Here is a 144,179-nt window from a genome sequence, read left to right as displayed (position 1 = left end):
CAGCTTCTTTACCAAAGTCGGAACTTCCAGTTCCACTACTCAAGACAAGAGTTTCAGCTGCATTAATAAAGTTGAGAGTTCCAGCTTTTTCACTAAAGTCATTAGTTGTAGATCCATTACTAAAGTTGAGAGTGTCAGGTGCATTACTAAAGAGTTCCAGCTCCATCACTAAAGTCAAGAGTGTCAGGTGCCTTACAAAGGTCAAGATTTCCAGCTCCACTCCTAAAGCTAAGAGTTCCAGCTTCTTTACTAAAGTCATGAGTTGTAGTTCCAATACTAAAGTTTAGAGTGTCAGGTGCATTACTAAAGAGTTCCAGCGCGATGACAAAAGTCAGAGTTTCAGCTCCACCATTAAAGTCAAGAGTGTCAAGCTTCATTACTAAAGCCAAGCGTTCCACCTTCATTACTAAAATCAAGAGTTCCAATTCCATTACTATGTTCAAAGGCCTCCTTCATTACTAAAGTCAAGAGTTCTTGCTCCATTACTAAAGTTATGAGTTCCAGCTTCATTACAAAAGTCAGGAGTTCAATTTCCATTCCTGAAGTTAGGAGTTGCAGTTTCATGACTAAAGTCAAAAGTTCCAGCTCCAATACTAAAGTCAAGAGTTTCAGCTTCATGAGTAAAGTCAAGCGTTTCAGTTTCATGACTAAAGTCAATGCTAAAGTCAAGAGTTCCAGCTCCAATACTAAAGCCAAGAGTTTCAGCTTCATCACTAAAATCAAGAGTTCCAATTCCATTGCTGAAGTCGAGAGACAGTTATATTGCTAAAGAGTTTCAGCTGCAATAGGAAAGTCGTGATCCAGCTCCATTACTATGTTCAAAGGCCTCCACATTACTAAAGTCAAGAGTTCTTGCTCATTACTAAAGTTATGAGTTCCAACTTCCATTTCTAAAGTTAGCGTTGCAGTTTCATGACTAAAGTCAAGAAATCCAGCTAAATACTAAACCCATTAGTTTCAGTTTCATGACTAAAGTCTAGAGTTCCATTACTGAATTCATTTTCCATTTCTGAAGTTAGGAGTTACAGTTTCCACAGCTAAAGCCAAGAGTTTCAGCTTTATGGCTAAAGTTAAGAGTTCCTGTTTCATTACTGAAGTCAAGTGATCCAGCTCCATTACTATGTTCAAAGACCTCCTTCATTACTAACGTCAAGAGTTCTTGCTCCATTACTAAAGTTATGAGTTCCAGTTTATTTACAAAAGTGTTGTGTGTTGGGGGGTTTGGCTGGATATTTTTGTGTTCTTTGCTCTCCAGGTGGTATGCAAACTGGTTTTTGTCTGTGGAGAAGGTGCTGGCAGAACAGTTCTTCACCCTCATCAGCAATATTAGCTGCACATGTGGAGGATGTTCAAGTGCAGGCCTAATGACTCGCAGCACCTGTGGATGATGCTCACGTGCAAACTTAAAGACTTTCAGCTGAAGCAGATAATGAGATGGCGTTCTGCATTTAAGCCATGAGTGATTCAAGCAGACCTGCCGGGAACTCGACCTTGTGACGTTCGTTTGTGAGACACTGAGGACCGCGCCAGGGTTTGACACATCATGCCTGTGAAGGAGGACGGGTGAGAGACAAATGCTGTCAGCACACATCAGAGGTGATTATTGTCTGAATAATCGTTAATAGTAATATGGCATTCTGTTATGTAGTATATTTAAACATTGAGAATTGTGCAGTTTGCCGTGGCGTACGGACTGATGATCCTCCACCTGTTGTGAGAAGCTGCTCATTTACATAAAGCTTAAATTCAGACCTGAATGTGTTGCTGATAGTGCGTGCCTCTGAAGGATATTTGCTGTAGCTCTGTTGACTTACCTCACCTTTTCCATCCTTCACAGAGTCAGTTTGTCGTGTCCACCTGGGGGGTGTTTGGCGGTGAATCTGAGTCCAGAAGTGCCGAGGCTTCGATCCTTTTGGGCGCTGGAGAGCACGCCGTCCTTCAGTCCGCCAGACAAACTAAATATTTATGTTGTACACTAATTATTGCACTGAGGGGAAATAAAATCGTTTTGTTTCTGGAACCGCTTTCTGGTTATTTAGCGCTGGGTTCGGGCAGACGTTGGTCCGCTCCTCAACCTGCATCTGCACATAAAAAAAGTTAGGAGTTTGATTTCCATTTCTAAAGTTAGGAATTGCAATTTCATCATTAAGGTCAAGAGTTCCAGCTATAATACTACAGTAAAGAGTTACAGCTTCGTGATTAAAGTCAAGAGTTCCAATTCCATTACTGAAGTCAAGAGAGACAGTTCTCTGGCTAAAGTAAAGAGTTTTCACTGCAATAGGAAAGTCAAGTGATCCAGCTCCATTACTATGTTCAAAGGCGTCCTGCATTACAAAAGTCAGGAGTTTGATTTCCATTTCTAAAGTTAGGAGTTCCAGTTCCAATACTAAAGCCAAACGTTTCAGCTTCATGACTAGAGTTAAGAGTTTCAATTCCATTACTGAAATCAAGTGAGACAGTTGTATTGTAGAAGTAAAGAGTTTCAGGTGCATTAGGAAAGTCAAGTGATCCAGTACCTTGGTCACAGTTTTCAGAATTCACTCATTTGGTTTACACATCACGCCGTTTCCTTTTGCACTACTTCGGACACAGTTTTCAGAAGTCACTCATTTGGTTTGCACTTCTCGTCGTTTCGTTTTGCAGTACTTTGGACACAGTTTACAGAAGTCACTGAGTTGCTTTGCTCTTCTCGTCGTTTCGTTTTGCAGTACTTTGGACACAGTTTACAGAAGTCACTGAGTTGCTTTGCTCTTCTCATCGTTTCGTTTTGCAGTACTTTGGTCATAGTTTACAGAAGTTACTCTGTTGCTTTGCACTTCACACTATTTCCTTTTGATGTACCTTGGTCACAGTTTTTAGAAGTCAGTCATTTCGTTTGCACTTCTCATTTCCTTTTGCAGTACTTTGGTCACAGTTGTCAGATGTCAGTCTGTTGCTTTGCACTTCATACCATTTCCTTTTGATGTATCTTGTTCAGTTTTCAGAAGTCACTCAGTTGCATTGCACTTCCCATCGTTTCCTTTTGCAGTACTTTGGACACAGCTTACAGAAGTCACTGAGTTGCTTTGCTCTTCTCATCGTTTCGTTTTGCAGTACTTTGGTCATAGTTCACAGAAGTCACTCTGCTGCTTTGCACTTTACAGTGTTTCCTTTTGCTGTACTTGGGTCTCAGTTTTCAGTAGTTACTCAGTTGCTTTGGACTTGAGAAGGTTTCCTTTTGCTTTACTTGGATCATAGTTTTCAGAAGTCAGTTGCTTTGTACTTCACAATGTTTGCTTTTGCAGTACTTTGGTACCAGTTTTCAGAAGTCATTCAGTTGCTTTGGACTTCACACCGTTTACTTTTTGCAATACTTTGCTCCCACTTTTCAGAAGTCACTCTGTTGCTTTGCACTTCACATTTCCTTTTGATGTATCTTGTTCACAGTTTTCAGAAGTCACTCAGTTGCTTTGCACTTCACAATGTTTCTTTTGCTGTACTTGGGTCACAGTTTTCAGAAGTCAGTTGCTTTGTACTTCACAATGTTTCCTATTGCAGCACTTTGGTACCAGTTTTCAGAAGTCACTCAGTTGCTTTGCACTTCCCATCGTTTCCTTTTGCAGTAACTTGGTCACAGTTTTTAGAAAACACTGATTTCGTTTGCACTTATCATTGTTTCCTTTTGCAGTACTTTGGTCGTAGTTTACAGAAGTCATTCTGTTGCTTTGCAAAAGTATGAAAAAGAGCGCAAAAGTGACAGAAAAGTACAGAGACAGACAGCAAACATAAATGTAGTATTTTTTGAGGAAAAGGCAGGGTGTTAGTGTCATTTGTGAAGGTGTGTGTGCGTGTTTGTGTGGGTGTGCAGTTTAAGTGTTGCGCACAGCATTGTTCGCAACCCCTACCCCCCCCCCCCCCCCGCCCTTCCTGTTTTTCTGCACCGGAGCAGTGTTGCCAGATATGAAATATGAAACTATCGTTCCAAAACCTCAAAATTATCGTATTTTGGGAGAAATTATCGTACACAAACAAAACGCATACAACGTAGCTATTTTAGCGGTTTTTTTTTTTTATTTACAAAGAATTTATGTCACATTTTTAAACAGTAATTATAGTAATGGGGAAACTATGGCACAAAAAGAAGGCAAATGCACTACCAGATTGTGAAGTAACACAAACATGGTAATTACCAGACTAGAAAGAGTCGAATTCAACCTCGAGGTCGCTGTCGTCATCCGATGCCATGGCCACTTGTGCAGATTTTGTTGAATACAGAAAAAATGTTGACACCTCCATAAGGAACTTGAACTTTTTTTTTATTTTTCTTGTATATCTCTTTGCTCTTGTATTTTGTTCGTTTGTTATTGCATTTGTTGAAATACAGTTTTGAAAAAAAAAAAAAAAGATGTTGTTGGTTGGGGAATCTTCCTGTCCTGTCCTGCAGAGATTGGATGGGAACTCATTCAAATGACTGTCCCGGCAGCCCAAAGCCAGCAGAAGCCCTGTGTGTGGAGTGTCTTTGATGCCGCCTGAGTGCAACGCCTTCTTGGGTGTCAGAGAGAGATGCGTGTTTGGGCAACCAACAGAAATTATCGTACATATTTGGGTTTTTTCCCATTATTGATCGTACATCGTACAGAGGGCAAAACTATCGTACAAATACGATAATTATCGTACATCTGGCAACACTGCACCGGAGCCACCCATCCTCTGCGCTCCGGGACCTCCCACTTTACAAATGAAGCACTGCCTGCCACGAGATGCGCTTTGTTTACGTCCATGTGAGAAGAACGTGAGCCAATGAAATTGCAACATGGTAACTGTCATTCTGGCACGTCGAAAACACAAAACGTGACGACTAAAATTATAGTATCGAGTTCGAAAAAAAATACTGATTTTGTTATATAAACAAAAATGCTAAATATTGGTAGGGACTATTTTGCCATCCCAAAATATTGGTTGTGACTTGTCCCTATGGTTCATATGCAAACCTACGCCCCTGGTCACAGTTTTCAGAAGTCGCTGAGCTGCTTTGGACTTCACAGTGTGTCCTTCTGCAATACTTTGGTCACAGTTTTTAAAAGTCACTCATTTCGTTTGCACTTCTCATCATTTCCTTTTGCAGTACTTTGGTCACAGTTGTCAGATAGTCTGTTGCTTTGCACTTCACACCATTTCCTTTTGATGTATCTTGTTCACAGTTTTCAGAAGTCACTCAGTTGCTTTGCACTACACACTCTTTCCTTCTGCAGTACTTTGGTACCAGTTTTCAGAAGTCACTCAATTGCTTTGCTCTTTACAATGTGTCCTTTTGCAGTACTTTGGTACCAGTTTTCAGAAGTCACTCAATTGCTTTGCTCTTTACAATGTGTCCTTTTGCAGTACTTTGGTACCAGTTTTCAGAAGTCACACAGTTGCTTTGGACTTCACAATGTTTCCTTTTGCATTACTATGGTACCAGTTTTCAGAAGTCACTCAGTTGCTTTGTACTTCACAATGTTTCCTTCTGCAGTTCTTTAGTCTCAGTTTTCAGAAGTCACTCAGCTGCATTGGACTTCACACCGTTTCCTTTTGCTTTACTTGGGACATAGTTTTCAGAATTCACTCAGTTGATTTGTACTTCACAAGGTTTCCTTTTGCTTTACTTGGGTCACAGTTTTCAGAAGTCGCTGAGCTGCTTTGGACTTCACAGTGTGTCCTTTTGCAGTACTTTGGTCTTAGTTTTCAGAGGTCACTCAGTTGCTTTGGAATTTACAATGTTTCCTTTTGCAGTAGTTTTGTCCCAGTTTTCAGAAGTGACTCAGTTGCTTGCACTTAATGTTTCCTTTTGCTTTACTTGGGTCTCAGTTTTCAGAAGTCACTTAGTTGCTTTGGACTTCACACCGTTTACTTTTGCAATACTTTGCTCCCACTTTTCAGAAGTCACTCTGTTGCTTTGCACTTCACAATGTTTCCTTTTGCTTTACTTGGGACACATTTTCAGAAGTCACTCAGTTGCATTGTACTTCACAGTGTGTCCTTTTGCAGTACTTTGGTACCAGTTTTCAGAGGTCACTCAGTTGCTTTGCACTTCACAAGCTTTCCTTTTGCTTTACTTGTGTCACAGTTTTCAGAAGTCACTCAGTTGCTTTGTACTTCACAGTGAGTTACAGCTTGGTACCAAAGTACAGCAAAAGGAAACATTGTCAAGTACAAAGCAACAGAGTCACTTCTGAAAACTGTGACACAAGTAAAGCAAAAGGAAACCTTGTGAAGTGCAAAGCAACTGAGTGACTTCTGAAAACTGTCACCCAAGTACAGTGACTGTTGAAAACTGTGACCAAAGTACAACAAAAGGAAACACTGTGTAGTGGAATGCAACAGAGTGACTGTTGAAAACTGTGACCAAAGTACATCAAAACGAAACTTTGTGAAGTGCAACGCAACGGAGTTGTGAAAACTGTGACCAAAGTACAGCAAAACGAAACATTGTGAAGTGCAAAGCAACGGAGTTACTTCTGAAAACTGTGACCAAAGTACAGCAAAACGAAACATTGTGAAGTGCAACGCAACGGAGTTGTGAAAACTGTGACCAAAGTACAGCAAAACGAAACATTGTGAAGTGCAACGCAACGGAGTTACTTCTGAAAACTGTGACCAAAGTACAGCAAATGAAACACTGTGTAGTGGAATGCAACAGAGTGACTGTTGAAAACTGTGACCAAAGTACAGCAAAAGAAACACTGTGTAGTGGAATGCAACACAGAGACTGTTGAAAACTGTGACCAAAGTACAGCAAAAGGAAACACTGTGTAGTTGGAATGCAACACAGTGACTGTTGAAAACTGTGACCAAAGTACAGCAAAACGAAACACTGTGTAGTGGAATGCAACAGAGTGACTGTTGAAAACTGCGACCAAAGTACAGCAAAACGAAACATTGTGAAGTGCAAAGCAACTGAGTTACTTCTGAAAACTGTGACCAAAGTACAGCAAAACGAAACATTGTGAAGTGCAAAGCAACTGAGTTACTTCTGAAAACTGTGACCAAAGTACAGCAAATGAAACACTGTGTAGTGGAATGCAACAGCGTGACTGTTGAAAACTGTGACCAAAGTACAGCAAAAAGAAACACTGTGTAGTTGGAATGCCACAGAGTGACTGTTGAAAACTGTGACCAAAGTACAGCAAAACGAAACATTGTGAAGTGCAAAGCAACTGAGTTACTTCTGAAAACAGTGACCAAAGTACAGCAAAACGAAACATTGTGAAGTGCAAACCAACTGAGTTACTTCTGAAAACTGTGACCAAAGTACAGCAAAACGAAACATTGTGAAGTGCAACGCAACGGAGTTGTGAAAACTGTGACCAAAGTACAGCAAATGAAACACTGTGTAGTGGAATGCAACAGAGTGACTGTTGAAAACTGTGACCAAAGTACAGCAAAACGAAACACTGTGTAGTGCAAAGCAACAGAGTGACTGTTGAAAACTGTGACCAAAGTACAGCAAAACGAAACATTGTGAAGTGCAAAGCAACTGAGTTACTTCTGAAAACTGTGACCAAAGTACAGCAAAACGAAACATTGTGAAGTGCAAAGCAACTGAGTTACTTCTGAAAACTGTGACCAAAGTACAGCAAATGAAACAGTGTGTATTGGAATGCAACAGAGTGACTGTTGAAAACTGTGACCAAAGTACAGCAAAACGAAACACTGTGTAGTGGAAAGCAACAGAGTGACTGTTGAAAACTGTGTCCAAAGTACAGCAAAACGAAACATTGTGAAGTGCAAAGCAACTGAGTTACTTCTGAAAACTGTGACCAAAGTACAGCAAATGAAACACTATGTAGTGCAAAGCAACAGAGTGACTGTTGAAAACTGTAACCAAAGTACAGCAAAAGGAAACACTGTGTAGTGGAGAGGAACAGCGTGAATGTTGAAAACTGTGACCAAAGTACAGCAAAACGAAACATTGTGAAGTGCAACGCAACGCAGTTGTGAAAACTGTGACCAAAGTACAGCAAAAGGAAACACTGTGTAGTGTAAAACAACAGCGTGACTGTTGAAAACTGTGACCAAAGTACAGCAAAACGAAACATTGTGAAGTGCAACGCAACGGAGTGACTGTTGAAAACTGTGACCAAAGTACAGCAAAAGGAAACACTGTGTAGTGGAATGCAACAGAGTGACTGTTGAAAACTGTGACCAAAGTACAGCAAAAGGAAACACTGTGTAGTGGAATGCAACAGAGTGACTGTTGAAAACTGTGACCAAAGTACAGCAAAACGAAACATTGTGAAGTGCAAAGCAACTGAGTTACTTCTGAAAACTGTGACCAAAGTACAGCAAAACGAAACATTGTGAAGTGCAAAGCAACTGAGTTACTTCTGAAAACTGTGTCCAAAGTACAGCAAAGGAAACATTGTGTAGTGTAAAACAACAGCGTGACTGTTGAAAACTGTGACCAAAGTACAGCAAAAGGAAACACTGTGTAGTGGAATGCAACAGAGTGACTGTTGAAAACTGTGACCAAAGTACAGCAAAAGGAAACACTGTGTAGTGGAATGCAACAGAGTGACTGTTGAAAACTGTGACCAAAGTACAGCAAAACGAAACATTGTGAAGTGCAACGCAACGGAGTTGTGAAAACTGTGACCAAAGTACAGCAAAAGGAAACACTGTGTAGTTGGAATGCAACAGAGTGACTGTTGAAAACTGTGACCAAAATACAGCAAAACGAAACATTGTGAAGTGCAAAGCAACTGAGTTACTTCTGAAAACTGTGACCAAAGTACAGCAAAAGGAAACACTGTGTAGTGCAAAGCAATAGAGTGACTGTTGAAAACTGTGACCAAAGTACAGCAAAAGGAAACACTGTGTAGTTGGAATGCCACAGAGTGACTGTTGAAAACTGTGACCAAAGTACAGCAAAACGAAACATTGTGAAGTGCAAAGCAACGGAGTGACTGTTGAAAACTGGGACCAAAGTACAGCAAAACGAAACATTGTGAAGTGCAACGGAGTTGTGAAAACTGTGACCAAAGTACAGCAAAAGGAAACGCTGTGAAGTGCAAAGCAACAGAGTGACTGTTGAAAACTGTGACCAAAGTACAGCAAAACGAAACATTGTGAAGTGCAAAGCAACTGAGTTACTGTTGAAAACTGTGACCAAAGTACAGCAAAACGAAACACTGTGAAGTGCAAAGCAATAGAGTGACTGTTGAAAACTGTGACCAAAGTACAGCAAACGAAACATTGTGAAGTGCAAAGCAACTGAGTGACTGTTGAAAACTGTGACCAAAGTACAGCAAAACGAAACATTGTGAAGTGCAAAGCAACTGAGTGACTGTTGAAAACTGTGACCAAAGTACAGCAAAACGAAACATTGTGAAGTGCAAAGCAACTGAGTGACTGTTGAAAACTGTGACCAAAGTACAGCAAAACGAAACATTGTGAAGTGCAAAGCAACATAGTGACTGTTGAAAACTGTGACCAAAGTACAGCAAAACGAAACATTGTGAAGTGCAAAGCAACGGAGTTGTGAAAACTGTGACCAAAGTACAGCAAAAGGAAACACTGTAAGTGGAAAGCAACTGAGTGACTGTTGAAAACTGTGACCAAAGTACAGCAAAACGAAACATTGTGAAGTGCAAAGCAACAGAGTGACTGTTGAAAACTGTGACCAAAGTACAGCAAAACGAAACACTGTGTAGTGGAATGCAACAGAGTGACTGTTGAAACTGTGACCAAAGTACAGCAAAACGAAACATTGTGAAGTGCAAAGCAACTGAGTGACTGTTGAAAACTGTGACCAAAGTACAGCAAAACGAAACATTGTGAAGTGCAAAGCAACAGAGTGACTGTTGAAAACTGTGACCAAAGTACAGCAAAACGAAACATTGTGAAGTGCAAAGCAACAGAGTGACTGTTGAAAACTGTGACCAAAGTACAGCAAAACGAAACACTGTGTAAGTGGAAAGCAACTGAGTGACTGTTAACTGTGACCAAAGCACAGCAAAACGAAACATTGGGAAGTGCAAAGCAACATAGTGACTGTTGAAAACTGTGACCAAAGTACAGCAAAACGAAACATTGTGAAGTGCAAAGCAACTGAGTGACTGTGAAAACTGTGACCAAAGTACAGCAAAAGGAAACACTGTGAAGTGCAAAGCAACAGAGTGACTGTTGAAAACTGTGACCAAAGTACAGCAAAACGAAACACTGTGTAGTGTAAAGCAACTGAGTGACTGTTGAAAACTGTGACCAAAGTACAGCAAAACGAAACATTGTGAAGTGCAAAGCAACTGAGTGACTGTTGAAAACTGTGACCAAAGTACAGCAAAAGAAACATTGTGAAGTGCAAAGCAACGAGTGACTGTTGAAAACTGTGACCAACGTACAGCAAAACGAAACACTTGTGAGTGCAAAGCAACAGAGTGACTGTTGAAAACTGTGACCAAAGTACAGCAAAACGAAACATTGTGAAGTGCAAAGCAACTGAGTGACTGTGAAAACTGTGACCAAAGTACAGCAAACGAACATTGTGAAGTGCAAAGCAACAGGAGTGACTGTTGAAAACTGTGACCAAAGTACAGCAAAACGAAACATTGTGAAGTGCAAAGCAACATGAGTGACTGTTGAAAACTGTGACCAAAGTACAGCAAAACGAAACACTGTGAAGTGCAAAGCAACAGAGTGACTGTTGAAAACTGTGACCAAAGTACAGCAAAACGAAACACTGTGTAAGTGGAAAGCAACAGAGTGACTGTTGAAAACTGTGACCAAAGTACAGCAAAACGAAACACTGTGAAGTGCAAAGCAACTGAGTGACTGTTGAAAACTGTGACCAAAGTACAGCAAACGAAACATGTGAAGTGCAAAGCAACATGAGTGACTGTTGAAAACTGTGACCAAAGTACAGCAAAAGAACACTTGTGAAGTGCAAAGCAACAGAGTGACTGTTGAAAACTGTGACCAAAGTACAGCAAAACGAAACATTGTGAAGTGCAAAGCAACATGAGTGACTGTTGAAAACTGTGACCAAAGTACAGCCAAACGAAACATTGTGAAGTGCAAAGCAACTGAGTGACTTCTGAAAACTGTGACCAAAGTACAGCCAAACGAAACATTGTGAAGTGCAAAGCAACAGAGTGACTGTTGAAAACTGTGACCAAAGTACAGCAAAACGAAACATTGTGTAAGTGCAAAGCAACAGAGTGACTGTTGAAAACTGTGACCAAAGTACAGCAAAACGAAACATTGTGAAGTGCAAAGCAACTGAGTTACTTCTGAAAACTGTGACCAAAGTACAGCAAAACGAAACATTGTGAAGTGCAAAGCAACGGAGTTGTGAAAACTGTGACCAAAGTACAGCAAAACGAAACATTGTAGTGCAAAGCAACAGAGTGACTGTTGAAAACTGTGACCAAAGTACAGCAAAACGAAACATTGTGAAGTGCAAAGCAACTGAGTGACTGTTGAAAACTGTGACCAAAGTACAGCAAATGAAACACTGTGTAGTGCAAAGCAACAGAGTGACTGTTGAAAACTGTGACCAAAGTACAGCAAAACGAAACATTGTGAAGTGCAAAGCAACGGAGTTGTGAAAACTGTGACCAAAGTACAGCAAAACGAAACACTGTGAAGTGCAACGCAACAGGAGGTTGTGAAAACTGTGACCAAAGTACAGCAAAACGAAACATTGTGAAGTGCAAAGCAACTGAGTGACTGTTGAAAACTGTGACCAAAGTACAGCAAAACGAAACATTGTGAAGTGCAAAGCAACTTGAGTACTGTTGAAAACTGTGACCAAAGTACAGCAAACGAAACATTGTGAAGTGCAAAGCAAATGAGTGATGTTGAAAACTGTGACCAAAGTACAGCAAAACGAAACATTGTGAAGTGCAAAGCAACGGTGACTGTTGAAAACTGTGACCAAAGTACAGCAAACGAAACATTGTGAAGTGCAAAGCAACTGGTGACTGTTGAAAACTGTGACCAAAGTACAGCAAAACGAAACATTGTGAAGTGCAAAGCAACAGAGTGACTGTTGAAAACTGTGACCAAAGTACAGCAAAAGGAAACACTGTGAAGTGCAAAGCAACAGAGTGACTGTTGAAAACTGTGACCAAAGTACAGCAAACGAAACATTGTGTAGTGCAAAGCAACAGAGTGACTGTTGAAAACTGTGACCAAAGTACAGCAAACGAAACATTGTGAAGTGCAAAGCAACAGAGTGACTGTTGAAAACTGTGACCAAAGTACAGCAAAACGAAACATTGTGAAGTGCAAAGCAACAGAGTGACTGCTGAAAACTGTGACCAAAGTACAGCCAAACGAAACATTGTTAAGCGCAAAGCAACTGAGTTACTTCTGAAAACTGTGACCAAAGTACAGCCAAACGAAACATTGTGAAGTGCAACGCAACGGAGTTGTGAAAACTGTGACCAAAGTACAGCAAAACGAAACATTGTGAAGTGCAACGCAACGGAGTGACTGTTGAAAACTGTGACCAAAGTACAGCAAAACGAAACATTGTGTAGTGCAAAGCAACAGAGTGACTGTTGAAAACTGTGACCAAAGTACAGCAAACGAAACATTGTGAAGTGCAAAGCAACATGAGTGACTGTTGAAAACTGTGACCAAAGTACAGCAAACGAAACATTGTGAAGTGCAAAGCAACTGAGTGACTGTTGAAAACTGTGACCAAAGTACAGCAAAACGAAACATTGTGAAGTGCAAAGCAACTGAGTGACTGTTGAAAACTGTGACCAAAGTACAGCAAAACGAAACATTGTGAAGTGCAAAGCAACTAGATTGACTGTTGAAAACTGTGACCAAAGTACAGCAAACGAAACATTGTGAAGTGCAAAGCAACGGAGTTGTTGAAAACTGTGACCAAAGTACAGCAAAACGAAACATTGTGAAGTGCAAAGCAACTGAGTGACTGTTGAAAACTGTGACCAAAGTACAGCAAAACGAAACATTGTGAAGTGCAAAGCAACTGAGTGACTGTTGAAAACTGTGACCAAAGTACAGCAAAACGAAACACTGTGTAGTGGAAAGCAACAGAGTGACTGTTGAAAACTGTGACCAAAGTACAGCAAAACGAAACATTGTGAAGTGCAAAGCAACAGAGTGACTGTTGAAAACTGTGACCAAAGTACAGCAAAACGAAACATTGTGAAGTGCAAAGCAACAGAGTGACTGTTGAAAACTGTGACCAAAGTACAGCAAAAGGAAACACTGTGAAGTGCAAAGCAACAGAGTGACTGTTGAAAACTGTGACCAAAGTACAGCAAAAGGAAACACTGTGAAGTGCAAAGCAACTGAGTGACTGTTGAAAACTGTGACCAAAGTACAGCAAAAGGAAACATTGTGAAGTGCAAAGCAACAGAGTGACTGTTGAAAACTGTGACCAAAGTACAGCAAAACGAAACATTGTGAAGTGCAACGCAACGGAGTTGTGAAAACTGTGACCAAAGTACAGCAAAACGAAACATTGTGTAGTGGAATGCAACAGAGTGACTGTTGAAAACTGTGACCAAAGTACAGCAAAAGGAAACATTGTGAAGCGCAAAGCAACAGAGTGACTGTTGAAAACTGTGACCAAAGTACAGCAAAAGGAAACACTGTGAAGCGCAAAGCAACAGAGTGACTGCTGAAAACTGTGACCAAAGTACAGCAAACGAAACATTGTGAAGCGCAAAGCAACAGAGTGACTGCTGAAAACTGTGACCAAAGTACAGCCAAACGAAACATTGTTAAGCGCAAAGCAACTGAGTGACTGCTGAAAACTGTGACCAAAGTACAGCCAAACGAAACATTGTGAAGTGCAACGCAACGGAGTTGTGAAAACTGTGACCAAAGTACAGCCAAACGAAACATTGTGAAGTGCAACGCAACGGAGTTGTGAAAACTGTGACCAAAGTACAGCAAAACGAAACACTGTGTAGTGCAACGCAACAGAGTGACTGTTGAAAACTGTGACCAAAGTACAGCAAAAGGAAACACTGTGAAGTGCAAAGCAACAGAGTGACTGTTGAAAACTGTGACCAAAGTACAGCAAAAAGAAACATTGTGAAGTGCAAAGCAACTGAGTGACTTTGAAAACTGTGACCAAAGTACAGCAAAACGAAACACTGTGAAGTGCAAAGCAACAGAGTGACTGTTGAAAACTGTGACCAAAGTACAGCAAAACGAAACATTGTGAAGTGCAAAGCAACAGAGTGACTGTTGAAAACTGTGACCAAAGTACAGCAAACGAAACATTGTGAAGTGCAAAGCAACAGAGTGACTGTTGAAAACTGTGACCAAAGTACAGCAAAACGAAACACTGTAAGTGGAAAGCAACTGAGGGACTGTTGAAAACTGTGACCAAAGTACAGCAAAACGAAACACTGTGTAGTGCAAAGCAACTGAGTGACTATTGAAAACTGTGACCAAAGTACAGCAAAACGAACACTGTGAAGTGCAAAGCAACTGAGTGACTGTTGAAAACTGTGACCAAAGTACAGCAAAACGAAACATTGTGAAGTGCAAAGCAACTGAGTGACTGTTGAAAACTGTGACCAAAGTACAGCAAAAGGAAACACTGTGTAGTGGAAAGCAACAGCGTGAATGTTGAAAACTGTGACCAAAGTACAGCAAAACGAAACATTGTGAAGTGCAACGCAACGGAGTTGTGAAAACTGTGACCAAAGTACAGCAAAAGGAAACACTGTGTAGTGGAAAACAACAGCGTGACTGTTGAAAACTGTGACCAAAGTACAGCAAAAGGAAACACTGTGTAGTGCAAAGCAACCGAGTGACTGTTGAAAACTGTGACCAAAGTACAGCAAAAGGAAACACTGTGTAGTGGAAAGCAACAGCATGAATGTTGAAAACTGTGACCAAAGTACAGCAAAAGGAAACACTGTGTAGTTGGAATGCAACAGAGTGACTGTTGAAAACTGTGACCAAAGTACAGCAAAACGAAACATTGTGAAGTGCAACGCAACGGAGTTGTGAAAACTGTGACCAAAGTACAGCAAAACGAAACATTGTGAAGTGCAACGGAGTTGTGAAAACTGTGACCAAAGTACAGCAAACGAAACATTGTGAAGTGCAACGCAACGGAGTTGTGAAAACTGTGACCAAAGTACAGCAAAGGAAACATTGTGAAGTGCAAAGCAACAGAGTGACTGTTGAAAACTGTGACCAAAGTACAGCAAAAGGAAACACTGTGAAGCGCAAAGCAACAGAGTGACTGTTGAAAACTGTGACCAAAGTACAGCAAAACGAAACATTGTGAAGTGCAAAGCAACGGAGTGACTGTTGAAAACTGTGACCAAAGTACAGCAAAACGAAACATTGTGAAGTGCAAAGCAACTGAGTTGACTGTTGAAAACTGTGACCAAAGTACAGCAAAACCGAAACATTGTGAAGTGCAAAGCAACAGAGTACGTTGCGAAAACTGTGACCAAAGTACAGCAAACGAAACATTGTGAAGTGCAAAGCAACAGAGTTACTTCTGAAAACTGTGACCAAAGTACAGCAAACGAAACATTGTGAAGTGCAAAGCAACAGAGTGACTGTTGAAAACTGTGACCAAAGTACAGCAAAAGGAAACACTGTGTAGTGGAATGCAACAGAGTGACTGTTGAAAACTGTGACCAAAGTACAGCAAAACGAAACATTGTGAAGTGCAAAGCAACAGAGTGACTGTTGAAAACTGTGACCAAAGTACAGCAAAACGAAACATTGTGAAGTGCAAAGCAACAGAGTGACTGTTGAAAACTGTGACCAAAGTACAGCAAAAGGAAACACTGTGTAGTGCAAAGCAACAGAGTGACTGTTGAAAACTGTGACCAAAGTACAGCAAAACGAAACATTGTGAAGTGCAACGCAACGGAGTTGTGAAAACTGTGACCAAAGTACAGCAAAACGGAAACACTGTGTAGTGCAAAGCAACAGAGTGACTGTTGAAAACTGTGACCAAAGTACAGCAAAAGGAAACACTGTGTAGTGCAAAGCAACCGAGTGACTGTTGAAAACTGTGACCAAAGTACAGCAAAAGGAAACACTGTGTAGTGCAAAGCAACAGAGTGACTGTTGAAAACTGTGACCAAAGTACAGCAAACGAAACACTGTGAAGTGCAAAGCAACAGAGTGACTGTTGAAAACTGTGACCAAAGTACAGCAAACGAAACATTGTGTAGTGCAAGCAACGAGTGACTGTTGAAAACTGTGACCAAAGTACAGCAAACGAAACCATTGTGAAGTGCAACGCAACGGAGTTGTGAAAACTGTGACCAAAGTACAGCAAAACGAAACACTGTGTAGTGCAAAGCAACAGAGTGACTGTTGAAAACTGTGACCAAAGTACAGCAAAAGGAAACATTGTAAGTGCAAAGCAACAGAGTGACTGTGAAAACTGTGACCAAAGTACAGCAAAAGGAAACACTGTGAAGTGCAAAGCAACAGAGTGACTGTTGAAAACTGTGACCAAAGTACAGCAAAAGGAAACACTGTGTAGTGGAAAGCAACAGAGTGACTGTTGAAAACTGTGACCAAAGTACAGCAAAACGAAACATTGTAAGTGCAAAGCAACTGAGTGACTGTTGAAAACTGTGACCAAAGTACAGCAAAACGAAACATTGTGAAGTGAAACGCAACGGAGTTGTGAAACTGTGACCAAAGTACAGCAAAACGAAACATTGTGAAGTGCAAGCAACAGAGTGACTGTTGAAAACTGTGACCAAAGTACAGCAAAACGAACACTTGTGAAGTGCAAAGCAACATGAGTGACTGTTGAAAACTGTGACCAAAGTACAGCAAAAAGAAACATGTTGAAAACTGTGACCAAAGTACAGCAAAACGAAACATTGTGAAGTGCAACGCAACTGACTGTTGAAAACTGTGACCAAAGTACAGCAAAACGAAACATTGTGAAGTGCAAAGCACCTGAGTGACTGTTGAAAACTGTGACCAAAGTACAGCAAACGAAACATTGTGAAGTGCAAAGCAACTGAGTGACTGTTGAAAACTGTGACCAAAGTACAGCAAACGAAACACTGTGAAGCGCAAAGCAACAGAGTGACTGTGAAAACTGTGACCAAAGTACAGCAAAAGGAAACACTGTGAAGTGCAAAGCAACAGAGTGACTGTTGAAAACTGTGACCAAAGTACAGCAAAAGGAAACATTGTGAAGTGCAAAGCAACAGAGTGACTGTTGAAAACTGTGACCAAAGTAAAGCAAAACGAAACATTGTGAAGTGCAACGCAATGGAGTTGTGAAAACTGTGACCAAAGTACAGCAAAACGAAACACTGTGTAGTGGAAAGCAACAGAGTGACTGTTGAAAACTGTGACCAAAGTACAGCAAAAGGAAACATTGTGAAGTGCAAAGCAACAGAGTGACTGTTGAAAACTGTGACCAAAGTACAGCAAAAGGAAACACTGTGAAGTGCAAAGCAACAGAGTGACTGTTGAAAACTGTGACCAAAGTACAGCCAAACGAAACATTGTGAAGCGCAAAGCAACAGAGTGACTGCTGAAAACTGTGACCAAAGTACAGCCAAACGAAACATTGTGAAGTGCAAAGCAACTGAGTGACTGTTGAAAACTGTGACCAAAGTACAGCAAAAGGAAACATTGTGAAGTGCAAAGCAACAGAGTGACTGTTGAAAACTGTGACCAAAGTACAGCAAACGAAACACTGTGTAAGTGCAAAGCAACAGAGTGACTGTTGAAAACTGTGACCAAAGTACAGCAAAACGAAACACTGTGTAGTGGAAAGCAACAGAGTGAATGTTGAAAACTGTGACCAAAGTACAGCAAAGGAAACATTATGAAGGGCAAAGCAACAGAGTGACTGTTGAAAACTGTGACCAAAGTACAGCAAACGGAAACATTGTGAAGTGCAAAGCAACTGAGTGACTTGTTGAAAACTGTGACCAAAGTACAGCAAAACGAAACATTGTGAGTGCAAAGCAACTGAGTGACTGTTGAAAACTGTGACCAAAGTACAGCAAAAGAACATTGTGAAGTAGCAACGCACAGGAGTTGTGAAAACTGTGACAAAGTACAGCAAAACGAAACATTGTGAAGTGCAAAGCAACTGAGTTACTGTCTGAAAACTGTGACCAAAGTACAGCAAACGAAACACTGTGTAGTGGAAAGCAACAGGAGTGACTGTTGAAAACTGTGACCAAAGTACAGCAAAACGAAACACTGTGAAGTGCAAAGCAACAGAGTGACTGTTGAAAACTGTGACCAAAGTACAGCAAAACGAAACATTGTGAAGTGCAAAGCAACAGAGTGACTGTTGAAAACTGTGACCAAAGTACAGCAAAACGAAACATTGTGAAGTGCAAAGCAACTGAGTTACTTCTGAAAACTGTGACCAAAGTACAGCAAAACGAAACACTGTGTAGTGCAAAGCAACAGAGTGACTGTTGAAAACTGTGACCAAAGTACAGCAAAACGAAACATTGTGAAGTGCAAAGCACCTGAGTGACTGTTGAAAACTGTGACCAAAGTACAGCAAAAGGAAACACTGTGAAGTGCAAAGCAACAGAGTGACTGTTGAAAACTGTGACCAAAGTACAGCAAAAGGAAACACTGTGTAGTGCAAAGCAACAGAGTGACTGTTGAAAACTGTGACCAAAGTACAGCAAAAGGAAACACTGTGTAGTGGAAAGCAACAGAGTGACTGTTGAAAACTGTGACCAAAGTACAGCAAAAGGAAACATTGTGAAGTGCAAAGCAACAGAGTGACTGTTGAAAACTGTGACCAAAGTACAGCAAAACGAAACATTGTGAAGTGCAAAGCAACAGAGTGACTGTTGAAAACTGTGACCAAAGTACAGCAAAACGAAACATTGTGAAGTGCAACGCAACGGAGTTGTGAAAACTGTGACCAAAGTACAGCAAAACGAAACATTGTGAAGTGCAAAGCAACGGAGTGACTGTTGAAAACTGTGACCAAAGTACAGCAAAAGGAAACACTGTGAAGTGCAAAGCAACAGAGTGACTGTTGAAAACTGTGACCAAAGTACAGCAAAAGGAAACACTGTGAAGTGCAAAGCAACAGAGTGACTGTTGAAAACTGTGACCAAAGTACAGCAAAACGAAACACTGTGTAAGTGGAAAGCAACTGAGTGACTGTTGAAAACTGTGACCAAAGTACAGCAAACGAAACATTGTGAAGTGCAAAGCAACGGAGTGACTGTGAAAACTGTGACCAAAGTACAGCAAAACGAAACATTGTGAAGTGCAAAGCAACTGAGTGACTGTTGAAAACTGTGACCAAAGTACAGCAAAACGAAACATTGTGAAGTGCAAAGCAACTGAGTGACTGTTGAAAACTGTGACCAAAGTACAGCAAAACGAAACATTGTGAAGTGCAAAGCAACTGAGTGACTGTTGAAAACTGTGACCAAAGTACAGCAAAACGAAACACTGTGTAAGTGGAAAGCAACTGAGTGACTGTTGAAAACTGTGACCAAAGTACAGCAAAACGAAACACTGTGAAGTGCAAAGCAACTGAGTGACTGTTGAAAACTGTGACCAAAGTACAGCAAAACGAAACACTTGTGAAGTGCAAAGCAACAGAGTGACTGTTGAAAACTGTGACCAAAGTACAGCAAAAGGAAACACTGTGTAGTGCAAAGCAACAGCGTGACTGTTGAAAACTGTGACCAAAGTACAGCAAAAGGAAACACTGTGTAGTGGAAAGCAACAGCGTGACTGTTGAAAACTGTGACCAAAGTACAGCAAAAGGAAACACTGTGTAGTGGAATGCAACAGAGTGACTGTTGAAAACTGTGACCAAAGTACAGCAAATCGAAACATTGTGAAGTGCAACGCAACGGAGTTGTGAAAACTGTGACCAAAGTACAGCAAAACGAAACATTATGAAGTGCAACGCAACGAAGTTGTGAAAACTGTGACCAAAGTACAGCAAAAGGAAACACTGTGTAGCGCAACGCAACAGAGTGACTGTTGAAAACTGTGACCAAAGTACAGCAAAAGGAAACACTGTGAAGCGCAAAGCAACAGAGTGACTGTTGAAAACTGTGACCAAAGTACAGCAAAACGAAACACTGAAGCGCAAAGCAACATAGTGACTGTTGAAAACTGTGACCAAAGTACAGCAAAACGAAACATTGTGAAGTGCAAAGCAACTGAGTGACTGTTGAAAACTGTGACCAAAGTACAGCAAAACGAAACACTGTGAAGTGCAAAGCAACTGAGTGACTGTTGAAAACTGTGACCAAAGTACAGCAAAAGGAAACACTGTGAAGTGCAAAGCAACAGAGTGACTGTTGAAAACTGTGACCAAAGTACAGCAAAACGAAACATTGTGAAGTGCAAAGCAACTGAGTGACTGTTGAAAACTGTGACCAAAGTACAGCAAACGAAACATTGTGAAGTGCAAAGCAACTGAGTTACTTCTGAAAACTGTGACCAAAGTACAGCAAAACGAAACATTGTGAAGTGCAAAGCAACAGAGTGACTGTTGAAAACTGTGACCAAAGTACAGCAAAACGAAACATTGTGAAGTGCAAAGCAACAGAGTGACTGTTGAAAACTGTGACCAAAGTACAGCAAAACGAAACATTGTGAAGTGCAAAGCAACAGAGTGACTGTTGAAAACTGTGACCAAAGTACAGCAAAACGAAACATTGTGAAGTGCAAAGCAACTGAGTGACTTCTGAAAACTGTGACCAAAGTACAGCAAATGAAACACTGTGTAGTGGAAAGCAACAGCGTGACTGTTGAAAACTGTGACCAAAGTACAGCAAAAGGAAACACTGTGTAGTGGAAAGCAACAGCGTGAATGTTGAAAACTGTGACCAAAGTACAGCAAAAGGAAACACTGTGTAGTGGAATGCAACAGAGTGACTGTTGAAAACTGTGACCAAAGTACAGCAAAACGAAACATTGTGAAGTGCAAAGCAACTGAGTTACTTCTGAAAACTGTGTCCAAAGTACAGCAAAGGAAACACTGTGTAGTGGAATGCAACAGAGTGACTGTTGAAAACTGTGACCAAAGTACAGCAAAACGAAACACTGTGTAGTGCAAAGCAACAGAGTGACTGTTGAAAACTGTGACCAAAGTACAGCAAAACGAAACATTGTGAAGTGCAAAGCAACTGAGTGACTGTTGAAAACTGTGACCAAAGTACAGCAAACGAAACATTGTGAAGTGCAAAGCAACTGAGTGACTGTTGAAAACTGTGACCAAAGTACAGCAAAACGAAACATTGTGAAGTGGAATGCAACGGAGTTGTGAAAACTGTGACCAAAGTACAGCAAAACGAAACATTGTGAAGTGCAACGCAACGGAGTTGTGAAAACTGTGACCAAAGTACAGCAAAACGAAACATTGTGAAGTGCAAAGCAACTGAGTGACTGTTGAAAACTGTGACCAAAGTACAGCAAAACGAAACATTGTGAAGTGCAAAGCAACTGAGTGACTGTTGAAAACTGTGACCAAAGTACAGCAAAACGAAACACTGTGAAGTGCAAAGCAACAGAGTGACTGTTGAAAACTGTGACCAAAGTACAGCAAAACGAAACATTGTGAAGTGCAAAGCAACAGAGTGACTGTTGAAAACTGTGACCAAAGTACAGCAAAACGAAACATTGTGAAGTGCAACGCAACGGAGTTGTGAAAACTGTGACCAAAGTACAGCAAAACGAAACATTGTGAAGTGCAAAGCAACTGAGTTACTTCTGAAAACTGAAGAAAGTACAGCAAAACGAAACATTGTGAAATGCAAAGCAACCAGCACCACCTGGAGAGGTGGTGAGGCAGAAGAGGAGCCGATTAAAACCCAGTACTGTTGAAATTATTCTTTTTTTTTTGAATAAAAATTGTTGATAGTTGCACAATCACCGTCTCTATTCTAATTTACAAATTACAGTATCATAAGCACAAGTTGCAGAAGCACACGCCTTTCTCACTTTTCCCGTCACATTCCATCCAAATATTATTTGAGGACTGAATCTACATATAGTCTACAATAAAGGCTTTCATCACCAGTATGTGTGCATCTGTAGGGACTATTTATTACATTAAGAAAGACACAATAATGAAGATGACATTTTTTATTAGTATTTTTCAAGGACAAACCACATCAGTCATGAATTACTGCAAGCATTTGTCACAGCACTCGCTCAGGGTAATTCTCAAAACAATCCAGCAGATGTCACCCTTCAAACTGTATCAAACGCCTCGAAGCAGTGTGTCAATTTTCAGCCAGTTGTGTTGAAGTGGCTCATTGGTTCATGAGGCCTCAAAATTGCCATCACTAGTTATAACCTTTGCAAACACAAGAGAACTGCTTGTATAAAAAGCATCTCAAGCCACTGCAAACAAAGAACAGCCCCCCCCCCCAAAAAAAACAAAAAAAATTTCCTTTAACACCATACCGATATGCTGGCAATATGACCTAAGTCATCCAGAGGCATACATTTTTAACCAAACTAATTTTGAACAAGTTATTTAAAATTACTGTCATGTCTGAAGTTTCATAAAGTAAAAATATCAGATGTATGTTTTAGTTTTAAAGTAATGTGCTAATTTGTAAGGTTTTGTGAGCACATGCTGTGCCCCACAGTGCATTTTGGGTAGGATGATGTAATCTCAGTACGTCAAGACAGGACAAATGCATTTCAGACACTCTGTTCAGGCTCCACGGACAACAGCATTAAACTCTAGTGCCTAAAACTCTCTTGAATATATTCTCTGCGTTTATAGACCTTGATTTTTTTTAATTGCGTTTGTTAAATTCCACGCATTTTAAATGTGAGCAGACAGGGATTATCTAGAATTTGTTTTGAAAGCCTCTACTGCCATCTAGCATCTACTGGCCAGTAATGTTCATGGCAGTGTCTGGGAACCAGTAGATGGCAGTGTTCTATTTATTTTGACCCCGGTTATGTCAGATGATTGTCAAATCAACTTTTTTGCTTTGTAAATGGCTTTTTTTTTTTTTTTTTTTTTTTTTTTACAAATGAAGTTTAAAAACAAAACATTATTACAAGACAGCTCTGCAGTGTTTGCACAGGCACAGTGTGAACGGTTGGATGCTGCTTGTAGCTTTCAGCAGCAGGATAACCTCAGGATGGCCGACCACAATAATATATCAAACAGGTTTGATTCTCATTCGACCATACGATCGGCGATCGGGAGGTGGTCGTCAGATGTTGACCGCAGCTTGATACTCCATGAACACTACACGATGCAGGACACACGATTAACCTGAAACTTGGTCCAAAAAATTCCTGCATGAAAAATCATCTCGCACACTGTAAAGCACGTTTTCAAATGAATGTTGCAAAAAATTTTCTCTTTGTTACAAAACGTCAGAATTAGTGCATTATTCAACATTAAAAGATATGTTATATTTTAACTTTGTACAAATGACAGAATTGACATTAATGGAGTTATTCTATCGGTATTAATGTTATTTATAAATCAACACCATAACTCAATATGACTATTTTTCAAGACCTCCGCATGACTGGAGCTTTGTCATTGATAGTTGTCTTTACAGCTGTTCTCAGCGTGTCTCTGTGTTGGGAAGGCTGTAATAAACAAGAGCTTCCAGCAGGGGCTGAATGTTGAAAGAAAAAAGTGTTGTCTTATTGTTTGGGTCTGTTGTTTTTAATATTATTAGAAGCTATTAAATTTGTTTTGCTAGTAGTTGTAAATGTGCCAGAGATAATATTGGAATTTATCGGTTATCTGTAATTTCTGATACATTTTTGGGTGGTTTATTGTTTTATCTTTATCTAAGATAACTTTTCAGTTATCTGATTATCTGTTATCAAAGTTAATTTTTTGGTTATCTGTGCCCACCACTGGTTGGAACACACCCTCCTGTCCCCCTTCTTAAACAGAGGGACAACCACCCCGGTCTGCCAATCCACAGGGACTGTCCCCGATCGCCACGCGATGTTGCAGAGGCGTGTCAGCCAAGACAGTCCCATAGCATCCAGAGACTTAAGGTACTCAGGATGGATTTCATCCACCCCAGGAGCTTTCTAACCACCTCGGTGACTTCAGCCTGGGTAATGGATGAGTCCTAAGAGTCTCAGCTTCTTGATTCAAGTCGAGTTCCAATTCCATTACTGAAGAGAGACAGTTCCATTGCTAAAGTAAAGAGTTTCAGCTGCAATAGGAAAGTCAAGTGATCCAGCTCCATTACTATGTTCAAAGGAATCCTTCATTATTAAAGTTATGAGTTCCAACTTCATTACAAAAGTCATGAGTTTGATTTCCATTTCTAAAGTTAGGAGCTGCAGTTTCAGGACTAAGGTCAAGAGTTCCAATTCCATTACTGAAGTCAAGAGAGACAGTTCTCTTGATAAAGTCAAGAGTTCCAGCATCATTACTAAAGTCAATAGTTCAAGCTCGATCACTAAAGTTGAGTTCCAGCCACATTAAAATATGGAGTTTCAGCTGCATTACTAAAGTTAAGAAATAGCGACGCTAGTGCAAAAAAAGCGGTCAGTTTATTATTGATCTGCACATCTCCATCCTTCCTAATGGCGCCTTCTGTCCTGAGCGACACTAATTGATTGAGGCGCGCGCGTCCATTCCACTCTATATTTCTATGTTCTCTGCTCTTGGCTTCCCATAGGTGGCCAATGATCATTCACGTTTCTGTTGGTATGTTAATCGTATGCTAATGAGAATTACGTAGTGTGTACTGACTTTCTGATTGGCTCAGAATTTACATACTACCAGAAGTATCGTACGAATAATATTCTCTTCACTTTTTGGTACATCCCCGGAATATCTGTATCCCGCCCACTGGGGGCTGGAGCTCCGTCGGAAGCCTATCTTTGTTACACACCGATCATCGTGTGAGAAAACATGGGGAGGACGTGGAAAGAAGCATAATTGATCGAGGCTTTTCGTCTTTTGCCTGACATTTGTGGCGATGGCTAAGCAGTACGATGTGCTCTTCAGACTGCTGCTTCTCGGAGATTCTGGGGTTGGGAAAACGTGTTTGTTGTGCAGGTTCACGGACAACGAGTTTCACCCGTCTCACATCTCCACCATCGGTAAGAAAACCGTCTTCGACATGCGTCCTTAATCACCGCAGTGAAATTAGTTTGACGTTGGATATTCGACAGACATTCGCTCTCGTTTACCCGCGTCTTTGTTCCGGCTACAGTGCGACTCTGAGCAAGCCGCTCCAAACATTTAAATGCTCCCGTATTTCAGACTTTACAGTAAAAACGCGGAGACAGTAGGTACCGACTTCCTGTTTTTAGGGACTTCCTGTTGTGGGATATTCAAATCAGAGATAGTGTTTAAAGCTACTGAGAAGCTGTTGAGCTGAAATGCTAATATATACATTGAAAAATAAATTAAAAATATTAAGAGATTTAACATGCAAAAACAAGAGGTGTATCTCATTTCACTGATTGAGATCACATCACCTGAAAACCCTCTATTGCAGACTTTACAGTAAACACGCGGAGACACTACACGCTACGGCGTGTACCACTTCCTGTTTTCAAAATAAAAAGGTGGGCTATTGCTTTTAAATGTAAATATTAGCCTTTTAGCTCAGTAGCTTCCACGCCATGTGATGAATTGACTCTAAATTAGTGTGGAATCATAGTACTCCACTGGTTGGATGACATACACCTCTTGTTTTTGCATTTTAAATCTGTGCATATTTTTAATTATTTTAAATGTAAATATTAGCCTTTTAGCTCAATAGCTTCCAGGTCATGTGATTAATTGACTCAAAATCAGTGTGGAATCGTGTTACTCACTTTTAGCTGAATAGAGGGTTTTCATGCGACGTATCGGTCACGTCATTTTGTATCCCGTGGCCGTTCTGGATTACGACGCGGTGGCCGCTGTGATTTGTCCAATCCAATGAAAGGCTCGTTAGCAGACTTTTAATGAGCCTTTCATTGGATTCAGGTGTGTTGGAGCAGGGAGACAATTAAGAGTGTCAGGAATGTGGCTCTCGAGGACCGAACTTGGCCACCCCTGGTGTATTCAATGTGACTGAAAGTGGCATCTTTGTCGCACTGTTGGTTTGTCCTGCAGTTTACAGGACACACGTGCCTGTGCGCGTGTCTGGCCTGACACACGTGTCCTGTCAGACACACGTGACATTCAGATCGCCTGCTGCGTGTCCACATGAACTGACAGTCCGTGTCTGCTGGGACAGCCTGTCACTGTGCGCGCTGTGTGCGCTCTCCAGCCCGTTGCAAAAGTGATATATATTTTTATGTATTTTCACTAGGACTGCAGCTATTGATTATTTTAGTAATCGAGTATCCTATCGATTATTCTGGCGATTAATCGAGTAATCTGATAAAAAGTACTTGCATTTTTAACAACATCAACAGTCCAGGGCTCTCTCTGCGTCATCACAGAGATTGTCAAATTTAGTGTATCCTGTTTTCCTGGGTAATCATTTATTTTTTCACATCAAGTTTTGGATCTTTCCTGGTGTGAGGAGCTCAGCCAGAGTTGGGCCAAAGTATTGACATTTTGCAGAAATGGCAATGGCATGTGGATTTCTGTTTTTTGTTTTTGTAAAATTTAACAATTTTAAGTTTTTTTTTGTTTGTTTGTTTTAAAGGTTGGTGAACTGGGTCCCTGAGTGATTTTTTTTTTTTTATATATTTTTTTTAATCCTTCTTTCTCTGCAATTCAGCCAGTGCATTTCAGCTGGAGGTTGAACATGCAAGCCTTGCAGTCAGTTTTTTTTTTATTATTATTGTTATTGAGTTATTATTATTATACTTATTATTATACTTATTATTTGAGTTACTGTGTTTGTGAAGCATCGTGTGTTGCCAAAAAAAGCAAAAATGAAAACACTCAGTGCGAGTCTGAGCAAAACACAGAAGGAAGAGTGGACTTCTTCCAGAGACTGTTTGTCAGTGTGGCTGGGGACGGAGCTGTGAGGGCATTGCTGAGCCGCTCACACCGGGCAGAGAGAAGCAGCCACCCCAAGGAGAGCAGGCAAAATGGTGTTTTTTAAAAAACAGACAAACGCACTGCTTTGCTTTAAATGCGCAGTAAACTATTTCAGATGATCAGCAAGGACCGTTTTTCTCCTAAAAGGCTTTATTTCACTCTGTGTGTCGCGTTAGAAAACTGTAGCCATTGTGCTAATTGATTAGCGTTTGCACATCTTATGCATACTCTAGTCTTGTTTAGTCTTCTTCTGTTTGTTTTTCTGGGGATGTTACAGCACCACACACAGGCCAGGCATATGTACTATAACGTTAAACGAGGCTTCAAGGCACAGAATTTGCCTCAAACATTTGTTGTAATCAAATTATTTGAGTTACTCAACTAATCGTTTCAGCCCTAATTTCCATGTGAGGACGGCAAACAGAAACATGCACGTCACAGTGGACATTTGTAAGTTCATGTCCATCCAAACATGGTACGTTCTCTCCAGCTGGGACGTCCAGAACCAGAGATCTGAAGAGCTGCGGGTGTCGGCGGTCAGTTCAGTGCACACACATTTTCTAAATGCCAAGCAAGCGGTGTTACAACCCCAATTCCAATGAAGTTAGAACATTGTGTAAAATGTAAATAAAAACAGAATACGATTTGAAAATCCTCTTCAACCTATATTCAATTGAATACACCACAAAGACAAGATATTTAATGTTCAAACTGATCAACTTTATTGTTTTTTGTGCAAATATTCATACATGTCAACCCCTTTTAGGGTCCACCTGTATAACCAAGTGATAAAATCCATAAAATCAACACAAAATCCTTATAACCTCCATATCGTACCAAAATCAGTTTTATTTCAGTACACACAACTAGGGCTGCACGATATTGGAAATTAGTGCGATATGGATGTCTAGTATTGCAATAACGATATTGTCACGATATTTTTTCTTTTTACCTAAAAATGCAATATACATGACCAATAAGAAAATATATCTATAAAATTTATACCAACAAATATGCATTTCAAATATTGCATTTATTTACATGTTTGCATGTTTCTTCATGCAAAACAATCACTTTCAAGCAAAAGTTGAACCAAACAGTAAAAGTAATCTACTTCAAGTTTTTGGCCAAGAAAACCAGCATGTTGACATTGACAGGTTTTAAACAAGTGCTTTCACATGTGACAACATTACCCGATGTACTAAAAAGTCTCTCTGAAGGTGAGCTACTTGCTGGTATACAGAGGTATTTTCTGGCCAATTTACTCAACTGGGGGAAGTTGACATGATGAACTTGAAACCAAGACAGAGGGTTAGCTTCACTGTCAATCGTGGGAGACATGAGGTAGCTGTTGAGTTCCACATCCACTGCATGTGATGATGATGTACTTGATTTTGGAGCTGGGACACTTGAAAAAACTACTCAGGGATATTTTGGACTGCTTTTGGATGTCTTCAGGTGGATCCACATTGTCATGCTGGCTGTGCTCCTTAAAGATACAGTTTGAAATTACTAAATTGGAATGTTATTAAATAATGTTTGAACAGATTACTGTGACACACTTTACCTTTGTTTCTTTAGCTTCTGAAATCACTCGGACCTTGATTTCATGCAGCTTGTTATTGCTGATGTAGTCTGCTTTAAACTGAGGATCCATAAGGCAGGCCATATCTAGCAGTTCTTGGGTGGATGGATGGTCATATTTAGAGTTCAAATAGTCCAGTATCTTTTTCTTTATGGACTTTGTCAAATCACGGTCTTGTTCTTTTGCAGTGAGAATTGAGGTGTTGAAAATGTGAAGCACAGGTTTCACACATGAAATGCTCACATAGCTTTCACTTGAAAGGGCATCAGTGAAATCCTGTAGAGGCTGCAATGCCTGGTTTATGGATTCCAGAACATCTATGTCCTGCCAAGTTGGAACCAAATGTCTGGACTTCCTATCAGCCGACAGGACATCACTTAGGGCTCTTTGCTGCTCAAGAACTCTCTGAATCATCTGTTGTCTAGACCCCCATCTTGTGGGGCATTCGGTTATCGGTGCATGCTCTGGGAGGTTGTGTTCTCTTTGTGCTTTTGTCAGGGCAGTCTTCTCCCTCCAACTGTGGGAGAAGTGGCCCACCAACTTCTTGCAAAGTCCAACAGCTCTTGTAATGTGATCCTCTCCTTTGACTGCATTTTCTGAAACAAAAGACAGACAAAACAAGAAAAGCTTAATGCATTTTGTATTGACATCAATGCAACATTAATTCCAATTACAACTTGCAGTATATAAAAGATACATATTCATTTAACCCTATAATGCCAAGTGTATCATATTTGATATAGGATTTTCTGAGATGTCTGCCTCATCAGTGTGATATTTTCTCCCCAAAAAACCCATCCTATACAATGAGATACTTGTAGTGCACAGACAAACCACCAGATGTCAGTATCTTATGCATCAGAGGGCCTTCAGATGAGACATTCATAATGGCTGCCTGAAACAAGTGATCCACAGTAATTTCCCTAAGAAAATGCAGCATTTTATAGGTTTGAAATGTTATGTTTGCTCTGGATTTAAAATGGATGTTTTTATGGTAGAACGCACAATGTAGCAAATATGATACATTTAAAAACTCATATGCAAAAGTTTTTTGTTTGTTTGTTTGTTTTGGTGGGTTTGTTAAAAGGTCCAATAAAGACTCTTGTTTCAAAAAATTAGAATTTTCTGACAATTGTTTCACAGGGTGGGCTTTATAGGGTTAAGTGTTATAGTAAATTAGGGCTATTTGTCTTGAGAGAAAAGTTTTTGTTTTTTTTATCTTTAACACTTACCAATTGCCAGATGCAGGCGATGGCCAAAGCACTGCACTCTGAACCAGCTGTTGACCTCAGCAGCCTTCACCACGTTCGCTCCGTTATCTGTTATGATGGCCACTTGTTTGTGTTCGGGCAAGTTCCAGTTGTTCAAAACATCCCGCAGGGCAGCAGCAATGTTTTAACCAGTGTGTGAGTCGGGGAAGTATGCTACTTCTACGCAGTGTGTAATGAGCTCAAATTTGCATGTCAAAAAGTGCACAGTAAGGCTCAGTGGTTCGAATGGACCACAAGTCAGTGGTGCTAGCATAAAAATCCACTTCATTGAGCTCTGCCTTGACGGACTTCACACACGCGTCATACTTCCCCGGAATAGCTACTTGGGAAAAATATGTTCGAAATGGCACTTGGTATCTCCAGTCGAACTCTTTTACCATCTCCAAAAATCCCTCTTTAGACACTGCATTAACAGAGAGCGTGCATTTTGCAATGTATCTTGTTGTGGCTGCAGTTAAAGCTTTGTGTCGCTTCGAAGTTTTCTCATAAGGAGCGACAGAAGTGAAACTATCATTTATGTTCGTTTGTGAACTTGCCTTTCGTTTGCTTGACTTTACCGGAGTAGGCTGTGGATTTTTAGATGTTGAATACATTGTAAAGTTCCTTGTGGTTGTATTGAAGGTGGCTGTGGAGGTTTGTCGTGTTTCCTTTCGACGTAGCCACTATTTTTCGGCATGACTTGCAAAGAACTTGTGTCTGTGATTCCTCCTGTGTGGAAAAACCGAAGTAGTCCCAAATTCTGGAGGTGTAGTGTCTTTTAGGAACAAGTTGCTCTCTGTTTTCGTCTCCATTCGTCTCTTCCTTCCTTGCCATGCTTGTCTTCCTTCTGTGTGTGTACGTGCTCACTGCTCCGCGCTGAGAGCATGTGCTCGCTCTGGCCAATAGCGACACGGCACCTTCACATTTAAGGTTGCGCCGGATTGGTCAAAGTGCGGACATAAAGACCTGATTTATACATTAAATAATTAGAAATTATCGTGCATCTTTTAGATATGCCTATCGCACGTGCCAATATCGCAATGACGATATTTTTTCGATATATCGTGCAACCCTACACACAACCGCATAGCAGTATCACATAACTGGGGTTTTGTCCATATATTAATAACTAACACCAGGGATTTTATGATGGAAGTCCTCCACAGTTAAATGCTCTTGCTCCACAGTAAAATTGCTTGCTGTCAAAAAAATCAATGTCTAAAAGTACATTGTAGGTATTTTGTACAAACTCAATATATTTCCCGTGAATATAGTGTCACACAGTTGTTCTATTTTTACAGAAACAAGAACTCAGAGTAACAGATCACTGCTCCTAACAATCTTTGGCCCTACCATCTGAGACTGCTCTGCCCTACGATTGGATATTGGAAAACCATGTGACAGTGAACCAATTCCAAATGGACACTCACATTGCGTACATCATCACACAGCTTCTATGAGGAGTACAAAGATGGTGGATGGCTGGCGGAAAGTCCGCGGAGTTAAGAAAAACAACAGCAAAAAAATTAATTTACAACAGATCACCCTGAATATCCATAAGACTTTATTTGTACGTCTGTATGACTCTGAAATTTGGAAAAATACGTATAATTTACGGACAATCTGTATAGGTTGACATGTATGAATATTTTCTCATTTTGAAATGGATGCCTGCAAAACGTTTCAAAAAAAGTTGGGACAGTGGTATGTTTACCACTGTGTTACATCACCCTTCCTTCTAACAACACTCAATAAGTGTTTGGGAACTGAGGACACTAATTGTTGAAGCTTTGTAGGTGGAATTCTTTACCATTTGTGATGTACGACTTCAGTTGTTCAACAGTCCAGGGTCTCCGTTATTGTATTTTGCGCTTCTCATAATGTGCCACACATTTTCAATGGGCGACAGGTCTGGACTGCAGGCCAGTCTAGTATCCGCACTCTTTTACTACAAAGCCACGCTCTTGTAACTGGTTGTGGCTTGGCTTTGTCTTGCTTAGGGTTGGGTATCGAGAACCAGTTCTTTTCGGGTATCGTTAAGAAATTATTCATTCCACCGACATCAATAGCCTTTTTGCTTAACGATTCCCTTATCGGTCCTTCAGAGCGGCCGTTGTTTTTGGGGGCGTTAGTCAGGAAAATGATCATGTTTCTTTGTTGACTACAGAACCCCTGCAGGGTCTGTAATCAACCATTTCTGCAACGCGGCTCTTCTTTGGCGCTTGAAGCAATGAAGCATTGATCCAACTTGCTGCTTCATTGGTTCTTTGTTTTATTTCGCTTTATCTTAATTTTTCCCTGCTAAAACCCCAAAGAGCATATGTCTGTGAGTAATATTTACCTTTTTTTATGTTAAACTGACCTGTTATGGTCTTCTGAAATAGTTGATGTATTTTATAACTTAAAAACAGAACCGACGCTAACGCGTTAGCATGTCTATGGCATTTTCAATGTTAAAATTAGCATTAAGTTGTTCGCATCTCAGCACGTTTGTGTGCATTTGTTTTCTGTATAATAATTAATGGCTCAGTTTGTTGTCGTAAAAGAGTCAAATGTATTACAAATTGTAATTTTTTTTTTTACCCCCTGAGGTCCGAGGGCATTTTTTTTGACAGTTCACTCGCCTTGCATAAATGTTTTATTATTACTGTTAACAGCTCTCCCTGCATCCCACAATCACGTTTTGTCTCTTTTTTTCAGGACAACCTGTGCTTTCAGAATATATATGTTTTTGTTGTGTTTTATAAGTGTAATAAAGGTTTATAATCAAAAATAGGCGAGGAAAAAATAAAGCAAAATAATTTTCCACACACATTTATTCAAAACACGCAGGAATCTATAATAATCAACTGTTTTGACACTTTATAAAGATAATTTGAGGTCTTGTGTGAAAGACTGTACAACAAAAAGGGTCAAACAATAAACACAAATGCACATTTTAAACAATATATACAAAATGGTCTATGCGTTTTGTTGTCCATTGATATGGTAAACAGTGCTTTACGCAGAGAAAGCAACAAGAGTTATCCAGTAACATTCACATGCAAACGAGTGGAACAATCCTGATAGTTGCACACTCTGTTTGAGCACGTGAGATTGTCATCAGAGGCTCTCCGTCTGCTCCTGTTTTCACTTTCGCTGTGTGTAATGGCGCAGGGAGCATTGGAATAGGATGTACTCATTGGAGCACCCAGGGGGCTATTCAAACGGGCCAACTAGTAACACATCATACCTGAAAATTAACTTTGGCTTTTTACATGAGGTAAATCTGCCCTACGATTGGATTTTGGAAAACCATGTGACTGTGAACCAATTCTGATTGGACACTCACATTGCGCACGTCATCACACAGCTTCTATGAGGAGTACAAAGATGGCCGATGGCTGGCTCGAAAGTCTGCGGAGTTAACTTTTCAGTAAAAAAAGAATAAGTTTCTATCTCGTATCATTCAAAAGTTATAATTTATTAAAGCTTGGTTTTAGCCGTCGTATACGACGGCATCAGCCCCAGAGGATTCATTTATTTTGTTTATATTTTAATAATTATAATAATAATAATAATAATAATAATAGCAACAACAACAATAGTAATAACTAATAATTCTACAACACAATTTCAGAGAAAGAGATAAAAAGAACCTGAATAAAAACACAACAGAAAATATAAAACCAACTAACAATGAACATAAATAAATATAGAAATAAATGTTTCATGTGAACACCAAGTGACTCTTACACCTCCACTTCATCTCTGTTTTATTTAAGTTTAATGACAGCTTGTTTTGGTCAAACCATAATTTTAATTTGTTAATTTCTTCAGTGATTTCCTCCAGAACTATCTGCTAATCTAGAAAACTGCTGCATCCTAGTAAGAGCAGAATACTACTGGAATGAATTTGAAAAAGGAAAGTTGTTTTTTTTCTCACCAAAATGGATGCTGCACTCACTGCAGTTTATGGTGCTTTTACACATAAGCAAGACGTGTTCTGAATGTAATTTTTCTGTCATTTGTGACACATTCCTGACATTCTTAACGTGACTTAACACATCTGAATAGGTTTCTTAATAGTGCATGATATTCTTGATATTCCTGGAGCATGTTTTTGCCTGTCAAAAAAGTCTTCCATGAATGTCACACACCACCCTCATTTTGTCTCACGTCGTGGAGGTCGCAACTGAGCGTGTTGATCTGTCTTGATGAGTGGTGATCCTTAATAGAACGTGAAAACGTTTGTAGTGGTTCCTGTGATGGTTCTTGGAGCCCAAACTGTCACGCGTTATTACGAAGTGACACGGAAACGGTCAAGTTTTGACACAACTTGTAACGTGGCGTCACATTTCACTGCGCGCCACGACGAATCAGTTTTCTGTCACGTGTGCACAAGTAAACTCGGCTCCACAGCGTTCAGTTTGATGCAGTATACCGAAAAGGAACAGTGACGTGAAGTCAGCCAAGTGTCGTTCCACAGTTCCTGCTGAAGCTCCTCAGGACGCTCCTGCAGGTGTTCCACCTGCTGTTGTAACTGATGAGCGGGAGAACGAGTCTGAGCCAGAGGAACCAGAAGAGCGAGAGGAGCCTCGTGTGCAGCCAGACATCTCTGCAATTTTGGCTTACAGGTTTTTTGTTTGTTTGTTTTTCACCACTTTTATCCCTGAATATGTGAATCGTGAGTCAGTCTTGTGCAAATTAAAGTTACTAACTGGGACTCCTGTCTTGTTGCGAGAAAGAAACGTTTTGTTTTGTTCACGCAGCTCCAAACGCTGTGCGGCTCTCTGCCGAGTCAAGTTAGAATGATAGAGTACAGTCGGAATTAATAAATTCAAAGCGAAATGCCATTTAAATCAAATAACACCTCTTTCCAAACGTCGTAATGCAAACAAACTGCAATCGATCAAAACATTTTTTCCCTCCCAAAACGTGCAGCAGGCGGCTGAGCTCAGCTCAGAGGTACGGAGAGACATTCATGCCAAAATGTCTGAAAGGAAATGCTTTTGACAAAAACTACAGATTTTGTTTATTTTTATTTATGTCCAGAGATCAAGGATACAGTGACCAATTTCATATTTATTTACTTTAAGACTCAATAAAATGTTGTTGACATAGAAAACCTGTAAAGCCTACTTTTAGTACACAGAAAATTCACAAGGGATAAGTTCACCTTATCAATAAGGGAATCGATAAGGAATTGGATCGATAAGCAGAATCGATAATGGCATCGATATCAATAAAATCTTAGCAATATCCATCCCTAGTCTTGCTGAATTAAGCAGGGACGTCATTGAAAAAGACGTTGCTTAGATGGCAGCATGTGTTGCTCCAAAACCTGGATGTACCTTTCAGCATTGATGGTGCCATCACAGATGTGTAAGTTGCCCATGCCATTGGCACTAACACCCCCCATACATCACAGATGTGTAAGTTGCCCATGCCATTGGCACTAACACCCCCCCATACATCACAGATGTGTAAGTTGCCCATGCCATTGGCACTAACACCCCCCCATACATCACAGATGTGTAAGTTGCCCATGCCATGGGCACTAACACCCCCCCATACATCACAGATGTGTAAGTTGCCCATGCCATGGGCACTAACACCCCCCATACATCACAGATGCTGGCTTTTGAACTTTGCGCTGGTAACAATTTGGATGGTCTTTTGTCCGGAGGACACGACATCCACACACACACACACTCATCTTCAACCGCTTAGTCCAATTAAGGGTCGTGGGGGGCTGGAGCCTATCCCAGCAGTCATAGAGCGTGAGGCGGGGTACACCCAGGACAGGACGCCAGTCTGTCACAGGGCCACAACTTCTTAAACTGTTGCACTATTTTTTCATGCAGTTGTTCACAAAGTGGTCATCCTCGGCCATTTTTGCTTGTGAGTGGCTGAGTCTTTTGGGGATGTTCCTTTTATACCCAATCATGACACTCACCTGTTTCCAATTAATCTGTTCACCTGTGGAATGTTCCAGACAGGTGTTCTTTGAGCATTCATCAACTTTCCCAGTCTCTTGTTGCCACTGTCCCAGCTTTTTTGAAATGTGTTGCAGGCATCCATTTCAAAATGAGCAAATATTTGCACAAAAACGATAAGTTCATCAGTTTGAACATTAAATATCTTGTCTTTGTGGTGTATTCAATTGAATATAGTTTGAACAGGATTTGCAAATCATTGTATTCTGTTTTTATTTACATTTCACACAACGTCCCAACTTTATTGGAATTGGGGTTATAGATGATCATGTATGTCACCTGGAATTTGGCTGACACCTGCCGTGAGAGGGATCGAAAGGGTTCTCACATGGCACACTCTTTCTTTCAGCCGCAGGTGTGCGTGAATAGTTGTAGTAACAGGTGTACGAGGCGTTAGAGGCAGCTCCGATTTTACACGTATTGCATACGATTCCTGGTTCATGCGCAGTTCAGCCACATTCATACTATGAGGCAATTTCAGTGTCTCACTTAACTGATTTAAACCCTGAGTGCACTGTGGCCTTTGCTGAGTTTCGTCCTCTGGCCTTAACTGAATTGCATAAAATTGTTCAGCAGTTAAGACCTTCTAATTGTCCTTTGGATGTTGTTCCTGCACAATTTTTAAAAAGTGCTATATCTGTCCTTGGGCTGTACATTCTAAATGTTTTGAATGTTTCACTTTTATCTGGCTGTGTTCCAGGAATTTTAAAGGATGTTGTGGTTCAGCCACTCCTTAAAAAGCCAACCTTGGATCCCAATATTCTTGCCAACTATCACCCCATTTCAAAGTTGCCATTTTTGGCTAAAATCCTTGAGAAAATTGTTTACGATCAGTTGCAGTCTCATTTGAACTCTAATGGCATCTATGAAAAATTTCAGTCTGGCTTCAAATCTCTTCATAGTACTGAAACAGCACTTTTAAAAGTTTTAAATGATCTCCTTCTAATTGTTTATTCTGGTTGCTCTGGGATTTTAGTCTTGTTAGATCTGACAGCAGCTTTTGATATGGTTGATCTAGGCCCAGGCGATTTGGCCTAAAAATAAAATCTGTGATTTTTTTTTTTTTTCCAGAAAAAATTAGACTTTCATTTTTCCGAAACACACACACACGTTTTTTTTTTTTTAAAGAAATACAAATGACAGAGATAACTCAAAACAAGTTGTGCTTTTATTTAATCAAAAACGGGCCATACTAAAATATGAAATGGGTGAAACGGGGACTGATAATCACGAAATGGAGTTAAAATGTAACGAAGTGGAGCAGATAATTACTTTTATTTAATTATTTAGTTTTTGTTTTTGTGAGATGTGCTCAGTCCGTGTAGTAGGGGCAGGTGCACCATCTGGCATTCGAGAGATGAAACTTCAATTAATGGATCAGTCTGCTCTTTTTCGTTAAGTTTTACCCCCATTTTGTTATCAGTCCCCATTTCACCCCATTTAGCTAAAAAACTTAATAGTACTTAATTGAATCATATTTGCAGTCAGTCTGCTCCATTTCGCTATGTTTAACCCCCGTTTTGTTATTATGTCTCCATTTCACTTAAAAATAAAGTAATTAATTGAATCATATTTAATCATATTTGGAGGGGAGGTGATGGTCTAGTGGTTAAGGTGTTGGGCATTTACCATTTATTTGGAGTCAGTCTGCTCCATTTCATTACGTTTTACCCCCCCTTCTTTATTATCAGTCCCCATTTCGCTCCATTTTGTTTAAAAATAATTAAATAAATGTAATTAATTGAATCATATTTGGAGTCAGTCTGCGTCAATCTGCCCCATTTCGTTGCTTTTTACCTCCATTTCGTGATTATTAGGCTTCATTTCGCTCCATTTCGTATAGTATAGCCGCACTTGGGCAAATGATTCCACCGGAGTAAGCTGCTTTTTAGCTGGAGTTTGCGCTCTTGTTCCCCTCGTAAAGTGTTGCATTTCTCCCACGCAGCTGGATGCCTCTGTTTTATATGCTGGAATAAGTTTATTGTGCAGCTGCGTTTTGTTGTAGTGGGGCTTTAGATAAACTTTGCAGCATGCAGTCACTTGTTCCACGTCTGTCGCAGCAATCCCAAATGGACTGCACTTATATAGCGCTTTTCCATCTGTATCAGATGCTCAGAGCGCTTTACAATTATGCCTCACATTCACCCCGATGTCAGGGTGCTGCCATACAAGGCGCTCACTACACACCGGGAGCAATAGGGGATTAAAGCCCTTGCCCAAGGGCCCTTAGTGATTTTCCAGTCAGGTGGGGATTTGAACCCATGATCTTCTGGACTCAAGCCCAACACCTTAACCACTAGACCATCACCTCCCCTAATCACTGACGAAACTCACTCTCCATTAGCCATGTTTGTTATTGTGTGAAGGAAACGGGAGGGGAGGGGGGAGCTACAGAAGGTCCTGGGGACAAAAAGGTGCGCCGCAGCAAGAGGAGAAAAAACTAGAATTTTTTTTTTTTAAATCGTCCGCAACAAAAAACTCGAATTAATCGATAAAATCGATATATCGCCCAGGCCTAGGTTGATCACTGTATCTTACTGTCCCGTTTGGAGCATTATGCTGGTTTTAAAAGTGTAGCACTGGACTGGTTCAAGTCTTATCGTAGAGGCCGAAGTTTCTCTGTATATCTTGGGCCTCACCAGTCCTCTTCAGCACCCATAAACTATGGTGTTCCACAGGGCTCTGTTTTAGGCTGCACACTTTTCACTTTATATGTTGCCACTTGGCACCTTACTTTCAAAGTACAACATGGCCTTTCATTTTTATGCAGATGACCTTCAGATTTATGTGCCACTCAAATTCCCCTTGAATTCTCTTGCTATTTTGGCAAACTGTCTGCAGGAAGTAAAAACTTGGTTGGCCCAAAACCTTTTAATTTTTAATGAGAAAAAAACGTTTCACTCTTTGTGAAATGTTTGAAACCCAGCCTTAACCGGGGAGGGGGGTCTGAGACACACTTTATCCCCTGTTTACAATGGGGTACTCAGGTCAATGGTTTCAGTCTTTTGTTCATCAAGGGAGCCATCAGAAAGGCATCCATCCCATCATTAGAGGGACAGCTGTCCTGTCATTAGGTGTACTAACTAGAGCACAATAGTTGCTAATTAGAGCTATTGTTTAGTCACTAGCCTATAGCAGTCTGCCTCTCAGTAGGAGGGGTCTGGTTAGGTTTAAAACTCCAGCTTTTCTTGGCTTCTGTTTTATTCTTCTCTACAAGAGTCAGACAGAAGTCAGACTTCCAGAGCAAGAATTTTAGCTGAGGAAGCTTCTGCGATTTGAAGCGAAACGTCCTCGCGTCAAGCAACCCAGTCCAGTCGAAGATTCAAGCTTCTCTACTAGAGAAAAAACTGAAATTGTTGTTTTTGGTCCTATATTGTCTGCTGGCTTGACTGATGTATTTGGTCCTTTGTCTCCCTACATACATGACTCTGTTAAAAACTTGGGGGTACTTTTTGACAGTTCCTTTAAAATGGACAGGCAAATTAATTCTGTGGTTAAGGCCAGTTTTTACCAACTCTTACCAAATCTTAAGTGAAGTAAAGATCTACCTTCCAGCTTGTTTTTGAACGAGTTATTCATTTGTTCATAACATCTCGCTTAGATTACTGTAACTCGCTCTACTGTGGGCTGGACCAGTCCTCTCTAAAGCGTCTACAGCAGGTCCACAATGCTGCTGCACGACTGCTCACAGGGACGAGGAAGCGGGAGCATACAACCCCTGGCAAAAATTATGGAATCACCGGCCTCGGAGGATGTTCTTTCAGTTGTTTAATTTTGTAGAAAAAAAGCAGATCACAGACATGACACAAAACTAAAGTCATTTCAAATGGCAACTTTCTGGCTTTAAGAAACACTATAAGAAATCAGGAAAAAAAATTGTGGCAGTCAGTAACGGTTACTTTTTTAGACCAAGCAGAGGGAAAAAAAATATGGACTCACTCAATTCTGAGGAAAGAATTATGGAATCACCCTGTAAATTTTCATCCCCAAAACTAACACCTGCATCAAATCAGATCTGCTCGTTAGTCTGCATCTAAAAAGGAGTGATCACAACTTGGAGAGCTGTTGCACCAAGTGGACTGACATGAATCATAGCTCCAACACGAGAGATGTCAATTGAAACAAAAGAGAGGATTATCAAACTCTTAAAAGAGGGTAAATCATCACGCAATGTTGCAAAAGATGTTGGTTGTTCACAGTCAGCTGTGTCTAAACTCTGGACCAAATACAAACAACATGGGAAGGTTGTTAAAGGCAAACATACTGGTAGACCAAGGAAGACGTCAAAGCGTCAAGACAGAAAACTTAAAGCAATATGTCTCAAAAATCGAAAATGCACAACAAAACAAATGAGGAACGAATGGGAGGAAACTGGAGTCAACGTCTGTGACCGAACTGTAAGAAACCACCTAAAGGAAATGGGATTTACATACAGAAAAGCTAAACAAAAGCCATCATTAACACCTAAACAGAAAAAACAAGGTTACAATGGGCTAAGGAAAAGCAATCGTGGACTGTGGATGACTGGATGAAAGTCATATTCAGTGATGAATCTCGAATCTGCATTGGGCAAGGTGATGATGCTGGAACTTTTGTTTGGTGCCGTTCCAATGAGATTTATAAAGATGACTGCCTGAAGAGAACGTAAATTTCCACAGTCATTGATGATATGGGGCTGCATGTCAGGTAAAGGCACTGGGGAGATGGCTGTCATTACATCATCAATAAATGCACAAGTTTACATTGATATTTTGGACACTTTTCTTATCCCATCAATTGAAAGGATGTTTGGGGATGATGAAATCATTTTTCAAGATGATAATGCATCTTGCCATAGAGCAAAAACTATGACAACATTCCTTGCAAAAAGACACATAGGGTCAATGTCATGGCCTGCAAATAGTCCAGATCTTAATCCAATTGAAAATCTTTGGAAGTTGAAGAAAATGGTCCATGACAAGGCTCCAACTTGCAAAGCTGATCTGGCAACAGCAATCAGAGAAAGTTGGAGCCAGATTGATGAAGACTACTGTTTGTCACTCAAGTCCATGCCTCAGAGACTGCAAGCTGTTATAAAAGCCAGAGGTGGTGCAACAAAATACCAGTGATGTGTTGGAGCGTTCTTTTGTTTTTCATGATTCCATAATTTTTTCCTCAGAATTGAGTGATTCCATATTTTTTTCCCTCTGCTTGGTCTAAAAAAGTAACCGTGACTGACTGCCACAATTTTTTTTCCTGATTTCTTATCGTGTTTCTTAAATCCAGAAAGTTGCCATTTGAAATGACTTTAGTTTTGTGTCATGTCTGTGATCTGCTTTTTTTCTACAAAATTAAACAACTGAATGAACATCCTCCGAGGCCGGTGATTCCATAATTTTTGCCAGGGGTTGTATTACCCCTGTGCTTGCCTCGTTCCAATGGCTCCCGGTCACATTTAGGATGATTTCAAGATTCTGTTGTTTTTCGTTTAAGTGTCTAAATGGGTTGGCTCCTGAATACCCGTCTGAGCTTCTGACTCAGTATGTACCAGTCAGACCAGTGAGGTCTGAAAACCTGCTTTTATTAAATATGCCCAGATCTCAGTTAAAGACTCGAGGTGATCGGTGCTTTTCAGTAGCTGCGCCCAAACAGTGGAACAGTTTGCCTTTCAACATCAGAGCTGCTCCAACTTTAGAGTCTTTTAAATCTGCTCTCAAGACATATCTTTTTGCTTTGGCTTTTAATACAGTGTAAGCTGTTTGTGTCTGGTTTTTTATTTGTCTTTTGTTTAGTTGGATTTTAATTGCCCTGCTTTTGTAACGCTTTTGATGTTTTTTAACATGTGAAGCACTTTGGGCAGCTGGTGCTGTTGAAAATGTGCTATATAAATAAATTGACTTGGACATTGAGTGAAGGGGCCCTTAGGCACAATGTCTCTGCCCCATCCTGCAGATTGTCAAATTTAGTCTATCCCTTTCTGTTTTACTGGGTAATTATTTATTTTTTCATGCTTAGTCAGTCAGGCTGCACGTGAACGTTAGCACTGGAGTGCAGCTTTTCTACAAAAGCCACACTGATGAATCCGCTCTGCACCCGGTCGATGAAAACTTGAGCAAAGAGCGGAGCAAAGCCAGCGGACCAAATCGTGTTTTTTTTTTTTTTTTTTTTTAATAGACAAACACACTGCTTCACTTTAAATGCACAGTAAGTCTATTTCAGATCACAGTGGATCCTCTTTCTCTTAAAAGGCTTTATTTTACTCTGTGATACAGTATGACAAATGAGGAAAAAAATCATAGCATACATAAAGGTCTTTTCAGCATCCATTGAGAGATCTAATATGTCTAAAATGCATCAAATTATATCTGATGGTTTTGGTCATTTTTTTTTAACATCCATCCATCCATCCATTTTCTTCCACTTTATCCGGAGACGGGTCGCGGGGGCAGCAGCTCAAGCAAAGCCGCCCAGACCTCCCGATCTACACACACACACACCCCAGCTCCTCTGGGGGAACCCCAAGGCGTTCCCAAGCCAGCCGAGAGATGTAGTCCCTCCAGCGTGTCCTGGGTCTTCCCCGGGGCCTCCTCCCAATGGGACGTGCCCGGAACACCTCTCCAGCGAGGCGTCCAGACGGCATCAGGAAAAAAGGCCCGAGCCACCTCAACTGACTCTTTTCGACGTGGAGGAGCAGCGGCTCGACTCCGAGCTCCTCCCGAGTGACCGAGCTCCTCACCCTATCTCTAAGGGAGTGCCCAGCCACCCTGCGGAGGAAACTCATCTCGGCCGCTTGTACTCGCGATCTCATTCTTTCGGTCATGAGCCAAATCTCATGACCATAGGTGAGGATCGGAACGTAGATCGATCGGTAAATCGAGAGCTTTGCCCACCTACTCGGCTCTCTCTTCACCACGAAGGTCCGATACAGCGACCGCATCACTGCAGATGCTGCACCGATCTGTCTATCGATCTCACGCTCCAGCCGTCCCTCACTCGTGAACAAGACTCCGAGATACTTAAACTCCTCCACTTGAGGCAAAGACACTCCACCGACCTGAAGAGGGCAAAGCACCTTTTTCCGGTCGAGAACCATGGCCTCGGATTTGGAGGTGCTGATTTTCATCCCGGACGCTTCACACTCGGCTGCAACCCGCCCCAGTGCACGCTGAAGGTCCTGATTTGACGAAGCCAACAGAACCACATCATCCGCAAACAGCAGAGACGAGATTCTGTGGTTCCCAAACCAGACCCCCTCTACACCCTGGCTGCACCTAGAAATCACCAATTGTCACCGTTTTTTTTAACATGTGACTTAAAATTAAGATTTGAATCAATTACTACTCCAAGACATTTAAACTCCCTCACAATGTCAATCCTCTCAGCTTTTGTAATGATTTCATCTCTCACACACTGGTTGGTTTTAACTTTAACACATTGCATCCTATCAGATAAATAAGAAGCCATCCATTGCAGCGTTTCTGATGAAATATTAAAATTTGAAAGTTTTGAGATAACATTATGATTTACCTTATCTAATGCTTTTCTCAAATCTAAAAATACGGCACCAACTACCCCCCTTTGTCTAGTTTAAATTTTATCTGCTTGATCAGATGTAAAACAGCTGTTTCCGTGGAGTGATTGGGCCTAAAACCAAACTGTAATGGATGTTAACAAAACTTACTGTCTGCGTGATGTCGTCAGTTGTTTAATTACAACCTTCTCAGCAACTTTCAAAAGCACCGGAAGTATACTTATTGGTCTGAAATGACTCATTTCATGACAGTCACCAGACTGAAAGATAGGCGTGACAATGGCTTGCTTCCAAGCACTTGGAAAAACATTTGTTTTATTGATAAATTGATCAAGTGAGTAATTGGTGGCACTAACGTGGTTTGGTGTTTTTTAATAAACATGGTATCGAGCTGAAAAACATCCCTACGTTTGGAGTTCTTTAAAGAGCTGATAATTTTATTCACTTCTGTGACATCTGTTTGAGCCAAAACAAAAGCTTCATCAGGAGAAGTAATGGGTGCAAAATCCAATTCCCTTTCAGTGAAGTTTCTCCCAAGATCATTAACCGTCTGGGGTCCAAGGGCATTTTTTTTTTGGACAGTTCACTCGCCTGGCATAAATGTTTTATTATTGCTGTTAACAGCTCTCCCTGCATCCCACAATCAAGTTTTATGTTTCTCTTTTTTTCAGGACAACCTGTGCTTTCAGAATATATGTTTTTGTTGTGTTTCATAAATGTAATAAAGGTTTACAATCAAAAATACGCAAGGAAAAATAAAGTGAAAAATAATTTTCCACACACATTTATTCAAAACACATAGCAAACTATAATAAACAACTGTTTTGACACTTTATAAATGTAGTTTAAGGTCTTGTGTGAAAGACTGTGTGCAACAAAAAGGTTCAAACAATAAACACAAATGCACATTTTGCACAATATATACAAAATGGTTTATGCATTTTGTTGTCCATTGATATGGTAAACAGTGCTTTACGCAGAGAAAGCAACAGATTTATCCAGTAACATTCACATGCAAACTAGTGGAGCAATCCTGATAGTTACACACTCTGTTTGAGCACGTGAGATTGTCATCAGAGGTTCTCCGTCTGCTCCTGTTTTCACTTTCGCTGTGCGTAATGGTGCAGGGAGCATTGGAATAGGATGTACTCATTGGAGCACCCAGGGGGCTATTCAAACGGGCCAATTAGTAAAACATCACTCCTAGAAACAGTCTTGGTGTGTCGCCTGAGGTGAATCTGCCCTACGATTGGATTTTGGAAAACCATGTGACGGTGAACCAATTCCAATTGGACGCTCACATTGCGCATGTCATCACACAGCTTCTATAAGGAGTACAAAGGTGGCCAGTGGCTGGCTCGAAAGTCAAATCAAAATCAAATCAATTTTATTTATATAGCGCCAAATCACAACAGTTGCCCCAAGGTGCTTTATATTGCAAGGCAAAAGCCATACAATAATCACAGAAAAACCCCAACAGTCAAAACGGCCCCCTATGAGCAAGCACTTGGTGACAGTGGGAAGGAAAAACTCCCTTTTAACAGGAAGAAACCTCCAGCAGAACCAGGCTCAGGGAGAGGCAGTCTTCTGCTGGGACTGGTTGGGGCTGAGGGAGAGAACCAAGAAAGACATGCTGTGGAAGAGAGCAGAGATCAATCACTAATGATTAAATGCAGAGTGGTGCATACAGAGCAAAAAGAGAAAGAAACACTCAGTGCATCATGGGAACCCCCCAGCAGTCTAAGTCTATAGCAGCATAATTAAGGGATGGTTCAGGGTCACCTGATCCAGCCCTAACTATAAGCTTTAGCAAAAAGGAAAGTTTTAAGCCTAATCTTAAAAGTAGAGAGGGTGTCTGTCTCCCTGATCCGAATTGGGAGCTGGTTCCAGAGGAGAGGAGCCTGAAAGCTGAAGGCTCTGCCTCCCATTCTACTCTTAAAAACCCTAGGAACTACAAGTAAGCCTGCAGTCTGAGTGAAGCGCTCTATTGGGGTGATATGGTACTAAGAGGTCCCTAAGATAAGATGGGACCTGATTATTCAAAACCTTATAAGTAAGAAGAAGAATTTTAAATTCTATTCTAGAATTAACAGGAAGCCAATGAAGAGAGGCCAGTATGGGTGAGATATGCTCTCTCCTTCTAGTCCCCGTCAGTACTCTAGCTGCAGCATTTTGAATTAACTGAAGGCTTTTCAGGGAACATTTAGGACAACCTGATAATAATGAATTACAATAGTCCAGCCTAGAGGAAATAAATGCATGAATTAGTTTTTCAGCATCACTCTGAGACAAGACCTTTCTAATTTTAGAAAAGCAGTCCTGCATATTTGCTTAATATGCGCATTGAAGGACATATCCTGATCAAAAATGACTCCAAGATTTCTCACAGTATTACTAGAGGTCAGGTTAATGCCATCCAGAGTAAGGATCTGGTTAGACACCATGTTTCTAAGATTTGTGTGGCCAAGTACAATTACTTCAGTTTTATCTGAATTTAAAAGCAGGAAATTAGAGGTCATCCATGTCTTTATGTCTGTAAGACAATCCTGCAGTTTAACTAATTGGTGTGTGTCCTCTGGCTTCATTGATAGATAAAGCTGGGTATCATCTGCGGAGTCTGTGGAGTTACCTTTTCAGCAAAAAAAAGTAAGTTTCTATCTCATATCATTAAAAAGTTTTTTTCTAATTGAATAAAGCTTGGTCTTAGCCATCGTATACAACGGTGTTGGCCCCAGAGGGGGCAATGGCTTTTGACATCAAAAATGTCAAAAGCCATTGGCATTTTGTATATAGCACAAGACTTCCTCCCCAACACTTATTAGTTACCTTATATCATCCATTACTTGTTCAGTATATGACCTATTGTATTGAACTTTGGGGAACCACCTACAAAACAAATACAAATTCAATATTTTTCCAAAGGAAAAAAAAAAGCCATAAGAATTCTTAGTAGTAAATCATATCGTGAGCCATTGTCTGTGCACATTTTAAAATTTTGGGACCTGATTGAAAAACTAATTAAATTTAATTAGTTTTTTTGTTGTTGTTTTTGTTGTTGTTTTTTGTTTTTTCTTTACAACCCCAATTCCAGTGAAGTTGGGACGTTGTGTAAAATGTAAATAAAACAGAATACAGTGATTTGCAAATCCTCTTCAACCTATATTCACTTGAATACACCACAAAGACAAGATATTTAATGTTCAAACTGATAAATTTTTATTGTTTTTGGCTCATTTTGAAATGGATGCCTGCAACACGTTTCACAAAAGCTGGGACAGTGGTATGTTTACCACTGTTATATCACCTTTCCTTCTAACAACGCTCAATAAGTGTTTGGGAACTGAGGATACTAATTGTTGAAGCTTTGTAGATGGAATTCTTTCCCATTCTTGCTTGATGTACAATTTCAGTTGTTCAACAGTCCGGGGTCTCCGTTGTCGTATTTTGTGCTTCATAATGCGCAACACATTTTCAATGACTACAGGTCTGGACTGCAGACAGGCCAGTCTAGTACCCACACTCTTTTACTATGAAGCCACGCTGTTGTAACACGTGCAGAATGTGGCTTGGCATTGTCTTGCTGAAATAAGTCGGGACGTCCCTGAAAAAGACGTTGCTTAGATGGCAGCGTGTGTTGCTCCAAAACCTGGATGTATCTTTCAGCATTGATGGTGCCATCACAGATGTGTAAGTTGCCCATGCCATGGACACTAACACACCCCCATACCATCACAGATGCTGGCTTTTGAACTTTGCGCTGGTAACAATCTGGATGGTCTTTTTCCTCTTTTGTCGGGAGGACACAACATCCATGATTTCCAAAAACAATTTGAAATGTGGACTCATCAGACCATAGTACTCTCCATTTAAAATGAGTTCAGGCCCAGAGCAGGCGGCGGTGTTTCTGGATGTTGTTGATGTATGGGTTTTGCTTTGCATGGTAGAGTTTTAACTTGCACTTGTAGATGTAGCGATGAACTCTGTTAACTGACAATGGTTTTCTGAAGTGTTCCTGAGCCCACTAGGTAAGATACTTTATACAATGATGTCGGTTTTTAATGCAGTACCGCCTGAGGGATCGAAGGTCACGCACATTCAATGTTGGTTTTTGGCCTTGCTGCTTACGTATAGAAAGTTCTCCAGATTCTCTGAATTTTCTGATTATATTATGGACTGTAGATGATGGAATCCCTAAATTCCTTGCAATTGCACGTTGAGAAACACTGTTCTTAAACTGCTGGACTTTTTTTTCATGCAGTTGTTCACAAAGTGGTGATCCTCGCCCCATCTTTGCTTGTGAATAGCTGAGACTTTTGGGGATGCTCCTTTTATACCCAATCATGAGTGTCCTCAGTTCCCAAACACTTTTCAGGGGTCGAATTACATTTTTTAACCTATTTGCGCTGATGCTAGTAACAAAAACATTACTTGCACCAAAAAAAAGTTATTTGCACAACCACAAGTCACTTTCACACCGGGCCCACTTTGAGTTTCTTCCTGTTGCATCATGACGACGCAGGAATTTCTGCGTCAGGTGCATGCAGCAGGGGGCAGAGAGGAGGTGAGAACGCAGCCTGCAGGTTCTCTGCACAGAGAAATCAGAGTGCACAGTTTGGCTGCAGACAGACTGTGCACTCTGATTTCTCTTCTAGTTTATATTTGTTCTTGTGCTGAGCTACAGGTCTGTGCTCCGAGTTCTGTTATAGTTTATCTTTCCTCCTGTGACCGCGAGATGCGAGCTAATGCGCGCGAATGAAACGTCTGTGAGTAAATGTGGAGATGTCTGGAGTTATACTTTATGTGGACATGTCCTTTCTCTGGCAATCAGTCTGAACAGGACTTATGTCCTTTCTTTAACACAGTGATGAGACAGTTTGAGCGGAGAGCAAGGAACTAACTGCCAGCAGCCAGACAGTTTTTTTTCTTTTAATTGTTCACATGTGCGCATGTGAACAAACAGTCCGTGAGTGGACTGGAGATGTCCGGACTTTTTACTGGATGAGGACATGCCCTGTCTCTGGCAATCAGTCTGTGAGCAGGACTTATGGATTTTATTTAAACAGTTTTGTGAGAGTCTTCTCACAAAAGTGTTTGCTCCTGCTCCTTTGTGAAAAGGAGCAGGAGCAAGGAGGTACAGCTGCTGCAATCAACATTTTTTTTTCGGTGCTCTTTTTTGAGCGTGTAGTTTCACTGCATTGTATACACGGTATAAAAACAATCCTGTGTGATTTATACTGCGGGAACAATGGAACACAGCAGGAATCATAAATTGGCGTTGGGTAACGTTGTCTTGTGAGGGTGTGTGTGACTTCCAGTCACGCTGAGTACCGTCCTGTTGCTCTGACTTGTGCTGAAACCACTTAATTCTGTGTCGAGCACAGGGCGCAAACAAAAATTAAACATGTTTAATTTTCGGAGTCTGATTTGCTTCGTCCTTTGCGCCCCTCGTGTTGTTGCGACGCCGAGCTGCATCGTCTCGGCACTGAGTTGCTTCCATGTGGCATCGTCATAATGACACACGACGCAACTGGGAGCAGGAGCTGAAGCAACTCGAAGCTGGTCCGGTGTGGTTATGACAGAGTTTGGGGGAAGAGAAGTAGCAGCGGCAGAAAGTTTTTTTTTTTTTTTTTTTTTTTTTTTTTTTCTTCACGTGCGCGCGCGCGCGAACGAATCGCCATAGCAACTCGCTCCCTATGTGAGAGCCATAAAACGTAGGGAAGACGAAGACAACACACTGGAAATTGTTCTTTTTTTCCATATTTATTCCTTTCTTGGTTCATTCTACTGGTGCTTATACGAGGTTTGTCCATAAAGTATAGGTCCTTTTTTCATTTTTATCAAAAACTATATGGATTTCATTCATATGTTTTTACGTCAGACATGCTTGAACCCTCGTGCGCATGCTTGAGTTTTTCCACGCCTGTCGGTGACGTCATTCGCCTGTGAGCACTCCTTGTGGGAGGAGTCGTCCAGCCCCTCGTCGGAATTCCTTTGTCTGAGAAGTTGCTGAGAGACTGGCGCTTTGTTTGATCAAAATTTTTTCTAAACCTGTGAGACACATCGAAGTGGACACGGTTCGAAAAATTAAGCTGGTTTTCAGTGAAAATTTTAACGGCTGATGAGAGATTTTGAGGTGATAATGTCGCTTTAAGGACTTCCCACGGTGCGAGACGTCGCGCAGCGCTCTCAGGCGCCATCATCAGCCTGTTTCAAGCTGAAAACCTCCACATTTCAGGCTCTATTGATCCAGGACGTCGTGAGAGAACAGAGAAGTTTCAGAAGAAGTCGGTTTCAGCATTTTATCCGGATATTCCACTGTTAAAGGAGATTTTTTTTAATGAAAGACGTGCGGACGGGTCCGCGCGTTGGGACGCAGCCGGCGCAGTGCGGCGGCACAGGAAAAACACCTCCGTGTTGATAACCATTTGTAAAATCCAGGCGGCTTTTGATGGCTTTCAGTGGAGTGAGTATATGAGAAATTGTTTAACAGCTGGACATGTTCCAACTTGTCCTTAAGGCTTCCAACAGAGGTGTTTTTCCTGTGGTGGAGCGTCGCAGCGGCTGCGAGCCGACGCTGCAATCCGCCCGCACATCTTTCATTAAAAAAATCTCCTTTAACAGTGGAATATCCGGATAAAATGCTGAAGCCGACTTCTTCTGAAACTTCTCTGTTCTCTCACGACGTCCTGGATCAATAGAGCCTGAAATGTGGAGGTTTTCAGCTTGAAACAGGCTGACGATGGCGCCTGAGAGCGCTGCGCGACGTCTCGCACCGTGGGAAGTCCTTAAAGCGACAGTATCACCTCAAAATCTCTCATCAGCCGTTAAAATTTTCACTGAAAACCAGCTTAATTTTTCGAACCGTGTCCACTTCGATGTGTCTCACAGGTTTAGAAAAAATTTTGATCAAACAAAGCGCCAGTCTCTCAGCAACTTCTCAGACAAAGGAATTCCGACGAGGGGCTGGACGACTCCTCCCACAAGGAGTGCTCACAGGCGAATGACGTCACCGACAGGCGTGGAAAAACTCACGCATACGCACGAGGGTTCAAGCATGTCTGACGTAAAAACATATGAATGAAATCCATATAGTTTTTGAAAAAAATTAAAAGGACCTATACTTTATGGACAGACCTCGTAGTTGTTAAAACTTGGCTAAAGTTACTTGCACCAGTGCTAGTGCAGTTTAAAATTACGTGCATCGCTCAAATAATACATGCACAAACTAGCACATGCACGTACTATTTCAAGCCCTGCTTATTGAGTGTTGTTAGAAGGAAAGGTGATGTAACACAGGGGTAAACATACCACTGTCCCAACGTTTTTGAAACGTGTTGCAGGCATCCAGTTAAAAATGAACAAATATTTACACAAAAACAATAAAGTTTACCAGTTTGAACTTGTGTTCAACTTGTCTTTGTGGTATATTCAATTCAATATAGGTTGAAGAAGATTTGTAAATCATTGTATTCTGTTTTTATTGACATTTTACACAACGTCCCAACTTCATTGGAATTGGGGTTGTACTTTAAAAAAACTTCTTATCCCTCTGGGGCCGACGCCATCGTATACGACGGCTGGGACCAAGCTTTACTAAATTATAAATAACTTTTTATTGATAAGAGATAGAAACTTACTCTTTTTTTGTTGTTGTTTTTTTTTTTTTGCTGAATAGTTAACTCTGCGGACCTTCCAGCGGAAAGTGAGTGTCCAATCTGAATTGGTTCACCGTCACATGGTTTTCCAAAATCCAATCGTAGGGCAGATTTACCTCACGTCACGTGCTAAACCAAAGATTGTTTTTTCGCAAATATCTTACTAGTTTGCCTGTAAATGCCATTTGAATAGCCCCCTGGCTGACCTCTCCAATGCGTCATGCACCATTATACACAGCGATCACTGAAATTGAGCAGACGGAGGACCTCTCATACAATCTCACATGCTCAAACAAAGAGTGTCTGATTATCAGGATTACTCCACTAGTTTGGCTGTGAATGTTACTGGATCAGTCTGTGGTCAGCTCTCTCCCTCTGCGTAAAGCACCGTTTACCATATCAATGGAGCGAGGAGGAGGGGCTGCTCCTCTGAGTGTAAATAAGCCTGGAAGTGTGAAAAGTGCTTTCAGAGAGAGCGCAAACACACAGTCAACTTCATAGAAGCATAAATTTGTGATATGTGCTTTGTGTAATAGCAGACAAAAGTTGTTTTGAGACCATCAAAGCAATCATCAAATTTTATTGCAGACTCCAAATAGACATACCATCACATACAAAAGATAAAACAAACATATAATGTAAAAAAATGTGTTATCACCTAAATATTAAAAAGTAAATATATATACATAAAAAGTACTTGTGCAAATTCAATAAAAGGCATCTAAGAAATAGGAGCAATAAAAGATGCCATTTAAAAAAAAAAGTGCATACACATTCTATAAAAGGCACAAATAACAGTATTTCCACATATGGGATTGGTATCTGACAGAACTGTACCTGGGATTGGTCACCTGCATAATAAGGTTATTCTGGGACCCCTGCAGTCTACATATGAACTTGTACATCAGTCTTCTCAAACAAAACGCATAGACCATTTTGTATATATTGTTCAAAATGTGCATTTGTGTTTATTGTTAGAACATTTATATTGTACAGTCTTTTGTGCAAGACTCCAAATTACCTTTATAAAGTGTAAAAATAGTTGTTTATTATAGTTTGCTGTGTGTTTTGAATAAATGTGTGTGAAAATTATTTTCCGCTTTATCTTTTCCTTCTTATTTCTGATTGTAAAACTTTATTACACTTATAAAACACTACTGTACCATATAAATTCTGAAAGTACAGGTTGTCCTGAAAACGAGACATAACACTTGATTGTGGGATGCAGGGTGAGCTGTTAACAGCAATAATAAAACATTTATGCCAGGCGAGTGAACTGTACAAAAAATGCCCTCGGACCCCAGAGGGTTAAAGTAAAAAAAAACTTTTACCACAACATGTCCAAAACCTGTTCAAAATGAGGGACTCCAGTTATAATTTGTGAGGAACATTATTATTTCAAAAATCAAAGATTCAAACTACTGTAAAAAGTCATTGTGTTTCTATTAAAGGTGTTAATATTTGGAATTTGTGCCCAGGTAACATAAAATCGGCCCGTAACTTGGTTGGCTTTAAAAGATTCTACAAAAATCATTTAATTACTTGTTATGGTGTGATGAATTAGGCTTATTGATTGGGGGGGGGGGGTTGTGCATGGTGCACTGCTGTTTGCATGTTTATGCTTTGAAATTTTAGTACAGTGACTAATTTATATGTTGTATTAGTTATCATGGGTATATGTATATTTTTATATACATACAATGAGGAAAATAAGTATTTGAACACCCTGCGATTTTGCAAGTTCTCCCACTTAGGTCTGAAATTTTCATCTTAAGTGCATGTCCTCTGTGAGAGACATAATCTAAAAAAAAAAATCCGGAAATCACAATGTATGAGTTTTTTTAATAATTTATTTGTATGTTACTGCTGCAAATAAGTATTTGATCACCTGTGAAAATCAATGTTAATATTTGGTACAGTAGCCTTTGTTTGTAATTACAGAGGTCAAACGTTTCCTGTAGTTTTTCACTAGGTTTTCACACACTTCAGCAGGGATTTTGGTCCACTCCTCCATACAGATCTTCTCGAGATCTTTCAGGTTTGGAGTTTCAGCTCCCTCCAAAGATTTTCTATTGAGTTCAGGTCTAGAAACTGGCCAGGCCACTCCAGGACCTTGAAATGCTTCTTACAGACATATAAATAAATTATTTAAAAAATCACACATTGTGATTTCCGGATTTTTTTTTTTAGATTATGTCTCTCACAGTGGACATGCACCTAAGATGAAAATTTTAGACCCCTCCATGATTTCTAAGTGGGAGAACTTGCAAAATCGCAGGGTGTTCAAATACTTATTTTCCTCACTGTATGTATACTTTTTACTTTTTTGGTTAAGGGGGGCATTTATAGCTAAGCTTTTGCTTCTGCCTACACCCTTTTGGGCACATGGTTGCAGTGTTGGATTGTTTTCTTTGTGAGTTCATTTTGTTATTTTGGGTCTGTGTGTGCTGAATAAATTCATCCATTCATACATAAAATTTTTTCTGATAACTGTCTTTACAACAATATGGTAAGAAATGCTGAACAGTGATTGGAGGGTGGCATGGTTCTCACTTTCAGACATGAGTGGGCTTTTGTCATTCTATGCCATGGAGCATAAATGCAAGATTGAATGCAATTTGAAGTGGTGAATTGAAAATATACTGAATGGAAACACATTTGTTTGGTTTTTTGGTCTTTGTTTTTTTGGAATTGGACGTACTACCTGTAGCCTTTTATGTTCACTTCCAGAGCCTCTCTGGATCTGATCTGCTGGAGGTGCTGCTGGAGAGCATTACTACTGGCTACTTGCGTACCTTTTGTTGCCGTGCTGTTCTGTCCCTTTTGGCAATGGTAGGAGATCTTACTCTATTAAAGAAGTGGAGACCAGTTGCTCTTCTCTGCGCAGACTATAAAATATTTTCCAGCGTTCTGGCAAACAGACTGAAAGGTGTTCTGGACCTTATAGTTCATATGAACCAGTCATATTTTATACCTGACAGAACTATTATTGACAACCTTTTTCTGATGAGGGAGTTGTTTGATATATGTAACACTAGTGACTTGGTTTGTGGTTTTGTGTTACTTGATCAGGAAAGCTTTTGACCGGGTTGACTACAGGGTTTGTTTTTATCTCTGAGGGTGTCTGGTTTTCGTGATGAGTTTTTGTTATCTGTTTGGGATTTGTATAAAGGGCATTCTCGTTTGGTTAAGTTTGGGGGAGGCCTGAGTTGCCCTGTCTCAGCAATGAGAGGCATAAGACAGGGCTGTCCCTTCTTGGGTCAGCTGTATTCCTTAGCCACAGAGCTGCTCCTGTTCAGAATAAGATTATGGTCTTGTTCTACCTAGTTTCCATCAATTTCATCCCTTGGTGCTCTCTGCTTATGCAGATGACATCAATTGAATCAGCCAATTGACCACCAATTGCTTGCAAGCTGACTTGAGTTGGGACTTGCAGATTAATGACTTGACAGTGATTTACTCTCACCTGTGAAAATAATTTTGCTTTGGTGCTGTGGCATAAACTGTCCTTGGGGCCTTATTGAGAAGTTGCAGCAATTACTGGTGGAATTTATTTTTTTCTGGCTTTCACTGGATCAGAGCTTTTGTGCTGCACATTTATGGAGCTAAATCCAGGCCAAAAGTTTTATAATCTGAAAATAAAAAAAGATTGAAAAAATACATTTTGAAACTGAAAATTCAATGTTTGTTCTTGAAGTGTTCAGTTTAAATACATTTTTGATTCAGCTCTGTAATTATTTCAATCAAATAATTTATTTTCATTCATATTGCTTTTTTTCCACTTTCAGATCTTATTTTTTCAGTTTCAAACTTTTGGCCCCGTTCTGGCGTGGGAGGGCATGGCTTCGAATGAGAGGGGCGTGGAATTGTGAGTGACAGGAGATCAATCAGTCCTCACATGATGTTGCTTTCAGGAAACGTGGGTACTTTGATAGATAGTGACTTAACACTTTCTCTCCACTGTATTGTCTTGATACCTGTAAATAAAGTGATGCTAAAGAAGTCTATTACAAGTAATTCTAGACCACTCTTGGTCATTTTTGATGTTTAAAAACTGGAAAATATGCAAGATTGTAAAGTTTAACACCTACACTTAAAAAAAAAAAAAAACCGATGTGTCCCGAATTCACACAAGACCGTGAACACAGTGCAGCATCGCCACATGAAAATGAGGCAGGTCGCTCATTTTACAGGCTGCCAGCAATTATTGTCCATCATGCAGTGGAGTGTTACAAGCCTTCTAAGTGACACACAGAGAGACCTGGCTCAGCAGATCTGAAGGAAGCTTTTATATGGCCAGAACCAAGCAGACCGCCCGTAAATCCAAAGCCACCCGGAAGAGCGCTCCGGCAACCGGCGGTGTGACGAAGCCTCACCGTTATAGGCCCGGCACTGTGGCACTCCGCCGCTACCAGAAATCCACTGAGCTGCTTGATCCACAACCTGCCCTTCCAGCACCTGGTGAGAGAACTCGCTCAGGACTTCAAGACCGACCTCCGCTTTCAGAGCTCTGCTGTGATGCTCTGCAGGAGGCCGGCGAAGCTGACCTGGTCGGCAGCTTGCGGATCAGCAGCTCGGTGGATTTCTGGTAGCGGTGGATCTCTCTCAGAATAATTTCTCAGAATAATCTAATTATTTCATTTGTGAACAGGCACATTACTATTGCTGGTTTGTGCTAATATCATCAACCATTGCAATTTCTACCCCGCGTGGGGCAGTGGTTAAAATAGTCATCGAAATAAAATTTGCACAAAAAAACTAACACACATGTTTCTGTAACGTGTGTTGGTTTTTACAAATAAATGTGTATTTGTAAATATGTCATTTTTATTTGTTTAAAAAAAGGCATTTGCAAAACTGAAAATTCTGTTTGTGAAGTGTGATTCAGCACGAATAACGACCAACTATTCCTTGTTGGTCACTATTCACACTCCCATCCAGTAGATGGTGTTCTGTGCATTCTGCCGGGGGGGAGGTGATTGAGTGCAGTCATTCCCCAAATGCCTTTTGGCGCGTGTGTCTGTTAACATTCAAACCTTTAGAATTGGCGCATTACATTAAAACATATGTGCAGTATTTTCACTCTGTAAAAAATGACAGAGTTGCCGTTAATGTTGATAAATTGTCCGGAATTCGTTTTGTGTATTAATTAAACCATGAGTGAAAAGTGCCTTGCTTTTCATGTCTCCTGCCACACACCTGTGTCGTTGCATGTGGAAAGTAAAAGACACCTTTTTTTTTTCTTTTTTACGAACTGTTGTAAAATACACAACAGGCAGGAACTAACATGTATGATTTTAGGGTTTACAGTTTTTTCTGACCATTAAGCTTTACTCACTATGCCAGCAGATAATGTTAGCGGAACTAAATTTAATGGAAGCTAATTAGTTTGCTGATGGTTTCCAGAGTTACCTGAAAAGCTAATCTGCTTACAAAAAAGTTAGCTTCCCTAATTAGTGGTTAGCGGATTAGCAGAACTGTGCCCACCACTGGACCACCCTAGTGGACAGTTTGCCAACTCACCTGCCATCTTGCTACTCCCTTAATCTGCAACAGAAACCCAACTATTTGTATAGAGACATGGCACTTTTTTAATAAAAATTTATGCCAGTATATGATATGGCACAGACCTAATGTTTGCACTTGTTTTCAGCATTGTGAGTCAACAATATGCTCATCTTGTCATTTTTTAAACATGCGTATTGATATACCATTCCTTGCTTGCTGTAGTGATTGTAGAATGTGACAGTGGGTTGTGCTGCATCCTGACGAAGGATGGGTATCGAGAACCGGTTCCTTTCGGATATCATTAAGAAATGATTCAATCCACCGACATCAATAAGCTTTTTGCTTAACAATTCCCTTATTGTTCCTTCAGAGTGGCTGTTGTTTTGGGGGGTGTTTGTCAGGAAAATGATCATTTCTCTACATTGATTACAGAACTGCAGCGGGTCTGTAATCAACTTTTCTGCAGCCCAGCTTTGCTTTGAACCTTGACCCAGTCGAAGCAATAATCTACTGATTCATGGATTAATTGTTTTATTTTACTTTATCCTCATTTTTCCCTGCTAAAACCCTGAAGAGCATATGGGTGTGAGTAATATTTAATATTTTTATGTTAAACCGACCCATTATGGTCTTCTGACACAGTTGATAGATGTATTTTATAACTTAAGAACGGGACCAATATTAATGCGTTAGCATGTCTATGGAGTTTTCAGTGTTAAAGTTAGCATTAAGCTGTTCGCATCAGCACGTTTGTGTTCATTTGTTTTCTGTATATTTAATGGCTCAGTGTTCGTTGTCATAAGAGTCAAATTATAATTTTCTAATTAATTTTTTTTCATATATTAATAATAGCAGCAACAATAATAGTCTGCATAATAGACAGTACTAGTCAATAATAATAAACTAATAATGTTACAATACAATTTTAGAGAAAGAGACAAAAAGAACCTAATGAAATAAAACACAACAGAAAAGATAAAACCATGTAACAATGAAAATAAATAAATACATGTAGAAATAAATAAGTCTCAGCCACATGGGGTGTGCAGCCAGTACATTCTGAGTGCCGGTCCCAAGCCCGGATAAATGAGGAGGGTTGCGTCAGGAAGGGCATCCGGTATAAAATAAGCCAACCCAACTAAGAATCGAATTTCCATACCGGATCAGTTGCGGCCCGGGTTAACAACGTACACCACTGGTGCTGTTGCCCAACAGGGTGCCGGTGGAAATTGGGCTACTGCTGGGCGAAGACGACGAACAAGAGGAGGAGAACGTTCCCACAAACAGTGGGAGAAGAAGAAAACTAGAAGGGTGGAAATGAGAGTGGGGACTTTGAATGTTGGCAGTATGACTGGTAAAGGGAGAGAGCTGGCTGATATGATGGAGAGGAGAAAGGTAGACATATTGGTAGACATATTGTGTGTGCAAGAGACCAAGTGGAAGGGAAGTAAGAGCAGGAGCATCGGCGGTGGGTACAAGTTGTTGTACCATGGTGAGGATAGGAAGAGAAATGGTGTTGAGGTCATTTTAAAGGAAGAGTATGTTAAGTGTGTTGGAGGTTAAGTGAGTGTCTGACAGGGTGATGAGTGTGAAGTTGGAAATTGAAGGGGTGATGATGAATATCATCGGTGCATATGCCCCACAGGTAGGTTGTGAGATGAAGGAGAAAGAAGATTTCTGGAGTGTGTTAGATGAGGTGGTGGAGAGTGTGCCCAAGCATGAAAGAGTGGTGATAGGAGCGGACTCCAATAGGCATGTTGGTGAAGGGAACAGAGGTGATGAGGAAGTAATGGGTAGATATGGTATCAAGGATAGGAATGGGGAATGACAGATGGTAGTTGATTTTGCAAAAAGAATGGCAATGGCTGTGGTGAATACCTACTTTAAGAAAAGGGAGGAGCACAGGGTAACATAAGAGTGGAGGAAGGTGCACACAGGTGGACTACATTCTTTATAGGAGATGCAAGCGAAAAGAAATCAGACTGTAAGGTGGTGGCAGGAAAGAGTGTCATTACACAACATAGGATGGTTGTTTATAGGATGACTTTAGAGGTAAAGAAGAAGAGAGTGAGAGCTCAACAAAGGATCAGATGGTGGAACCTGAAGGAGGAAGACTGTTGTGTGAAATGTAGCGAGCAGGTGAGAGAAGCTTTGGTTGGAGGGGAAGCAATTTTGGACAACTGGAAAAGTACTGCAGATGTGGTGAGGGAGACAGCTAGGACAGTACTAGGTATGATAGTGGAAGGAAGACAAGGAGACTTGGTGGTGAAATGAAGAGGTCCAGGAAAGCATAAGGAGAAAGAGGTTGTCAAAAACGTTTTGGGATAGTTGGAGAGATGAAGAAAGTAGACAGGAGTACAAGGAGATGCAGTGTAAGGCGAAAACAGAAGTGGCAAAAGCGAAGGAAAAGGCATATTGCGAGCTGTACAAGAAGTTGAATAGTAAGGAAGGAGAAAAGGACTTGTACCGATTGGCCAGAGAAAGGGACAGAGCTGGAAAGGATGTGCAGCAGGTTAGGGTGGTATAAAAGATGCACATGGTAATATGCTGACAAGTGAGGAGTGTGTGCTGAGAAGGTGGAGGGAATATTTTGAAGAGCTGATGAATAAAGAAAATGAGCGAGAGAAAAGGCTGGATGATGTGGTGAGAGTAAATCAGAAATTACAAGAGATTAGTAAGGAAGAAATGAGGGCTGCTATGAAGAGGATGAAGAGTGGAAAGGCAGTTGGTCCAGATGACATTCCAGTGGAAGTATGGAAATGTCTAGGAGAGATGGCAGTAGAGTTTCTAACCAGATTGTTTAATAAAATCTTGGAAAGTGATGCCTGAGGAGTGGAGACAAAGTGTGCTGGTTCCTATTTTCAAGAACAAGGGTGATGTGCAGAGCTGCAGTAACGACAGAGGCATAAAGCTGATTAGCCACAGCATGAAGTTATGGGAAAGAGTAGTAGAAGCTAGGCTTAGAAAACAGGTGAAGATCTGAGCAGCAATATGGTTTCATGCCGAGAAAGAGCACTACAGATGCAATGTTTGCTCTGAGAATGCTGTTGGAGAAGTACAGAGAAGGCCAGAAAGAGTTACATTGCGTGTTTGTGGACTTAGAAAAAGCTTATGATAGGGTGCCAAGAGAAGAGCTGTGGTATTGTATGAGGAAGTCTGGAGTGGCAGAGAAGTATGTTAGGGTAGTGCAGGACATGTACAAGAATAGTGTGACAGTGGTGAGATGTGCAGTCGGAATGACAGACTCATTCAAGGTGGAGCTGGGATTACACCAAGGATCAGCTCTGAGTCCTTTCTTGTTTGCAGTGGTGGACAGGTTGACGGATGAGATCAGACAGGAGTCCCCATGGACTACGATGTTTGCAGATGACATTGTGATCTGTAGTGAGAGTAGAGAGCAAGTTGAGTCTAGTCTGGAGAAGTGGAGATATGCTTTGGAGAGAAGGGGAATGAAAATCAGTAGAAGCAAGACTGAGTACATGTGTGTGAATGGCTGGGAGCCCAGTGGAATAGTGCAGTTACAAGGAGTAGAAGTGGTGAAAGTAGATGAGTTTAAATATTTGGGGTCAACTGTTCAAAGTAATGGAGAGTGTGGTAGAGAGGTGAAGAAGAGAGTGCAGGCAGGGTGGAGTGGGTGGAGAAAGGTGGCAGGTCATTGGCCTGACAATGGAGACAACGCAAACAACGGCGTTTGATACTTTTTTAATCGCCGTGTCATCCCGCCCCTTCCTGTAGTGCCACAGTTTACACCGCCGTAATTGGCGGCCAGCGTTGTATCCCTAACCAACGGCGTGTAAAACAGCGATAGAGCCCATATCGGCGTCCTCAAAGGCGTTTTTAACCGGCGACAGAGACAGACAAAACGGCGTCGCTAGTGGACAGTACGCTGTTCTAAACGCCACCTCCCGGTTAACTGCGTTCCAAACGGCCGATAGGCGGCGGTCAGTATAAAAACGCTAGTGCGCTGCATGCAGGTCTCTCACTCACGGCCAGCTGCAGATATTTTTGCAGAGAAGCTCCAGTATACCTCCTAAAATAAAATTGGCAGCGGCAAGGACTTACCAAGAGGTCTGGTTTAGGGTAGCCCTGTGGTGGAAACGAGCAACACATTGAGGAGGGGAAAAAAAGAGAAAAGAAAAGGCTGAGAGGTGAGCTCCCTGTCACTCCCTCCCCCTGCACTGACAGCTGCTTCAGCCTATTATACTCTGGGGGCGGTGCCTATAAGCAAAAGTTCCTGGAGTAACGCAGGATTTGCCTGGATAAATCCAGCGGTACACAGGGCATTATTGGCGGCAGCAGAACACCGCCGTTCTCACGCGCGTCTTAACCTGCGATTGTAAAGGATAGAACTGAGTATTAACCCCCGTTGCCTGACGTGTGCCGGATGCTACGGTTTCAAAACTCCGCTTTATTCGGCGGATTTAGCGGTGTTTTATCCGCGTATTTGTGGCTAGTACGGCCCTCAAAACGCCGGCGAAATACTCCGCCTCTTTCCACCACGAAAACAGCCGGAACTACCGCGAACTTCGGTCTGCGTACTACCCGCAGACAAAACCGTCTATGTGTAACCTAGGCTTCATTGTACAGTCTGACAGCAGCAGGGAGGTCACTGAATGAGCTGGTCAGCTCCACTACAGTCCAGTGCAGAGGGTGAGAGGAGTTGTTCATGATGGATTTGAGCTTGGTTAACACCCTCCTCTCAGCCACATCCTCCAGAGACTCCAGAGGACAGCCCAGGACAGAGCTGGACTTCCTGACCAGCTTGTTCACTCTCTTTCTCTCCCGCTCTGTGCTGCCCGGGGCCCAACAGACGACAGCATAGAGGAGAGCTGAACCTACAACAGAGTCGTAGAAAGTCTTAAACAGAGGCCTGCTCACTCCAAAGGATCTCAGTCTCCTCAGGAGGTGGAGGCAACTCTGACCTTTTTTGTACAGGGCGTCGGCGTTGTAAGTCCAGTCCAGTTTGCTGTTGAGGGGAACACCCAGGTATTTGAAACTGTCCACAGTCTTTATGTTCTCACCCTGGATGTTCACCGGTGGGTGAAGTGATGGTTTCCTCCTCAAGACGATTACCATCTCCTTCGTCTTACTGGTGTTGAGACACAAGTGGTTGCGCTCACACCAGTCCACGAAGTCTGTGATGACCGACCGGTACTCCAGCTCGTTCCCCTCAGACATGCGGCCCACAATGATGGAGTCATCAGAGAACTTCTGGAGGCGCAGCTGTCCATGTTGTAGGTGAAGTCCGAGGTGTAGAGGGTAAAGATGAAAGGTGAGAGGACAGTGCCCTGGGGGCCCTGGTGCTGCACCTTACCGCCTCAGACTGACAGCCGCGCAGCCGCACGTACTGCTTGCGGTCAGTGAGGTAGTCGATGGTCCAGGCAGCGAGGTGTCCATCCACACCTGCGTCCTCCAGTTTCCCCCTGATAGTATTGAAAGCGCTGGAGAAATCAAAGAACATGACTCTCACAGCGCTCCAGCCGGTCTCCAGGTGGGTGAGTACTCGTTGCAGTAGGTAGATGACAGCTTCATCTACCCCGATGTTGGGCCTGTAGGCGAACTGCAAAAACTACAGATTTTATTTATTTTTATTTACGTCCAGAGATCAAGGATCCAGTGACCAATTTAAAATGTTGTTGACAAAGAAAACCTGTAAAGCCTACTTTTAGTACACAAAAAAATCACAAGGGGTATTGATAAGGGAATCAGTAAGGAATCGGATCGATAAGCGGAATTGATAATGGCATCGATATCGATAAAATCTTATCAATACCCATCCCTAATCCTGACATACTGAGAAAAGCACAGATGCATGGATTAGACAAGACGTCGTGTACATGAGCTATCCAGAGCCATATCATGCCATTGTACATAGTTCCTCACAGTAATAGTTTTGCTTTCAAATGTAAGATGCAGCCTGTAAACGTCAGTAAGTCTTATTTAATGTTAATGAGACATCCATTTGCTTCACTTATCATTATTTCCCAAACCAGAAGGGGTGGTGGCCAAGTGGTTAATGCACTTGGTTTCAGTGCAGAAGGTTCCGGGTTCAAATCCCACCCCTGCCACATTTCTCCATGTAATGTGGAGTTGCGTCAGGAAGGGCAGCCGGCGTAAAACCTGTGCCAGTTCAACATGCAGAGCCACCTTGGATTTGCTGTGGCGACCCCGAGTGCAAAACAAGGGAGCAGCCAAAGGGACTTAATTACTATGAGTGGTGGTCATGTAGATAGCTGCCATCTAAAAAGTTTAAATAGTGGGGCAGATATGTGAAAGGGGTGTACACTTCTGTGAAGAAGCATGAAAACTTGGCCTAGGGGTTTTTTGTGTATGCTGATTTCAAAAATTGCAGGAAGCATTCCCGCCAAAAATTTAAAAAATCAAAATGGCTGCCACAAACACGTTTTCATCCATAAAATTGCCCTAAGTCATTTTTTCAAGATTTTCAATAATTTTGATGTCCATACTTATGTTTTTTAGGTCAAGGAACACATAAAACACATTCTCCTTCATAGTTTTTTTTTTTTTAAGCTCTTCATTCTAATCAGACCAATGTACGATTTGCACCTTCTCCTTTGCTAAACTGATATCAAGTATTCATTATGCATTATCATGTGCCGTTTCCTCGGAAACTAACTATGACTCATCGAATACGAACAGTCCACATTTCACACATTTCATGTCAATAGCCATGTTATATGCACATGATGGTTCATAAATCCAGTGATTTATTTCGGGTCTACGGGAAAGGTAAAAAATTATTACAAAACTGTAATAATTTTTGCTGATGTGCTGCATCAGTTCAACCGACCAACTGGGACATTTGTGCTCTGAGTCAAGAACATGGTGGACACTCATAAACCCATCAGAAACAGGTTACTGGTTTCTGGCCACTAATTTTCTGGCTTCCATGAATTGAACAAGGTGCCCTTTTAAGTATGAACATATTACAACTTGATGATGGAGACGGCATGGAAAAGAACAGCAAAGCATAAAGCTCGATGGCTAAATGTTGTTAAGTCCTCTGTAATGCAACAACGGTGGAGAGAGCCAGGAAGCTGCAAGAAAAAGCTTGTACGAACATGACCCAGTCACCGTATAAAACCAGGGGACCAACTCCAGATGTAGAGATGCTGCCTTGGTCAGAGGGAGAGAAAGGAGCAGACCCTAAATAGACATTTTTTGATTATGAGAGAAAATCGGAGTACCCACAGGAAACCCACACAGACACAGGGAGAACATGCAAACTTCACACAGAAAGGGTGGGAAGTGATCCCACGACCTTGCTGTGAGGCACCAGTGCCAACCACTAAACCACCGTGCTGCAGTGACATGGATCACAGTTGATGCTGTGAATCATTTCAAGTGCTTGACATCATTTTATACTAAACATAGATCTCAACAAAGCCATTTGACTGAGAAGTGGCACCAGCTCTGGGGACGCTCTGCAGTGTGCGACTCAGGCAGCTCTACCTGGCATATGTTTGTTGAGTCTAAATGTGAGATTACAAAGTATATGTTTGAAGGCAGTGGTCACAATGGAATCATTAAGCTTTATCCTTGTGAATCTCGTGCTTTTGATCCTCTGCGTCAGTGTGATCTATGGATATAATGTTGAAACCTGTGGGGATGCCCTGCCGGGGAGAGTGATTCTCAGCAGAGGCTTGCTTCTGTCTTTAAGAGCCACAACCCATGGTTTAATACCACAAAACATCCCTACTGAGATTTTGGCGAGGAAAGCCAATTGAAGGAAAAGGGGAAGACAGGGTGGATTGAAACGCAGACTGAAAAAAATGAATCTAAACAACTGTAGGAAACTACCGGCTTTACCGACAGTGCTTCTCTCGAACATGCAATCCGTGCGCAACAAACTGGATGAACTGGAAGCGTGGATTCAAATGAATAGCAAGGGAAAAGAGACTTGCATTCTTGCTCTAACTGAAACGTGGCTTAGTGACTCTGATCAAGAGGAGCTGCTGCAACTAGGAGGGTTTGGAAGCCCTTTTCGTCTTGACCGCTCTTCTGACATCACCGATAAACGGCGTGGAGGGGGCGTATGCATTTACGTGAACCAGCGCTACTGCAAGACTATTGTCGTTCGTGAGAAGATTTGCACTCCTGACATTGAGCTATTCACCGTCTCGCTCCGTCCAGTCTATCTCCCGAGAGAATTCCAGCAGCTGTTTGTCACTGTTGTGTACATACATCCAAGAGCCAGTGCTTCCGCAGCAGCTCACATGATCGCTGACGTCACGCACAAATTGGATACTATCTCCCCTGATGCTCCTAAATTCATTTTTGGGGATTTTAACCACTGTCGCCTTGAGAAAACACTTAGAACATATGAGCAGTACATATCTTGTGCAACTACATTAAAAAAAACACTAGAACCAGACCTCTGTTATGGTTCTGTATCTGGTGCTTATAAGTCTCTGCCCCTGCCCTCCTTTGGTGCCTCATATCATAACAGTGTGTATCTTATGCCCATGTACCTGCCCATTTTTAGACGGGTAAAGCGAGAGGACAAAACTGTCAAATGCTGGTCAGAGGACAGTATTATTGCACTTCAGGGCTGTTTTGAGTGCACTGACTGGGGTTGTTTTTCTGAGGGGTGCAGTGATATTAATGAATTATGTGATACTGTCTCTGCTTATGTCAATTTTTGCGTAGACTCTGTAATTACCACAAAGTCTGTGACGAAATTCTCAAACAATAAACCCTAGATAACAAAAAGCCTAAAGGATGTCATAAATAGGAAGAAGACAACCTTCTATTCTGGAAGCCTCACATAACTGAAGGAAGTGTCTAGGGAAGTTCAGAATAACATCAGGAAGGCAAGGTGGGAATACAAGACAAGGGTTGAAGCTCATTTTAGTAGTGGGGATATAAGAGAAGCCTGGAGGGGAATTAAAACTTTGGCCTCACTTAATCAGTTCCCATCAGATAAAACAAATATTACAGTAGCAGGGATAAATGACTCAGAGTTGCCAATGTGTTCTTTTCTAGATTTGAAAAATCTGACTTTTTAGAGGATATTGTTTCTCTCAAACAATCTTTTGCTCTTTCAATGGACATTGACATTAGTCAGGAGGAGGTGGGTGCTCTCCTCAGGAAGGTCAGCACTAGGAAAGCGTGTGGACCTGATGGCATCTGTGGGCGCACTTTACATCACTGTGCTGATCAGCTCAGTGGAATCGTGACCCAAATTTTTCAAATGTCTATAGACCAGGGTCAAGTCCTCCAGTTATGGAAGACCTCCCAAAGTCCACACGACCGAAAGAGCCTAATGATTTTAGACCTATTGCTCTTACTCCCCTGATGATGAAACTGTTTGAGAAACTTTTAAAAGACATTATCTTATTTTATACTGCTGACAAAATGGATCCTCTACAATTTGCCTATCAGCCCAGTAAAGGGGTGGAGGATGCTAAAATATTTATTGTTGATAAAGTTTTAAATCACCTTGAAAATCCTGGAATCTTTGCACGGCTTTTATTTGCAGAATTCTCATCTGCTTTTAATAAAATGCAACCGCATGTTTTAATTGAGAGACTCTCTTCATATTTTAATCTACCTGATCAGCTGCTGGCAATCCTTCTGGACTTCCTCACTAACAGAGTGCAGCGTGTGCGGGTAAATGGGCAGATTTCTGATGCTCTTGTGTCCAATACCGGCTCTCCTCAAGGATGTGTACTATCGTCACTTCTTTTTATTTTGTACACAGACGGGTGTAGGAGCCCAAACAGCAACACACACTTTGTCAAATTCTCTGACAGTGTTGCTGTCCCTTCTGCAGAGCGATGATCAGGGGCATGGCTCGGCCCTGTCTTCATTTGTCACATGATGTGATCAAAACTATCTGGACTTGAACGTTGCAAAAACAAAAGAAATCATTATAGACTTCAGGAAATGTAAGAGTGTTCATACTCCTAGCATCATTCATGATGAAGATGTCCAGACAGTGGAGCAATATAAATATCTGGGAACCATTTTTGATGCTAAACTGAGATTTGATGACAACACAGAGGCCATCTGTAAAAAAGCACAGCAGAGGATTTAGCTGCTGTGCAAACTTCAATCCTTTGAAGTGAGTGAGAGGATCCTCAGAGTCTGTTACTGTTCTTACATAGAGAGCCTGCTCACTTTCTCCTTTGTCTCTTGGTTTGGTTGTCTATGAAGGACAAGAACAGCCTGAACAATATAGTGAAAGCTTGTTCAAAAATAATTGGCGTCCAGCAGAGAGACTTGGCATCACTGTGGGAGAGTCATGTCATGACAAAGCCCAGCAGATCATTGATTTAGATCAGAGACACATTTTATCATTAGGCTTTACACTCGTGCCCTCTGGGCGGCGCTATCAGATGCCCCAGATGAGAATTAATCGCTATTTAATGTCTTTTATTCCTTCTGCGATTAGACTCCTGAACACTGGCTGAGGATTTTGTCCTTGTTTTTAACCTTGATTCTGTGATTGTCATTTAGCATATACTTATGTAAATGTTATGTTTGTGTTTTTATGGTTGGCCAGGGGGTCTGCAATGAACTGCCCTTTAAGGGACTAATAAAGTATTCTGATTCTGAAGTGTCACCAGATTAATGCAGACTCACTTGCATTTGAGGAATATGACCAATTGGCTTGGGACTGGAGTCATATTTTCAAACTCGCTGATCTCAAGGCATTGTATAGTGAAAGACTACAAAGATTAGGTGGTGTCACAACTGGAGACATTCATTCAACCAGACTTACACAGAAACGTCTGCACCATATTTCAGATCTTGAAGCCCGTAACAGCAACTTCGGCACTGTATTGTCATTCAAGTATGATATTGGTGATGCCTTTCTCAGTGCCTGCCTACCTGATCCAGATGATGAAGCTGTTATACTGATGAGAGTAGCAAAAAATACCAGTTCAGTGGTTCCTTATGCAATGAGCAGTATGACAATCTCCCAGTGTCTTTTTCTGCATTCTTAAACATGATTCTAAGAGGTTCAAATGCAGAACAACGTATTGATAACAATGAAATAAGCACAGCTGCCTCATCCATTACCCAGTTGTTAGTCTTCAATGCTGTCACATGTGGTAGGAAGGAATCAGTTGCAATACAGCACAACTTTGACCATGAGACTGTTTTCCCATTGTACCTAGGATTACTCATACACAAGATAAGTAAACATGGTCTCATTGCCATTCTTCTCAAGAAAGGTCTGCCTGTATCCTATGATCAAGTTTTACAACTGTCAACAGATTAAATGAACACAGTAATTGATAATCTATGACAAGGAGAGCACTATCTGTCCTTGTATCTTCAGAGACAATCTGTTCACTACTGGTAACCTGGGCAACACTGATCATAATTCATTATCTCATTCATGTCCTGATTCCTTCCATGGTACAGCAATGGCCATCACATAACATATTATGAATGATAATTCTGGTGTTGTTAGGGTCTGTCAGAAGATTCCTGAAGACAGCAAAAGGTGAAATCTATCAAGTCATTACCAAAGTCATACACTAAAGTGAATATCACTCATTGGCAACATCATTCCAGCAGTAACTGATGAGCAAGTCCATTCAACTGATGCTGAATCCACCTGCAATTTTCACTCTGCTTCCATTGTTTTGAGATGTTGCACACTCACCTGTTATGGTTAAGCATGGAATGACTATCATGCAACAGATCACAGTTCGATGCAATCCTGACCAAATACCTGTGCTTACTCTTGATCAACCATTATATGCTATTGCCAAAAGAATGCAGTGGAAATAGCCTGAAGAATATGGGGGAAAACAATATGTTTTTATGTAGACAGAAGTGGCTGGACCTATGTGATGACTTCAACATTGGTTGAAGTCATCAACTGAGGGGCGTGCCACTGTTCTACAGAAAGGTTCACACATATTCACAGGTTAATGGGCTCATCACATAGCAGCAGCAGCTCTGTTTGTCCTATTTCAGAGGTCGTTATATGTCTTTTCATGTGTTTTATTGGATTCCTTGACTTCAAACACATAGGTATAAATGTCAAGATCATTGAAATCGGGGCACTTAGAGCAATTTTATGGACGAAGAAGTGTTTTGTCGTGGCCATTTTGAGTTTCTAAATTTTTTGTGGGAACAGCTGGAGTGACATCGTGGTTCCCGCAATTTTTGAAATCAGCATATCCAAAAAACCCCTGGCCAAATTTTCATGCTTCTTTCCGGAAGTGCGTAACTCAACCAAGAAAACGTTACATATCCGCTCCACTAAAATGTGGCAGCACAAGGTATAAATTGTGGAACTAAATTTTGGACAGGGTGGAGCCAGGCTATTGTGAACCAACTCCTCAGGATAATATATAGTCATGAAACACTGAATTGCTTCATTTACAAAGTTTCTGTGTAGGCTCTCAGTTGTCCAGGTGGTTTCCATAGTAGAGAAGCTTGAATCTTCGACTGGACTGGGTTGCTTGACGCGAGGACGTTTTGCTTCAAATCGCAGAAGCTTCCTCAGCTAAAATTCTTGCTCTGGTAGTCTGACTTCTGTCTTGACTCTTGTAGAAAAGAATAAACAGAAGTCACAAAAGCTGGAGTTTTTTAAACCTAACCAGACCCCTCCTACCGAGAGGCCGACTGCTATAGGCTAGTGACTAAACAATAGCTCTAATTAGCACCGATTGTGCTCTAGTTAGCACCCTCCTAATGACAGAGCAGCTGCCCCTCCTAAAGATGGGACGGAAGCCTCTCCTGATCGTTCCCTTGACGACTCTCCTGATGACGTGAATGACTCATTACCATGAACAAAAGACTGAAACTGCTTTGACCTGAGTACCCCATTGTAAACAGGGGACAAAGCGTGTCTCAGACCCCCTCCCCGGTTAAGGCTGGGTTTCAACTGTTTCACATAGAATGCTTCCTTGACACCTCTCTCAAACCATTTCTTCTCTCTGGCTAAGATTTTAACTTCCTTGTCCTCAAACAGGTGGTTAGTGTCTTTCAGGTGGAGATGAACTACAGACTGAGGTCCATTTGCGCCCTCTCTGCGGTGCTGGTATAGCCTTTTCTGTAAAGGTTGCTTAGTCTTACCTATGTAGTGTTCATTACAGTTTTCCTGACATCTGATAGAATACACTACATTGCTCTGTTTGTAACTAGGGATCCTGTCCTTAGGGTGAACTACTTTGTCTCAAGGTGTTAACCGGTTTAAAGTAAACTGGGATTTTGTGCTGTCTGAAGATCCTCTGTAGTTTGTCCCCTACTCCTGCTAAATAAGGAAGAGACACTCCTCTTCTTCTTGTCTCCGTCTCCTGTCTATCTGGTCTCTTTGTTTTCTGGGACTTCTGCACTTTGTCCAGGGACCATCATTTACAAAGTTATTATTTCACATTTTAAAATATCAGTTGTTAGATATTATCTGTGCTAATTCTTTATTTTATGTTAGCTATCAGCTATTTGTGTTATTTGTTTGGAAGTTCTGAGAAATACAAGTTAAGTTTCACTTCCATCATGTATCCAAGTTTCAGACACGGAGATCTTCTGAGAGCCAGTAACATTAGAAATGTGAGACTAAACCACACCCATTTTAACACCCACAAGGTATAAAAAGTGTAGTATGACTCATTTTAGGGGTCTTTCACAAGATGGACACTGTCTGTGAGGGTCCCAGGCCTGGTTTCTAACGTGAACTTGAATAAACTCAAAATGAGGAATACAATGGTTTGGTTTTTGGTAAGGGGTAGAATCTTAAATAAAAGAACAGGGTAGAAATAACACAGTAATGACATATTATTTCTTTGCTGTGGTGACTGTAGAGTGTGAAACAGCGTTATAATTAAACCAGGTTAACATGTGAGTCTGCCATAGACAACATTAATCCTCATACAAGTAGAAGGTCCATATTTCATCTAGTTTCATTCCATCTAGAAGGGCCTTTTGAAAACTGTATTGTTGATAAATGTGTTATTACACTGTCAGCTTCTGTTTTTTACATTTTAATTTAACCAAGCCAATAATGTAATAACCATCAAACAATGTAATAAGTTATATCATTAAGGGGTAAAATTTATGAAGTTGTTGGCTTATATATTTTATTACATTAATTGCATAAAATACTCACAGGTGACTCTTGCCAAAATGAATGTTAAGACAATCTGCAATTGCACTTTGCAGTCTGTGCTTTAATATTAACTTTGTCTTTTTTGTGGTTGTCAGCTGTATGTTGTATTTTATCTGATCCCTGTTATTGGTAAAATGGAGTGAGTCACCGCCCTGAGTCAGGTCTGCTAGAGGTTTCTTCTTCAAAAGGACACCAGAGGGAGTTTGTCCTTAGCCCTGGCACATACGAGGTCTATTAGAAAAGAAACCGACCTTTTAATTTTTTTCAAAAACTATATGGATTTGAACCCTCGTGCGCATGCGTGAGTTTTTTCACGCCTGTCGGTTGCATCATTCGCCTGTGGGCAGGCTTTGAGTGAGTACTGGTCCACCCCTCCCGTCGGAATTCCTTTGTCTGAGAACTTCCTGACAGACTGGCGCTTGATCAAAATTTTTTCAGAAACTGTAAGGCACATCCAAGTGGACACCATTCGAGAAATTCAGACGGTTTTCCGTGAAAATTTTAACGGCTGATGAGAGATTAAGGAGTGTTAGTATCGCTTTAAGGACAGCCCACGTTGCCGGATGGCGCCGCCGTGGTCAGCCTGTTTCAAGCTGAAAAATTCCAAATTGAAGCCTCTGTTGACCCAGGACGTCGTGAGAGAGCAGAGAAGTTTCAGAAGAGGTCGGGATCAGCAGTTTATCCAGACATTCCACTGTTAAAGGAGATTTTGTAATGAAAGACGTGCGGACGGATTCGTGCGTTGGCACCCAGCTGCTCATGGCGCGGCGCCACAGAAAAACACCTCCGTGTTGATAACCATTCGTAAGATTCAGGCGGTTTTTGATGGCTTTCAGTCGAGTGAGTATCCGAGAAATTGTTTAACAGCCGGGCTGTTGTGAAAGTGTAGGTACACGGACCCACAACAGGGGGCGCAATGAATGGACAATGGAGAAAAGTAAGAACAAGTTTTACTGTTGTGAAAATAGCACAACTGATACAACAATTAGCAATTTGTAAGCCGAAATCTGCTGGTGTCTTGTGGGCAGGCCCGAAGGTAGGAGACGTCCGTCCTAGTTGAACCGGAACCACCCAGATCTCCTCTGCCACCGAAACCCAGAAGTACTGGAACCGCCAAGTCCCGAATTCCCAGGTGGCCACTGCCTCCGCTCGTCGGATCCGGTACTGCTGGCGGGAAAGAACACAAACACACAGGTTGGGATGCGACCGCACCCAGTAGATGAGAGGGGCAAAGCCGCCTCCACCTCTTGTCACACTGAAGCAGGAAAGGTGAGTACTTATCCGAACACTTGGCCTTCCGCTGTCCTGAAAAGTTTATAATGTATCGTCACAAAGATACAGTATCTGTTGCAGAGGTGATTACCTTAAACTCAGGGTGATATCTCGGCACTGAGGTGGAGACGCTGTCCTGCTGATATACCTCCGTACTGAGTGAAGTCAGCTGTGTCCAGTAATGGTGACAGCTGTCATCCTGGCTGCTCTCATCAGGCGGCGGCGCCCTCTGGTGCCTGGAGCCCGCACTCCAGGCAGGGCGCCCTCTGGTGGTGATGGGCCAGCAGTACCTCCTCTTCAGCGGCCCACACACAACAGGACCCCCCCCCTCAACGGGCGCCTCCTGGCGCACGACCGGGCTTCTCCGGATGGCGACGGTAAAAGTCGGCCAGGAGGGCCGGGTCCAGGATGAAGCTCCTCTTCACCCAGGAGCGTTCTTCGGGGCCGTACCCCTCCCAGTCCACCAGGTACTGAAGACCCCGGCCCATTCGACGGACATCGAGGAGCCGACGCACGGTCCAAGCCGGTTCCCCGTCGATGATCCGGGCAGGAGGTGGTGCCGGACCCGGGGTGCAGAGGGGTGAGGTGTGATGGGGTTTTATCCGGGAGACGTGAAACACTGGGTGAATCCGCAGTGAGGCCGGAAGCTGAAGCCTCACTGCGGCGGGATTGATGACTTTGAGGACTTTGAAGGGACCGATGTATCGTTCTTGGAGCTTGGGGGAGTCCACTTGAAGGGGAATGTCCTTGGTGGACAACCACACTGCCTGCCCAGGACGATACGTGGGAGCCGGGGCCCGCCGCCGGTCTGCATGTGTCTTCGCCCTCGTCCGGGCCTTCAACAAGGCAGAGCGGGCGGCACGCCACACCCGACGGCACCTCCATCCAGGCCAGGTGGGTACTCCAGGCCGTCGGGTGCGCGGCTGTCACACAGCGTAGTGTCTGCTCCAATTCCTGATTCGCCCGCTCTGCTTGCCCGTTGGTCTGGGGGTGATACCCAGACGAGAGGCTGACCGTGGCCCCCAGTTCCCGGCAAAAACTCCTCCAGACGTGTGAGGTGAACTGGGGACCGCGATCGGAGACGATGTCTGATGGGATGCCATGCAGACGGACGACGTGGTGGACCAGGAGGTCCGCTGTCTCCTGGGCCGTTGGAAGCTTCGGGAGGGCCACGAAGTGGGCCGCCTTGGAGAAACGGTCCACTATCGTGAAGACGACGGTGTTTCCCTGGGACGGCGGGAGACCCGTGACGAAGTCCAGGCCGATATGGGACCAGGGGCGATGAGGCACGGGCAGTGGCTGTAGCTGCCCTGAGGTCTTCTTGTGGTCAGCCTTGCCCCTGGCGCAGGTGGTACAGGCCTGGATGTAGTCCCGGACGTCGGCCTCCAGGGATGCCCACCAGAAGCGTTGCCGGACGACTGTCACGGTCCTTCGCACCCCTGGGTGACAGGAGAGCTTAGAACCGTGACAGAAGTCCAGGACTGCAGCCCTAGCCTCTGGTGGGACGTATAGTTTGTCCTTTGGTCCGTTTCCGGGGTCCGGGACACGGGTCAGGGCCTCCCGGACGGTCTTCTCCATGTCCCAGGTGAGGGCGGCCACGATAGCGGACTCCGGGATGATGGGATCCGGGGGATCCGACGGTTCCGTTTTGACTTCATCCTCGTGCACCCGGGACAATGCGTCCGATCTTTGATTCTTGGTCCCGGGGCGGTAGGTAATCCGGAAGTCAAAACGGCCAAAGAACAGTGACCAGCGGGCTTGCCTGGGGTTCAGATGCTTAGCGGTCCTGATGTACTCCAGGTTCCGATGGTCAGTGAAAACCGTGAATGGCACGGCTGTTCCCTCCAACAGATGTCTCCACTCTTCGAGGGCCTCTTTCACAGCAAGGAGTTCCCGATTGCCGACGTCATAATTCCGTTCAGCGGGGGTCAACCTGCGAGAGAAATAGGCACACGGGTGAAGGACCTTATCGGTCTTCCCGCTCTGGGAGAGCACCGCTCCTATCCCTGAGTCCGAGGCATCCACTTCAACCACTAACTGGCGGCTAGGATCGGGCTGCACCAGAACTGGTGCAGACGAGAAGCGCCGTTTCAACTCCTTGAACGCGGCCTCGCACCGGTCCGACCAGGTGAAGGGAACTTTTGGAGAGGTCAGGGCTGTCAGGGGGCTAACTACCTGACTGTAGCCCTTAATGAACCTCCTATAGAAATTAGCAAAGCCGAGGAACTGTTGCAGCTTCCTACGGCTTGTGGGTTGGGGCCAATCTCTCACCGCTGCAACCTTGGCCGGATCCGGGGCGACGGAGTTAGAGGAGATGATAAACCCCAGGAAAGACAAAGAAGTGCGGTGGAACTCACACTTCTCGCCCTTCACAAACAGACGGTTCTCCAACAACCGCTGCAGGACCTGACGGACATGCCGGACATGAGTCTCAGGATCCGGGGAAAAGATGAGTATATCGTCTAGATATACGAAGACGAACCGGTGCAGGAAGTCCCGCAAGACATCGTTTACCAACGCTTGGAAGGTCGCGGGAGCATTAGTGAGACCGAACGGCATGACCAGGTACTCAAAATGACCTAAGGGGGTGTTAAATGCCGTCTTCCATTCGTCTCCCTTCCGAATCCGAACCAAATGATACGCATTCCTAAGATCCAGCTTGGTGAAAATCTTGGCTCCATGCAAGGGGGTGAACACTGAATCCAACAAGGGCAACGGGTATCGGTTGCGGACCGTGATCTCGTTCAACCCCCTGTAATCAATGCATGGACGAAGTCCGCCATCTTTTTTACCCCCAAAAAAGAAACCTGCGCCCATCGGTGAGGTGGAATTCCGGATCAACCCGGCGGCTAATGAGTCCCGGATGTAGGTCTCCATTGATTCGCGTTCCGGCCGTGAGAGGTTGTACAGCCTACTGGACGGGAACTCACTGCCTGGAACCAAATCAATGGCACAATCGTACGGGCGGTGGGGAGGAAGCGTGAGAGCCAGATCCTTGCTGAACACGTCAGCGAGGTCATGGTACTCCGCTGGCACCGCCTTCAGATTGGGCGGGACTCGGACCTCCTCCTTAGCTTGGGAGCCGGGAGGAACCGAGGAACCGAGACACTCCCGATGGCAGGTTTCGCTCCACTGCACCACTACCCCGGACGGCCAATCAATCCGGGGATTGTGCTTAAGCATCCATGGAAACCCTAAAACCACACGGGAGGTGGCCTGAGTCACGAAGAACTCGATCACCTCCCGGTGGTTACCTGACACCACCAGAGTTACTGGAGGTGTCTTATGCGTGATTGGTGGGAGTAGGGAGCCATCTAGTGCTCGAACCTGCACAGGCGAGGTAAGAGCCACCAGAGGGAGCCCTATCTCCCTGGCCCATCTGCTGTCAAGCAGATTCCCCTCAGAGCCCGTGTCCACCAGTGCTGGGGCCTTCAGGGTCGAATCCTCATACAGGATTGTGACTGGGAGTCGTGTAGCAATGTGGGTGTGTCCCACGTGAATGTTTTGGCCCACCCCTGGCCCAGTCTCTAAGGGCGGGCGTTGGAGTTTAACCGCTCGGGGCAGTCGTTTGCCATATGCTCACTCGAGCCACAAACATAACAAGCTCCGTGGGCCCGCCTCCTTTGTACTCCAGGTGCCCTAAATGTTGCCCTGCTCGTGTCCATAGCTTTGTCAGCAGGGGGAGCCATAAGCGCACGGAGCGCAGGAACAGAGGAGCGTGGGGAGGGCGGAGCTCGATCGGACCCGGAAGGGAGAGGGACGACGCGTGCCTGGCCACGCCCTTCGCCTCGTTCCCAACGGCGTTCTTCTAACCGGTTGTCGAGTCGTATGACTAGATCAATGAGCCCATCTAAATCTCGCGGTTCGTCCTTAGCCACCAGGTGCTCTTTTAGGACCAGAGACAGTCCGTTTACAAAGGCAGCGCGGAGGGCAGTGCTATTCCAGCCGGATCTCGCCGCCGTGATGCGGAAGGCGACTGCATAGGCAGCTGCGCTCCGACGTCCCTGTCGCATGGACAGTAGTGCGGTTGAAGCGGACTCTCCTCTGTTGGGATGATCGAACACCGTTCTGAGCTCCCGTACAAACCCATCGTATGTATGAAGGAGCCGAGAGTTCTGCTCCCAGAGCGCTGTAGCCCAAGCGCGTGCCTCCCCGCGAAGCAGGTTTATCACATAAGCTACTTTGCTAGCATCAGTCGCGTACATCACGGGACGCTGAGCGAAGACGAGCGAACACTGCATAAGAAAGTCCGCGCACGTCTCCACACAGCCTCCGTACGGTTCTGGAGGGCTTATGTATGCTTCTGGGGACGGAGGGAGGGACCGTTGAACGACCAGTGGAACGTTACTTTCGCGCGCAGGGTCCTCGGGAGGGAGAGCCGCAGCGGCGCCCGAAGGGCGTGCCTCCACTTGTGCGGCGAGAGCCTCCACCCTGCGGTTTAGGAGAACGTGTTGCTCGGTCATTAAATCGATCCGAGAGGTGAAAGCGGTGAGGATCCGCTGCAACTCACCGATTACCCCTCCCGAAGCCTCCGCCACGTCTTGGTCTTCCAGTGGCCGTTCAACAGCCGGTTGACGCCCCTCGGGATCCATGACGCTGGCCGAGATATCCTGTTGTGAAAGTGTAGGTACACGGACCCACAACAGGAGGCGCAATGAACGGACAGTGGAGAAAAGTAAGAACAAGTTTTACTGTTGTGAAAATAGCACAACTGATACAACAATTAGCAATTTGTAAGCCGAAATCTGCTGGTGTCTTGTGGGCAGGCCCGAAGGTAGGAGACGTCCGTCCTAGTTGAACCGGAACCACCCAGATCTCCTCTGCCACCGAAACCCAGAAGTACTGGAACCGCCAAGTCCCGAATTCCCAGGTGGCCACTGCCTCTGCTCGTCGGATCCGGTACTGCTGGCGGGAAAGAACACAAACACACAGGTTGGGATGCGACCGCACCCAGTAGATGAGAGGGGCAAAGCCGCCTCCACCTCTTGTCACACTGAAGCAGGAAAGGTGAGTACTTATCCGAACACTTGGCCTTCCGCTGTCCTGAAAAGTTTATAATGTATCGTCACAAAGATACAGTATCTGTTGCAGAGGTGATTACCTTAAACTCAAGGTGATATCTCGGCACTGAGGTGGAGACGCTGTCCTGCTGATATACCTCCGTACTGAGTGAAGTCAGCTGTGTCCAGTAATGGTGACAGCTGTCATCCTGGCTGCTCTCATCAGGCGGCGGCGCCCTCTGGTGCCTGGAGCCCGCACTCCAGGCAGGGCGCCCTCTGGTGGTGATGGGCCAGCAGTACCTCCTCTTCAGCGGCCCACACACAACACGGGCATGTTCAAACTTGTCCTGTGAGACTTCCAACGGAGGTGTTTTGCTGTGGTGTGAAAAAACTCACGCATGTGCACGAGGGTTCAAGCTTGTCTGACGCAATCACACATGATTCAAATCCATATAGTTTTTGAAAAAAATAATAAGGTCGGATACTTTTCTAATAGACCTCGTATGTGCTTGTTTGTGAGGTTTACCCATGTCAAGTGCTTTGGGGTGAATTATGTTGGGATTTGACTCTATATAAATAAATTCAATTGAATTTGCAAGTTCTTATTGGATTTTATTGTACTAAGAATGAAAAAACATTATTAGCAGTTATTACATTATCAGTTGCTACAAGCGACAGTCATCTATCTCCATGAATGAAATGCAGTATTTCTGAAACATGCCTTTTCTGTCTTCCAGGTGTTGATTTCAAAATGAAGACACTAATAATAGATGGTATCAAAGTGCGAATTCAGATATGGTAAGACAAATTCATGTGACATGGTGTTTTGAAACACAAGGTTTGGTCAGATCGGCACACAGAAATGATCACACAGACTGCATTTTGCTAGAATAAAAAGGCGTATATTTATTCCCCACAAAAGCAGTTACATCAAACACAAGTGGTTGCAGCGCATTTTTCTCTTACCGTGATGCCTTTAAGGTGGAGAGCCAACACCTTCAGCAGAGTGCGCCTGTCAACCGGCTGGGCGTTCGTACGTTAACCCGCAGCAGACTCTATTGAAGCATGGTTCTGCTCCCTCTTTTCTAGTGTGTCCGCGAAGGGAGGGTGAGTGGCCAACTCAACCTCCCTGGCGCACATAATTCCTTTAATCAACAGGCATCTGAAAGTTCTTTCCTCTTGCAAAAACATCTCTTCACTCCCAGTCGTTAGTGGCTACAAAAACAAAGTTGTGTAATAATAACAAGTACATCCAGCTCTTCACTCCCAGTTCAGACTGACCCCAGCATGCTAAAACAAAGTTGAATAACAAGTACATTCTCAGGGTTACTTTAAGACAGGTGCAAAACAGCACAATAACATTTTTATTATACACATGGTGGTGAAAAGTTGTTTGCAGCAGAATAGTAATGGGATAATGTGCGGAAAATCAGTTGTAATTGTCTGTATCAGTAAAGGGCAATGATCACATCACTACATCATCAGTACTTTGCATCTGTTGACAGATTTCAACAAGGTTTTGGGGACAGGTTGTACTTGGGTCAAAAAACAGTTGATTACATTTAAAAAATATATTTATAACACAGTGCTAAAATAGCCTTGGCCGTATGAGCATTGTGTTCTGTTTAATTAATTATTAAGATCCTATTGTCTTGCGTACAATTTGTGCATGTTGAAATCAAATCATCGTTTGTTCATGTTCACGCTCTGTGCATTTGCAGTTTTTGTTGTCCATTTGGCTGCTCCCATTTTGTTTGGGGTCACCAGATACAGCCAGGTCCGCATTGGCAATTGGCACAAGTTTTGTGCTGGATGCCCTTCCTGACTAAACTCCAGTTTTACCTGGAGAAACACACAGCCACTGGTGTTCCAAAGAGGTCTTCCATCCAAGTACTAACCAGATCCTGCACTGCTTATCTTCTGGGATCAGGATTACACAGAGCAGACCAGCTGGAACGTGCATTTGCAGTTTTCAATGAGACAAATTTAACTCCATAGGAAGTTAGCTTTGAGTTAGCGGATGTTAGCATGCACACTAATGTCCGCAAAATGTCTTTTAAATGACTGCAGAGGGTCAGTCATGACATCTGCACAGTGGTGGGCACAGATAACCAAAAAATTAACTTCGATAACAGATAATCAGATAACTGAAAAGTTATCTTCGATAAAGATAAAACAATAAACCACCCAAAAATGTATCGGAAGTTACAGATAACAGATAAATTCCAGTATTACCTCTGACACATCTACAACTAGTAGTAGAACAAATTTAATAGCTTATAATAATATTAAAAACAACAACAAACCCCAACAATGAGACCACACTTTTATTTCAACATTCTGCCCCTGCTGGAAGCTCTTGTTTACTACAGCACTCCCAGCACAGAGGCACACCGAGAGCAGCCATAAAGCCAACTCTCTATCAGTTACGACACTGCGGTCAGGCGCAGGTCTTGAAAAATAAAGTCATGCTGACTTATGGTTTTGATTATAAATAACATTAATACCGATAGAATAACTCCATTAATGTCAATTATGTCATTTGTACAAAGTTAAAATATAACATATCTTTTAATGTTGAATAATGCACTAATTCTGAGGTTTTGTAACAGACAGATCGCAAAGGATTCTTGGTAAAAGTGCCTCTGGCTGAGTCTCTTTTTGGAGCGAGGCGGAGGGGAAGGCGAAGGGCTACAAATCCCTCCGTTTGGAGGGGTAGGAGGAGCTTACTGCTGTCTCTGAAAAAACAAACATGGTGCCGAAAGAGCCGCACAAATGAAGCGGATTTCATTACAAATTACGCTGTTTAGAAAGTTATAACTTGCCAAAAAACTTTACAGGCAGTTGTCTATGACAGCAACATGTATGCTGCTGGATGCATGTTGCGTATGTTGTCGTTCTGAAGAATATCATAACATCGCTCGTGTGCTGCGTTATAATGCACATACACATGAACGCTATGATAAGACACTTTTACATCTCACAACGGAGAAAATCATGATAGTGTAAGCACGTTAATTTGTATGTTCATAAATCTTTGGATAATATCAATCCCTGCTGTTGGATTTCAAGGTCTGTAACGTGTGTACATTTTGTAAACAAACAGAGCCCTGAACACACTCATCTAATAAGCTTTCAGGCAGAAAATGAAAAGTTTCATCAATGGGAATAAGTTGGAAAATATATACACACACATGTATATGTGTAACACATAACCTGACGTCCTAATAGACTGATATTATTTGTCAAGGAACTTTCTAAAGGAAATAAGGCTGAATGCAAAAAAATGGGAGAATTTGAAAAAGAAATAAGGTTGTAATTCCATTAAAAAACTTGTATAATGTATACATTCATTGCACACAAAAAAAGCCATTTGCAAAGCCAAAAAGTTGATTTGACAATCATCTGACATAACCGGGGTCAAAATAAATAGAACACTGCTATCTACTGGTTCCCACACGCTTAGTGAACACTACTGACCAGTAGATGGCAGTAGAGGCCTTGAAAACAAAATTCCAGATACAGTAATCCCTGTCTGCTACATTTAAATTGCGTGGAATTTAACAAACGCAAATAAAACCAACATCTATAAACGCAGAGAATATATTCAAGAGAGTTTTAGGCACTAGAGTTTAATGCTGTTGTCCGTGGAGCCTGAACAGAGTGTCTGAAATACATTTGTCCTGTCGTGATGTACTGAGATTACATCATCCTACCCAAAATGCATTGCGGGTCACAGGATGTGCTCACAAAACCTTAAAAATTAGCACATTACTTTAAAACTAAAACATATATCTGATATTTTCACTTAATAAAACTTCAGACATAACAGTAATTTTAAATAACTTGTCCAAAATTTGTTTGGTTAAAATTTGAACCATAAGTTAAAAATATATGCCTCTGGATGACTTAGGTGCTATTGCCAGCCTATTGGTATGGTGTTAAAGGAAATGTTTTTTTTTTTCTTTTGGGGCTGTTTCTCCTTTGTCTGCAGAGGATTGAGATGCTTTTTATACAAGTGGCTCTCTTCTGTTTGCAAAGGTTATAGCTGTGCATCTGTTACAAAACTTTTAACAGGTGAGTGTTAAACTAATTTTAAAAATGCTTGTCGCTGTTCAGCTTTGTTTATTTTGTTTATCGGTTTAAAAGTTATCGGACAAAGATTAATCGGAAGATAATTGGTCCGATAATGGTTTTTAAAGTTATCTAAAAAGATAATCCGATAAAGAAAACATTATCTTTGATGAATATCTGTTATCGGATTATCAGAAATGTGCCCACCACTGCATCTGCATGCTTTTTTTAAATTAAACAGTCGGATTCCCCTGGTCCGCACCAGTTCTAAGTCAGCTGCTATTCCAAAAACAGCTTTTTCAGTTTTAGAAGTGTTTATTTCTTGCTAGCTTTTACATAATATATGACACAGGTTATATTTACACACAAAGGAAGTTTGCAGCTAGCTACCAGCTTGTGATGTCACCATGCTAATGTCCATGAAATGTCTTGTAAATAAGTTCAGAGGTGTTACTGGGTTCCAAAAACAGCATTTTCAGTTTTAGAAGTGCTTAATTGTTGCTAGCTTTTACATAATATGTGAGAAACCTGTATATAAACACATAAAACAAAACAGTTTTGGAAAGACGAGAGTGCCTTAATTGAGAAAGTGGCGACATGACAAGTCAAAAAAAAAAAAAAGGTCACATGACTCATGGTGCCATCTTGGGTTCAGATAGCATATGCTGTTAATCTGTCTGCATGGAAATCCAGCTATTTTATTTATTAGCTGAAAATGACAGGTTGCTGTGTATTTGGATGCACAAATAGACACAGCAAGGGCTTCAAAATGCTTCAAGATGTACAGATTCCCTTCAGATCCGAACAGAACAAAAATTTGGGAAAATAAAGTCAGCTGTGTGGGATGGAAGCCGACTTCATCGTCAAAGCTTTGCGAGGTAAATTTATTGTTCAATGCCACATACAGTAAAACTCACCTAAACTGTCATTGTATAAACTAGGTATTTGCAGTCACCGGACAAAAAAGTTTTTGTATTGTTACACCGTAGATAATGGATTTTGTACAACGGATGTTTCGCTCACATCAGACAACATGTCCCGTCCGATCACAATGTATTTCCCTTAAAACCCCTCATGTGTGGGACCGGAGTCATTTCTGTAATTAAAAGTCCGACTGTTTATTTTTTTCACACCGTGTTCAGACTCGAACTCGCAGCCTGATGTGCACCTGTTAAATCAGACACAGCAAAAGGCTGTTATTTGACACTTTTCTGCTTTCACAACTTCATCTGCCGTCATATTTCAGTGCGTGCGCTGATTAAAAATTGATCATAAAGTCTGCACATTTATAACACAAAGTCAGAAAAAGAGGAAATTTTCGGCTTACCTTTGAATTAGAGGAGGCGATTGTAGAAAGAAAAGCTTGTTGAGGGTCAAATTAGTCCAGAATAAAGCATAGTCCAGTGACAGAGAACTTTAAAACTCTCGCTGCATGACACGGAGTTACAGAAGAATAAATCATGCTTTAAATTAATTAAATAAATCATCATAAATTGTAAATTCATGTAAATTTGATAGCTTAACTGTTTTTTATATTGATTTTGATAGCACCTGTACCTGGATGTGTTGCTGTATGTGGTTAAAGGTTCATTCAGTAGTTCAGCGCAGCTGGAACAAAAATGACACCACTCTTTCAATTAAGGCACTCTAGAAAAAAAAAACAGCCACTGACGTCACGGTGCAGCTCTACTCTGATTGGCTCTCACCCCTGCCACTCAAAAACATAACTGAACAGATTAAAATAGAATGTGACTTTTTAACCTCTTAAAATCGGTCAAGGTTAACTTGTTCATGGTCTGTGTCCCAAAAATATTCCCTGTAAATTTGAAGACCTTGGCAGTAATAGGACTGGACTTATGCTGAGCACAGACAGACGGATGGACAGACGAAAAGACCAATGGACACAAAGCCTTTGCAATACCTGATGACTATATTTGATGGCCATCGGGTAACTAGAGCACTGAGCTTGTTGAACACAAACATCTGCCAACACTAGTTTGTAATTCCACAAATTTTTATCCTGGTAAAAAAAATTTAAGAACAAAGTCCTATTCGAAGTGGCTTTGTTTTCTCTCGGGTTCACCATAGCAGATCCAGGGTGGATGTGCATGTTGATTTGGCACAGATTTTACACCGGATCCCCTTTCTGACACAGCTGCATATTACATGGAGAAATGGGCAGGTGTGGAGTTTGAACTGGGAACCTTCCGTACTGAAACCAAGCATACTAATCACTTGGCCACCACCCCTGCCCAAAAACAAGTAATTAATAAATAAATAAATAAATCAGCAATAGAACAAGTGAAATTTCAATCAAGATTTCTTGAAATAAAGCATTGAAATTAGCTGAGAAAACTCATTTTGAGATTTACTTTACTCATGTTTTAAAGATAATACAGCATCTTCAAACTTTTATGGTGAATCAAAAAATGCTTGCTTCATCACAGAAATGAGTACAAACAAGATGTTTCCAAGACTCTTTCACTGAAAATATTGAGGATGTATTTTGCTAAACTCGCGCATGCGGGGGGACTTCCGGTGATGTGGACCGAGAAGCAGCGTTCGGTGTGAGCTCCCGCATTTTCACTGTAAAATATCCCGACGAATATAATTGATACAGCCCATACTTGCTACAAAAACGGTTGGACGTTTATGTTAATGTCCTTGGAACATTTTGGGGACAAAACGTCAGATAGAATGGCTTCTAAATCTTCTAGAAAGCTCCAAGACAAGAACACGCTGGCTAGCACTGCTAGCAGAACAAGATGACAACACCGAAACTATGGAGACTGATCAGTTAGACCCAGCGATGTCCAAGGCCATGGCTGCAATATCACTAAATATTTCTGAGATGATGGAAGCCAAGTTTGACCCCTTTCTACATAAAATTGGAAATATTGCTAAGGAACTGCAAGACACGACCAAGCTTGTGGAGGAAGCTGAACAACGTTTCTCAGCGGTGGAGGACACTAATGTTGAGACGGAGCAGCGCATCTTATTTCTGGAAAAAGCTGTGGCCTCGCTGCAGGAGCGTCTCGATGACCAGGAAGACCGAGGTAGGTGCGAAAATATCCGGATTATTGGCTTGCCAGAATCTTCAAAGGGCACGTCTGCCGTACAGTACATGGAGTCATGGATCCCCCAGGTTCTCGGACTGACTACTAAAGCGGGGAAAATTAAACTGGATAAACTGGAGCGAACCAGGTGTCGGGGTTTTCAAGGAGCGGCGCTTCGCCTCGCAAGCCTTATCCCCGTGTAATGATTGTGAGATTCCACCTCTACAGCGATCGGGTTTGAGTGCTGGAGGCAGCCAGACGGGCGAAGAAGGTTCATCATGAGGGCAACAGGATTTTTTTCTTCCAGGATTTCTCCAGCGGCACTCGGAGAAAACGGCGGGCTTTTGATGAGGCCAGAAAAAAAGCTTGAACTATCCTGCAACTCTGAGAATCACCGTAAATAATACCACTAAATCTTTTGATAAGCCTGAAGAGGCGATGGTATTCATAAACACACTGAGAAGAGAAGACATGACACCTGACGGTACAGCGTAAGTGGTCGCACGAACCCATTATGCCACCACGACTTATAATTACAGGATTCGCGTATAAAGACACTAACTGCTTGAAGTGCCGGTTGAAGTATATTGGTTCATCATAATGTTAAAAATCTCTTGCGCCGAATGATTGGATGTCCTTTTACAATTATCATTATAGCTGCCATGTTTTGTTTTTTTTTGCGTGAGTGACTGACTCTCATATTGCTGCAATTAAGTTATACCGCTAGATAGCAGCAAAGATCCAGTGTGTGTGTGTGTATATATAATTTTTAGTTTTTTTTTTATCCATGTAATGTACCCTTTGTATCCTCCTATGCTGCTTTACTCAGGTCTTTATGGATGTATTTTTTTGGGGGGGTCACTTTATTTACTTTTCAACAGTGAAATAATTTATATCAAGTTATCTTGTTTTTGACATTTGGGCACTCCAAGTAGCAAGGATTGGGTGTGCAGCAATTGACTATGGGACACTGGGGTATAATTTATGTAGGGCTGACTAAATACTGATTGCATCTGATTATGTGGGCTCAGAACATCATCCAGAGTAATGTTAAGAGGCCCTAGTGGAAAGGGCTCTTCTGAAGTTGGGGTTGACCCCCCCTTTTGTTATTTGGAATTACCTATGTTTGTTTGTTCATAGGGGAATAACATTTGTATATAGTTATTGCGTTAAAGAGGAAGCAGCACAGCATTTTTATTTTCTAATTAGGTTTGTTATATGGAGAGAACCAAATTATGGATAGTAAAATGGATACATGCAGTCAACAACTGCTCCTAGCTAGATTCAATATTTAATTGCCACCATGAATAACTCTTCACTTAAACTGTGTACATGGAATATTAGGGGGCATACGTCATCCAGCGAAAAGGAAAAAATACTGACATATCTTAAAAAAGAAGAGGCTGATATAGCACTACTTCAAAAACGCACCTGAGGGACACAGAACATCAAAAGCTCAAACGTGATTGGGTAGGACAAGTATTTTTTTCTACTTTTACATCCAATAGCAGCGGAGTTTGTATTCTTATCAACAAATGGCTTCCATTTACATTAGAGTCTTGTATCAAAGATAAAGCAGGAAGGTATGTTAATACCTTTGGTGACAATATATCAATCTTAAATGTGTATGCCCCACCAGGTCACCCTCCTGATGTTATAACAAAGGCTTTTTCAGAGTTGTCAGAGATGGACTGTGCTCAGTCAGTTGCTGGAGGGGACCTCAACTGTATACTAGACCCTCGCATTGATAGATTACCCGATGAAAATATTAATCCTTCTAAACGAGCACAGACAACAGTTAATACATGTGAGGATTTGGGTTACTTGGACCTGTGACACTTAATCCTAATGATAAATAATTATTTTCAACAGTGCATAAGACCAGTTCCAGAATAGATTATCTGTTTGCCCCAAAGGCAGTGTTGTACTCTGTTCTGGCCTGTGATATTGGGAGTATTACAATATCGGACCATGCTCCAGTTTATTTAAAATTTACACATGGTGAGGCTCAACACCGTTCGAAAAAATGGCGATTTAATACACAACTGTTAAATGACCCACATTTCATTTCTTATTTCCAAATGGAGTTTCAGATATTTTATACTATTAATAATACACCAGAAATATCCCAGTATATTTTATGGGCGACATGTAAAGCATACTCACGTGGTTTAATGATCTCTTATGAAAAAAGCAAAAAACGAAAGTGTCTAGAGGAACAGTGGAAGCTAGAATTACAACTATCTGAATGTGAACGTGCATATAACCAAAACCCAACTGAGGCCAACTTAAAAATCACTCTGACTACAAGGGCGACACTTAATTCATTGCTTACTCAAAGGGCAGAACAAAGTATGAGATTTGCAAAACAAAAATTATACAAGTTTGGCAATAAGCCCAGCAAGTATTTGGCGCATTTGGTAAAATGTTAAGGACTGGTCGGCTCACATGCAGAGGGATAGCAATGGTATAAATAAGGTTTTTACAGAATTTTATCAAAAACTGTACACAAGTGAACAGCTAGGCGAGGCCCCAAGATTGATGGAGAACTTTTTTCCAAATTAATCCTTCTTAAGCCTAGTGTCGAACAAAAATCAGACCTGAATAAACCTATAACATTAGAAGAAGTAAATGAAGCTGTTCGTACATTACAATCAGGTAAAGCCCCGGGTCCCGATGGCTTTACTTCTGAATTTTTCAAGCAATTTAGGTCACTAATGGTGAAGCCTTTATTATAATCATTCTCTTGAAACAAAAACACTTACAGAAGCAAACATTAGCCTGTTTCTCAAGAAGGATAAACCAGGGGATGAATGTTCATCCTACCGGCCTATTAGCTTATTGAACACTATTTGGCTTTAAGGCTGGAAAAAAATCCTTCCTCATATTATTAGTAATGACCAAACAGGGTTTATTACTGGAAGGAACTCTTGCAATAATGTTAGAAGATTACTTAATATCATTCAGCTGTGTCAACAAAAGCATATTAAAGGCTTGATTGTGTCGCTGGATGCAGAAAAGGCATTCAACCGCATAGAGTGGGATTTTCTGTTCTTCACACTTAAACAATTTGATTTAGGTGATAATTTTATTGAATGGGTCAGACTACTCTACCATAATCCGATGGTGGCCATTATTACAAATGGCAAATGTTCCCCATACTTTGCACTGGGAAGAGGGACCCGGCAAGGATGTCCTCTGTCACCACTGCTATTTGCGATTGCAATTGAGCCGCTATCAGAAGCCATTAGAATTCATCCTAATATATATGGAATATCAATTAATCAAAAACAGCACAGAATTTCCCTGTATGCGGATGATGTTTTACTGTTTATTACTAAACCAGAAATATTTGTCTCAGTCCTTAATGTTATTAATCAATTTAGTGAATTCTCCGGATATAAAATAAATTTTAATAAATCAGAGGCCCTGGGCTATCACCGTTCAGATGGGCTACACAAGGTTTTATCTATTTGGGTATTTATATTACACCTGTGCTTCAAAACATGTATAAAACCAATTTCCTACCGTTGCTTAAACGTATTCATGATGACTTAGAGAGATGGACCTCTCTACCACTCTCAATGCTGGGGAGAGTCTCTCTGATTAAAATTAATATTTTGCCCAGATTACTTTACAAGTTTCAAATGATTCCAATCCTATTAAATAATAACACAATTAAAACAGTAAACAGTTGGCTACAAACATTTATTTGGAACCATAAGAGACAATGACTTAAATTTGTAAAATTGCAATTACCATCACATCAGGGAGGAATGGCAGTCCCTAATATTAAATTTTATCAGCTAGCTTCTCAAATGCGGTATCTGGTAGACTGGATATGGAATGACCCAGACTCTCTCTGGCTAGATATTGAAGCGTATAATATGGGCAAGCCTTTAGCATTGGCTAGACAGGTATGAACCATCTGCTCCTCTGTAGATGACCCATGGTCACAAATGTACAGTCATGAAATGACATGAATGAAGCAATCATGTCCACATCTGCTGGCCCGGCGTGTCCAGCCAGCCTCACGCGCATGTCCGGCCCAACACGCATGTCCTGTGAGTGGCGCACTGCAGGACGGACACCACGTCATGTGGAACAGAGCTCGCGTTAAATAAAAAATGAACGGCTATCATTTGATTCGAGCCTGCGATTAACAAAAACTCTGATTAACAGATGAAAACTTTACGACTGCGCTACAATCAGTGTCTTGTAACAGGAGTGTAAAATGCCTAAAATCAACAAGGAAATGAGCGTATTAAAAAAAATAGATGATGTAGATGGAGAGGAAGTTTACATCGTCTTCAGTTATGGCAAAAACATAGTATTTTTTTTGTACGAGTCCAGTTATTCAACAAACATGAGAGATAGAGGCTCTTAGAGGCAGAATATTCGGCTAGCAAGGCTCATCTCTGAGCGTGATGCTAATTTCAGGAAGTTCAAAATTTAGCAACAACAGCGTGGGGCAGTTTGGGTACGAGGTACGACGAGAACAAACGAGGATGTTAGAGGCATGTGTGGTGAGGACGAGGCTGTTAAAGCCCATTTTCTGAGCACCTGGCAGCTACAGTGAGGAAAATACAGTAGTGTTCAGAATAATAGCAGTGCTATGTGACTAAAAAGATTAATCCAGGTTTTGAGTATATTTCTTATTGTTACTTGGGAAACAAGGTACCAGTAGATTCAGTAGATTTTCACAAATCCAACAAGACCAAGCATTCATGATATGCACACTCTTAAGGCTATGAAATTGGTTATTAGTAAAAAAAAAAAGTAGAAAAGGGGGTGTTCACAATAATAGTAGCATCTGCTGTTGACGCTACAAACTCAAAACTATTATGTTCAAACCACTTTTTTTAGCAATCCTGTGAATCACTAAACTAGTATTTAATTGTATAACCACAGTTTTTCATGATTTCTTCACATCTGTGAGGCATTAAACTGATAGCCCAATTTTCATAGCCTTAAGAAAATCAGTCATATTACTGTGTATATAGGCCTCCTGACCCATATTCTGAATTCTTAGGTGAATTTGGTGCATTCATCTCTAACTTGTCACCTAATGTAGATAACATTTTGATCATTGGTGACTTTAACATTCATATAAATAAGCCTTCTGATACCTTCTGCAAATCATTTATGGAAATTGTGGATGCATTAGGATTTCAGCAATGCATTCAGGGCTCGTTCGGGATTCGACGCACATTAGTGGAAATACCCTGGATCTGGTTCTTGCATGTGGTATTGCTGTCACGAATATTGACATCATGTCTCTTACATCATTGGTGTCTGATCACTCACTTAAGTTTACAGTTTCGCTGCCATGTTTAGTGGAACAACAACCTTATATATCATTAGCTAGACCGCCTGATGTCTTCACATTTGACAAATACCCAGTCAGTAGACAGGCCTGTGGATAGTTTAAACTTAGTGCTCAAAACTACACTCGACATGATTGCACCACCTGTGTTAAAACCGCGCTCCCCCAAATCACAGTCACCTTGGTTCAGTGCTTATCTGCGTGACCTCAAGCATAAAGCAAGAGGTCTAGAACGGAAATGGCGTCGTTCAAAATTAGAAGTATTTCACCTGTGTGTGTGTGTGTGTGTGTGTGTGTGTATACCACATCATGAACAAAAGCACAAAAGTGGATGGATAATGAAAGTCATGATGGATAATATAGCAATAGTGGGTTTTTTTTTAATAGCTGCAATGAAAGAATAAAATACCACTTAACTGGCTACAGGAGAGGTGGTTTTCCCTTGCAATGTTAATATTGATGAGCTTCAGCCTATTATTAGTAATAAACCTCATAGCAACAACATCTGCAGCTCCAAAACTATGCACAAGTAGACCTAATAAATGTCTTAAAATAGTTTGTCCAACACAAAACTCAACATGTGGCTACACACAAGCCACGCCACCTATTATTATTATATGTGCCTATATGCTGGAATAAGGGATATAACTCTTCAAATTATTGTTCATTACTTTCCATTTCAATCATACTCACAGGTAAAATGTTCTTCCACAGCCTCTGAACCGGTGATTTGCGCAGTTTGTACTGCACTGGATGACTGTGTGAATAGCGATGTACATATTTGTGAAACTCTGAGCAGTTTTGCGCTGAGAATGTCTCAATATTGCGTAACTGAACAAATAGGTGAATGCGGTGATCCACAAATGCTTAATCACACTTCGCAAACAGAATTTTCAGTTTTGCAAATGCATTTTTTTAAACAAATGAAAAAACCCCCAATATATTTACAAATACATTTTATTTGTGAAAACACACACACGTTACAAATTTGTGTACATGTACAAATCAATGAATATTTGTAAATCACCCTCTGTGTATTTGCAAGCATTAATGAGAAATTTAACTCCATACTGAGCAAACAGACGCTGATAGTCCAAAGAAGAAAGTGATATTGCCCTTTAACAGAGGTGCATATGATGTCATGACTCAGCCACTCTCCACAAAACTTGGGATGATTAGTCTCAAAGTAGAAATCAATAAATTTAACTGTTGTTTGGGATCTCAGTATTCTTTATGGATCACTCATTTAGTTTGTTATGCAGCATGATAAAGAATTTTTAATCAGGTTCTTAAAATCCCTGATCTTAATGAGTCAGGATCTGGATCATCCGTCCATCCCTCAGTTTTCTGAACCTGCTTTTTGCAGTTAAGAGTCATGGGGGGGGGTCATGGCTTTTATGTGCCGTATCTTCCGGAGTGTAAAATGGATTTGATTATAAATCACAGTGCCTGTCAGGAACTGAGGTGGCGAGGCACGGCGGGTGGATGGACACAAATGCATGACTCAGATGTAGGTTAAGAAAAAGGCTTTATCCAAAAACGGGCTCAGGTCGATACACAGGGTGTCAGTCAGTACAGGCGGAGGTACAGATGGTCATGAGGCAGGGATGTGGTCAAACAACGAGTGGAGCTCAGACATGGAGAAGCAGGTTCACTGGCGTAGGCTAAGACGTGGACAAAAAACAGGCGGGAGACGAATACAGAAAAACACGACAAGGAAGGCTTAGAACGAGGGCAAGAGCACAAGGCATGGAGCACAAAGAACGAGCAAGGAACAGTGAAAAACACAGGGTATAAATACTGAGGGAAATCAGGACATGATGTGGAACAGGTGCAGAAAAGAAGGTGTGGCCGGAAGAGACAAAGGTGAGACAGGAGACAAGCGTGGAGTGACAAGTGGGTGTGGCTGACGCAGGCTGCAGAAACGGAAACATGACAGTAATTCTCAACAGTGAAGACAAATCTCAAACTCCTAAGAAATAAAGATACAGAAAATCCAAACGTTAAAGGAACAGACACATATGTAAGCAATAAAAACATAAAAGGCTAATGCAGAACTAGAACAGAACTCGACAGGTGGCTGAAGTGTAACAGATCAGTGACTAAAGTGATAACAAGAGAAGACAGACTAAACTAGAGCAGAACTCACGTGTGGCGGTAGTGATAGAGGATAAGACTGCTGATACAAAAAAGAAAATCACGTCTGAAGAGAAACTACCACAAAAGAGAACACTTACTAAACGTAATATAAACAGAAAGACAAAAGTATGATAAACTGAACATGCATAATAAACAGAAAACAAAACCAGAGACTACGAAGTAACAAATAGCAAATCAAAACGGAGGATCAAAGAAGTGGCAAAGATGAGGACAGGGCCAAAACATGACAATGCCTCCCAAACTAGTTAAAAAAACAAACTCATGACTTGCACTACAGAAAATACAATAATAATGTGAATCATCAAATCACCAAATCAACAATATAATAATGTAAAATGTCTTTGTGTGTACCTGTGCTTTTTTCCTCCAGGGACACTGCAGGCCAGGAACGCTACCAGACGATCACCAAGCAGTATTACAGACGTGCACAGGTAACTGACTCTCAAATATTTCGCATATTTTGCTGTTGCACATTTGTCACTCAGTGTAATATTACAGTTAAAAAGCATAATAAGTTTATTTTGCTTTTTTCTGAAATTAAATTTGTCAGCATAAAAAGATGATGTACCAAACACTTGGCACCACTTTGCTTAAACCTAAACTTTATACTTTTGCCTCAACATGCAGCTTTGTACAACATTAACAGAACAACAAATAGATTTCCATTCATTTTAATTAAATTGAAAAACTAGTATTTGCTGTGAAGTTTTTTCCTTCCCACTGTCGCCAAGTGCTTGCTCACAGGGGGTCGTTTTGACTGTTGGGGTTTTTCCGTAATTATTGTATGGCTTTGCCTTACAATATAAAGCGCCTTGGGGCAACTGTTTGTTGTGATTTGGCGCTATATAAATAAAATTGATTTGATTTGATTTTGAAGTAGCTTTCATTTTGTACTGATATTCAAAGCAGTATATGTGTGAGCATGAAGATGAGGGCTTTTGCACTTAGGTCGTATACAGCATTAATAAGTATGTCAGCATATGTTTTGGATACATTTTCCAGGTAAACATTGCAATTCATTGTCTGGTGGAAATCTGACCTTTGACCCTGTGACCTTGACGGTAGTGATCTTCACCTGATGGTGATCCAACTTGGAAAATTTGCTCAAAATCGGATTGTAAATTAGTTTCCTTGAACTTTGCCCAATGACCTTTGCCAAAATGAATCCTTTAAGGCCAATTCTAATGTTTAGCTTCATCCAGATACTAACTTGAGTACAAATATTTCAGAGGACCTGGGAGGACTGACCTTTGTCAAAATTAACTCCACCTGGGCAATTCCAGAGCCCATCTTTGTATGTGACAAGTCTGGTATAAATCTAAGTGGAAAAATATAAATTGTGACCTTTGACCCCAGTGACCTTGATCACAATGATTGCACTGTGCCAAATTTGGCCTCACTATTGTTGATAGAGAGAAAACAAGGACATAAGTTGTCATAAAACCATAAATGTCCTCTTTTCCTGCAAGACAGGACGCCCTTCAGCTGCACACAGTGTGTCCCGCTAACGGTTAATGAAATAGTGGTTTAGAATTAAATATGAATATTTGTGAAGTAATTGTAATTGTTGTTATTTAAAATAAGTCTTTTTTGAAGTAATTAAAGAAATGGTCTTTAGTTTCTTTGTAAAGTAATGTTGTGTTGTTGACTCTTTTACTGCATCAGCAGAAAAAGAGCAGAACTGTCAGTGAAAACGCACACAGGAGCTTGCGTATTTCTGAAGATCACAACGAGGCTGGGGGAGGAGGTGGGCCCATTGGAGACATTTGCATCTTAAAAGTGTGTGTGTGTGTGTGTGTGTGTGTGTGTGTGTGTGTGTGTGTGTGTGTGTGTGTGTGTGTGTGTGTGTGTGTGTGTGTGTGTGTGTGTGTGTGTGTGTGTGTGTGTGTAAAAGAATATTTTTATGAGCGGCAATTTCCTTGAGAAAATATACGAGGTCTGTGAGAAAACTATCTCACCTTTTTATTTTTTTTTTTCAAAAACTATATGGATTTGAATCATGTGCGCTTGCATCAGACAAGCTTGAACCTTCGTGCGCATGCGTGAGTTTTTTCACACCTGTCGGTTGTGTCATTCGCTGTGGGCAGGCTTTGACTGAGCACTGGTCCACTCCCCTCGTCAGATTTTTATTGTTTAGGAATGGCGGAGTGACTGCCGCTTTGTTCCATGAAAATTTTTTCAGAAACTCTGCCAGACAGCCAGATGGAAACCATTTGGAAGATTCAGATGGCTTTCGGTGAAGATTCTATCGGTATCACACGGATTAAGGACCATTACAACTGGATTAAAAACGGCCCACGACGGCGGAGGGCGCACCGCGCCCCGAGCGGCCATCGACAGGCTGTAACGAGCAGATCACTTCCAAATTTAAGGCTCTGTTGATGCAGGACGTCGTGTGACTAGCAGAGAAGTTTCAGAAGAGGTCGGGATCAGCACTTTATCGGCACATTCCACTGTTAAAGGAGATTTTGTAATGAAAGACGTGCGGACTGATTCGCGTGTCGCGACGCAGCTCATGGCGCGGGACAAACAACACCTCTGTGTTGGAAACCATTCGTGGCTTTTCAGTCGAGTGAGTATCTTTATTTTTATACATATACACATACATACATACCCACATGCACACACGTCTACAAAACACATATCTGTGTATATTAATAGCAATAATCATAACAACATCAATCCATACCACAGCAACAACAGCAATGATTAAACAACCTTTCAACATAGTGTGACATTGATTATTGCGTTGTATCTGACCCATTCTTTTTTCTTTTTTTCTTTTTTTTCTGTGTGTGGGTCTCATCTTGTATGGTGCATTAAAACATTGTGAAATGTAGTGCATTAAAAACACACAGACTTAAATGTAGGGTTTGAATGTGCAGTGTTTTATTTTTAATTATCTTTAATGTGTATATATATTAAATATATATATTAATTCAACCTGTCCTTCTGTTGTTGTCACTATTAGTATTTCATGCAGCCGTTAATCATATAAGTAATCGTAAAATCTCATACATACATATACACATACACACACATATCATGTCATATATCATATGAAAACAATTATAATATCAATAATTATTATATTACCATCAATAATGAATACATAAATAGCCTAAAAATTTTTTTAATTTTATATATATACATATACACATACACACATATATCATATAAAAATAATTATTATAATTATATCAATAATTATTATATTATTATCAATAATTATTATATTATTATCAATAATGAATATATAAATGGCCTAAAATAAAAAAAAAATAATATACATATGTATATACATACACCGATACATATACACACACACATACAACTGGTGTGAGGTTATGAGAGAAAAGTTATTAATATTGACCAGATGCCAGTGGGCTCTGTGAGGAGGGTAGAGGCGAGTGTGCTCTCAAGAGTGACGTGGTTTTGATTTTTTTTTTTCCTCTCTCTCTCTCTTCCTTCCCCTCCCTTATTTTTCCTTTTTCTTTTCCTTTCCCTTCCCCTCTCATTTCCTTCCCTTTCTCATTCCTTTCTCCTTCTCCCTCCTTCCTTTTCTTTCTTCTTCCCTCCTCCCCGAAAGGAAACTAAAACAATACCAGGTCAGTTAATGCAGGGGTGGTGGCCAAGTGGTTAATGCGCTTGGTTTCAGTTCGGAAGGTTCTGGGTTCAAATCCCACCCCTGCCACATTTCTCCATGTAATGTGGAGTTGTGTCAGGAAGGGCATCCGGCGTAAAACTTGTGCCAAATCAACATGCAGATCCACCTTGGATTTGCTGTGGCGACCCCAAGTGCAAACAAGGGAGCAGCCGAAGGGACTTTACCAGGTCAGTTAATGTTGAGTGGGAGGGTTAGGATTCTGTTGAGTCATTGTAGGGAGGTGAAGGATATTGCATTGTGATGAAATCGGAGAAGATTTCTCCAATAATTGATGTTTATACGGTTTCGTGTTTTCCAGTTCATGTGGATAGTTTTCTTGGCGATGGTTAGAGCTATGAGAACCAGTTTGAAATCTATAGTTTTTTTTGGTAATTAATGAAGTGTCCCCTAGCAAGCAGAGCGGGAGATAATGGGATGTGGCAGTCCAGCAAGGATGAAAGTGCCTGTGTAACCTGTTCCCAGAAGTGTCTGATGGGGGTGCAGTGCCATGTCGCATGAATGTATGTGTCTGTGCAGTTCTCTGTGCAGTGCATGCAAATTTCTGATGTGAGTCCCATTTTTGATAACCTTTCCCCCGTGTAATGTGTTCTATGCAGTGTTTTGTATTGTATCAATTGTAAATTTGCATTATTAGTCATAAAATAAATATTTTTACAGATTTGATTCCAAAAGTTGGCATCGGGAGAAATTGACAAGTCATTTTGGATGTCAGCAGAGATATTTCTTGAAGAGGTTTTAAAATAATTTTGTATATTTTGGAGAGTAATTTTTTGGATGAAGATAGATTAATTAATTGTGATATTACAGGTAATAGTTGTAGATTTGATGATCTGAAATGTATTTTTGTTTGTAGAATTGATTTTAATTGCAGGTATTTCAGGAACTGATTGCTCCCGACGCCAAACCTCTGGATCAGGAGTGGAAATTGTAAAAGTTCATTGGAATTGAAGATATGGTTAATGTGAGTGATACCCTTTTCAGCCCACGTGTTAAAGTTAAGTGATTTTTTATTATTTAGAAAGTCCGGGTTATTCCACAGTGGAGTGAAGTTAGATGGGGCAAGAGTGGAGTTACTGATTTGGTGGAATTTCCACCAGGCTGTCAGGTTGGAGGCTATTGTGACCGCGTTGCAAACATGTATGGTGTTTAATGGACTTTGTAATAAAAGGAATGTCTGATATGTTTATGTCTTTGCACAGAGTTTGTTCCAAGTCTAGCCAGATGATATCAGATTGGGTAGGGTGTGTCCATTTATATATGTATTGTAGCTGGTTTGCCAGGGAGTATAATTGAAAGTTTGGTGCTTCTAGACCTCCCTGAAATGTATTTTTTTTGCAGAGTAGTTAGTTTTATTCTTGGTAGTTTGTTTTTCCAATAGAAATGGGAAATGATTGAATAATTTTTTGAACCAGGTGGGTTTGGGATGAATTGGAATCATTGAAAATAAATAGTTTAATTTAGGTAATATATTCATTTTTACGACTGCTATTCTGCCAATTATGGTAAGTGGTAAGTTATGCCAGCGGAGTAAGTCATCTTCTATTGTTGTCAGTAATGGTGTAAAGTTGAGAGTGCTCAGCTCTGACAGCCTGGAGGATATCTTCACTCCTAGATAAGTGATGTGATCTGTACATAAGGGAATGGGTGACTGCTGGATTACCACATCCCGATAACTGTTAAGTGGGAGAATGGATGATTTATTCCAGTTTATTGCATAATCAGAGATTTGGGAAAATGACTGAATTGTTGTAATTACTTCTTGTAGAGAGATTTGTGGATTTTGAATGAAAAGTAAAATATCATCTGCGTATAATGATATTTTATGACTTTGGGTTGTTTCAATACCTTTGATGAGTGGGTTCTGACGGATTGCTGCTGCCAGGGGCTCAATAAAGATGTTAAATAATGATGGAGAGAGTGGACATCCCTGCCTAGTCGCCCTGTGCAATGTGAAACGTTGTGATGTTAGTCCATTAGTAGTGACTGTGGCTGATGGTGATGTGTAGAAAATCTTGATCCAATTCATAAATGAGTCCCCAAAGCCAAACCTTTGCAGCGTAGTGAGTAAAAAATTCCAGTTAACCCTGTCAAATGCCTTTTCAGCATCTAGGCTAACTATGAGTGTCTTTTTGTTGTACTGATGAGTAATGCATTAGGTTGTATAATCTGCGGGTATTGCTGGATGATTGTCTTCCTTTGATAAAGCCTGTTTGGTCAGGGTGAATAATATATGGTATGACTTTTTCAATTCTGAGGGCTAGAGCTTTACTGATGATTTTGAGATCTACATTGATGAGTGAAATTGGGTGATAATTTGATGCCATGGTGGGGTCTTTATTGGGTTTGGGGAGAAGTGATATAAGAGCTGTGTTCAGGTGTGTTGAGAATTTGAGATTTTGTTTTATTTCGTCTGTTGTTCTCAGAAATAATGGAGATAAGATTGACCAAAAGTATTTGTAGAACTCAGCAGGGAAGCCATCAGGTCCTGGTGCTTTATTGCTGGGCATTAAGTTAAGAGCGGAGTAAAGTTCTTTTTCTGAAATTGATAATTCTAATGCATTTGTTTGTTCTATGTTAAGCTTTTGTAAATGAATGTTGTTGAGAAATTGATTTATGTCTTCTTGACTTGGGGAGTACAAATTTGTGTAATAGTCTTGGAATATTTTATTTATTTCTTGTGGATGGAATTTATTGTTGTTTTTTCTTTATTTCTTTTTATTTGGTTTGCTAGGTATTTGCCAGATTTATTGCTATGGTGGAATGATTCTTATCTCAGTCTATGAATAAGGAATAGATTTTGTTTGTTAATTATTTCATTTAGCAAAAGTTTATTTTTTCTGAGTTCTCGGTGTATAATTTCCGTTGGTTTTGTTGCATTAATTGTCTCCAATTCTTTAATTTTCATTTCTAGCTGTTTGTTTTTCCTTTTCTACTTTCTTTTTATAGGCAGAGAATGATATTATTTTACCTCGCAGAACAGCTTTCCAAGTTTCCCAGAGTATTGTTGGTGAAGACTTTGGGGAGTCATTTATTTCAAGGAAGGATGTCCACTCTCTCTTAAAGTAACTGTCGAACTCTGAGTCCTGTAAAAGAGATGTGTTAAAACGCCATCTGCTAGAGCATTTCTGAAAAGCAGGCAAGTTCCAAGTGAATGTTACAGGGGAGTGGTCACTGATGGTGATTGGATATATTTGAGATTCGGAATATTGGGTATGATTGAGTTGCTTGTTAAAAATAAATCAATACGAGAGTAAGATTGGTGAACTGATGAAAAAAATGTATATTCATGGGCATTTGGGTGTTGAAGCCTCCAACCATCACCAAGACCAAAATCACTCATGAACTGCTGTATGGTTATAGTAGAATGCCAAGGTTTATTTGAGGTTTTTGATCTGTCTATTGATGGGTTAATGGCTGTATTGAAGTCACCTCCTGCAATTACTGGGCAGTGAGAATAATTAGAAATAGATGAAAATAGATTATGAAAGAAGGAAGGATCATTGGAATTCGGACCATAAATGTTGACAATTGTGATTGGGTTATTGTTAATGGAAATGTTGATGATAATAAAACGCCCTTCTGGATCTGTAATTGTTAAGACTAAAATGACTCCTCTTTGTTTTGAATTATATGGAGAAGAAAAGGAATTGGTAAATTGTGAGTTTTTTAAACTATGTTGATTTGAATGAGATATATGTCTGCATGAATGCTGTATAAATAATTTAGAACTTTAATTTTCTTTGCCGGAGAGCCAACCCCCCGAATGTTCCATGTTACAAATTTAAGGTGCATAATTTATTTTTATGGTAATCTGGAATGCTATGTGTGTGTGAATAGGTCTGCAAGTGTGTGTGTAAGAGTGAGACTGTGATGTATGTGCACGTGTGGTTTGGAGCGCAATAAATGTTGAGAAGGGGAGAAAAGGGAGAAAAAAAAATGGAGACATCCACAGACATACAAAAACAATAACATGAACAAATAAAACAAGAGAAATGACATAAGCGAGCAATGAGATACGTGCATGGTATATACAGTGTGATAAGCGCGGTGCAAATAGATATAGTTTTTGAAAAAAATAAAAAGGTCGGATACTTTTCTAACAGACCTCGTACGTCTCCCCGTACCCTCGGATCTGCCCCTGGTGCAAAGGAATGCATCTGCTGAGCAAGGTGTCACTTTTTCTCAAGCAAGCATTTCAGTAAGTCATGCTACATTTCCTGATGTTTTCTGGTGTCTCCCATAAAACTCAGATACCGGTGGGAACGGGGGTTCTTTTAAGATTCAGCAAATGGCTACATATCCTGATCAAAGATTATCGTGTTTCCACCTGCATATAATAAACTCAGCTCCCCTGTGGTGAGTCTGCTGAAAGGCAGGGTTTAAAAATGCCCCTTCAAACCCTCCGCTGACATGAAGCTGTCAGAATGGCCGGCCACACCCTGATTCTATGCTACCTAACAGAGACGCCGGTGAATATTACTTCGACATCCGATGAAGTGGGCGCCCCAAAAAAGCACAGCTTTATGTCAGCCGTTTGCACGTGCTGCTGCTGGAAGATGAGTTGACACTAATTCTCCCAGTTCCTGAACGTCTTTCATGCATGTTTGATCCGTACCGGTTCACGGTAGGCTTGTTTACGTCGCCGCCCGGGGCTAGACCACGTCGTAGCACCCCGCGACTCCCGCTCACCTCCACGGACTGGGACGTGTTTTCTACAGCAGCTGGAACCTGGATTAAAGACATAGTCAGCCCCAAACCACCGGGTGACTGAACACCTGAAAAGAAAAAACAGCATTTCCAGATGACGTGGCTCAGTCACCATGGAGTAACATACAGAGTGATCTTTCAGCGTGGAGGTTCTGAGAATGGGTTGGAGGGTCAGGTGAAAATGGAGCGTATTAATGTTGATCACTCTACCTTCATGACTGCGTCGGCAGAAGCCTGGTGTGAGCTGCTAGCCACCTGCACTGAGAAGATCAACACACTTTTCATAAGGTATCTCACCTGGCGAGACATGATTGAGGTCAGGAAAAACCTCATTCTTTTCTTTTTTGTTAAAATCATTTGCGGCTCCTCCCACTCTACGGACATTCCTATAAACAGCAGCGCATCAGAACTCCTTTAAACAGCCAACATCAGCGTTGTACACGCTGCCTCATACTCACCATTGGATCCCGACCTCTGCTGTGACTGCAGTTGCGGGGATTTTCATGAAACTGACTCCGTTTTTAAGATTGGTGTGGGAATCCACTGTCAACCTTTCCCGCACCACGGAAAGGTCGACATGGATAAAATAAATTTAATCCATTTTGGAATAAGGCTGCAACATAACAAAATGTGGAAAAAGTGAAACATTGTGAATACTTTCCGGATGAACTGTACATTTAACATGCTGCTGATGAAAAGGGACAGGAACAAATAAGAGGTTGGCATGATGGTCACATATGGTTATGTGGATGCAGTGCAGGTGGGAGGGAGTTATACCAGTGGAACACACAAAGTCTGTGTCTAGAAGTGCAGACTACCTGTGACTAGCTCAGGAGAGTAACCTCAGTGTGAGAAAGTACTGTTGATTTTGCCATGTCTCAATTAGGAGGGTAAAGTCTTTGTTCCTGTTCTAATGGTGTCATGAATAAGTAATGTTATTGAGAGAGTGAGAGTTCAACAGCAAAAAAAAATAATGTTGGCCAGTTAGCAGATAAGGGACAATTAAAACATTTGTGCAAGCAGATCTCTTGCCCAGCTGGACAAAACATCCCTCAAGGTTCAGCCCTGGAAAGCCACTCTGTAGTTCAACCAATATTATCAACTGGAAGTAGTATTTAAGATTAAATGTTTGAATTTTATGCTTGATCATCAGTTTATCTTTTGTAAGGAATGCTGAATATCCAGCAGTCTACCAGAAGGACATCTAAGGGTGCAGATTGTGATTGACATAAATGAATGTGTTTCAAAATAAATTCTGACTACAGTACAGAATTAGAGGAAATTTTCTCTCATATGAGGTCTGTTAGAAAAGTATCTGACCTTTTTTTTGTTTGTTTGTTTTTTGTTTTTGTTTTTTTCCTGATGGATTTGGATCACGTGTGCTTGCATGAGCCAACCTTGAACCTTCGTACGCATGCGTGAATTTTTTCACGCCTGTCAATTGCGTCATTTGCTGGTAAGCAGCCTTTGTGTGAGGACATGTGTAGTGCGCTCGGCGGATTTTCATTGCAAGGAAAAAGACGGAACGACTGGAGCAGCGCTGTATCAAATTTTGCCAGAAACTGGGCGACAGCCAGGTGGAAACCATTCAGAAGATTCAGACGGCTTTTGGTGACGATCCTATGGGCATCACACAGATTAAGGAGCGGTACAACCGGTTTAAAGACGTCCGCACAACAGTGGAGAGCGAGCCACGCTCCGGTCGGCCATCAACATGCTGAAATGACCAGATCATTTCCAAAGTGAACGCTGTGGTGATGCGGGACCGTCGTGTGACTGTCCGAGAAATTGCGGAAGAGGTGGACATCAGTACTTTTTCAGCACATTCCACTGTGACAGAAGATTTGGCCATGAAGACTGGCGGCGAAATTCATCGGCACGAAGCTGATGGCGCAGCAAAAGCATCTCCGTGTTGAAGTCTCACAGGACATGTTGTGACATGCCCACCTCTTTCACAATTTCTCGGATAGTCACACGACTGAAAAGTCACCGAAAGCCGTCTGAATCTTCCGAATGGTTTCCACCTGGCTGTTGCCCAGTTTCTGGCAAAATTTGATGCAGCGCTGCTCCAAGTCGTTCTGTCTTTTTCCTTGCAATGAAAATCCGCCGAGCGCACTACACGTCCTCACACAAAGGCTGCTTACCAGCAAATGACGCAATCGACAGGCGTGAAAAAATTCACGCATGCCCACAAAGGTTCAAGGTTGGCTGATGCAAGCACGTGATTCAAATCCATCAGGTTTTTGCAAAAAATAAAAAGGTCCGATACTTTTCTAACAGACCTCGTATTTCTGCCCAGTTCTTCTTTGCATATGGGGTTGAGCTGTCCTCATTTTAGCAAGATATGTACAGCCTGGATTAGATACACCAGCCATATCAGAACGTCTTCAGTGTCACTGACGATGGAAGACGATCATATTCGATCTTGAGGGATTGGTAAGAAAAAAATTACTCTCATGCATGAATGAGTATCACTTGCAAAAAGGTAGTTTCACCAAAGAGTACTTAAGTTTAACAGTCTCCATCTGAAGACAGTTTGGAGCCTTCATACAGGAACACACAAAGTCTGCAGCAGAAATATGAGAGAAAATTTCCCCTAATTCTGTAATACAAACCTGAAGCCTAAATGTCTTCAACACAAACAAAGAGACCTTGTGATTCCGAAGTCTTTCAGTGGGAACTGTATGTTTTGAAGCGTTGCAGGATTAATTGGGTTTAAAGAGTGTTTCCTTACACCCTCACCCCCCACACTAACCTCATTTTCACCATCACATTCACAATTTCAAAATAAAAACTATTATCAGGTAGTAAAGTGGGATTTTGGGTTTGTGAATTATTGTCTGTGTATAGTATTTGCACCAGTTCTCATCCTGTTTGGAATTTCTGAACATCACTTTTCAGGGCATTTTTCTGGTTTATGACATTACAAGTGAGCGGTCTTTCCAGCAAATCATGAAGTGGGCGAGTGATGTGGATGAGGTGAGTAACAGAGACCATTAAAATGGTGGTGATACAGTGGAGAAAATAACTTTTTGATCCACTGCCGATTTTTGCAAGTTTCCCCACCTTCAAAGATTGGGGAGGTCTGTAATTTTTGCTGAATATCCAACATTGTTTGTAGAATTTTGAGGAGAAATAATGAATTTCATCCATTTTGGAATAAGGCTAAGTGCTGTGAACACACATACCAGTAAAACAAAATCAGCCTTATTTAACACAGCATTCAGTTTTTAAATCACTGGGCAATAGAACCTGTGGGCATGAATATGCTCATTAATCAGGATGCTGTCACATTTTTGAATTTCTTTGTAAACAATGCAATTCATTGCCTAATGAAAAATTTGACCTTAGATCCCACTGACCTTGACTCAGATTGAATGTGTGAATTTTGGCTGACATTAACAGGGCAATTTGTGAATCCACCTAAGAATATGTGGAAACTTTGAGCCAAATTTGATGGACCATTCAGTTTCCTTGAACTTTACACCAGTGATGTTTGTCAACAATAGACCTTTAAGAACAATGCCTAGGTTGACCTTCATCCAGATACCAAGCTTGGTAGAAATGATTCAAAGGATGTGGGAGGGGTAGGGCAGACAGGACCGTGACACCAAATATACAACTTGTACGCAACAGAGAAATGTTTTGCTGTACACAGTTCTCTAATCACAGCCACAGAAACCTAAATCTCATTCCGATGTGTCATGGGTGTCTTGGTGTCTTGCCTCACTAACAGTTTTTGAAAAGTGTCTACTCAAGACTATCACAGAGTACTGCGCTGTTTGTATTTCTTAATGACATGTAAAAGAAGTCAAAGGCATTTAATGACTTGAAAATCATTCCTACCCTCACTTGTAAAAGTCAGTGTTTGTTCTAAAAAATGATCTTTATATTTAGTATGTCTGTTTGCTTATGGGCTCTGAAAATAGAGAGAATATGCATAAAATTGGCAGAAATTCCAAAGTGGTTAGTATGATATTTTGTTAAGGGAAGAAGAAGGATCTTCATTGCCATTGTACATACATGGATGGATGCATACAGTGAAGTTTGTTCTCTGCATTTAATCCATCCTAATTAGTTAGGTACAATCCTACCTACAACTTGGATCAGTGGACAGCCACAGTCCGGTGCCCGGAGCATGAATTCATCAATAATTTTGAACTAAACTGAATCCCCTTGAATTAAAGTTAAGTCTCCACTAAAAGATCATGATGGTTTAATTTCAACTCCCTTGTGGTGGTTTACTTAGGCTAAATTACAAAAATTGTCACTGTCCAACTACTTATGGACATGACTGTATTTAAAAGACCAGGATCCCAAACACCAAATTCTCCCAAAAACATCCGATGCATCATGTGCGGTGGGGGTAGTGTGATGGTATGTGAGTCCTTTCTTGTTTCAGTAACTGGGTAACGTTCCATAAATGAGGTCAATATGATTAGAAAGTTCCAGAGAACATCTGGTCATTTTTTCTTAGGTTGAAGCTCAAGTACAGCTGTGTTATGTTATGAGACGTTGACATGTCATCTTTGACATCTGAATGGCTTAAAAGAATTTTAAAAATACTTTTTGGAGTGGATTAGTCAAAGTCCTCACTTCTACCTCACTGAGGTTTTTGGTAGGTGATTCATACTTGAAAACTTGTGAATGTGGCTTAATTGCAAAGTACCTAGAATGGGCAAAAAAGACTGACCCTCCAAAGCATTTGAATCTGCTGCTGCTGCACTTGGTTGCACAACCAACTGTTAAATGTATGTGGGTAAATAGTTTTTCACATGAATAATGTATGTGTTGAATCTATCTCTTTTTCTTTCTTTCTTTCATTCATTTTCTACACCCCCTTATTCTAGTCAAAGGTCACGGCAGGGGCTGGAGCTTGTACCAGTAGTCACAGGGTACGAGGCGGGGTACACTCTGGGCGGGATATCAGTCTGTCGCAGGGCCACATACAGAAGGACAAACACATTCACACTTGCTCACATACCTATGGCCAGTTCGGAGTCACCAGTTCACCGAACCTGCGTCTTTGGACATGGGAGGAAGCCCGAGCACCCGGACGGAACTGACCCAAACAGGGGGAGAACGTGCAAACTCCACACACAAAGGCCCAGGCGGGAGGCGATGCCATGATCTCCTTGTTTGAGGCAACAGTGCTGACCACTAACCCATTGTGTGGCCCTAATAATTTATTTATACAAATAAAATTAAGAATTGTATTTTGCATTTGAATATCTGTATATTGTATTTGAATATCTGAAAGTGGGTGGCACAGTGGAATAGCGGTTAGCGCTGTTACCTCACAGCAAGAAAGTTGTGGGATCTCTTCCTGCCTGGGCCTGTCTGTGTGGAGTTTGCATGTTCTCCCCCTGTTTGCGTGGGTTCCCTCCTGGTTCTCCGGCTTCCTTCCATTTCCAAAGACATGCAGGTTCGGTGAATTGGGGAGTTTAAATTGACAGGTGTGAGCAAGGGCGGGGTTGTGTCTTTGTGTGTATATGTGGCCTTGCGATAGATTGGCGTCCTGTCCTAGGTGTCCCCTGTCTGTTGCCCTGTGACTGCTGGGGGAGGCTCTGTGTCCCTTAAGTAGAGTTAGCGGGTATGGAAAATGAATGAATATCTGAAGGTATTTTTTATGACAAACAAAAAAAACCTAAATATTGACAAAATCAGGAAGAGAGCAAGTTTTCAGTGCTTTATTGATCTTTGCGGACTTCCCACTTTTAGCCCTCTTCTCAAGCCACTCACGCTGCCTGTCTGTGTCCTTGAACAAGACACTTAATCTACATTTTCACAGTCCACCCAACTGTACATGGGTATCAGCTTTGGTTAGGGAATTAACCTGCGTTGGACTGGTGTCGCATCCACAGGGAGTCCGAGACTCTTATCTGCTTGGTGCTACAGAGTCCAGAGATCAGCACCGACACACTGTCTATAGGACTTATTTCATAATTTCCTGCACTCTCTCCCATGTTCTTCATCTGTTTTAGTATCTCTGCCTAATTTTATGCTTATGTTGTCTTTTTGTGCTTCATTTCATTGTTCTGCTTCATTTGTCATATTTATGTTTAAAATATCAATTTTATTTTCACATGATAAACCTCTGCAGTATGCACCTGACAAGGTCCAGAAGATCCTTGTAGGGAATAAATCAGATGAAGTGGACAAGAGGCAGGTAGCCACTGAACAAGGTAGAAAGGTGGGTCAATCATGAACACTTCACACTTTTCAAAAGGAGTACAAGATCTGAAGGAAGAAGGTTCAGGATTGATGATGCAGCTTTACATTTTGACTTAATTTACAATGAAGCTGCAATATTGTATAGGACTGCTGTTGGGGTGAAGGAGTGAATGGTAGTTTCATCTGTACCCATATTTTATATAACTATATAAGGTCATAAACAAAGGCGTCCACTAAAAATCTGAATACACCAGGTAGGGTTCAGTCTGGAAGCATGTTCTACTGGTCCACATCACCACACCTACCACACAACCCAGGGTGTTGGTTGGAAACCATTTAAGCCTCAGTCACATGGTACTAATGAAGCACACCGAAGCCAAAACGAAATAAGAAATCTGGTCTTACATTGACTTTCTGGGACATTGTATAGCCATCGTCCAGTTTCGTTTCTGTTGCTGGTGCGTCATCTGAATTTTCAAACTGTTGAACTATTACATACTATTAACTATTACATTGCAGCATGGGTCGAGGCAGGGCTGTCCTTTCTCACCGCTCCTTTTGTCTTTACATATAGAATCATTTACACAATGGTTGAGACAGACAGAGAGTATAAATGGCATTTCTATAAATGGAGATGACCATAAAGTTGCTCTATATGCGAATGATGATTTGGTATACGAGGTCTGTCAATAAAGTAACGGCCCTTTTTCATTTTTTTCAAAAACTATATGGATTTCATTCATATGTTTTTACGTCAGACATGCTTGAACCCCCGTGCGCATGCGTGAGTTTTTCCACGCCTGTCGGTGACGTCATTCGCCTGTGAGCACGCCTTGGGAAGGAGTGGTCCCGCCCCCTCATCGGATTTTCATTGTCTGGAAATGGCGGAATGAAAAGGACTTTTTTCCATCAGAATTTTTTCAGAAGCTGTTACAGACTGGCACCTGGAAACCGTTCGAAAAATTTATCTGGCTTTCGGTGAAAATTTTACAGGCTTCACAGAGAATAAGGTCTGTTACTACAGCTTTAAGGACGCTCAGCGCGCCGCGCTCCGAGCTGTGACGACGCGGCACAAGCCACCGGACCATTTCTAAACGGATGGCTCCGTGGATACGAGACCGTCGTGTGCTCTTTCTCTGGTTATCACAAGAGCTGGACATCAGCCATTTTCCATCAGATTTCACTTTTAACAAGAGATTTTGTCATGGAAAGCCGTGCGGAGGCTTCGTGCGTAAAGACCGATTCGCTTTGGAAGCGAGACAAAGGAACACCTCCGTTTCGGCGTGTCAGAGGACAAGTTTGGACATGTCCAGCTCTCCACAATTTCACTGACACTTACTGGACTGGTAAGCATTGAAAGCCGAGATAGACATGTCCAAACTTGTCCTCTGACACGCCGAAACGGAGGTGTTCCTTTGTCTCGCTTCCAAAGCGAATCGGTCTTTACGCCCGAAGCCTCTGCGCAACTTTCCATGACAAAATCTCTTGTTAAAAGTGAAATCTGATGGAAAATGGCTGATGTCCAGCTCTTGTGATAACCAGAGAAAGAGCACACGACGGTCTCGTATCCACGGAGCCATCCGTTTAGAAATGGTCCGGTGGCTTGTGCCGCGTCGTCACAGCTCGGAGCGCGGCGCGCTGAGCGTCCTTAAAGGGGTCCTTAAAGCTGTAGTAACAGACCTTATTCTCTGTGAAGCCCGTAAAATTTTCACCGAAAGCCAGATAAATTTTTCGAATGGTTTCCAGGTGCCAGTCTCTAACAGCTTCAGAAAAAAATTCTGATGGGAAAAAAAGTCCTTTTCATTCCGCCATGTCCAGACAATGAAAATCCGACGAGGGGGCGGGACCGCTCCTTCCCAAGGCGTGCTCACAGGCGAATGACGTCACCGACAGGCATGGAAAAACTCACGCATGCGCACGAGGGTTCAAGCATGTCTGACGTAAAAACATATGAATGAAATCCATATAGTTTTTGAAAAAAATAAAAAGGACCGTTGCTTTATTGACAGACCTCGTATATATCTGAGCCTACTGCTACATTTCCTGAGTTGATGAACATCTCGCAGAAATTCGGTAGATACTCTGGTTATCAATGAAACATACAAAAGACCCAACTTTTAACTTTTTTTTTTTTTCAAAATATGTTTATTGCCCTTTTCATTTTATACACACTCTCATACAAAGAGACAATAAACAGAAATAATAGAATAAGTAAAGTGATAAACAAACCAACAAACAAACAGTGATCCGTACAGATGTTGACATTTTTTAGTTCAAAATAAAAATGCTCGTTTAACAATAGATGAAATTTCCAGTCCCATGTATGTTATGAAAAGTTCCAAAGTCTTATGGAAGACGTCATCCTTGCGGTGTAGTCGACAGGTGAGATAGTTCAGGCAAACATAACTGAAAACAGTTTTATGCCATTGTGTCTTATTGGGAATCTGGTCTGAAATCCGATTAATAAGCAAAGTTTCTGGCACAAAAAGTGAGCATTCAGTACAGCTTCGTATGAAATTTGTCAGTGACAATAGGATCAGTTAACCCAAGCAACAGAAACAAAGGGTTACAGGTCAGATTGGTTGAGAATATTTTGTTCAGTTCCTGTCTGATCATCTGCCAGAAATGTTGTACTTTTGAGCACGACCAAAAGCAATGTGTGACGATACCAGTCTCAACTTTACACTTTAAACACAACAGGGAAGAATCAGGCTTAAAGTTATGGTGAAGATACAGGAGGGATATGGGCTCTGTGGAGAATCATGAGTTGAGTCGCTCTAACTCTGTTAGAGACACACAAAGTTTCCGCATTGCTCCACATATCTTTCCACTCATACTCAGAAATTATACAGTTGAGTTCCTTCTCCCACAGTTCCCTCAAGTGTGATGTGTGAAGTGGAGAGTACCTTTTAAGGATGTTGTAGAACATTCTAATGGAGCCATGTGACCTGGTTAAAAAAATTTCCTCTCTGTTTCTGATATGTCCTGATGTACAGAATCTGCAACATTTCTACGAATAAAATCCCTCACCTGCAGGTATTGATAAAAATCCCTCCAAGGAATATCAAATTTTCTTTGTAACTGATTAAAAGACATAAGAACATGTCCCTCAAAAAGTCCTTCAGTTAAGATAAACCTTTATGGTCCCAATTCTGATATCTATTATCTGTCATGCCTGGATTATTCCATAATGGTGTAAACATAGACATTATGTTTGTGAGGCCTTCTAGGCTTCATACCTTCTGCCATCCTGTAGCTGTAAGGGTAATCGTATTAGAGCAAGAGAGCTGATGGATTGAATCTTTCTGAGAAACAGTAGGGTTGCTATTGGACATTCAGACATGGAACTTTCTATATCCATCCATAATGAGTTAGGTTTATTATACACCCATTTGGCTATGATTCATAAATGTGTGCTTTAGCAGGTAATTTTTAATGTCTGGAAGATGTAATCCTCCGTCTACTGAGGGGTTGCATAGCATGGCCATCTTGAGGCGTGCCTTTCTTTTAGACCAAATAAAGGAACTAAACCAACTATTTAACTGTTTAATTGTCTTGTGAGACAACATTACCGGAACCATTTGAAGTGGGTAGAGTAACCTGGGGAGAAGAGAACATTCATCTTTAATAATGCAATTCGGCCCATCCAAGAAATAGGAAGTGGTGTTCCATCTCTCCAGGTCAAGCCAAATGCAGTCAAACAAAGGGGGGAAGTTTGCTTTATACATCTGCTCAAATTTAGGAGTTACATATATTCCCAAGTAAGTAAAACCCTCCAATTTAGTTTTTTGTTTTGTTTTGTTTTGGGGTTTTTTGTTGTTGTTCAGGCTGTCTTTTCCTTTTGGCTGAAGCATAAGATATAATAATACCCCGAGAAAAGGTTTTTGAAGTCTCCCACAAGAGGGATGAGTCATAAGTAGAGCTGGAATTTGTAGAGTAGAAAAACCTAAACTTATCCCTAAAGTATGAGGAAAACCTCTCATCTGACAATATAAGGGGGTTAAATTTCCATTGTCTGGTTTGAGTTAATTGTTGTGATAGTTTATATTGTAAAAATACAGCAGCATGGTCAGAAATTATAATCGGGCCTATTGAACAACTAACAGAGCACTGGACTTGCGTTGACATTTGGAGACATTGTTTAACCGTCATCCAGCTTTGTTTCTTGTCAGAGTTTTCAAACTGTTGAAAATGTGAACGAATCCTGATGACAACCTCAATTCATCCATAATCCGTTTTGCTTTCTGTCTTGACGGTTCCTCATCGTTTGCTTAGTTCCCATACCGTCAGCGTTCCATTTAATTGTCGTCCAACTTTGTCCAACCTCCCAAGTCTGACATCTTACACAAACATTGACGATATCTGAACGGATCAATAACTACAGATCCGATGAGCTGAATATGACTCGTCCATGTGTGGGACGAAAAGCAACTTTTTCATAAAGAAACATTAGCGGCAATAACATTTGATCAAGTACTTTAACTATTTCTGCACCTTGCAGCCAGAGATGGCTGCAGCGTGCAAGCAGCCTGCTCTGGCTATATTGTCCACTATTGTCAAGACGACGCAGCTGCAGGCGGCTGTGGAGAGCACAGACTCGCTGCAGAAATAATCAAAGTGTCAAGGTTGTCATTCGCTTTGTTTTTGTTTTGTTAGTTTCAGTTTCATTTAGTTTTTTATGTGTTCTGCACTTGCAGGCTTTTCCGTGATGGGAGAAATGTCGGCTCATTCGTCCACTTTTTCTCAACGATTTGTGGCTTTGTGACTTTTTTCCTTTGTTCAGCAAACACCGTGTGCCGTGTGACAGGGAATTGAATTGACAGCCACAGAATTGATAGTGTAAAAATTAATGTGTTTCCATGTCATCTGTTTTTATTTCAGGCCCTTCCAGTGGAAGTCTCCCAGAAAGATTTTTCAGAAATTGATCAAATTGTTTCTAGATTTATTTGGCAGGGTAGAAGACCCAGAAGATGGAGGCATGGCCTTACCATACTTTAAAGGATATTTTTACGCAGCTCAGATCAAACTGCTAATAAAAATGTGCTCTCCAAAATATCATGCTAGATGAAAAGTTATTGAATTCTCAGTAATGAAGTATTCTCCAGTTAACTCAATTTTAGCTCATAAAAATAGACAATTCAAAATCCTTCGACTGGGACTCAAGTAAAAATATGGGGGAATGTAAAAGGAGAATATAAGTTAGACGATAAAATCCAGATATTCAGTGGTGCGCCTTTGATCCTGGATTTAGCCTTAACCTCATAAACAGCACATTTAAACATTGGATCTCAAAGGGCATAACTTTTTATTCACTCACACATAATGGAACGAGGAAAAATTTCGCCCATTTGAAGATAAAGAATTCCGGTTTTTTTTTGTTGTTTTTGTTTTAGTTATCTCCAATTGCGGAACTACTTCCAACAACATTATCACCAAATATTAATTACCCAATATTGATCATTTTTTGAAGGTCTATAAAAATATTTTAGTTTAAGGTGCCATTGGTAAATTTATGAAGGATTTTTGACCAAGACGTCACACTGCACAGAATACATAAAAAAAAAAAATGGGAAGATGAAGTCTTTTACTATCAAATGAAGAATGGTTGGATGCATGTGAATCCCAGTGGAAATGTACAAACTCTCATAAATGGCCAGAGTTTAGTTGGAAATGTCGGATGCGCTTTTTTCAAACACCAAAACAAAAGGCACACTTTGGCATAGATACAGCTAATTGTTGGAGACTGTGTGGGACTTCGGATCAGGTCACTGACATATATTTTGGAAAAGATAATACCTTTTTTGCTGGAGTTTCATAAAGCTTAAATTAGTGTATTTGACATTAATAATTTACCATTACAGTTCTCTACCATATTCCTGGGAAACCTTAATGATTTTTACAGATCTCTAAACAAATATCTTCTTGCAATTTTGATAGCAGCAGCAAAAAAGGCTGCTTTTTCTCTGACAAGACACTGGCTCCTTCCTGACCCCCGACCCCCCAACAACGTCTGAGTGGATATAGTAAATATAGTAAATGGCATTTATGTAATGGAATCAATTACATTTTCAATTTGGCTTAAAAACGGAACTTTTGTTAAGTTGTGGAAAAAGTGGGTTACATACATAAAACCTTTACGAACAGACTTTGCAGAGGTCACGCATGTATAGAAATTAAAGTAAAATTCTCACTCCCTTCTCAGTTTTGTAGTAGACTATTATTATTATCATTATTTTTGTTTAGGATTTACTGTGCACATTGTTTCTTTCCCAGTCTGTTCAGCGTTTTTGTTTAAAAAAAAAAAAAAAAAAAAAAAAAAAGGGGGAAAAAGGAACAAAGTGGATATTGTATGATATGGTTGACCTTTTATAGTTGGTATTGTTTTTCCACTTTTTGAAAATAAAGAATTTAAAAAAACAAAAAAAAAGTTGCTGAAGCCACACATGCCTTACACACTGTAGCTCCCACTGTCAATGAAAAACTGATGCCCTCTGCCACGATGGTGCACAATCCAAAGATAGCTATCAGTGTGCCACTATCTGGTGTGGGTAACATGCAGTGAAATGTGCATCTTTAAAAATCCATCAACAACAGTAAGGACGACTGTGTTGCCCCTGGAGCAGGGCGACATGATCACAAAATCCAAAAACGTGGCACCAGGAAAGGATGTAAGAAACTAGCTGGAAGCTTCTTAGAGGTTTTAGAGTAGGCATCTATGAACATTCATTTATCTTTAGCCATGATGGGCCACGAGAACTGCTGATGGATAAAACTGATAGCTCATGAGATACTGAAATGACACATCAGTTAAGACTCGCACGTTGCCCATGGAGATCCACAGTCTCTAGATTGGGTAGTGTTTACAAAATAGGTAGCTGACATTTTTCAGGGGTGGTAATAAATTAATAAAAATGGTAAATGGACTGCATTTATATAGCACTTTTCCATCTGCATCAGACGCTCAGAGTGCTTTATAATAATACCTCACATTCACTCCGAGGTGAGGGTGCTGCCATACAAGGTGCTCACTACACACCAGGAGCAACTAGGGGATTAAGGACATTGCCCAAGGGTCCTTACTGATTTTCTGGTCAGGCTGGGATTTGAACCAAGGATCCTCTGGTCTCAAGCCTAAACCACTAGACCATCACCTCTCCTTATTATGCAAAGCTTCTATAAGAGTTGGAATGGCCTGTGAGTCCAGAATGTTTTTAGAACCTTAGACCTCAACAGTTTGTAGAGGAAGAACGCAACCCCTTTTTTGCCTGTTAATTGCAAATTTTTTAATGTTAACTGTTGTAATGTATTTCTAAATTGTTTAGTAGTAGTTTAGTAATTTGTAATATACACACTATTATCATTATTATTATTTTATGTTGTTATTATTACTTCTATTTTGTCATTTGATTTTTAAATGGACCACAATGGAAACACTTTCACAAGGGGCAAAGGGGCACTTGGGGCACTTTCACAGTATTATGTATTTACATTGAACTTAATAAATAAAATCACGCACACATGCACGCATATACGTACACACTTTCACTTTTCACTTTCCACCTCTTGCTGGACTGGCATGCAAGTCCAGATTTTAATTATCAACATCCATTGTTCACTCATTCACTCACCTTCTACCACTTACTCCAATTAAGGGTCGAGCCTATAGCCCCTTTTACTCCGGGGGTGCTCCCGGTTGCGCCGTGCGTCATTATGATGACGCCACGTGGAAGCAACTCAGTGCTGAGACGATGCAGCTCGGCACCACAACAGCGCGAGGGGCGCAAAGGAGGAAGCAAGTCGGGCGCCGAAAAATTAAACCTGTTTAATTTTTTTTTTGGTGTCCTGTGCTCGATGCAGAAAAGAAGTGCTTCCAGAGCAAGTCGGGGCAAAGAGGTGTAACTCGGGGCAAAGAGGTGTTACCCGGCGTGACTCGAAAGCCAATTTATGATTCCTGCTGTGTTCCATTGTTCCTACAGTATAAATCATGCAGGATTGTTTTTATACCGTGTACTCTATGCAGTAAAAACTACATGCTGAAGAAAAAAAAAATGCAGAATGATTGCCAAAAATATCCAGTAAAAAGTCCGGACATCTCTAGTCCATTCATGGACATTCGTTCACGCGCGCACATGTGAACAATTAAAAGGAAAAAAAAAAACATCTGGCTGCAGGCATTAGTTCCTTGTTCTCTGCTCAAACTCTCACATCACATTTAAAAAAGGACATAAGTCCTGAGACAGGACATGTCAACATCAAGTAGAACTCCAGACATCTCCACATTTGCTTGATGGTTTGCTCGCGCGCGCGTGCATCTTGCGGTCAAAGGAGGAAAGAAAAGAAAAATTGTCTGCAGGCAGTTAGTTTCTTTCTCTGCTCACTCTCTTATCACAGTTAAAAAGGACATAAGTTCAGGACATGTCAACATCAACTAGAACTGCAGACATCTCCACATTTGCTCAAGGACGGTTCGCACGTGCATCTCACGGTCAAGGGAGGAAAGATAAACTATAACAGAACTCACAGCACAGCCCTGCAGCTCAGCACAACAACACGTAGAAGAGAAGTCAGAGTGCACAGTCTGTCTGCAGCCAAACTGTGCACTCTGACTTCTCTGTGCAGAGAACCTGTAGGCTGCGTTCTCACCTCCTCTCTGCCCCCTGCTGCGCACACCTAACGCAGAAATTCCTGTGTCGTCATGACGCCACAGGGAGCAACTGGGAGCAGCCCCTGTGTGAAAGGGGCTTATGCCAGCAGTCATAGGACGTGAGGCAGGTTACACCCTGGACAGGACGTCAGTCTGTCTCAGGGCCACATATAGACAAACAAATACACTCACACCTGCACGCACACCTATGGACAATTTAAAGTTTCTAATCCAGCTAACCTGCAGGTCTTTGGATGTAGAAGGAAGCAGGAGCACCCAAAGGGAACCCACGCAAACATGAGGAGAAGCATGGCAAGATGGCACCTGTGGTGGCATGCTTCATCTGTCTCATCTGCTGGGTATATTGTTGTTCGCAGTTATTTTATTGCTATAGGTGTTTTGCCAAGATGTCTCCACTTTACTTGCTTATAATTGCCAGTCTGTCTTAAGTAGTAATGCTCTCTGAGTTTATCAAAGTCTGGACTGGGAAAGCCTCACCCTAATCTCCCACCTGTGCTTGCTGAAATCCCTGTGCACCTGCTTCGTTTCCCTTGCGCTCTTCCTCGGAAAAGGCGCTTCAGAAGATGCGGAATAGGGGGCGGTTTTGATGGTGAAATTTAAGGCCTACCTGGCGGCCTTCGTTGGAAGGTTAGATCCTTGCTTCCTCCAAGATGGACGCTATTTCCAAGCGGTGAAGTCTTCGTTCCACACGAGGGGGGCTGTTGGATCCGTCCTGTCCTACCTGGGCCACAGCCTCCAATGACGGGATTGACTCCTCCAATCGCTGGCTTCCTGACTCTGCCCAACCTGTGCCCATCTTCGCTGAAGTTTCCTGCTACTTCCTCTCACTTAGCTGTGGAGATTCCACGCCAGTGCTGTCGGCTGCAGGCCCGCAGATGTGGCGTTACACCTGAGCTCCTTCAACCGCTGAAAACGGGCTACTGAGGAACTCATTCTCCACATGGCTTTACTAAATACTAGGTCACTAGTAAACAAAACGTTTTTACTGAATTACTTTTTCTCTTCACGGGAATTGGACTTTATGCTCCTGATCCTTCAGGATGGTGAGTGCACACCATTCTCTGAACTTCTTCCTCCTGGCTGTTTGTTCTTCAGCTTCCCTCGGAGCGCCGGCAGAGGAGGCGGTCTGGGCTCGGTGTTCAAATCCAGCTTTCAGTGTCGTCTTATTCCATGTGTTACTTATTCCAGCTTTGAACTGCAAATGCTTGAGGTTCATTTTAACTCTTTTTCTCCACTTTGATTGCGGTTGTTTATTGCCCTCCAAAATTTAATAAGGACTTCCCTGGATGCCCCACCTGTGGCTTCCAACAGGGGTCAGGCTTGAGCAACAGGAATGACAACCTGTTGAAAGGTCTCCAAAAATTTTGAGTCCTGCACATTTCTGCACGCAACACCATCTTTTAATTCCAACTGCTTCCAATGGCTCAATAGTCTTTTAAATGGCAAAGCCCATGACCATCTCTCCAGGGCACTGGGTAACCCACCTTGTTTGAGATACTCTCTCTTATAGACGGTGGGATCCTTAATTTGTGCTTTCTTCCATCCCCAACTGCTTAGCAAGTCTTGTGTGGTAAGTGGAATTTCTGCTCCTCCGCTGACTTTACTACAGCTCAGCTATGTCCTATGGAAACAGCAGGGACCCTAGAGAGAGCATCCTGATTGGATGCTTTAGAGGGGCAGTAATGCCTACTATGTTCTACTTCCTCACAAACAGTGGCTGTGGGGATCCCATTTGTAGTTGATGTTAATGTGTGGAGCTATAAGCCCGGGGGCTTGTTTGCGATCCCTTAAAACAACATGAGGGAGAGGCCAGACCTGATCCATCTTAATAGTTTCTCTGTTCATTTTAAATAGCTTTTATCATTTAGTTATTTGTTTTGTTTTGTTTTTTGCGTCATTTAAAATCTCAGTGCGCCGCTCTCGTTTCCAGTCTTTCACAGCTTTTAGAACACTAGGGGTTGGCTGGCTCACTGCTAAATAACCCAAGGACATCTACTGTTTCTCCTGTTCTTCCTCCAGCTTGAATGCCTCCATTATGTGGCCACATCGTAGGCCTACCAGACCACCTCTCACTCAACCTTGTTTCAGTCTGCGTCCCTTTGAGGAGGGGATCCAAACCCTTCATAAAATACATCAACACCTGGCCAGAACATGCTGTCTCTCAATTGCAGGACTGTTTTGAGACCACTGACTGGTCACACAGTCAAAATGTAGAGGAGTACACACAAACTCTCTCTATACTGAAAGAGTCGCCGTGAAAATCACTGTTGGGTTTTCGCAAACCAGAAACCCTGGATGATGAGTGACGTGCGCGTCCTCGTCAGAGCCCATGACAGTGCTTTTAGATGAGGGGACAAGAGCTGTACTCCGAGGCCAATGCAGATCTAAAGAGAGGCATCAGGGCTGCGAAGGATGTATACAAGAGGAAAATAGACACCTCATGGATAACAACCCACAGGGTATGGAGGAGAATCCAGAGCATAGCAAACTACAAGGGCACCAACACCCCACCATCAGTGCTGATGCCTCACTGGCAGAGAAAGTAAATGGCTTCTTTTCATGCTTTGAGTCCTGCAAACAACCGATGCCCCCACTTGCCTAACAGCAGCATCTCACTGACTCTTCAACAACATGATGTGAGGAGAGTACAGCAGCAGGTAAACCAAAGAAAAGCCACAGCACCCAACAATGTAACTGAAAAGGCACTCACTGCCTGTGTCAGTCAGCTCTCAAGGATCCTCACTACAATCTTCAACCTCTCCCTGACTCCAGCCACTGTCCCAACCTGCCTGAAAACAACTGCCATCATCCCTGTCCCCAAGGCATCAGGCAACAGTGACCTCAACAACTAAATGCTTGGAGAGGCTGGTCCTGCAGCACATCAAGGCCTGTCTCCCTGTTGCATTTGATCCCCACCACTTCATCTACAGGAGCAGTCACTCCACTGAGGATGCCATTGCGATCACCTTATATACCATGCTGAGCCACCTGGAGCATCCTGGCAACTATATAAGAAGCGTTCAACACTATCACTCCATATATTCTGATAACCACTGGATTGGACCTGCACCTTCCACCTGTGCTTGGATTAAAGACTTCCTCTCAAACAGACCACAGCGTGTGAAGTTCAGTCCTCACCTTTACTCCCCCTCACACTCCGCACAGGCACACCACAGGGCTGTGTGCCGAGTCCGCTCTTGTACACTCTGTACACTCATGACTGTGCCCCCCCCATTCCAGAAATACTATCATCAGGTTTGTAGAAGACATGACGGTGACTGAACTCATTTTAAGGGGAGATGAGACCGCCTACAGGGAGGAGGTCCCACACCTGTCAGAGTGGCAAACAACCTGCGACTTAACCCGCAAAGACAAAGGAGGCCCTCATAGACTACAGGAGAAACCAGGGGGATTATGCCCCTCTCAACGTCAACGGAGATCTGATGGAGAGAGTGTCGTCTCTTAGGCTTCTGTCCACATCCAACAAGAGCTCTCTTGGTTCACAAACACCACGGCTATTATGAAGAAGGCCCAGAGGTGACTGTACTTCATGAGGCTTCTGAGGAAGAGCAGACTGGAGCAGAAGCTGCTGGTCACCTTCTGTTACTCCACCATTGAAAGTGTGATGACATACTGCATCACAGTATGGTTCACTGGAAGTACAGCTGCGGACAGAAAGGCTCTGCAGCGAGTGATAAACACCACCCAAAGAATCATTGACCGTCCCCTGCCCCGTCTTGAGGAGATGGCCACCTCCCGCTGTCTCAACTGATCCAGATCCATCTTCTCAGACCTTGTCACCTCCAGGATAACAAACATGTTTGTTTTTGAGCTGGGAGAACTTTAAACAATCATGTGCAATAACTGAAATCCTATGGACTATACTCATACAAGTATGTGCAATATGTGCAGTCTAATTTTCTCTGCCTTATCCAGAATGTATATTTATTAGTTTTAAATAGCTTGTACATATCTTATTTACGAGGTCTGTCCGTAAAGTATAGGTCCTTTTTATTTTTTTCAAAAACTATATGGATTTCATTCATATGTTTTTACGTCAGACATGCTAAAAAAATCTCCTTTAACAGTGGAATATCCGGATAAAATGCTGAAACCGACTTCTTCTGAAACTTCTCTGTTCTCTCACGACATCCTGGATCAATAGAGCCTGAAATGTGGAGGTTTTAAGCTTGAAACAGGCTGATGACGCTGCCTGAGAGCGCTGAGCGACGTCTCGCACTGTGAAAAGTCCTTAAAGCGACAGAATCACCTCAAAATCTCTCATCAGCTGTTAAAATTTTCACTGAAAACCATCTTAATTTTTCGAACCATGTCCACTTCGATGTGTCTCACAGGTTTAGAAAAAATTTTGATCAAACAAAGCGCCAGTCTCTCAGCAACTTCTCAGACAAAGGAATTCCGAAGAGGGGCTGGACGACTCCTCCCACAAGGAGTGCTCACAGGCGAATGACGTCACCGACAGGCATGGAAAAACTCACGCATGCGCACGAGGGTGCAAGCATGTCTGACGTAAAAACATGAATGAAATCCATATAGTTTTTGAAAAAAATAAAAAGGACCTATACTTTACGGACAGCCCTCGTATAACTCACATTTTTCACTTAGTCTGCTAAGTCAGTTATTTGTTATAGTGGCTTCTTTTTAGCGTTTCTTATTCTCAAACTCAGTTGCAGAGTGGCACCCGTAATCTCGTATGTGTACAATAACAAATAAAGCTTCTATTCTATTGTCATTTATTGCAATGGAAAACCCTGCTGTATAGACATGGGCACTAAGGTGCAAATGCTTTCTCCTGTCAGTCAATGTGAAAGCACCAGCTCTGCACCTGAATGTACGAGGTCTGTTAGAAAAGTATCCGACCTTTTTATTTTTTGCAAAAACCTGATGGATTTGAATCACGTGTGCTGGCATGAGCCAACCTTGAACCTCCGTGCGCATGCATGGTTTTTTTTCACGCCTGTCGGTTGCGTCATTTGCTTGTAAGCAGTCTTTGTGTAAGGATGGGTGGAGTCTCTCGTCGTTTTTTCTTTGCAAGGAAATGGGGGAACGACTGGAGCGGCGCCTTATCAAATTTTGCCAGAAACTGGGCGACAGCCAGGTGGAAACCATTCGGATTATTCAGATGGCTTTCGGTGACGATCCTCTGGGCATCACACAGATTAAGGAGCGGTACAACCGGTTTAAAGACGTCCGCACAACGGTGGAGAGCGAGCCACGCTCCGGTCGGCCATCAACATGTTGAAATGACCAGATCATTTCCAAAGTGAACGCTGTGGTGATGTGGGACCGTCGTGTGACTATCCAAAATTGTGTAAGAGGTGGACATCAGCATTTTTTCAGCACATTCCACTGTGACAGAAGGTTTTGCCATGAAGAGTTGCAGCGAAATTCATGCCGATGGCTTGGGCACGAAGCTGCTGACGGAGCAAAAGTGCCACAGTGTTGAAGTCTCACAGGACATGTTGTGACATGCCCACCTCGTCCACAATTTCTTGGATAGTCACACGACTGAAAAGCCACCAAAAGCCGTCTGAATCTTCCAAATGGTGGATGAGGTGGGCATGTCACAACATGTCCTGTGAGACTTCAACACGGTGGCGCTTTTGTTCCACCATCAGCTTCATGCCGATGAATTTCGCTGCAACTCTTTTCATGGCCAAATCTTCTGTCACAGTGGAATGTGCTGAAAAAGTGCTGATGTCCACCTCTTCCACAATTTCTCGGATAGTCACACGACGGTCCCACATCACCACAGCGTTCACTTTGGAAATTATCTGGTCATTTCAACATGTTGATGGCCGACCGGAGCGTGGCTCGCTCTCCACCGTTGTGCGGACGTCTTTAAACCGGTTGTACCGCTCCTTAATCTGTGTGATGCCCATAGGATCATCACTGAAAGCCGTCTGAATAATCCGAATGGTTTCCACCTGGCTGTCGCCCAGTTTCTGGCAAAATTTGATGCAGTCGCGCTGCTCCAGTCGTTCCGCCATTTCCTTGAAAAGAAAAAACGACAAGAGACTACACCCATCCTCACACAAAGGCTGCTTACAAGCAAATGATGCAATCGACAGGCGTGAAAAAAATCACGCATGCGCACGAAGGTTCAAGGTTGGCTCATAAAAAAAGACTGTGTGTGTGCTGTTTTGTACCAGGTGGTAGACTGAGCACCATATCATAGAAAACTTCCTTCAGGCAAGCGTAGGTTTTTACTCCTTAAACAACCTTGAATTATCTTGATACAAAACCTGACACAACTACCACTGACAAAAACACGCCACCATATGTCTCTTAATAAAAGTTGCACTTTACTACTCTGCCAAGGATACTAATACTCTCCAATATGTAGAATAACATATGTACAGTAGCCAATTCAGTCAGGAAAACATTTATATTCTCATTGTATCTCTTTCAGCTGGCCAAAGCTTATGGAATGAACTTCTTTGAGACAAGTGCCTTCACCAACCACAATATAACAGAGGTGAGGACTGTACTGACTTCTTCATAGCCCGTGTAGATGGTGAATCAAAAGGAGTCTTAAACATTTTCTGACTGTCTTTCTTGATGCTTTCCCATACTCCTGTGTCTGGAATTGTTCCCACCAAGACTTTCACAAGACTCGCTGAGCAGGTGCTGGCAGCCAATAGAAAGGACCTAGACCTTCTTCGGATGTCCATTCATGATGAGCTTAACCTCGCTGCTCTGGATGATGGACTTTGTGACACTCTGATGTCTAGCCAGCACAAAGACTGCTGGTGTTGAAGGAATAACAAATCATTAATCGTTCTCCGACACTCATATGTCTACATTTACAGTATCTATTTAGAGGCATGACTCACTACAAATGTGGAACCAGCTGTTTTCATCTACTGCTTTAGTGTATTCAGCACATTTGTTTAACTTGACTTTAAAGTTGGTCATAACTCATCAAATCCATTCACTGAAGTTACCACAAGAGGGTGCTATAACCATTGCAAAAACAGCAGCCACAAAGAATTTGTTCATTTGTGCCAGATGAGAACAGTTTTATTCTCTGTTCTGTTCATAATTGCAGGAGCAATTGGTACCTTTAACTTGGATTATGTATTTTACTTTTCTATTGCATTCACATAAAGGTTGGTAGTATTAGTGCAGCAGATAACTGAAACAATCCTGTAAATGGTGATACAAGCACCAAAGTCGGCACAAATACTCAGACATTACTCTTTTGGAAAAACCAACTAGCCACTTGAATTTTCAGTAGGCGGCCAGGTTGGGGTCAATTGAAGAATTACACAGGGGTCAAAATTAAAAATGCGCCAATCAAATTGAAAACTACACTACATTATTTGTCTGATCATAATGATTCCAAAAAGGTATAGTTTGGACTATGTATGACTGAATGTTCAGGAGTCATGGGGTAAAAACAGCAAAAATGGTGATAAAGGTGAGTTTCAGTTTGTACAGGGGTCAAAAGTTAAAGTTCCTTCAATTTTGGTAAAAAGTGATGCAAATTATTGTTTGAGCTAATGGGATTAATAAATGGAATAGTTTTGACTGTGTTGAATGTTTAGTCTCCAAAGTAAAGGTTAAACAAGGTCAACGTCCATTGGATTCTATGACGTAACATATGTTACCCGGTAACATGATAACGAAACATGAGTTGAAGGCAGAGCTGCAGCCAGTGATCATGTGTGCGATTCATCCGTGGGGATTTAGTGGACATGGACGTGTCCTCACACTGGCGATTTGTCTGTGCCTGGAAAGTTTAGGAGGATGAATAAAATCTAGCAATACAGGTATGTACTGATAAAAAACCTAAAAGTATTTTCCGCCCTGGCGTAGAGTTGTGTACAATGGCGGAGGCTTGGTGTATAGCAGCGCAGTGTTGCGTAGACTTACATATAATAACGGAGTGTTGTGTAGACTTGCATGGAGCACTGTGTCAGGTGTCGCACACCAACCCGCCCCCCCTAGAAATCGGTCTGCCTTCTGCATATGTGCATAGGAGAATCGGTTCGCCTATGCGCATGTGCGCAACAGTCATATTGTTCATTTTCAGGAAAACTAGTCCCCCTGGGTTTCTCACTTTTACACCGAAGGAAAAAGATGCTTGCTTGTGATCTCGCTCTTGATATACATACATTTTTTTCAATTTACAGGATTGTTTTTCTGATCATGTCATAATATTAATAAATTAAAAGGCTCTATTAAGCTCATCATTTTTAAATGCAGTGTAAAACCACGCCATATCACGGTGCTTTTTTAAGCCTCCTCCGCCACTCCAACCCACATGAAGGTGGAACGATAAATTGTTTGAAAAATTTTAAAAAAACAAGCAAAAACCTACCTTTTAGCTCGTACTGCCCTGTTTCCAAAGCCTTCCTTGCCACCCTCTTCTGGAGTTTGGTAAAACCAGCGGGGTAAATGAAATCCTTCACGTACTACAGCTTAATCACCTCCATCAGTTCATCAAAACTCCGTCGTCTAATACTCTCTTCAGTGGCATCCATTATCACTAGATATATATATGGAGCTAGATCGCAAGCAAGCATCTTATTCCTTCGGTGGCAAAGTGAGAAACCCAGGGGGGACTAGCTTTCCTGAAAATAAACAATACACGTCATCACACCACTGTTGGGTGCATGCGCATATGCAAAAGGTGGACCAATCGCCATGTGGGGCTGCATAAACTCAGTGTAGTGGGTACACCGCATTATGCAACTCTATGTTGGCCCAGTGTGAAAGAGGTTAAGGCAAAGCAACTGAGGGGTTCATAAATTTAATGCACAGCTTGGCTTTTTTATCCAGAAAACAAAGACCCAGTATAATAACACATTCTGCAAAATTAATCGACAATATACATATTCACAAATATTACAGGAAATAACACTGAGTGGCCTCCTACTAAGTGATATCAGTGATCACTTGATAGTGTGTGGAATTTATGATGTTAACTGTAAAAATAAGTTAACCAATCACGAGGTTATGCACATAAAGAATATTATACAAGTCTATTAGAAGTATCATTAGAAACAGATCGATTCACAGAAGTCATGCAGACTATTTCATTGACGATAGAATAACACTGGTCAAAAAAAACTTTTCTTGCTTGGACTTTGAGAACTGATTTAGGATAATTGTGGGGTGCTGAATCCAAATCCAGGTTCAGATTTCCTCTATCACGTGACGTTTTTGTGCATTCTGCATGTTCCATATTGATGGATTACGCAAAAGTTGCTCATTCACGTACGAGTTTGACGACACTAATCATGCACCAAGGCAGCTTCAAAAGCATAGTTTTAAACCAGGTTTGTGAAATATGAACAAGAGCTGTAATTTTGTTCATGACGCTGAAGAAGTGTGCAAGACTGCAGCTTTTGCTTCAATGCTTGATACAAGACGTAGCAACAAAGTTAGAAAAATAACTGTTGGTTAAGAAATGTCATTTTTAAACATACGAGGTCTGTTAGAAAAGTATCCGACCTTTATTTTTTTTCAAAAACCATATGGATTTGAATCACGTGTGATTGCATCAGCCAAGCTTGAACCTTCGTGCACATGCATGAGTTTTTTTCATGCCTGTCGGTTGCGTCATTCGCCTGTGAGCAGGCTTTGTGTGAGCAGTGATCCACCCCTCTCATCGGATTTTTATTGCGAATAAATGTCTGAACGATTTGAGGGAACGATGGCTTTGAGGGACGATTTTATGGGGATTACACAGATTAAGGAGTGCTCCAGCCGGTTTAAAGACCGTCCACAGCTGCTGAGAGCGCGCCGAGCGCCGATCGACAGGCTGAAACAACCAGATCATTTCCAATGTGAAGGCTTTGTTGATCCGGGACGTCGTCTGACTTACACAAAAATGGCAGGAGACGTGGACATCAGTACTTTTTCGGCACATTCCCCTGTTACAGGAGTTTTTTTTTCATGGAAAGAAAAGTGGACGGATGCGCCACCGTGCCGCTCATGGCGCGGCACAAAACCACTTCTGTGTTGGTCTCACAGGACGGCTTTGAGATGGCTTTCAGACGGCTGTCGGTGGGTTTTCAGTCGTGTGACTAACCGAGATATTGTGGATGAGCCTGGACATGCCAGACCATGTCCTGTGAGGCTTCATCACGGCATTGCTTTGCGCCATGCGGCTCCACCGCGACGCGCGGAATTCCTCCGCTCCTCTTTCCATGAGAAAAACTCCTGTAACAGTGGAATGTGCCATTCATTTCCAAACTGGACGCTGTGTTTTATCTGGGACGTCCTCTGACTAGCACAGGAATTGTGGAAGACGTGGACATCAGCACTTTTTCGGCACATTGAGACAGACGTGCGGAGGAAAAAGTACTGATGTCCACATCTCCTGCCAAGTCAGACAACGTCCCGGATCAATAAAGCCTTCACGTTGGAAATGATCTGGTTGTTTCAGCGGGGTTTGAGCCTGTCGATCGGCGCACGGAGCGCGGCACGCTCTCAGCAGCTGTGGGTGGTCTTTAAACCGGCTGGAGCACTCCTTAATCTGTGTAATCCCCATAAAATCGTCCCCCAAAGCCATTTGAATTTTCCGAATGGTGTCCACCTGGAGGTCTCTCACAGTTTCTGGAAAAAATTGATGCAGCAAAGCTCCAAATCGTTCAGACATTTATTCGCAATAAAAATCCGACGAGAGGGGTGGACCACTACTCACACAAAGCGTGCTCACAGGCGAATGATGCAACCGACAGGCGTGAAAAAAACTCACGCATGCGCACGAAGGTTCAAGCTTGGCTGATGCAATCACACGTGATTCAAATCCATATGGTTTTTGAAAAAATAAAAAGGTCGGATACTTTTCTAACAGACCTCGCATGTTTGACCGTAACAGCATTAGTTTCTGAACAGGAATGTTTGTTATTGTGTGCAAAAAATCTCTTTTTTTTGCTTGTTTGTTTTTACATCTCAAAAACATGATTGGAAAAAACTAACACCAGATTCACATTCACACACACACACATACATTCATCTTCAACTGCTTAGTTCAATTAAGGGTCGCGGGGGGCTGGAGCTTATCCCAGCAGTCATAGACCGCGAGGCAGGGTACACCCTGGGCAGGACGCCAGTCTGTTGCAGGGCCACAAACAGACAAACAAACACATTCACACCTACTCGCACACCTACGGACAATCCACCTAACCCGCATGTCTTTGGATGTGGGAGGAAACCGGAGCACCCAGAGGAAACCCACACAAACAGGGAGAACATGCAAACGCCACACAGAAAGGCCACAGGTGGGAATTGATCCCATGACCTTCTTGCTGTGAACCACTAAGCCACTGTGCTACCTAGATTCAGATTCATTGCTTCGAAATTACCCAAAATCTGCTGGAAAAACTCCATGCAAGAAACATCATGTTGACCAGTGTAATATGAAGGATAAATATAGTTGGTAAATATTGGGCCTGAATTGGCAGAAAAGAAAGTTGAGCCAGATGTAACGAAAGAAGGGGTAGTGCAAGATAATCTGGATCGAAATCCATGGTCAATGTTTCTCGGGACAGTAGATGTAGTAGGAAATAATAAACTATGATAATAAATGCAAGAACAAAAATATCTGACTTGAATGATATTGATAGTGATATTGATAGTGATGAAAAAGTCATTGAAGAAATAGCAAAACTATTAGTACGTATATACCTAATCTCTTTTCAAACCAGTACATTTCCCAACAGACACACTCGCATGCCATGTGTGTTGTGGAGGTGGGGCATTTGCATGACATTTGTGTTGCTTGGTAACGGCACACTTGTGTGGCACTTAGAAACTCTTGTGTCAGCTGCACAAATAGCCCCGCCTTTTCTAAGTGCCCTGCGAGTGGTGTTGGATGTTCGTGGGTGGCACCTGGACTTTGGCCAACCCCGGCCAAGAGTGGGTCGAATGGCCATTCGTCCGGGATTCCCAGACATTTGGCCGGAGGTGTGATGGCTGCCTCAACCGCGCCATTCGGCTATGGTGCGACATGGCGGATGATTTTGTTCAGTTCATCGGCTGTGGCACGATATGTCCGACCTGCGTTCGACACGCTGTGTGAATGCTGCGAACACGATCAGATGGCAGTGCAACCTCATCTTGCACACCATTTGCATGGATTTCCGCCACAAGCAGCACAGGAATGTTGAGTGCATGTGCCTTGCCAGAATGGTTGTGGCGACTGCTGTACCTCTGATTTTTCATGAGTAGCATATGATTTCTCCTTCGTGCGCCAGTCGGCTTTAATCCTGTTATGTGTGATGGGGCCTTTAGAGGAACTACTGAACTGGCTGGAAAGCGATTTAACAAGAAGGCAGCAATTTGTACAAATAGGTGAATATCACCTGTGGTGTTGCTCAGAGATCAGTTTGGGGTCTAACACTTTTCCTTCTGTACAAATGTCAAGTATCCAAAACTTTGAAATTTATTGTGTTCACTGATTACATTTTTTTGCTCTTGGGAGAATTTCCAGCTGCTTTTGAGCAATAGCTCAACAGAAATGAATAAATTAAAAAGGTTGTTTGATTAAAAATTATTTAAATTTAAATGAAACTAAATTTATTTCATTTGGAAATTGTGGTCTAGATACTGATGTGCTAATCAAAATAGAAAATGTTAAGAGAGTGTATGAAAATAAATTTCTGGGGTGATACTGGACCACAAAATCAGCTGGAAATCCCACATAAGTTACATTCAATCAAAGATGGCGATGGAGTGGGTCAGTACAGGAATAGAAGACACTGTATATAATGTACCTTTCACTTGTTTTACCATACCTAAATCTAAACTTTGTGGAAGTCTGGAGTAACACCCATAAAAGCAACGTACAACCATTACACAGTGGCTTGCAAAAAGTGTTCAGCCCCTTGGTATTTCACGCATTTTAATTTTTTTGTGGCATTGCAACAAAAAGTAAATCAGTCTTCTCGATATAAAATTTCTAAAATTATCTTCCTATTTTATCTTACAGACTCGAGTGGAAAGCAAATCCAAGATGATGGCTTGCATAAGTAATGGGCCCCTTTGGTATAATACAGTAGTGTTCAGAATAATAGTAGTGCTATGTGACTAAAAAGATTCATCCAGGTTTTGAGTATATTTCTTATTGTTACATGGGAAACAAGGTACCAGTAGATTCAATAGATTCTCACAAATCCAAAAAGATCAAGCATTCATGATATGCACACTCTTAAGGCTATGAAATTGGACTATTAGTAAAAAAAAGAAAAAAAAAAGAAAAGGGGGTGTTCACAGTAATAGTAGCATCTGCTGTTGACGCTACAAACTCAAAACTGTTATGTTCAAACTGCTTTTTTAGCAATCCTGTGAATCACTAAACTAGTATTTAGTTGTATTACCACAGTTTTTCATGATTTCTTCACATCTGCGAGGCATTAATTTTGTTGATTTGGAACCAAGATTTTGCTCGTTTACTAGTGTGCTTGGGGTCATTGTCTTGTTGAAACACCCATTTCAAGGGCATGTCCTCTTCAGCATAAGGCAACATGACCTCTTAAAGTATTTTGACATATCCAAACTGATCCATGATACCTGGTATGCGATATATAGGCCCAACACCATAGTAGGAGAAACATGCCCATATCATGATGCTTGCACCACCATGCTTCACTGTCTTCATTGTGAACTGTGGCTTGAATTCAGAGTTTGGGGGTCGTCTCACAAACTGTCTGCGGCCCTTGGACCCAAAAAGAACAATTTTACTCTCATCAGTTCACAAAATATTCCTCCATTTCTCTTTAGGCCAGTTGATGAGTTCTTTGGAAAATTGTAACCTCTTCTGCACATCTTTTATTTAACAGAGGGACTTTGCGGGGGATTCTTGCAAACAAATTAGCTTCACACAGGCGTCTTCTAACTGTCACAGCACTTACAGGTAACTCAGACTCTTTGTCATCCTGGAGCTGATCAGTGGGTGAGCCTTTGCCATTCTGGTTATTCTTCTATCCATTTTGATGGTTGTTTTCCGTTTTTTTTTTTTGTTTGTTTTTTTGGGGGGTTTTTTTGGTCCATTTTAAAGCATTGGAGATCATTGTAGATGAAACAGCTTATAATTTTTTGCACCTGCGTATAAGTTTTCCCCTCTCCAATCAACTTTTTAATCAAACTACGCTGTTCTTCTGAACAATGTCTTGAATGTCCCATTTTTCCTCAGGCTTTCAAAGAGAAAAGCATGTTCAACAGGTGCTGGCTTCATCCTTAAATAGGGGACACTTGATTCACACCTGTTTGTTCCACAAAATGACCGAACTCACTGACTGAATGTGACACTACTATTATTGTGAACACCCCCTTTTCTACTTTTTTTTTTTTTTTTTTTTACTAATAGCCCAATTTCATAGCCTTAAGAGTGTGCATATCATGAATGCTTGGTCTTGTTGGATTTGTGACCAATCTACTGAATGGTACCTTGTTCCCATGTAACAGTAGGAAATGTACTCAAAACCTGGATTAATCTTTTTAGTCACATAGCACTACTATTATTCTGAACACTACTGTACTTGTAAATAAACAATTTTATTGTCAGTTTTTCTCCAGACAAGTCAGGGTATGGACAAATGAACATGTCTTGTACTTTATTTACATCAGTTATGAAGAAATACAAACAGTATGGCACTCTGTGGTAAATCTGTGTGGAGCAGACAGTTCTCAAAAACTGAGTGACTGTGCAAGAAGGAGAAGAGTGAGGAAAGCCACCAAGACACCAGGACAACCCAGAAGAAGTTACAGGCTTCCCTGACTGTGATTGGCAAAATTGTGCATAGTGCATGTTTTTTTTTGGGGGGGGGGGGTTCTATCCACAGTTATACAGCTTCATGATGAAGTGGTATAGAGGAGGATTTTCTTAAAAAACCTGAAAGTTCAACTTATAATTTGTCAGAAGGTACATCTGAGATGCAACCCTAGATTTAATGTTTTGGTGAAAGAAAATCCTTGTGTATAAAGCAAAGCATAATTTACTTCCGGGAAACATTTAAAAAGTGTTTGTGACAGGGAGGGTGGTCATAATTTAAGAAGAGCGTTTTGCACAGTTGTGTGTGTATTTCAGTTTGTAGGGTGAATTTGTGGAATGAGTTGGATGAAAAGAAGCAGTAATACAGAGCACTTATTAAAAATGTATAGAACACTTTAAGAATGTATACAGACAAGCACGGTTCACAAGGAGAGATGGGTTTATTTCTATATAAAACAGTTTGATTGTTTATATTTATTTAACTTATTTTTAGGCACTAGGTGAGTATTGAACAGCACATATCTTGGATTGATGCGTAATGTAATTGTCATTTATTTTAATATATGAATAGTGAGAAGGGGGTTTGGGTTGGTCCTAATGGATCTTTTTTTATTTATTTATTTATTTATTCATTCCTAAATAAACTTTTTGTCTCTAGATTTTATTTCATTCTCCAAAACATTGATGTTATTGTTTCGTACCTTTGGACACTGGACAATTTGTGATGTATTCTGAATTTGCAGAATTGGTAATTACATCTGTCAAGGATGGAATAAAATCATTTGCATTTATTATTTGTCTGTCATGTCTGTTTGCAGGATTGCATCAAAACTACTGCACAGATTCTCACCACATTTTCACCACAGATGCATATTAGGCCATGGAAGGTGCCATTCAGTTTTGGAGATGATTCAGATCCAGATTCTGGATCAAGATTTCACTTAGGCTTTGAAGGATTACCTCTAAAGTACTTCACGGCTTCTCACCAAATTTGCACCACAGATAGACACTGGGCATGGAAGACTCCACTGAATTTTGGAAGTGATATGGATTAAGATTTCACTTTATAGGCTTTGAAGTATTAAGTCAAAACTATTTAAGGGATTCTCACCAAATTTGCACCACAGATAGATATTAGGGCATGGGAGATTCCACTGAATTTTGGAGGTGATCCACATCTGGATTGGCAGATGTGAGAAATCTTGGTTTGCTCTTGTTAGCATTTTAACAATTTCAATTCTGTAAATTCAGGGGTGCCAATAGTTCAGACTACGATGGCATGTAGTTAGCTTTGATATCTGCTAAGAAAGAGGTTGTTCTACTGTTTATTTTTAATGATCTGTATGAACTTGGTGATTCATGCAAACATCAAGTGATGGCAAACGGAAATAATGTCAGCCTTGTTCACTGTATTCTTCTCAAAAGCACCGCGTTCAGTAGGAGCAAAGTTTTCCAACTGACTTTATATCACAGAGCAAACAAACGATTAAAAAAAAACCCAGACCGGAGTGGAGGGCAGTGACTGACGCGAGCCATTTTCACCTCTGTCTTGTCAAATGCACCGTGTACGTTAAGAAACAAGTTCAAGTAACTTTAGATACCATACAAACCAAAATAGAGGCGAATTGAAGAAAACCTAAAGCGTACTGAGAGAGCAACGTGAGGTAGAATCAAGCCAAGCACAGAGAGAGATCACGTGTGTGTGTGTCCCGAGAGGCTGCAGAGATGTGTCTGTGTAGGGAGGGGTGGATGCTGTGAGTGACTAGCCAGTCACAGTGTGAGAAGACAGTCAGTTAGCCAATCAGGATTTCCCTTCAGCAAGCGCACAGATATTGACAAGTTTTACAATGCTAACACAGAACGTACTTGCAACGTTGCTGGGAGGTTACATTATCGTTGCACAATTAGGAACGTTCTGTCCACCTCCTGGCAACTTCCATCAGGAACGTTTACTTGTTACAGTTTTTGGATGTTTCTTTGGAACGTGTGCACGTTGAGGGGACGTTTATTAACTACTATATATAATTCACCAGCCTTATGAATCAATATATTCAAATTCAGATTTATTAATTTATATAGCGCCAATTCACGATAAATCGTCTCAAGGCGCTTCACACAAAAAAAACCTGACCATAAAAGAAAGACAGCCATAAAAGAATACACAAATAGAAACACTTCATAATACTAATGATAAAACAGAAAAAACAAATGAGTCTTTAAACGTGACTTAAAAATCTCCACAGTATCCGACTGCCGAATGTGTGCTGGGGGATCGTTCCACAGAGCTGGGGCACGGTAAGAGAAAGGTCTGTGACCGGCAGACTTTTTATTCACCCTGGGAACAACAGAAGTCTTGCACCCTGAGAACGCAGGGGCCCGAGCTGGTACATAGGGGCTTACCAGGTCAGCCAGATAGGGAGGTGCAAGTCCATGAACGATTTTATAAACTAATAACAGTACTTTAAAATCCGATCTTGCAGGAACAGGAAGCCAGTGCAGGGACGCCAACACGGGTTTATATGGTCAAACTTTCTGCTTTGTGTCAAGAGTCTGCAGCAGCGTTTTGAACCAGTGAAGACCCTGATCCTGGACTGTAGTAAGCCAGAAAATTAGAGCATTACAATAGTCCAATCTAGAAGATACAAATGCATGAATCAAAGTCTCAGCATCAGCCATAGACAGGATGGGACGAAATCTTCGCTATATTTGCAGATGGAAGAACGCAGTCCTCTAATGTCTCTAATGTAGAGATCAAAGGACAACGTAGGATCAAAATTACTCCAAGGTTCCTCACTTTATCCGTATAATGTATAACACACGGACCTAAGCTAAGTGCCAGCTGATCAAATTTATGCCGAGGCAGTCTTCCAAAGATTTTATGTGAGTGACATTACCAGCAGTTATTGGCATGTACAATTGAGTGTCATCAGCATAGCAATGAAGGAAATCCCAAAGCGCTGCAGGATATTCCCAAGAGGTGCTACATAAAGGGAAAAAAGCAAACGGATCCCTGAGGAACCCCAAACTTTATGTCCCTACAATCAGAGGAGATGCCATTACAGAATACGCAGTAAGAGCGACTGGACAGGTATGACGTCAACCAGGCAAGAGCAATTCTAGTAATCCCAAAGTGATTTTCCAGCCTACTGAGTAAAATATGATGATCCACAGTAATCAAACGCAGCACTAAGATCCAGCAGCACCAAGACTGTAGTGGTATCTGAGTCCATTGCTCGCAAAAGGTCATTCACTACTTTAGTGTTTCTCTGCGGAGTAATATTTTCTAAAGCAGACTGCAGTGGCTCAAAAAGATTATTCTCAGTGAGGTAGATTAGATATTGGTCTATAATTCTTCAATACACTAGGGTCGAGATTGGATTCTTAAGTAATGGTTTGATCGCTGCAGACTTGAAACATTTAGGAACAGATCCAGAAGTTAATGAGAGATTATAATTTCCAGCACAGTCGGTCCAAGAATGGGCCACAGGTCCTTAAATAGTTTTGTTGGTATAGGATCAAGTAAAGAAGTTGTACTTTTTGTAGACGTCATGAGCTTTGTCAGCGCGCCAAGCGAGATACCATCAAAATCTGTACATCTGGGTAACACCTCAGTGGGCGCATCCACCTCCATAGCAGTATGCAGTGGTTGGACCAAAGCCTGCTGAGATATGCTCAACCTAAATCCTCAATTTTCTCTCAAATAGTCCAAGAAATCCTGTCCTGAAAAGGGAGAGCGAATAATAGGTGGCTGTCCATGAATGAGAAATTCCACAGTTTCAAACAAAACCTTTGAGTTATGCTTGTTTTTATTGATCAAATCAGAATAATAGGCACGCTTTGTAGCCAGTAGTGCATGCTTATAATCTAAGACAGCATCACACCATGTAAAGTGGAACACCTCCTCATTTGGAACTCGCCATTTCCGTTCCAACCCTCTAGCCTTCTGCCTAAGGTCACGCAAATAACTGTTGAACCAAGGAGTCTGTGCCTTGCATCCATGATTTCCATAAATGATTTACCAAGGGGATCAGAGGGCTTATTTATATGAATGTTAAAGTCACCAATAATCAAAATATTGTCTACACTAGTTGAAAGACTAGAGAGAATGCACCAAATTCATCTAAAAAAATCAGAATATGGGCCAGGAGGCCTGTAGACAGTGACAATATAACATAGCTGATTTCCAGTTTTATGACCTTGACAGTACTTAGCATCATGGGCATAACGGAGAATCAGATGCTCAATTTTTTTTTTTTTGCCAGCTTGCACTCGGCCGAGACGGACGCACTTTTCTCTTCTCCCTCCCTCCTTATCTTTCCTGCTTCTGTGGCGTGTTGTCTGTGAGGCTGCAGCTTTGCTCTTCTGGAAAACGACAAAAATGGATCGGTTTAAAGCTGGTCTCTGAATGCAATTGACACTATTTTTTCTACAAGACATTCGGGGGCGGAGGACCCGACCTGTCTGCCGGGACGCATGTTACGTGATGGCTCGTGGAAGAGATGGCAGGTCATGTGCCTTACATGCTTTCTGTGGAGGACGTCGAAGATGTGTACATATTCGGCTTGGTGGTGACCGGCTTTCTGCTGTATGGAGCGGGCACTGCGCTGGTTTACCGGAAAATCAAGAAAGTGGAAGCAGCTTTGATTGGTCCTTCCAGGCTGCCCTACATGATTGATTCGATTGGGAAGGCAGTGGCTGCGCAGCGTTGGAAAACATCTTGTATAGAATTGCAGCCCTGGAAACCCGCTCTGACTGGTCTGTGAAGACCACATTCTACATTCAGATGCATTGAGAGCACTCTGTTCTCAGAACTGTGGAATCTTTCAGGCGTCTGCTAATCTGGCTATTCATTTGGCTTCCCCAAATACAGCTGTACTTCAAGGTCGCCTGTGATAAAACCTCCTCAGAAGATCAACACTTAAGCCTCGCTCCCTGGTCTTCCCCCCTCCCCTCAGCTTCTCCAGCTCTGACATTGACTGTGCTCAGACTGCGCAGGCTGCCCCCTCCCCTCCAGGATTGTCGGACAAGGCCGTTGACGGCGCCAAACAGGCTGCCTCGGAGTGTTCTGATAAACTGGACCTTTTCAAATCTCGGTTGTCGTCTGTGTCCTTGTTTTTGTCTGTGTGATTATTGTTTTTCTGTGCTGATGGGGATTTTTTCCTCATTGCCGCTGTGTAATGCAGCGGCTATGAGGGTTTTTTTTTCTCCTTTCCCTCGTGTTTTGCTTTCATATATATGTTTATGTACTGGGCCGGCCTATGTGTTGTGTGTTGTGTGTGTGTTGTTTGTTATGGGTCGGTGTTGGTTTGCTCAGCCCTGCTGTTGACCAAGGGCAGGGATGTACATCTGGAGCTGGTCCCCGGGCGCCTAATGGCGACTTCTGCTCCTACTGGGCAATTAGGATGGGTTAAATGCAGTAGACACATTTCATTGTGCAGGAACATGTTCTTCTGTGCATATGACAATAACATTCCTTTGAATCCTTTGAATCCAAATGAATTATATTTATGACCCCCAACAGTTACTAAAGTAAACCTGGATTTATAAATAAAAGCAACACCCCCGCCTTTCCTCACATCACGTGAAACCGTGACTAAAAGTGTACGCAGGTGGGCAGGCCTCATTCAGAGGAAGGACAGCTGTAGCTCCAAGGCAGGTTTGGATTTTTGAGACATATTGCTTTAAGTTTTCTGTCTGGACGCTTTGATGTCTTCCTTGGTCTAACAGTATGTTTGCCCTTAACAACCTTCCCATGTTGTTGTATTTGGTCCAGAGTTTAGACACAGCTGAATGTGAACAACCAACATATTTGCAAACATTGCATGATGATTACCCTCTTTTAAGAGTTGATAATCCTTCCTTTGTTTCAATTGACATCTCTCGTGTGGGAGACATGATAATGTCAGTCCACTTGGTGCAACAGCTCTCCACGGCTGTGATCACTCCTTTTTAGATGCAGACTAACGAGCAGATCTGATTTTGATGCAGGTGTAGTTTGGGGATGAAAATTACAGGGTGATTCCTAATTCTTCCTCAGAATTGAGTGATTCCATATTTTTTTTTTCCTCTGCTTGGTCTAAAAAGTAACCGTTACTGGACTGCCACAATTTTTTTTCCTGATTTCTTATAGTGTTTCTTAAAGCCAGAAAGTTGCCATTTGAAATGACTTTAGTTTTGTGTCATGTCTGTGATCTGCTTTTTTTCTACAAAATTAAACAACTGAATGAACATCCTCCGAGGCTGGTGATTCCATAATTATTGCCAGGGGTTGTATAATACTGGAGCGTGGATGAGAACTAATCCATTCACTGAGAACTTGTCCATGGCTTAATGCATTGCTATTGTAATAATACTTCTAAAGTAATAAACTTGCAATTTACAGACTCATGCAGTGTTCACAATGTTTCTTCATGTTGGGGGACATTGCAACAACATTGCAGCAATGTTGTGTCACAACCTCCCGAGAACATTCTAGGTTGGTTGGTTGGCAGCGTTCTTGACAACATCCCAGGAACGTTCTGGAGAGTCTACAAATGAACGTTCCTACAACGTTGTGATGCAACGTTACTGCCACTTTGATGTAACGTTTAGGCAACGCTCCATTGTTAGCTCGTGTCTTTCAAAAATGCTTTATCCATACCGGATACTCAACCCTAGTTAACACCCCTCTTTTTTTTATACGGTATAAGTCCCTGATGCGCACATTAGAGGGTGATTTTCACTCCTGTCCCGTCCCACTCCAACAGAAAAATTCCTGTCCCATCCCAATCCCAGGCCAGAGTAAAAATAAATAAATCCTGCCCCTGTCCCATTTCCTGGTAAAATGACCCCCGCTCCCATTCAGAATGACTCCCACTCCGTACCGCTCCCACTTTTTCCTTCTTTTAGTTTTTAGGCTTTAGTGTTCTGCAGTTTTATTCAGAAGATCTGGCAGCAGGAAGAGTTCCTCTGTGATAATACAGGGAGGCACTTATTGCCTTAATCAAAAAAAAATAAAAATAAAAATACAAACTTCACTAAAACACACAAAACATAAATAATGCATGGCCTGTGGTCTTAGTTTTTCAAAATGTGGTGGTGGTGGACACGTAATCATCCTGACATTTACTTTGACTTCTATTTCTGGAATTGCAGACTGAATGAAACCAACATATTTCACTGTTTGTGTGGTCAGCTTTATTTTTATTTATTTTCTGTTAATATATATCCACTCCTACATTTAAAGCCTGCAGCATTTTCCAAGAAAAAAAAAGGTTGGGACAGGGCAGTTTATTCTAAATGTAAGAAATGAATTAATAATTTTTACAGCCAGTTTTCTTGAGAAATGTCAGAGGATGAATACATGAACATTTCCAAGTCACTGAATATTTCTTAGACTTCATTTATATCAATCATTCAGAAATACAAACAGTGTGGTACTTTATGGTAAATCTGTGTCAGGTAGGCAGTTCTCAAAAGCTCAATTTCCATGCTGGGAGGAGACAAGTGAGGGAAGCCACCAAGACACAACTCTGGAAGAACTTTTGGCTTCTGTGGGTGTGAGTGGAAAAACTGGGACTAGTGCAACTTTTTTATTTTTATCTTCATTTTACATATTTGTGGTTGTTTTTGTTACATTTCTGAAATTACAGAACTGCTATAAAGAGAAGTGTTAACATTTTATTGTTTTTTAAAACTTTGTAGAACAAATGCAAACACCAAAATACAAAACAGAAGTAAAATAAAATAACAATACTGATAATAATCATTATAATAATAGTGGCAGCACGGTGCCTTAGTGGTTAGCACTGTTGCCTCACAGCGAGAAGGTCGTGGGTTCAATTCCCGTGGCCTTTCTGTGTGGAGTCTGCATGTTCTCCCCGTGTTTGCGTGGGTTTACTCCGGGTGCTCCGGTTTCCTCCCACATCCAAAGACATGCGGGTTAGGTGGATTGCACTCTTTGAAATTGTCCGTAGGTGTGTGTGTGTGTGTGTCTGTGTTTGTTTGTCTATTTGTGGCCCTGCGACAGACTGGCGTCCTGTCCTAGGTGTACCCCGCCTCGCGCTCTATGACTGCTGGGATAGGCTCCAGCCCCCCGCCACCCTTAATTGGATTAAGCGGTAGAAGATGAATGAATGAATGAGTTTCATCACAAATTCAACAGAGACTCAAAAACTCTTCAGCAACTTTGACAGAATATTGCACAACTCAAAAACACTCTGAGCTAACAATAATGAAACGTTTAAGGATGAAAACATGACTCCTTCTCATTAAAATAACATTTTTTTGGTAATTATTCTAACAACTGAATAAGAAGAATTCATTACTTTCCCCACTTCTTATTTGCATCGTATAGTCTACATGCCTTTAGTACAGAACTTGCTGTGTGCATGTGCATTTTTTTCCTTTTCTTTTTCATTCTCATACTGTTCAGTTTAAATGTGCAGATGATCAGCGTGAAACCTTTTTCTCTTAAACTTTATTTTAGTCAATGTGCAGATTTGTAAAGGGGGTAGAGTCAGCTGCTACAATGATTAGCTCTTACAACCATTCTGTGCATGCTCCATCGGCTTTTTCTCAATTTTTGTGGGAGCGTTACAGCGTCGCCTACAGGCCTAGCATATGTATCAGAGCATAAAGTGAAGCCTGCAAAACTCAGTCATTTCAGCCTCAATGCATAAGACACAATTAAAAGTACAGATACATGTCTGTGACTGTGTGTGTGTCACAAATGATGCGGCTGATCAGTGAACTTCAGTTGGTGCTGTCGGGTTTCAACCACTCGCTGCTTCAACCATATGAAAATGCCGTCACTCCCAAGATGTCTCATTCACACAACAAGACAAACAAATACACCGGACTTACAGTAGAAACACCATCTTACAAGAACCTTTCTGACCCGGGGACTTCTGGTGACTACAGCTCAAAGAATGCACCATCCGCAGATCCCAGCCCTGGTGGGTTGCCAGTCAGTTTGAACTTCCCAATTCTCTGTAATTATTACCTCTGTTATTCCAAACTTCTCTTTATTTCTGCAGGGCCTTGGCAATGTTAGCATGCACCGTTACCAAGCCCACGGCACACTGGCCATCTGATGACATCAGAATGACACCTTATTTACCTTATACACCTCAGGGTTCATGGGAAACGTCAGCATGCAGCATTCTCAACCCGACGGCTCGCCGGCCGTGTATTGTCTTAACTTTTCACCATTCACCTTATTCACCTTCGGCGCTCTGGGTGACGTCCGCATAAACCATCACCAGGCTGTTAGATAATATCTGTGCTAATTCTTTGTTTTATGTTAGCTATTAAGTATTTGTGTTATTTGTTTGGAAGTTCAGAGAAATATGTTAAGTTTGACTCTATCATCTGTCCAAGTTTCAGATACAGGGAGAGCTCCCCCTGTTGGTGAGAGCCAGTAACATTAGAAATATGAGACTAAACCACACCCATGTTAACACCCACAAGGTATAAAAAGTGTTGTATGACTCATTTTAAGGGCCTTTCACAAGATGGACACTGTCTGTGAGGGTCCCAGGCCTGGTTTCTAACACGATCTTGAATAAACTCAAAATGAGGAATACCATGGTTTGGTTTTTGGTAAGGGGCAGAATCTTACATAAAAGAACTGGGTAGAAATAACAAGGCCAACAGCTAGCTGGCTCATTATAACAATAGTGACTTGTTCAGTGAGGGTTCGACTTGAATATTCTCTGCAACATCAGTCCATCAATTTCAGTTTGCCCTATTGATGTTTTTTTAAATCCCGCAAAACCTCAGAGAGTTCCCCACTCTGCAGTGACATTGAGAAATGTATTGAGACACCTTGATAATGATGCAACGTAACTGCTGCACACAGACAACAGCATTAAAATCTCAACACAAACCTCTTTGTATATTGTGTGTAAAACTCTCGTGAATATATTATCTGGGTTTTAGACATTATTATTGCATCTGTTTTATGTAAACATGCGAGGAGCTCGGGTTGTTTCTCTGTTATTTTCAATGGGAATTGCTGTGAGCCGTGATCACTTCCTGTTCATGTCATTATGAGAGAAAGTGAAGTTTGCTCTAGAACTCCCTGCCTGTTGATCTTAACACTTGTTTGTGCTGTTTGTTCCAGAGCTATATATATATATATATATATATATATATATATATATATATATATATATATATATATATATATATATATACGAGGTCTGTTAGAAAAGTATCCGACGTTTTTATTTTTTTTCAAAAACCTGATGGATTTGAATCACGTTGTGCTTGCATGAGCCAACCTTGAACCTTCGTGCGCATGCGTGAATTTTTTCTTTTCATTTTTTCACTTTTCATTTTTTCTGTTGGTTGCGTCATTTGTAACCCTTGTAAGCAGCCTTTGTGTGAGGATGGGTGTAGTCTCTCGTAGTTTTTTCTTTGCAAGGAAATGGTGGAAAGACTGGAGCAGCGCGACTGCATCAAATTTTGCCAGAAACTGGGCAACAGCGAGGTGGAAAGATGGCTTTCGGTGACGATCCTATGGGCATCACACAGATTAAGGAGCGGTACAACCGGTTTAAAGACAGCCGCACAATGATGGAGAGCGAGTCACGCTCCGGGCGGCCATCAACGTGGTGAAATGACCAGATCATTTCCAAAGTGAACGCTGTGGTGATGTGGGACCGTCGTGTGACTATCCGAGAAATTGTGGAAGAGGTGGACATCAGCACTTTTTCGGCACGTTCCACTGTGACAGAAGATTTTGCCATGAATAGAGTGGCAGTGAAAATCATCAGCACCACGCTGATGGCGCAGCAAAAGCGCCTTTGTGTTGAAGCCTCACAGGACATGTTGTGACATGCCCAGCTCTTCCACCATTTGGAAGATTCAGACGGCTTTCGGTGGCTTTTCAGTCGTGTGACTATCCAAGAAATTGTGGACGAGGTGGGCATGTCACAACATATCCTGTGAGACATCAACACAAAGGCGCTTAAAGAAGTACCTTAAAATCCGATCTTGCAGCAACTGGAAGCCAGTGTAGGGATGCCAAAACGGGCGTAATGTGGTCAAATTTTCTGCTTTGTGTCAAAAGTCTAGCAGCAGCATTTTGAACCAGTTGAAGACCCCTAATCCTGGACTGCGGTAAACCAGAAAATAGAGCATGACAATAGTCCAATCAAGAAGAGACAAATGCATGAATCAAAGTGTCAGCATCAGCCATAGACAGGATGGGAGGAATCTTCGCTATATTTCGCAAATGGAAGAAAGCAGTCCTCGTAATGTCTCTAATATGGAGGTCAAAAGACAACATAGGATCAAAAATTACCCCAAGATTCCTCACTTTATCCATATGATGTATAACACACGAACCTAAGCTAAGTGCTAGCTGATCAAATTGATGCCGATACCTCGCTGGACCAAGAACCATCACTTCAGTCTTATCAGAATTTAAAAGTAGGGAGTTACTAGACATCCAACTTTTCACTGATGCAAGGCAATCTTCCAAAGATTTTATGTGAATGAGATTACCAGCAGTTATCAACATGTACAATTGGGTGTCGTCAGCATAGCAATGAAAGGCAATCCCAAAACGCCGCAATATATTCCCAAGGGGTGCTACATAAAGGGAAAAAAGCAGAGGGCCTAAAACGGATCCCTGCGGAACCCCAAACTTCATATCCCTAAGATCAGAAGAAGTGCCATTGCACAACACACAGTAAGAACGACTACACAGGTATGACGTCAACCATGCAAGGGCAGTTCCCGTAATCCCAAATTGATTCTCCAGTCTGTCGAGTAAAATATGATGATCCACAGTATCAAACACAGCACTAAGATCCAACATCACCAAGACTGTAGTGGTATCCAAGTCCATTGCTCGCAAAAGATCATTCACAACTTTAGTACGTGCTGTCTCTGTGGAGTGATATTTTCTAAAAGAAGACTGCAATGGCTCAAAAAGATTATTCTCAGTGAGGTAGTCCACGAGCTGTCGCGAAACCACTTTTTCCAGGATTTAGAACAAAATTATAGATTTGTTATCGGTCTATAATTTTTCAATACACTAGGGTCGAGAATGGATTTCTTCAGCAATGGTTTAATCACTGCAGACTTGAAACATTTAGGAACAGATCCAGATGTTAATCAATCAATCAATCAGTTTTATTTATATAGCGCCAAATCACAACAAACAGTTGCCCCAAGGTGCTTTATATTGTAAGGCAAGGCCATACAATAATTACGTAAAAACCCCAACAGTCAAAACGACCCCCTGTTCAAAACCTTATAAGTAAGAAGAATTTTAAATTCTATTCTAGAATTAACAGGAAGCCAATGAAGAGAGGCCAATATGGGTGAGATATGCTCTCTCCTTCTAGTCTCTGTCAGTACTCTAGCTGCAGCATTTTGAATTAACTGAAGGCTTTTCAGGGAACTTTTAGGACAACCTGATAATAATGAATTACAATAGTCCAGCCTAGAGGAAATAAATGCATGAATTAGATTTCAGCATCACTCTGAGACAAGACCTTTCTAATTTTAGAGATATTGCGCAAATGCAAAAAAGCAGTCCTACATATTTGTTTAATATGCGCATTGAATGACATATCCTGATCAAAAATGACTCCAAGATTTCTCACAGTATTACTAGAGGTCAGGGTAATGCCATCCAGAGTAAGGATCTGGTTAGACACCATGTTTCTAAGATTTGTGGGGCCAAGTACAATAACTTCAGTTTTATCTGAGTTTAAAAGCAGGAAATTGTTGTGTGGGCCGCTGAAGAGGAGGTACTGCTGGCCCACCACCACCAGAGGGCACCCTGCCTGGAGTGCGGGCTCCAGGCACCAGTGGGGCGCTGCCATCTCACAGGAGTAGCCGGGTGACAGCTGTCGTAGGTGACTGCTGTCACCAATCATCTGATCCGCAGCGGTATATCTGCAGGACGTCATCTCCACTTCTCTGCCGAGATATCGCTCTACCAAGGAGGTAATTTCTCAGCTGACTGTGAATATCTGTTGATTGTGTGAGTTGGATATTCCGTTTCTTTTTTTCGACGAATGGTGGAGGTGGTTCCCCACCATACGTGCTGCTGGTGCACACGCACCCACTTCTAACTGTTTTTGCTCCTCGCCAGCAGTACCAGATCCGACACGCGGAGGCAGTGGCCACCTGGGAGTTCGGGACTTGGCGGCTTCCGGTATCCCGGGGTTCGGTGGCGGAGGAATCGTGTGGTTCCGGGTTCTGCTTTGGACAGACGTCTCTTATCTTCGAGCCTGCCCACGTGACACTTTCTTGTGAATTGACTTCTTTGTCTATTGTTTGTGATCCGTTGTGTTTGTTGTGCTTATTCACAACAGTAAAGTGTTGTTATTTGACTTCCTCCATTGTCCATTCATTTGCGCCCCCTGTTGTGGGTCCGTGTACCTACACTTTCCCAACAGGATATCTCGGCCAAACGTCATGGATCCCGAGGGGCGTCAACCGGCTGTTGAATGGCCAATGGAAGAACAGGCGCACAGGTGTCCGCAGGAGGAATGATCGGTGAGTTGCAGCGAATCCTCACCGCTTTCACGGCTCGGTTGGATCTTATGACCGAGCAGAACGTCCTCCTTAACCGCAGGGTGGAGCGCTCTCGCCGCGCAGGTGGAAGCGCGCCCTCAGGGCGCTGCTGCGGCTCTCCCTCCTATCGACCCTGTGCATAACAGTGACGTTCCACAGGTCGTTCAACGACCCCTCCCACCTTCCCCGGAAGCATACATAAGCCCTCCAGAGCCGTACGGAGGTTGTGTAGAGACGTGCGCGGACTTCCTTATGCAGTGTTCGCTCGTCTTCGCACAACGTCCTGTCATGTACGCGACTGATGCCAGCAAGATAGCTTATGTGATAAATCTGCTTCGCGGTGAGGCACGCGCTTGGGCTACAGCGCTCTGGAGCAGAATTCACAGCTCCTTCAGACATATGAGGGTTTGTGAGGGAGTTCAGAACAGGTTCGATCACCCAAATAGAGGAGAGACCACTTCAGCCGTGCTGCTGTCAATGAGACAGGGGCGCCGAGCGCAGCTGCTTATGCAGTCGACTTCCGCATCGCGGCTGCGAGGTCCGGCTGGAATAGCACTGCCCTCCGTGCCGCCTTCGTAAACGGACTGTCGTTGGTTCTAAAGGAGCACCTGGTGGCTAAGGACGAACCGCAGGATTTAGATGGGCTTATTGATCTCGTTATACGATTAGACAATCGGTTAGAAGAACGCCGTCGGGAACGAGACGAAGGGCGTGGCCGGGCACGCACCGTCCCTCTCCCTTCCAGCTCCGACCGAGCTCCGCCCTCCCCACGCTCCACGGCCCCTACGCTCCGTGTGGTAACAGCTCCCCCTGCTGATGAAGCTATGGACATGAGCAGGGCCACATTTAGACCCCCGGATAGACAGAGGAGGCTGGTCCGCGGAGCGTGCTTTGTTTGTGGCTCGATAGAGCATCAGGTGAGGGACTGCCCCGAGCGGTTAAACACCAACGCCCGCCCCTAGAAACTGGGCTAGGGGTGGGCCGAGACATTCACGTGGGACACACCCATATTGCCACACGAGTCCCAGTTACAATCCTTTATGAGGATTTAACCCTTCAGGCCCCAGCACTGGTGGACACGGGCTCTGAGGGGAATTTGCTAGACAGCAAATGGGCCAGGGAGGCAGGGCTCCCTCTGGTGGCATGTACTTCACCTGTGCAAGTACGGGCACTAGATGGCTCCCTAATCCCTTTAATCACACATAAGACACCTCCAGTAACTCTGGTGGTGTCAGGGAACCACCGGGAGGAGATCGAGTTTTTTGTGACTCCTGCCACCTCCCGCGTGATTCTCGGGTTCCCTGGATGTTAAAACA

The 144,179-nt window shown here is 41.8% G+C and overlaps 1 protein-coding gene across 1 annotated transcript; it reads left to right on the top strand.

Annotated features, from left to right (window-relative positions):
* The first annotated feature begins 24,719 nt into the window (after window positions 1-24,719).
* Window positions 24,720-121,734, top strand: rab15 (RAB15, member RAS oncogene family). The gene is made up of 7 exons (XM_034162503.1): window positions 24,720-25,023; window positions 77,502-77,562; window positions 91,751-91,811; window positions 102,656-102,733; window positions 105,858-105,947; window positions 121,027-121,092; window positions 121,218-121,734. Exons 1-7 carry the CDS (start codon window positions 24,900-24,902, stop codon window positions 121,371-121,373), a joined length of 636 nt encoding a protein of 211 aa, XP_034018394.1. The 5' UTR covers window positions 24,720-24,899; the 3' UTR covers window positions 121,374-121,734.
* Window positions 121,735-144,179: the final 22,445 nt, after the last annotated feature.

The sequence above is a fragment of the Thalassophryne amazonica genome, chromosome 21 (genome assembly GCF_902500255.1).
Source record: "Thalassophryne amazonica chromosome 21, fThaAma1.1, whole genome shotgun sequence".
NCBI classification, from domain to species: domain Eukaryota; kingdom Metazoa; phylum Chordata; class Actinopteri; order Batrachoidiformes; family Batrachoididae; genus Thalassophryne; species Thalassophryne amazonica.
Note: the sequence above shows the minus strand (reverse complement) of the source record. Positions and strands in the feature narration are given on the sequence as shown.

What these genes read in the sequence shown, in the direction of transcription:
- rab15 (XM_034162503.1), top strand. Translation starts at nt 24,900, where the DNA reads ATGGCTAAGCAGTACGATGTGCTCTTCAGACTGCTGCTTCTCGGAGAT. An exon ending in AGTATTACAGACGTGCACAG is followed by an intron (nt 91,812 to 102,655) that starts GTAACTGACTCT and finishes ATCACTTTTCAG; the next exon opens with GGCATTTTTCTGGTTTATGA. An exon ending in GGGCGAGTGATGTGGATGAG is followed by an intron (nt 102,734 to 105,857) that starts GTGAGTAACAGA and finishes AAACCTCTGCAG; the next exon opens with TATGCACCTGACAAGGTCCA.